Here is a 144,179-nt window from a genome sequence, read left to right on the forward strand (position 1 = left end):
TCCAGACTAGTAGGAAGGGCAGAGAGGACTCAGGGCAAGGTAGACTTGGTGAGGCAGTGGCTTGTAGACTGGGCAGTCCCACATTCGTGTATAGGTAAACAGGGAGGAACAACTGGGGACCGAGACAGACTGCACAACCCATGGTCCCAGTGCAGGGAAATAAAACCTCAAACCTCTGATTGAAAACACCTGTGGGGGTTGAGGAGCTGGGAGAAACTCCCAGCCTCACAGGAGAGTTTGGGAGACCCACAAGGTCCTAGAATGTACACAAACCCACCCACCCTGGAATCAGCACCAGAAAGGCCCAATTTGACTGTGGGAAGTGGGGGAAGTGACTGAAAATGAGCAGAGAATGGAACAAGCGCCATTGTTCCCCTTTAGACCCCTCCCCCACATACTGCATCACAACGCAGCCACATGGGTTGTCCTGCCTTGGTAAACACCTAAGGCTCCACCACTTACTATGTAGCAGGTGCACTGAGATTTAAAAAATGGCCCAAATGAAAGAATAGTTCAAAGCTCCAGAAAAAACACAACTAAGCAACAAAGAGATAGCCAATCTATTAGATACACAGTTCAAAACACTGGTTATCATGATGCTCCAGGCGCTCACTGGGTACTTCAACAACATAAAAAGACCCGGGCAGAAATGAAGGTTGTGTTATGTGAAATAAAGAAATTTCTACAGGGAACCAACAGTGACAGGAAGGAAACCAGGAGTCAAATCAACAGTTTGGAGCAGAAGGAAGAAAAAAACATTCAATCAGAACAGAATGAAAAAACAATTTTAAAAAAATGAAGAGAGGCTTAGAAACTTCTGGGACAGCTTTAAACATTACAACATTCAAATCATAGGGATGCCAGAAGGAGATGAGGAAGACCAAGAAATTGAAAACTTATTTGAAAAAATAATGGAGATCTTTCCAATCTGGCAAAAGAAATAGACTTCTAGGAAGTCAGGGAAGCTCAGAGAGTCCCAAAAAAGTTGGACCCAAGGAGGAACACGCCAAGGCACATCATAATCATATTATCCAAGATTAAAGATAAGGAGACAATCTTAAAAGCAGCAAGAGAACACGAGAGCATTACCTACAAAGGAGTGCCCATTAGACTATCAGCTGATTTCTCAAAAGAGACCTTATAGACAAGAAGGGGCTGGAAAGAAGTATTCAAAGTCATGAAAGGCAAGGACCTGCATCCAAGATTACTCTATGCAGCAAAGCTATCGTATAGAATGGGAGGGTAGATAAAGTGCTTTCCAGATAAAGTCAAGTTAAAGGAGTTCATCATCACCAAGACCTTATTATAAGAAATGTTAAAGGAACTTATCTAAGAAAAGAAGATAAAAAATATGAACACTAAAATGACAACAAACACAGCTATTAACAACTGAATCTAAAAAAATACCAAAACAAACTAAGGAGACAACTAAAACAAGAACAGAATCACAGAAATGGAGATCACATGGAGGGTTATCAGTTGGGGGCATGGGGGGGAGAGAAAGGGGGAAAGGTACAGAGAATAACTAGCATAAATGGTAGGCAGAAAATAGACAGAGGGAAGTTAAAAGTAGTATAGGAAATGGAGAGGTCAAAGAACTTATACGTATGATCCATGGACATGAACTAAAGAGGGGGAATGAGGGTGGGAAGGGGTGTGCAGGGCGGAGGGGAATAAAGAGGGGGGAATGGGACAACTGTAATAGCGTAATCAATAAAATATATTTAAAAAAGAAAAGCAAACAAAAAAAGAAACAAGACAAGGACACTAATTTAAAAAGAATGATCAGAGAATAAGAACAAGTTTGGGAAACAAACTATCTGACAGAAATAAAAAAATTAACAGGCGAGTTAGAAGATAAGGATGAAAAAATCCTCCCAAAAGTAGAACAAAAAGGCAAAAAGATGAAGTAATGAGAAAAAAGTGGGATTTAGAAAAGTGGGATTTAGATGGCTTAAAATGGCATTCCATAGCATTGAAATTTATTCAATCAGCATTTTATGGCTTTATATTGAAATGGTTCCTGAATTTTGAAGTTATTGATATTTATTACAGTGAACATGTTTGAAGCTAAATTTTGGTCTGTGCCATAATTATTTCCTTTGAATAAAATTACAGAATGGAATTATACTTAAAATATATAAACATGTTAAGATTTTTGATATGTTTTGTCAACCAAAAAGACTTTTTTATTTGTAATGCTAGGATTTGAGAAAAATTGCTTGTGACTTTTTCCTAAATTCAGTCATTCTTGTCTCAGTCTATCTGGTAATGGGCTTCTATTGTATCAACAATGGGAATGGAAATCGGCAGATGCAATTTACTTTTATTTCCCAACAGGGTTAAACAACCTACATTGTATAGAATCCTGAATTGTCTCAGTATATTCTGCTTTCTTCTGTAGACCAAAAACCCTGAATGAGAGTTCAGAGGAATTTAGTATTGCTCAGTAAAAAAAAAACAAAAAACAAAATTAAACAAAAGAGAACCCTCTGTGATAACTTGCTTAATTTCATCTTTGCTGATTGAGTATTTATTTTTTTTATCTTTCTCTAGAAAGAACACATTTTGGGATATAATTTTGGTTGTTCACAGGTCATAACATTTTGTCCTTTAACTTAGTCTCTGTAACTTAAATAAAAATCTCCCTTCCTTCCTTCCTTCCTTCCTTCCTTCCTTCCTTCCTTCCTTCCTTCCTTCCTTCCTTCCTTTTGTTCCAAGGGCATAATATCTTCTTATCTCTTAGATATTCATTTTAGAATTTAAAAAAATATTTTCTTTTGCTCTCTGCATTCTGTCTATTTTGTCTGTTCCTTTTTTCTGTTTGTTTGTTTTAGACTCTGGCTTTCACATAGATGCCTTCCTCACACAACTGATGATCCTTGACTGAAGGTTCACATTTAAACCCTGGTTAGAAGCCTTCTGTGTGTGGAGATGGAGCTTGCCAGCCAGTAGATTTCGTTGAAGGGTCCCTGGGTGGCACCTGGTCATATGTGTGAATTCTTTTCCACGGACAAGGAAGATTTCCCTCTAGTGTGCTGTTCAGAGGGTTGAGCCTGGCTGCTATTGTCAGGAACCAAGCTGGGGGCCGAGCTCATGGTGGGGAAGTCAACTAGAAGCAAGCTCATTCCTCTTGCCAAATTCTGCTATAGAATTAAAGTTATCATTTCCCATTGAAGGTAGAGGTGTATGGTTCAAAAGCTTTAAAAAGAGTGTTAAAATTCGATAGCCCAGTGCCCTCCTACCTACAGTTCTTTCTTCCTGGGGATATGAGCCCTGCGGAGAGCCAGGGCTCATGGCTTGACCTCCTTGCCTTGCTCCCATTCTTTCCCTCAGAAGCTTTCCCCGGCGAGGAAGGAGCTTATATTTCTTGTTGGATGCAAGGAAAATGGCTGTGGGTTAATGATGGCATTTAGCTCAAGAGCATAGGGGCTCATGGGTAACAGATATTTTTGCCTTAAAAAAAGAAGAGTAGTATGCTTATTTCATATTTAGGTAAAGGAAACAGCTGTAAATGGTCATCCCTGAAAATTCATTTCAGGAATTTGCCTGGTCTGCCCATGCAAAGAAGCCTTAGCTTGGTGACATATATTTTATGTTCTTGAAACTGAAGTTTGTTGCAAATGTAACAAAGAAAAAGTAACAGGTGGCACTTCTGCCCAATCATTTAATATCATGTCCGGCCCTGAATCCCATCTTATACAAACTTTCTTCAAGGAGAAATTAGTTGTTTTCTGATGGAGATCTAGACAACTAGAAAAATGTGAGGGGCATGTTGCAAAACAAGGGCCTGCTCTTCAGTGTCTGTTAAGAATTAGCTGTCTGTCTTTCAAGGTGTACAAGTCTAATCTGTAAAATATCACATTCCTGGATGATAGATTAATGAAATTCTGAAACCTTCTATAAATACGATACATCTCTGGAGTAATCACACATATGTTAGAATGGTTACAGATATTTTCCCTTCATTACAATTACAATTTTTTGTGCGGGGTAGGGGGAAGGAAAGAATTCGTGAAATTAAAGTAAGTCCTTAACATGTGGCAAGTCCATCGTCTACGTGATAAATCTTTTTCAGAGCTGCACTCATTGGGCGAGAGTGCCTATTCTCTTCAACCACCCCCTGGCCTTCCATAACTGAGTACTTCAGTGTATAATTAAACTTCACAACAAAACGAAGTTCCACAGGCCCCCAGTGAGTGGTTTGTTTCTTGCTGAGTGCATTTGAAAGTTGTATTTTGAGTTGTTTGTCTTTCCCCGCCTTGAATGCCATGGAGCCGTTTACCAGAGCAGAATTGTTTTTATGTGCCCTTTTCCTTTCATGTCCGTTTCTGGCTGGCTGTTCAATAGTGTGGCCATTGGCATGAGCTGGGGAGCTGGGGTAACTGGGCAAGCAATTAGTAGAGCCAGAAACATCTTCCTTCTTCAGCCAGGCTTTCCTGGCTCCTCCAAACACAGTCAGCCAAACAAAGACCAAGTCACTTCTTTCCTTAAAAGAAACAAACTCAAAACATAAATAGTTGCCATTTTTCAGTTAAGGACACGATGCTTCAGGAACCAGTGCCACAAGGGGTGGCCGGATGCCACCCTAGCCCAGAGTTTCCTGTGCTCACTCCGCTGCGTCTCCCTGCCTCTACTGTAGTCCATCACCCTGGGGAAAACATTCAGATTGCAGATCAGTGCATAGCTAGTGGAAGAAGCTCCTGGAAATCTCCACCGACATTCTGAGAAACCAGCTTGAAGTGGAAGAACTCAGTGAAACAACTCTTCAAACATCTTGGAAACAAATGACAGATCAGTGCTGGAGCTGTAATTAGAGTCTGAGATGTGATTTCTTCCATCCTGGAAACTAAACAAACTAGAGGAAAGAAAAAAATCCAAATATAATTTATGGACACAAAAGGAACAATTGAATTAGTAAAAGTAGGCAAGAGCTCAAAGGTAAATTGGAGCATGAATTCTGTAGGCACGGGATCAGATGAAATATGTTTTTGTACGTCTTTCAAACCTCTGAATTCTGTTGCTTTTGAAATGGAGTTGAAGAAATGAAAAAAGCATGGCTGGAAACTCTGTTACAGCCAGCAGAGTAAAAATTCTTGGTTCTAACTGGCTGAGCTCATCTCAGGGATAGGGATGAAGAGCAAAAGGAGTTGTGTTCCCACATCATCCCTGTGGAGTACATGAGATCTGTAGCCTCACTCTTCATCTGACACCATATGGGATCACTCTTGGTGATGATAAGTCCTTAGTGACTGTGATATTTCTCTTTAAGATCCTTCAGTTCTGACATGGGACTGGGGTGGGGTGGGAGGGTAGAGAAGGGGGAGAGAGAGAAAGAGATCATAGGGGATGAAAGGAGGTAATGAATTTCAAACAAACCACAGGAAGACAAAAAGATTGGACTCCTCAGAAAAGTTTCAACACTTCCAAAACAAGTGAGTTAGGGAAACCTCACTAAATGTGCTGCCCATAATTTAAGGTAGTAAGGGAGAAGATTCCTTTGTATTGTGCTTCTGAAGGCTGGAATAAGTTCTGATGGATGCTTTTGCAAATAATACTGTAATTTTTAATTTCTCAACTTGCTGGAACTTGCCACTTAAGGAGGACACCTAGGATGAAGTTGGTTTGTGTGTTTTTTCCAATTTATAAGAATAATCACAAGGGAAAGAGCACTGTATTAGGAGGCTGCAGATGGGGGCCCCCCATGGATCAACTTGTATGACCTTAGGCAAATCAGATGCATCTCTGGAGCTGCTTGCTCAGCCATAGATTGAAGGTGTTGGGTTGAATGACCTTTTGAAACCCTCTAAGTTCTGAAATGCCCTCAAAGTTAACATTCTACAACTTGAAATTTATCTTATTTTTCCTCATTGACATACACTTCATCATCCCACCTGGCAATTTCCTCAAAATTCTCTTCAAAGGGAAAACTTCATTTAAAATATTTCCCATATAGGAAGGACTTCAGAATATACCACCCCAAAATATGCTTCTCAGGCATATTAATTATTAGGAGCTAAAAGCATATGAAAAACAGCAGATATAAGAAGGCCCTCTGACCTTATTCTTCCTTCCAAAAGCAAGACATGAAACTCCCCTGTGGAAGATGCCCTTCATATACATGGAGGGAAGAAACATTCTTATCACCAGGAATGAGTTGAGGCTGAGAGAAATTTGTGCAAACAAACCTTGTTATACTAATTCATGTCTTCCTAGTCACTTCTCCACAACCAACCACCCTAGCCTAAGCCCCTTTGCTTTGTCACATTTCCACAATTTGCTAGTCCTTGTCCAACTCAATGTATAAGCATTCGACTCCAGCTGCTTCTTTGGGTCTTCATTTTTCCTGCAAGGGCTCCAATACACATGTAAAAAATTAATTACAACTTGCGTGCCTTTTCCCTGTTAATCTATCTTTATGCCAGTTTAATTCTTAGACCCAGCTGGATACCCAGAGAGGGTAGAGGAGAAATTTTTCTTTCCTTACAACAGCAATATGTATCTCTAGTCTATATTTGCTGAATGCATGTGACATACATTACCATCTGTATGAGTGCTTTCCTTCCTGCCTTCTGAGGGAAAGTCTTCCTTCCTTCCTGGTTTTCATATGATTGCAAGTGATGAGACCCAAGTAGAATCCTTGAAAGCAATAGTAGAGAGGAAAAGGGAAGGAAAGGAAGAGAAAAGTGAAAAGGAAGATCTGGTCAAAATGAGGGGAAGTGGAAGAGGACATGAGGAAGGGATTGGTGAGGGAAGAGACTACAAGCACCATGAGGAATGGACTTTGTCCTGGGCAATACTCGGGCCAATGGAGCTCAACCTCTGGGTTCAGCGGCCCTCCTATTGCTCAATTTTTTTAAAATAAAACAAACAAACCTAGAGATGCTTTAACTGGTCTCACTGAGAATGTTCACCTGTTGATACTTCCTCTTGAGCTCTACGGGGCTGTGTCCCACACCTAAAAGAGCCCTGGAGTTTAACTGACAAGTTGCATCTGGTGTGACAAAGCCAGGCTGGATTTCCGCAGGAGCTCCCTGCAGGCAACCGAATTCAGCAGCTCGGTCACACTCCATCTGGGAATTATTGTCCAGGTCTGTACCCGCAAGGCTCAGACTGTCACCCATTAATCAGTAGTGCCAGCACTATGGAGAAGCAGAACCAGGTCATGGCGCTGGAAAATGATGTTAGCACTGTGGGACCCTGGTCCCCAGGATGAGAAGCTTTATTCTGAAAGAACCAAGAGTTAGTTTTCCTCCTTTCTTTAAAATTTAAAAAGAATAATTATGTTTAAATAATTTTTATTTTTCAGTTACATTTGGTGTACAATATTATATGAATTTCAGGTGTGCAACCCAGTGGTTAGACATTTACATAACCTACAAAGTGATCACCCTGACAGCTTTCCTCCTTTAAATCTCCTTTAAAGTGAACTGCTTCGGACAAAACCAGTACAGAGTGGGGGAGGAGTGGTAGTGATTGGAAATAGCAGCATGGCCACTGGGTGCTGGTAACGTTCCTTTTCTTGATTTGGGTTCTGGTTACACAGGTGTGTTTGGTTTGTGAAAATTCACTGAGTAGTACAGTTCGGATTTGTATGTTTTGTGTCTGTGCATATGTTACTTGTCAATTTTAAAAAGTTGCCTTTAAAAGGTGACCTTGTGCTTTCCTTGAGGAGAGAGACTGTTTTTATTCATCTCTCTATCCCCTACTTTGGGCATAAAGTCTGCCCCATAACAAGTATGTAATATTTGTTCAGTGGAAAAAAGGAAGGGGTGGCTTTCCTCTGGTTCGCAGCACCAACCATTTGTCTTTCAGAAGTGAGAAACTGCACCCACACAGCTCACAGATGTCTGCTCATGGAGACATCGAAGTGCTGCTCTGGCCAGGAAGCTCAACAGGCAGGTCTTTTTGTATTTTAAGTTCTCTTAAGCATAGGATGGATCTTCAAGCCCAGGAAACCATGCTAATAACAGATGTGACTCATCAGGGACAAAAGCTCCATGGTAGAGGGAAAACCAAAAGGCATAAAAGCCCACCTGCTCTTGGAAAAGCCAAAAGGACTGTGCCAGAGAGTCTGTCTTCCCTGTAGTTAATAGAACGGCCAGACATCCTGCCATTTCCAGGGGAGCCTTGCTGTCAGGTATTCTGTTGTCGCCACAGGACATATTTGTCCTGGTATTTTAAAAAAATAGCTAGTTTCTTTTATATAATCATTAACTTTACAGAAAGGTGGCAACTGTAGTGTGAAACATTTCTTGTGAACTGTGAGAGTAAGTTGCCCACCTAATGTCTGTCATCCCTGAATATTTCCATGTGAGCTGCACATGATAAGGACTCTTTTCTGCACAGCCACAGCACAACCAGAAGATTCAGAAAATTCATCGAAAGGCATCGCTACTACCTAAGCTTCAGTCTCCATTATAGTTTCTCCAACTGTCTCAATGCTCTTTATTGCACAAGAGCCAGTTCCTAGTCATACATTGTGTTTAGTTATTATCGCGTCTCCTGTTTCCTTCAGTCGGCAGCAGTTCTTTCGTTTTTCCTTGATTGTTGTGACCTTCACACTTTAAGGGATTACAGGCCAGTTATTTAGTAGATGTTCCCTCGGTTTGGGTTTCCCTGTTGTTTTCTCATGATTAGATTTTGGTTAGTCACTCTTGGCAGCAAAACCACAGAGTTGAGGCTGCGTTCCTTTCATTACATCCTATCAGTTGCACAGGATTTTAATTTGTTCCATGAGTGTTAATGTTCGCTTTGATTACTTGATTAAGGTGGTGTGTGCCTGGTTTCTCCACTGTATAGTTATTTATAATCATAGGTATTTGGGGGGAAGATAATTTAAAACTATGTGAATATTCCATTCATCATCAAACTTTTAATTTATTCATTTATTAAGTCTGTGTGGACTCATGGTTTTCTTCCTATTTATTTAGTGGGCTATGTATGATGTATTACTATCATTATTTCTTTAGATGCTCTAATTACCCCTCAGTTTGGTCAGCAGACCCTCTTCAAGTTGGCTTCTGTGTGCTTTTGACAAATTTCAATCATTCTTTGAGTACTTCTTTATTTCCTGGCATACGATATTTCAGGCTTATCTTGTACTTTCTCTACTCTAGCCAGAAAATGAGCCATTTCTCCAAGGAACAACACACACACACACACACACACACACACACACACACACACCCACCCACCCACCAGCCTTTATAACTAGGTTTGTATATGGAACTAAGGAGTTCATATCCATACCTTTGAATCTTGTCCAACACCAACATCATAGGGTTCATATTTGTGGCTTCCTTTTCTGGCAATGAGAGATGATATTATCCCTAACATAATTGCTAATTTGATCTAGCTCCTTCAACATAACTGATCTCCTTTCTCCTCTGCCATCCCCTCTTCTGTATGGTCACCCTTCACACCCTCATACCCTGGTGGGGCTCTCACCCTCTATTGGGTCACTCCTCTGTATGGCCTTTCCTCATCCTGGTCAGGCTCTGACATCCATGATGAACCCTGGCATGTTGGGCACCCTGCTCACCTGCTGTCTCTGGCCACCTGTGCTGCCCAATCTTCCCAGGGCTCAGACACTGTGCGCTAGACTGTACCTGCATGTGGCTCCCTCCTCACCCCATCTGGGCTGTGACACCTGGTGCAGTTGTCTTCGTGCATGGACCCCTTCTTATCCCACCTGGACCCGTGCTCTGCTCTGGGCCCTTCAGCACCCTTCCCTTTCCTACTGCCAGTGTGGATGCCCACCTTGGTCTGCCCTACCCAATGGCTTCAGGAATAAATTGTTCAGGGAAAAAAGAGAAAGGAAGGGGTATGGGGGGAAGGAGAGATGTCTCCTAAAGTTTGGCCCAGAAAAATGTGTTCAGCATAATTGTTTTTTTTAAAGGTGAAAGAAGTGCTTATTTTCTGTCTGAAGTATACCACATACTTTAAAATACTATTCAATCATTAAAACAATTATATGGCTTATTATTGAGTCATTTTTCAGAAAATATAACTGAGGCTAAGATAAGTTTTTAAAGATCCTCCCCAAGGATGTGAAACTACATTGGAATTTTTGGACTCTCTCATATTTCTTTCAAAAAGTAGCACGCACTCCCAATCTTAAAGGATTGAACTTCCTCCTGTCTTAATTTATTTTTTAAAATTTTTTGCCAGAGTAATTCTTTTATTTCTAATTTTTATTTTTTTTTTTACTGTTGACACTATTACAAATGTCTACCATTGCCTCCCCCTTCTTCCCCATCCACCAAGGCCCTGCCTCCTTGTCGCCCCCACACCCCCTCAGTCCCCTCACACCCACTACATTGTTATCTGTGTTCATGGGCTTTGCATATATGCATATATGATCTTTGCCTAATCTCTTCCAGTTCCCCCAACCCTCCTCCTCTCTGAGATTCATCATTCTGTTCCATGTGTCCATGCTTTTGTTTTTATTTTGTTCATCTGTTTATTGGTTAATTGTTTTTTTCAAAAATTTATTGTTGTTCAAGTACAGTTGTCTCCATTTTCCCTCCACCACTCCCCTCCACCCCAGCCATCCCCACTGCCCACCCTTGTTTTTACTCTCCTTGGTTTTGTCCATGTGTCCTTTATGAATGTTCCTTGACTACCCTTCCCCCTTCCCCCCATTAACCTTCTCTCCCTCCTCCCCTCTGGTTACTGTCAGATTGTTCTTCATTTCAGTGTCTCTGGTTCTATTTTGCTTGCTTGTTTGTTTTGTCGATTAGGTTCTACTTATAGGTGAGATCGTATGGTATTTGTCTTTCACTGCCTGGCTTATTTCACTTAGCCTAAATGTTTTCCGGATCCATCCATGCTGTCACAAAAGGAAGGAGTTCCTTCTTCCTTTCTGCTGCATAGTATTCCATTGTGTAAATGTACGATAGTTTTTTGATCCACTCACTCACTGATTCCACATATGAGTGAGATCATGTAGTTTTTGTCTTTCTCTGACTGGGTTATTTTGGTTAGCAAACTATTCTCCAGGTCTATCCATGCTGTCCCAAAGGGTGAGAATTCCTTCTTTTTTACAGCCACATAGAATTTCACTCATGAAATTTTTTTACAGCCACATAGAATTTTCACTCACCTACTGATGGGCACTTGGAGTGTTTCCAGACCTTGTCTGTTTTAAATAGTGCATAGGGGTACATACATTCTTTCTGATTAGCATTCAGGATTCTTAGGATATATTCCCAGAAGTACAATTCCTGGGTCAAAAGGCAGTTCCATTTTTAATATTTTGAGGAAGTTGATATTATTTTCCACAGTGGCTGCACCAGTCTGCATTCCCACCTACAAATAGTACACTAGGGTTGCCCTTTCTCCACATCCTTGCCAACACTTGTTGATAGTTGATTTATTGATGATAACCATTCTGACAGGTGTGAGGTGCTATCGCATTTTGGTTTTAATTTGCATCTCTCTGATGGCTACTGATGTTGAGCATCTTTTCATATGTATGTTACACATCTGTATGGATTCTTTGAAGAAGTGTCTCTTCAGGTCTTTTGCCCCTTTTTAATTAGATTGTCTTCTGGGTGTTAGGTTGTGTAAATTATCTTTTGACTTACAATTGAGAAAGACGTATCCTTCCAGACCACTAAGGAGATATACCTGATTCTTTGTGTCATAGTTTTCCAAAAAGTGTTTACCATGTAAATCTAATTTCAAGTAACCCTGGGCTAATTCATAAGATTGAAGATGTAGGTAACAATTTCAGTGAGAACAGAAGCCTGCCTTTAATTTGTAGCCACCAATCAAGAGAATCACCCAAGTTGCCACCCTTACTTCTATGGAAGGGATCCTGATCACATCAAGAACTCGTCTGCGTTGTTGTGGTGGAGAGGGCTGGGATGAGGAAGGGGCTGGATTCTATTTTCATTAACCCCCAGGGCTGACCTGGAGCCATTCCAGTGGCACTGCCTTCCCATCACACCCACCTTATAGCCACCGGTTTTTCCAGGATCCTTGATTTTTTAAAAAATATTTTATTTATTTTTACAGAGTGGAAGGGAGGGAGAAAGAGAGGGAAAGAAACATCAGTGTGTGGTTGCCTCTCATGCGCCCCCTACTGGGGACCTGACCTGCAACCCAGGCATGTGCTGTGACTGGGGATCAAACCCACAGGCCTTTGGTTCACAGCCCAGTGCTTAATCCACTGAGCCACTCCAGATGGGGCTGGGATCCTTGGTCTTCTTTTACCTCGTTTTCATCCTGCCCAACTGATGGCACTCCTAGGAGTTTGGGGCTGGCTTTGGGGCCTCTTTTTTAATTTGAGATGCTTAATCTAGGGCCCTAAGACAAAAACATCAGGTGCAATGCCATTATCAACATTCTTCCAGAGGCCCAGAGTTCCCTTGGAGGCTTATGCTGATAAGCCTGAGGATCCCACTATGTTCTGTAATTTTTTCTATATTTAAAATAATTGCTTATTAAGCAATGTTACTTCAGTCACTTTAATTAAAAAATAAGATAAAATAATTGGTAATATAAATCTTATTTTCGAAAGATTCATAAATGTGATTATAAGATTTTTAGTAACAAATAACAATCATGAAAAAACACAGATAGAAAATAAGTTAACGGTAGTAACCTCATTAGTGCATATTAGTTTCTTTTCCTTTAAGCCTGGACATTAATAAAAATGAAATTTCTAGCCATTTTTCTGCACTTCACTTAAACATTGCTATGGATCATCCCCCCTCTGAACAAGGTTGAGTCTGTCACCCTGGATTTGTTATATAGAGCTTACCCAGTTATAGTTAATTAGTCATACAGTTGCTTATTTGATGGCTGTATTTTCCACTAGAATTTAGGCTCCTTGAGGACATTTAATTTATCAGGCTTGAATAACCCAGTGCCTAGCACAGTGCTTTGCACATAGAGCTTAAAAATATTTTAATGAATGAATTAATATTCTCTAAGCATGATAGCATGATGTCATTGACCTCACATTATTTAACCCTAATAACAACATATTTTATTGATTGGGAGACAGGCTGTAAGAAATGAAACTTGTGCAAATATGCATAGACTTTAAAGGGTAGATCTTGATTACTAACCCATTTAGAGAAAGAATAACCTATAATGGTTAAAAGCATAGGTTCTGAAACTAACTGCCTGTGTTCAGGAATGGTATAGACTGTTAGAAGGACTGAGAGAGTTCAAGAAGGTAAAGCACTTAAAGTAAAACTTGTCACAGAGTCAGCACTTGGGCAGTATTAGGGATTCCTGTCATTTATGCCTCTCATCCTGTGTCATTCCTACTCTATCATGTTGTTTCCTCTCTGATTAACGAAACCTCTTCCCCCATTATCTGAATAACTAATCAAAATTTATATAAATTAATATACCACTATAGACTATAATAAAAAAACTGAAAATCCAGAAGCAGAGCTAGAAGATGGAAGGAGCGTGGGTCCCTGAGTCACTGTGTGGAGGAAAGCTGCTCACCCACCAGGTGGGCACCTACCAGAAATGAACTTCTTTGGATAAGCCTCTAAATTTGTGGGGGTTTTAGTTACAGCAGCTAGTGATATCCTGAATAAGACATCTTTTTTGAAGAAAAAGCTGGGGGTAAACTAGACAACAGTTGCTTTATAGAACTTATAATTTCTATCACTCTGTTTCTCTATCATACTCAATATCTTTGTCTCAGCTTCTTTCCTCTGAAAACCACACTTGGACATTATTCAGATTTTAGAGAAAATGGACAAAGAAAACAAGAAGTCCTATTTAAACCTCCACATCTAAACAAGCCCTATCTGGGGTATTGGGACTTGAGTGGATTGTTAACTAAGTGGGGTTTTGTTCCAGATCACCTGTGAGTTCCTACGAATGGAACTAACACTGCATTGGAAATGGAAATTCTGTGATGAGAGAGGTGGCCGTCAGGGACGGGTTTGGAATTCCCAGATCTGTATTAGTGATATAAATATAGTAGCTCCAAAAGCTCACCTCTACACTCTGCAGGAAGGAAATTTATTGCCTCTTTATTCAAAATGAGAGAATTTAATGTAAAATCTTACTGCCCTTTGTTTTAATTAATCTTTCCTATAAGAATCCTGGCTATTTGGGGGGAAAAATGTGAGATGATCCTAATTGCAGGCTAAAAACCAAAATTAAGACCTTTGGAGTGTAAGATTTATTATCTCCAGCTAGTGAAATACAAGAGCTTTGTGCTTAGCATGCATCCCATTTATAATTAGAGGGAAAAGCTGTTTTCATAAAAATAAAACAACAGCAATAACAATAAAAACCAGCAGTTTCAGGCTTACTTGTGGAATGTTTTATGTCAGACACTATAAAAACTATCCTATCACCCCCTTTCCACCTGTCTGACTTCTTTAGGAATTAACTTGAGGCATTTCCGGTAGGAGGAAACTTACCCTAGCTCATGCCTCTTCACTGTGTTCCCAGAACACCCACCCTCTGCTCTGCAGAAGTCTGGTAAATGGTCTGCTTTCCCTCCTGAACGATTCACTTCTTAATGCAGGGGATTGTTCATCTTTACAATTTAAAAGGTTGTAGGAATTCAATGAATATCTGTTACATGATTAAATAAATGAGCAACAATTTAATTCTGCAGCCACCTTTGCTTGGTAAGACAAATTTCAGGGAGCTTTTCAAATGTTTTGTGGGAATCCCACTTTTGGTTCTCTTTAGGAATCTTTTTTTGTACATCACTCCATATACCTCATGAATCAAATTACCACTTTTTTTTTCTGGTGGTTCAACGTGTTCTTGGCTATCGAAGGCTGAAATCCTGCTACAAATTGAGTTTTGTAGGAACTTGAAAGGAGATGTGTCTCATGGGAAACCTGTGCTTGGCATGCCTTAAGTGAGAGTTAGACATTTGAAGACATCAGACGCAGACAACAAGATGAAATTAAACAGAAGGAGCTCCCAGGAGGGGGATGGTTGCCTCAGATCCACATGAGCAGTCAGTTGAGTCCAGTGAGGGTGCTAATGAGCTGTTTTACACGGTTCTGGCAAACTCTCCCGCACCCATAATTTTCTCTCAAGGTATCATTAAAATCAAATGATTCCCTTATTTTGGGTATCCATTTACACTGTAATTATTTTGGTCTTTTGTAGTGACTTTCGTGATTAAATTAGGCAATTCTCCTGCCTGTGTAGATAATGTAATGACTTTTTAATCATTTGTTTTTTACCGGCCAAATTGTTTCCATGATCCCATTAGAAGTTCTGCAGTGATTCCAGTGGGTTTACTGAACTACTGGTGGCAGTTGCGCTGATGAACTGCAGGTTGACTGCTGCTCAGCTCAGCTGAGGAGTCTCAGATCCCTTGTATTTTCTCAGGCATCCAGAAAACATCTAATAATTTTGATCAATGGATATATCTTCTGACATTAAAAGTCATAAAGAATATTATGTGGTTATGGTAGGTATTTAAAAATTACATTTAGTTTTCTAATTATAAAAGTGATACATTATTACTATAGAAAATTCAAAAGTACAACAAATACTATTAAAACACCTATAATTTTGCTACTTGAAACTGTTTCATATTTGATGGTTTTTCCTTATTATTGTTTTTATCTGTTTCTTTTGCTATTCTTATATATCTGTCTGTCTATTCAAAATTGGGGCCATAACTTAACAAGTAATTTTTTCATCAGATTTTTTCATTTACTATGTGTGATAAGCATTTTTCCTTATTACTGAATATTCTTTTAAAGTTGTAACTTTTAATAGTTGTATGATATTCCATTATAGTAATTTGTTCTTTAAATATTTTCTGAGCTTCTAGTATGAACAAGCACAGGATTTACTGCCATTTATTTAGTTATTTTCCTATTGTTTGAACATTTGGATCCTTTAAAAATATGTCACACCAAAAAAAAAAAAGTCACACCATGGCTCTCTGCTCCAAATTGTGAAAGGGCTCCCTGTTTTGCTAAGAGTAACAGCTTAAGTCCTTTGAGGCCCTTCACAACTGCCGCACCCTTACCTCTCTGCTCTCTGGCTTCATCTCCTACTCCTTTTGCTGCTCGGGCCACTTCAGATACACTAATATCTCTGTTGTTGCTCTAATTGCCAGATAGGCTTGTGCCTCTGGGCTTTTGCACCAACTATTCCCTCTACCTGGAATGCCCAGCAACCCACTACCCAGTCTGTCTCAGCTCCTTCAAATCTTTGCTTCAGTGTTATCTGCTTAATGAAGCAATATGCTTCTCTCCATCTTGCCTCCAGCCACTTCTGATCTCCGTTATCTTGCTCTGCTTTTTCTTTTCTTTTTTCGAAGCACCTATTATTTTCTTATGAGCTACCATATTTTGTTGCATGTCATGTGCTCCCGTGTATAAGGCGCACCCATGTTTTTGGCCCAAACTTTCAGGAAAACTATCTTTCTCTTTAATTTTTTAATTTGATTATTTATTTATATTTAAAAACAAAACTGATTATCGTATTCCAGGGTATTATTTTTCATATGTATATCATTGTTTCTAGGGTTACACTTTTAACACATAAGTATAAATAAAAGAATTAAAAATATTCATATAGATATTGAATTAGTACTACCCATGTATAATGTGCATCCTTATTTTTCCCTCAAAAGATTTGGCAAAAAGTGCATATTATACATGGCAAAAGATGGTATTTTTCTTCAGTTATTTGCTAAGTTTACTATTTATTATCTATTCATCCCTCTATAGTGTAAATTCTATGAAGGTAGAGATTTTTGTTAATTTTGTTCACCAATGTATTGCAGGCATCCAAAACACTATGTGGCACATAGTAGGTGCTCAACAAATGTTCGTCAAATGAATGGGAAAATGATTTGCATTTTTGGCTGTTGTGGGTACTGCTATAGTGAATCTAAGTCTTTGACCAAATCTTTTGTTATTTTTTGATACCGAGTCAAAAGAACAAATGTTAAGGCTTCCTGATAGGTGTCATTAACTAGATTTTTAGCTGCAAGTATGGCCATGTCCATCTCATTGCATTAATGCATGCATTAAGTATTATTTTAAAAATATCTTTGCCAATCTAATGAAAAATGCTACTCATTAAAAAATTGTAATACAATTTTTTTTAAAGATTTTATTTATTTATCTTTAGAAGGGAAGGGAAGGAGAGAGGGAGAGAAACATCAATGTATGGTTGCCTTTTGTGTGTCCCCTGCTGGGAACTGGCCTGCAGGGAACCGGCCTGCAACCCAGGCATGTGCCCTGATTGGGAATCGAACCGCGATTGTCTGGTTCGCAGGCCCGCGCTCAATCCACTGAGCTACACCAGCCAGGGCCTGTAATACAATTTTTTACAACTATTTGATTACTAGTACATTTGAAGCTTTAAAAATTAGTTTATTAGTCATTGACATCTCTTCTTTTGGGGATTACCTGATCATATTCATGATTGATTTTTATGTTGTGAATATTAGGTTTTTAAATTTTTATTAGAAATAATTTGTGCATGCCAGAGAATAGGTTTAGAGAAATCAAATAACACTCTTAAACTCACCACCCCACTTGAAAAAATAGGATGTCACCAAATCTTTTGAAACCCCAATGGGTGCCTCCCAATTTCATTTCTCACCAAGAAAACATTGTTGTTTTTTTTTTGCATGTGTCCCTAAATGGCATATTAATTTAGTTTCTTCGCTTTTGAAAATGGAGCCATACTATGTGTATTCGTCTGCATTTCAACATTGTGTTTCTAATATTCACCCATGTTGATTTCTATAGCCATAGCTTATTAGTTTTTACTGCTGTGTAGCATTCTCTCATGTGTACCGCCAATTTATTCATCCAGCATCTGTTGATGGGCAGGTGGGTTTTTTTTCTAACTCCTTGGTATTATAAACAACACAGTGACAAACATTCTTGCTCAGGGTTCCTGAGACATTATATGCAAAGTCTTTCTGGAGTATGTACTTAGTGTTGAAACTGCCGGGTTGTAGAAGATGTGCATGCTCCGCTTTTCAAGATAATGTGAGACTGTCCAATTTGATGTATCAGTCTGTCTCCACTAATAGTGAATGGGCCTCTCTGTTGCTTCACAATTTTTCTAACTCTTGGTACTATGCATAGTGACTGCAAAATGGTGTCCCGTTTTTGTTTAAATTTGCAGCTACCTGATTGCTAACTAAAGAGACTGAATGTGCTTTCAAATGATTATTGGCTATTTATCTTTCCTCTTTTTTTATATTTAAAGTGTGATAACCACCATTATTACCACAATCATTCATTTGGGTACTCCTTGGTGTGTGCCAATCCCTGCACATTACACGTTACCCTTCATCAACTTTATGAAGTAGTTACCATCATATTTTGGGGGCCCCAGAGAGGTTCTTTTCAGAGTATGTGTTACAAACTGTGTTTCTCCAAATCACAGCCTTTACATCTTTATAACATGTGACTTCAGACCATGGACTAACCTGTAATCCTGTTAGATTGCCATTTAACAGTAGTTATCTAATTTTAGAGGTCTAAAAAATCACTAAAAGTTGTGTAAAAAATTGTTTTTTTAGAGTTTGTCTCCATATCCATTTCCTGTTACCTTAGCAGAAAGGCCAAGGCAAGTGGCATTTTGGCTCATGAAGAAACCATTCACAGGTGAAAGTATCAGTTGGAGCAAGGTACGTACCTTCTCCCAGACAGGTTATCTCCTGAAGAAAGTCAATCGAGTTTGTCCAATAAGTGGTTTTTCCCTGTTGGATTTCAGAATCCAAGAGGAGTTGGTTGGTGATGATGTGAGTCTGGAATTTTAGAAAAAGAGAATGTAGTTATAAGGTTTTTAAATGAACCAATCCAATAAGCATCTATTTTGAGTCTACTTTGTGTAAGATCCTAAGGCACAGATTTATGTGAGAGCAAGAGGATATCATTTCCATGTCCACTCTGTTTCCTATTAAGTTAGAAGTTAAGTTTGCTCCTTTATACTTATTACAAGTAAGTTTTCCTCACTCATGTGTATCCTGGTATATGGGTCAGGGTGCCTGGTTGGTCTTTAAATACATGGAAAGTCATCATTTTAAGAAATGTTTTCAACAGCGTTAATACATAGGGAAAAAATAAGCAAATTATCTAAAGCTAACTGACTTACTATTTAAAACAGTTGTGTTGCAAATTACAAGCTTCCATTTTCCTTGAATGACCTTCAAACAGATAGGATAACATTAAAAATTTTGAAGAAAAAAAAGGATGTGGTCAAGGCCCAACTTCAGACCCTTCAGTCCGTTCTAGGGCTATGTTCCCCGAAGTGTGGTGTGTGGAATTTCGTTCCTGGGAAATGCTGTGGGGAGAAGAGTTCTCTTCGATCAAGTATGCCCGGGGAAGGCTGCCTGCTAGTGGCCCCTTCCAGATGTGCCATGCACGCTAGTCTGGTGTCGGCGCCCAGTGGTGCTATTGCAAAGACATTGCCCTTGTTTACTCTAGTTCCCCAGACCGTAGACTTATTTGACTCCAGAATCTGTTTTTTATATAATGCCTATTAACATCTTGAGCAAAATTGTGTTCTCCAGGACATGATTTTAGAATGCCCACACCAGGGTTATTATGGCCTTTAAATTGTGATTCAAATCCTGGCCTCAGTTTCTCCTTTGAATCAATAACCCTCCCACAGAGATGCTGTGAACCAGAATTTCCACAGGACGATTCTCTAAACACTTTGGAATGCTACGTCTGTGTTGGGCTAATGTTCATTACTGGAAAGTACCTTATTGGTTCTGCTTTTACTCCACTCTGTTAGGACTGTCAATAAGGCACCTCCCTAAGACTACGGTATGGGCTTGGCACATGTGTAAAAGTGTGGACACTTGGCACAGCCAGGGAAGCTACAACTTGCTTCAATTTCAACCTGATGGTCTGTTTCAAAGGTCATTTTTTTTCTTCTAAAGGTGCAACTGCTGTAGTAATTTCCTTTAATAAGTTTTTAGCCATGTACATGGAGACAAGTTGTCATGGAATAACCTGTGTTCACATCATTTCAAGGGTGGCTTAAATGCGGAGCCAGGGCGGCTGCAGCCTTGAGGCTCACCTCGGCTCATTACTCTGAAGCTGCCTTCTTAAGTCTGGTTTTGGTTTAGAGACAAGGCAGTACGTAATCCAAATAAACAAGCCAGGGCAGACTGTCCAAATGACTGAAAAGCAGAGCAGCTTTAAAACTTCAGTAGGGTACTTGGAGTTTAGCTCTTGTGACACAAGCCAAGGATTCCTTATTCAGCAAGGTGCCCAGTGGATGGGGAGCCCGTGGCTGGCCAGCTTCTGCAGAGGCAGCCTTTGCTCCTTCCCTGAGTGTGCTGTGTTATGGGCACAAATGCAAACTATGAGCAAATACTCCTCTTTACAAAGTATAAAAAAGTAAAAAAGATTTGCTTTTTTAGTTTTGGGTGTTTCCCTGAAGTAAGACAAAACTAATTTGGGCTTTGGGGACATTTGTCCCTGGGGTTTCTGGAGAGTATCATAAGGCTCTTCATTAAATCAGGCTTCCATGGGTGGAGATGAGCTTCGTTTCTGTCACAGGGTTTAAGATCCCAACTCCAGCCAGGTTTCTGCCTTTCTGTCTTCTAATAAAAAACAGCAGTTATAAGTTGGAATGACCCAAGATTATCTTTTTGGTTAAAATGGATTGTTCACAGAATTCTGAAAAGTATCTTTCCCTTGTGAGCTATAAACTTAAAGTTACAAATTCTTTCTTTCTTAAGCAGGAACTGAGGTTCAAAGAACCTGACTGGATTGAAGCATAATGCAATAAATTGTGTCCTCTTAATTTGTCTTCTACTTTCTCTCCTATTTTTGTTTGCAGTGTTAATACAGGAGAAATTCAGTAAGTGGTCACTGACTTAGCTGGTTTAATGGTTGCTGATTCTCCCACTCTCAGGCTTGGGTTGTCACATTCTGCCATGGGGCTGCAGTCGACAGAGGGGAAGGCAAGGAAAGAGCGCATTTGGCCAGCGCCTCAAGAGAGGCAGATGTTTTTACCTAAACTTCCTTCCTTATACATGGACCCAAGAACTTGCTCCTGGACAAGGCCAAGTTCACAGATATGTGAACTGTGCAGCTGCAAAGAGTGTGGCACTAAGAAGACCTCCAGGCTTGGTTTAATGCTCTGCAGTCGCTATCTTGAAATTTGTCATACTTTCTGGACAAGGGGTCCTGCATTCAACTTTTCTCTGGGACCCTCAAATTATATAGCTGGTCATTCTCCTGGGTTTTAGCTGGCCAGCTCTTCTCTTGATTTTCTCTCCCAGTCATGTCCCCCGATCCAGTGTCAGGACCACACTCACGGCTGGACTGTCCAATGTCATGTCCATTAGAACAGGCCGCTGCGTATGCACTCCACAGTGAATCTTGTGGATTTTATGTATTATTTCTCATCTCAGAGCAACGAGATGAGAGTCCGAGCCTTTTTCTTGGTTCGGACTTTAGAGAGATGCCAGGTAATTTTATCAGTTGTGCACACTGAACATGATTAAGAAACATGTTACCAAGGAAAAGCCTTGCAATGCCAATGCTTAATAAAAACTCCTTTTCATTCATGATGTTTATGCTCTTATTGACAATAAACCAGTAAACAGGTGCAAAATCAATTTACATGTGGAGTTCACATTAGAATTAAAAAAAATCTCACTGAACACCTGAATACTTTGTTTTATGATATCATTTTCCTGAGTATGGTTTCTATTTTTTATAGTAAGCCATATGGAGGATGTTTATTCAATATGCTTATGAAATTTTTATCTTTGTACCACTTGCATAAACCACCTAAAAATTATGACGACAACACTCTTATCTTTGGACAGTCATTTATTTTCTTTCCTTTTTATTGCCTCATGAAATTCTTCTGAAATGGCCATGTTTTTCATTTACCCAATTTAGAAATTGCTCACCTCATGATATCATTCCCTTCCACTCCCCTGCATTGGTAGAAATGTTTTTATTAAATTGCACTCCATTGTGATGATTTGTGCCTCCTTCAAGAATGTGGAAACAGCTCTATTTTTACCCTTTGTCAAGGAGAGCATTGTGTACTACCTGGTGCTCTCACCTCTTTTTGCTCTCAGTTAGGGCAAAGGTGAACAAATCTGGGGCTAGGCCTAAGCATATCAAGCTAAAATTGTGTTATATGACTCAGTAGACTCGGAATGAGGTGGGAAAAAAGTTACTTATCAAAACTTTTTTCATTTTATTTAAAAAAATTTTTTTAAACTTTTTTTTAGAAGGAGTACTGCAGCCCTGACCAGCGTGGTTCAGTTGGTTGAGTGTTGCTCTGTAAAGCAAAAGGTCATAAGTTCTATTCTGGATCAGGGCACATGCCTGGGTTGTGGGCCTGGTTCCCAGTTAGGGCTGTGCAAGAGGCAATCAATTGATGTTTCTCTTGCACATTGATGTTTCTCTCCCTATTTTCTCCCTCCTCCCTCTCTAAAAAAATAAATAAGATCTTTTTTAAAAAAGAGGGAGTACTGCATATGGTTGAAACGAATACTTTGAGAAGCCACTTGGGGAGGTGTTAAGAATTTCAGGGAGCATGCTCAAGCAACAATAAGTTTAATGACCATCCCTCTGAGGAGCTTGGCTGGATTTAACTGGAGAGTTTTTGGGTGGGGCACAGAATTTCTGGGTCAGAGACAAATGGCCTGAGATGGTGGGTGAGAAGCTGAACTCTGTTGGCCACTTAAAAAAACAAACAAACCCTCTTATGCGTTCCTGTGGCTCTTCTATAAGTAAATGTGGAAGAGTTATTTTAAAGACTTTCAAATGGAAGGGATGCCAAAAAGTAGATTTCCCAAAGACCTATATATATTGATTTAGCCCAACTGAAAGGTTTTGGTATAGTTTAAATTCTTCTGAGCACCTAGTTAGCTTTTGTGTTTATGGTTTTCTGTTTGAGGTGGCTGGAGCAGAGCCTGCAGCCTAATGTATGGTCCACCTTCACAAGTGTGAGGGGGTTCCCTCCTGGGTGCGTTTTATGGTCTAAGCCATAGTTCCTTTAAATTCATTTTTTTCTACTTATCTGGCCAATTGGCATATGCCTGTTCAGACTGCCTTCACTCCTTACTTTTAAGTTACTATTGAGAGGTATTTTATGTTTATTTATTTATTTATTTTTAATTTTAAACCCTCATCTGAGGATATGTTTTTATTGATTTGAGAGAGAGTAAGAGAAAAACAGAGAGAGAGAGAGAGAAATCTGTGTGAGAGAGAAATAATGATCGGTTGCCTCCTGTGTGCACCCCGACTGGGGATAGGACCCCCAACCTAGGTGTGGTATGTGCCTTGACTCAGAATGGAGTCCACAGCCTTTTGGTGAATGGAAATATGCTCTGACAAACTTGGCTTGGCCAGAGTTAGAGGTAATTTATATAAATATTCCTGTCCTCTTTTCTATTTCTCCCCCTCTTCCTCTCCTATGGTAACTTCATATGTGTAATAACATTATTTCACATCCCAGTTTCTGGCCTTTGTTTCAAGAACTGAGCTCCACTCTTGTGATTCTGCATAAATTGACAAAGTAACCAAGAGTATATCTTGGATGAAAACTCACAGTACACATGGTTGTGGGGGGATGAAGTGCTCAGTCGATTTGTCAGAGTACAGTCCATATTGTTATACAAATAAAGATATACATAGGTAAGCTGCAAGGGAGGTTCACTGAATATGGAATCTAAAAACACAACCGAATCCTACTGTATTTCACCAAATCTGTCATATGTGTGTGTGTGTATCATTAAAGTATTCAACATATAATTAGTATAATGTAACTAATACTTAAAAAATTGTTGGCCTAACTTCCTAACTGTATTTCCAAGGCATTCTGCACCAAGATTTCCTAGAGGCACTCTAAACTCCACATCTTCAAAACTGACCTCACATCTCTGGAAACCACACTTGTTCCTTCTCAGTCATTAGCATCACTGTCCAGAACCCTCTCTTTTCAACTCCTATATTCATTCAGCCACCTAGTCCGTCGATTAGATTTTAAATCTCACTTGAGTCCAAACTTTCCTCTCTGACAGTAAAATCATTTCAGATTCTATTACCTCTCCCTCTACCTGAGGTCCCCTATAGGGTGTGTATGTAATGTACTGCAGGGTGTATGTAAAACCATCTTTGGGGTAAGTGAAGAGAATAATAGAGCTTTTTATGTTTCTTCCTTTTAACATTTCTGGCTTTTATAATGCATATATTGGTAGTTATGTATGTAAGTAATATTCATATACACACAGGACTTGTGCTCAAATATTTCTAATGGGGTATGCAGTCAGAATGGTCTGGGGTGACCAACCTAGATGGTGGTAACCCTGTGTCTGTCACCCTGCCTCTGGTCCAACTTCCCACCATTCTATTTTTTCCTTTATGAGTTAATACAATTATAATACTTAGATAAACTAAGTACTATATAAATGTAAGCTATTATCATAATTATTATTATTCTATCTCCAAATTTAGCTTTCTGCCACTTAGATTTTCATTATTATACAATTGGGTTTTTGCTTAAAAGTCTTAAAAAGTTGGTTCTCATGCTAGGATCCCAAGGTCAGCTTCTTGGCTCTCTGTCTGCTCTGCAAGCTCTGTGTGGCCACAGGCTGACACTCTGGCTAGTAAAGGAGAAAGACTGCCGAGGCCTGGCACTGAACGTAATAAGGTGTGTGCACCCTGCTTCCAGCCTCCCGACGTTCACGTCCCTAAAGCACACAACTGATTGCGGCCACTCCCTAGCATGAGAACACTTGTAGTCCTTAGAATGTCTACATAATAAAGTTCACATTTCCTTAGGAGAATGAGGAGAATAAGACAGGTTGTGAGGTTGCTACCTAGAATTTGTGGAGCTTTGTTTTCTGCTGTATTCGTTGAGAAAAAGGAAAAAGAAAGAACAGCAGAGTGTAAGACTTCATGGATTGAAACCTGTCCATCTTATTTGAAACCATATCCTGTCATAGATGATTCTGGGTAAAGTGCTCCATGTCACCATGATTCAGCTTTCTTGCCTGCGAAAGTGCACAATGATGCCGCCTCATTAGGGGTGTAAGGCAGCACGTGATATGGGTGGGAAATGGCAGGTCCTTAATAAATGATGGCACTTCATGTGCAACATTCTGACACCATTAGAAAATCTTCCATGAATGTGATATAGGACACATCCTAGTTAGAGAAGAACTCGTGGAAGAAATGACGACAGCTGAGAGCTGACAAACAGCAGTGTCACAGGCAGTGACAGCAGGGCGTTGTGTGGTGTGGCTGAGCGGAGACAGAGCCGGGCAGCAGAGATGGGGCTGCAGAGCCAGGACAGTGACTGCGGGGCGGCTTCTCTTTTCAAGTGCACTGCAGTTTCAACCACCACTCCACGACCACTGACTTTATTTTCACAAGATAGCACATGCAAAGACCACTCTATACCACGCTCTGAAAACTAAAGCAGCACCTTTATTTTATACATACAAACAGTATAAAATGTTTATTATGTAAGAGCTGTGTTTTGTTTACAATATATTATATTGCTTCAAGCCAATGCCAAAAGTTCATACATTATATTCCCTATTTTATTGTGTTTACAATATATTATATTGTTTAAATGCCACTACCACAGTGTTATTTCTTCTTCTTCTTTTTTTTAATAGTGAGTTCTCTGGAATGATGGTAAAGTCAAAATGTATTGAGAGTTTAAAAATAAGGGCAATTAAAAAACATGACAAATGTCTAAATACAGGACAATAAAATTTGAAATGCTGTAACTTCAGCACAATTAACTGCTTCAACCAAACCCTTGTGATTTATGCTTATTCGTTCCATTTACCTTCTCTAATATACCCTCAGCCCTTTGACACCATGAATGCATTGTGATTTTGGAAATTACCTGCCAGCTATACACTGAAAAGGCAAAATTTTAACCTGATCAACTGCCATAACATCAAAACTGTCCCAAAGCACTGAAACAAGAAAATCTATACCATCATGCTACAGACATACTTAGAAAACTTAAAAGGAAGAGTAAATATCAGCCCAATGATTTATAATGAAGTAATAAAATTCAGGCCAGTATTCTTAACTGTAATGAACATTATTTGAACATTCAACACATGAAAGGTTAACAAAGGCTATGAACTTGGTGTAACTTAAAACGTTTCAGATGTCGGAGTTCACCAGATGTAATTGGATTCAGGTGGATCCCGCCGCTCCTCGGCCTTTTTAGGTGAAGGCGTGTGCTGCCTGAGCCGGGTGCCTGCCGGCCTCAGGGCATGCATGAGGCTGGCTCCGTACCCTGCAAAATTATTCACAGCTTAAAAGAAACTACAAAAACAGGCTCTTCAGATTCATTATTCACCATTCAAATGAAATCCATTTTCCCTTTTCAACCCAGAGTGAAAGACCACAGCAACCACAAAAAGCTACCTGCTGGAATGAGATGTTACAGGTTCAAATTCTGTTAAACCTATTTTACTAACTCCATCAAATCTGGCTTCCATGGAATGTCTGACTCACCATGTATTTTGGCTGTGCTGAAACTCTTGATGCAAAGTTCGGATGAATGTGATTGAAAGGAAGGTTATTCTCCACCTCAGGGCTGGTAAGGATCTAGTACTGAGGTTTGAATGTAGGGATACTCTTGCGGAGAATTTGGTCATTGATCCTTTTCATTGCATTGCAAAACTAGCCTCGATTATACTGTTAACAACCTCCACTCTTCATATAGACCACCCCACCCAACAGGGTGTGGCTGTTACATTTACCCAGATAAGGCATTTTGTAAGGATTAAGGACTTCCATTGTACATATTAAGAAAAGGTTATGGTGTGAAATGACTCCTTATCAATGGGGATTTGTGAGTCTAGTCAAGGTGGGCGCCTATTTCTAGCCCAGTAGTTGTTAAGTAGAGTGTAGCACTGAGTTATACAACTTGAGGCCTCCCTTCCTCCTACTTGTGAGCTTTTGGGCACAGACTCATTTGTACCAATTTCCTAAAACTGATCCAAGACAGAAATCACATTGTAAAAATCTGCCTCCATCTTACTGTGCATGAGAGTGAAGTTCGGCATTTCATTTGTTCCTTGTGGTTTTTAAATACATGCATGCCATAAATAAGTATGGGGAACAGAATACTTTGTGCCTGAATGTGTTTCTTTGAATTGTCAGGATGTAGGCTAGTAGCTTGTGGAACAGCCAAAACATGAGCCAACAATGTGCTGGAGTAAATCCCTACCCTTGCTGTTGGCCCTGCCACCCATGAAGCCCCAAACCTCCCTGCTGGTGACAGTGAGCCTAGCAGAGTGGTCTGTCTCCAGTATCCTCCTCCCCACTGAGGTGTCTGAGTGTCTGGGACCTCCCAACATGTCACCCTACTGGGAATCTGTTCATAGAAGAACTCCTTGTTACCTCCCTCCGGTCAAAGTAAACCTCATTCTTTCAGCCTGATTCTCTTAGCTAATGTACAAAGTGGCTGGGTGGCCTGTCCCAGAAAACATGTTTGCACTTTAGTCAAGTACCAGGGCATCTTCTTGATGCCCTGATCTGAAGGAGGTACACCGATGAAGGAACTTTCAGCAGCATGGTCTGCAAGCGGGGATGCCACCTGGGGTTGGCACAGCTATCTCAATTGCTCATCTCTACTTCAAGATGGCCCCTAACTTGCCCTCTGTTTGGAAGAGTGACTGGGAGTGTCAGCGGAAACAGTGGACCTTTCACGGTCCTCCTATCACTCTCAGTGGTCACCGGGATCCAGATGTGAATCCCAGAAGCCCTTTGTAATTGATTCCTGGGACATACAGTCTGACCTCACACCTAGAACTCCTGAGAAGGTTCTCTGATTCTGGGACAAGCCTCACAGTTTGTATACAGATGAGGGTAGAACAAAGGGTTTGTTTTACTCTTCTCCAAAATAGCTCTAGAAGTGATTAGTTTTCTATAGGTCTTTTAGTCCAAAGAAGGATTCTTGGTACAAAGGTCCTAACATGGATACCATTCAAACATGACCTCCTGGGTAAAGAAGCTATTTTCCAGAGAAGCAACATTTCTTGTTATTAAAAGCCAGTTCAGTCCACTATCCAATCAGTTCAGTAGGTGAAAAAGAATCTAATCAATGTGTTAGTGTAGCCTAGACCAGGCACCAACTACCTTAAAACGAACAAATAAATAAACATGTATACCTACATATAAATGTATTATATATACATACAAATAATATAATGTGAGCATTTATGCATGAAAATATATTTGAGCTTGAGAAATATATTATTTATGTTACCTATGTATTTGTACTAATATAAATAAAATCATATAAAATATATTTAAAAACTCATACTTTTCCTCAGCACCCCAGCTGATCATTTGCACACTCACTGGGCTACATACATCACCCTTCGGAGACCCCTTTGATCTAGAAAAACATCTGACATGTAAATGACGTGTTCAAGTATATCCCTTATTTTTGAGACACAATATGCCACACCAGTAATTTTCAACCAGAGTGCTGCAAGAGTTTGTAAAACATGCATTACCTGACCTGTTTAGTCTGGGGCACTGACCTCTTTTCCCTTAGACTATCAAATAAAAAGTGACAACAGCTGACACAACAATAGCCATCTGGTGTGAATGAATCAATATCATACCTAATTTTTTGTCAGATAGGCAAAAATATATATTTATTGGTGTGCTGCAGGATTTTAGTAATTAACTTATGTGTTCCATTAGATAAAAAGGTTGAAAATCACTGCGAGAGACACAGTCTGGACTTGTGCTGCTGCAGAGTGTTGTGTGACTGGAGTGGACCGTGGGCCTGTGCTTGGGAGACTGAGGCCCAGCTGCCAGCAGACAGAAATGGCCTTGTTTCTTTGGTTCACTTGTAAATTGACTGTCCCTCCCAGTAGAACCTGGGCTCCACCCAGCAGAGCCTTTTCTGTCTGTCGTTGGTGTGTCCTCAGTGTCTGAGTTCATACTTAGCACAGAGAATATATCAATCACGATGAAATGATTTCATTTAGCAAGTTTCATCTTGTGTATAAAACAGGCCAGTAGTTGATTATCTCAATAATTAGTTCATCGTTGGTGATAAATTTGAAACAATGCAACTCTATCATACTATCTCTCCCATACTCTAAAACCCTTTCTTTTCCCTCAAAAGAATTCATTTCAAACATAACACACCAATATAATTTAAAGATTTTAAAGAGCAAAACTCTTCATGTTTTATATGCTAGTTGATAAGTCTTGAAGGATAAAATCAGATCCATGTAGATACTAATTCCACATTTGACTTAAAATCTCAGTTTTACTTGTCATTTCTTTCATATTTGACACCCTGTGTTAACAAAGCCACCTGTTTTGCTAATGGAATCTAGGAAATATTTGTGGTGACATTTTACAGATGTGACATTTTGCAGAGATGCATTCTCTTTATACTTTCACACTTAGACTATGTGGGCAGCAGGAGGAAGCACGGAGGAGGAGAGGCAGGGAAGAAGTTGCTTTTAATGGAATGGAAAGCAGGCTGAATTATGAGTTGTCTATTAGTCTTTGGAGCCAAGAAACAGATGTGAAAGAGGCTGGTTCCCCAGACGGCTCCCACTCACTTTTATTGCAATGTCTCCCATGCCAGCCTTCCTGACACTGGCATTTGTTGGGTTCATGGCAGGTTCCATGTGTCCCGCAGCCAGGTTCACAGACAGCTAGAATCAAAGGAGATAAAAGAATGTTTCCTGAGCTTTTATTTTTCAACAGAATTACACAGCTGTTTTTCTTACAGTTCTTTAGAATGTGTTAGTTTTGGCTTCATCCCCTAATTTTTTTTTCTAAGTCAATCATCAGCTACAAGTTGGCTTGGGACTTAGAAAATCCTGAGAGAGATCTTAAACTAAGTTTGATGCTTCTTATTCACAACAGACACTCAGCAGGTCTTTGAAACTGCTGGGCAGTGTAGGTTTATTTCCCTTAAGAAACTCCTAAGGGTTAAAAAAAGTTTTGTTGTGTGTGTGAATGAGAGTAACTTTTTACACATGTGTGGATTGCATGCATTGGTCTACATAAAGGAAACTTATATGTCAGTGAGAAAGGTTAACTGTGATGCCCAGGCAACATGTAGTAGGCACAGAAATTATGTAGTACAAGACCACAGCGACTTTAATTGTCCCATACCCAGACTGATTGCATTGGGAGTACTCACGCTTTGAACAGAGGTCTCCTTGGTAACCTTTGGAGCACTTACATTTGCTTTTACCAATGCATTTACCTCCATTTCGACAGGGCTGTGGGCATTTGCCTGAAACAGAGAAGAATGCAAATAAGCAAGGAACTCAGTGCTTTGTTCAGGGGTAATTACAATTTTCAAAGGAATTACAAAGCTTTGGGAGGATAAAGCTATCAAATGGGAGTTATTTCCACTTATTTCAGATCTAATCTGGTATCAATTCTGTTTGAATTTCATTTTTGGAAAATAGGCTAGTATTTTTACTTACTACTTTGAATATATATTTTCTACAATCAGTGTGTTGCCCACATACTGTATTTACGTTACTTTTTAATGAACAGAATAATATTTTAACTGGATCATAAGCACTTCTAATTTAAGATATACTAAAAGCGAAGATATGATGACCCTGTAAGCGATTTCTCTGAGTTCTCATTTTTGAATGTCACTTTTTCTGAAAGCAGGCCTGCACACAGACAATGTATTTGGGGAAGTGGTCCTAGGAAACAGGAATGGGGGGATAGGGAGAGGGAATCAGGGAAGGAGGGAAAGCCAGCACAAAAGTGTGTTTGTGGGTGGATCACTGCTGTAACAGTCAGGCTCTCTCCTGCCGCGTCCTTCTGAGGAGGGATGCCACCTGCAGATCCTCTGATAAGAAGCGAGAAGGGCCATGTAGTCATCAGCACCTGTCTCCCACTGGTCAACGGTCAAACCATGGGATAATTTGCTTGTGCGCTTCCATTCTGCAACTGTGTTTGAGTGCAGGCTGTATTTTTTAGGACCCAGAGGAGTTTCTGGGTAGAAAGCAAGAGAAACATGGAACAGCTAAGATGAGATGCAGTCAGGTTTACCCATGCAAAACAGGTTGTGGTAGCAGTGGCTGGAGGGAAAGGCTGGCTGAGAAGGATGTCAAGGGGGCACGAAACATGCCTAGTACCACACCTATGCATTTTGCAGGAATGTCTTAGATCCTAATAATACATCATCCTTCTTTCATGTACATGCCAACTGAGTATTGCTAATGTTTTCACAGATCTTTGAATCACAGGATTTTAGAACTGGAATTGGGCCTTAGTTATAAAAACTAGCTAATAATTTTCTTTTTATTCTCGAAGCTACTTATTCTCCCTCTGTACTCTCGAATTTGCTGTCCTAAGGCTGACTTATTTTTTAAAGAAGTAGAAGAGAAAGGTTGGTTCACGCAGAGCTGAAACCACACCCTACAGCTGGCACGATGAGGTTGCAAAGACAGTGCACAGCCATTAGATTTTGGTAGTGGAGGAGTTTGGATGTTTTTTTTTGTTGTTCTTTTTCCTTTCCACTTTAGCAGAATACTCATTACAAAGGCCTCAGTACATAAGCAGAAGAAATGAAGTCTTTATCCTTACACAACCCACCTTTCATTCTTTAAGCTCTTCTTTTTGTGGTCAAAGCTTTGACAGAAGTTAACTACTGTGTATTTTACTGCTAGCAGTGTGCTTGACAGACATGAAATGAATCCCATTTTGAAAATCATTTTGCTGAAACATACTTTTTATTCAAAAGGACTTTCTTCATATGCATATAAAATGAAGCAGCATTTAGTCATGATGAAGACAATATACACTTAATATTGAGATGTTAGAGTCTCTCAAAAACCTAGAATGCCATTAGACCTTTAGATTTTTCTGATGTATAAGGTGTTCCAGAAACAGGAGCATCCTTCATTATTAAAAACAACCTTAATAATAGAATACCACCTTTTTGTTGACCATTCAAAATCCAAAAGCGTCCCTTTTGCTAGGCTTGAATACAAAGAATAGCATTTACTGTTTGGTTAAGATCCTAACTCTTACCTAAAGAAAAGGAACACCTAACTCTGAATGTCTGTTTTTATGAAAAAAATCTGACTCTATCATATGCTCAAAACTGGATCACAGTATTCTGCAATGCACTGGGGTTTTTCAAGTGAGCAAGATGTGAGACAATAATTATATGGCAGCAAAGAGAGAGTACTTATTGTGAAATACTTGGTGATCCCAAATTTTCCCATGTTCTATGAAAAGTGAACTTGGTAACCAGGGACAACACAGAGAATGATTTGTGGTGAGAACTTTTTCATTGACTCCATGGGTCTTTTTATTTTCTTGGCAAGAGGGAAGTGAGTACCATTAGGTTCACTGCAGCTGGAAAGGAGGACGTCCTGTCTGGTTATCACACCACAGGCAGCTGTTAGAGGCCATTCCTAGACCAAACCTCATGAAGCTAAAATCTCATGAGGACAGGATTGTTTTAAAGTTCAGAGTTTTATAAGTGTTTTAAATATTGACTTTCTTTTCCTAAAGATATTGTGGTATCCATTAGACAGTGGAAAACTGAGTAAACTTGAGGGATTATGTAAAAGAGGCCAGGGAGTGCAGGAAGACAAACAGATTTGACTAAGTATAAACAGTATTTTTCTATAACCAATGGGTAAGCCCCATGAGAACAATGAAATAAGGTATCGACAGAATAAAGGCATTAAACTTCCTCCACCCACTGGGTGTGGGATAACTTAAATTTGCTGCTCTGCTTCACATAGCAAAAGATTTTAAATGTTTACAATAAGTACCAACAATCATCATCTCTCTGTCTCAGGGTGATTTGTAATTGTCTCATTCAATATTCTAAATTTTTAAAGAGAATTTTCATAATAATAATAACCTATTAAGTTATTGAAAAAATCCATTTACTATAGAGTATAAATAATTTGGTCTTTTTAATTGAAAGTTTATTAAAATACTTTGGGAAATCTCTGAAACTTAAATAACAATAAATGTAAATTACATCCAGATAACCTCTATTCATGGTCTTATTTGTTAATCTAAAAGTGTACCTCATAATTGAGTCAGAATGAAGTTTGAGAAGATATCAGTCCTACTACAGGTCAGAAAAATATATATAAATAATGTCAAAATACATATTTTCATTAAAAAAGACAATAAATAAGTGTTGGCAACGATGTAGAATAATTGGAACCTTTGAACATTACTGGTGGGAATGTAAAATGGTACAGGCTCTTTAGAAAATAGTTTGGCAGTTCCTCCAAAAAATAAACATTATGGTCTGGCAATTCTACTCCTAAGTATATACTCCAGAGACCTGAAAACATATGTTCACATAACAACTTGTGCACGAATGTTCATAGCAGCATTGTTCATAATATCCCCAAAGTAGAAACAACAGAATATTCCTCAACTGATGAATGGAGGAACAGAACGTGGCTGGTATACCCATACAGTGTGATATTAACCAGCAATTAAAGGGAAGCAATGGTATTTGCTACAGTATGGATGAACCTTGAAAACATCATACTAAGTGAAAGAAGACAGACATAGATGGCCATATATTATCTGATTCTACTTATAGAAATAGGAGTAGGGAAATTAAGAAACAGAGTAGGAAAATCTAAAGAAACAAAGTAGGTTAGTGTTTTTCAGGGTCCTGAGGAGAGGGAAATAAGGAGCAATTGCTAGTGGATACAGGGATTCTTTTGGGTGTGATGATGTGTGCTGGTTTAGATAAAAGTGCTGCATGGTTTTGTGAATATACTAAATTATATACTTATAATGCTAAATTTTATGGTATGTGCACTAGATCTCAATTTAAAAATAAGAATACATAAAATAATAAGTATTATATGGCTCAAGAAACTGTTTCATCAGTGGTCCAGCCATGAGAGAATATTCCAGAATTCAAAGAATTACAAAAAATTATAAAGCAGTTATTGTGGTTGGAAGTTACTTCTTTTGTTTGCTTTTAAATTTTCTCTTAATTTCTCCTTTTCTTCTTTTCTTAAAAAGGTTTTATTTTTAGAGAGAGGAGAAGTGAAGGGGAGAGGAAGAGAAACATCAATGTGTGATTGCCTTTCATGTGCCCTCTACTGGGGACCTGGCAACCCAGGCATGTGCCCTCACTGGGAGTTGAACTGGTGACCCTTTGGTTCACAGGCCTGCATTCAAACCACTGAGCTACAGCGGTAAGGAATTTCTCCTTTATTTTCTGATCTATCCTATAAAAGCATAGGTTGTCATTAAAAAAACGGATATATAATTCAACTTTTGGTCTCCATTACACAGTAGTGGTACTTTTCTACTCAAGACCCATGTCCATATTTTTTTGGTAATGTGGTTCCTGTAATAGAACAGAATGTTTCCTAAAAGGATTTCATATAACTTGTGATAGGGATAATCAAGGGCTTGCAAAGGCCCACGTTTTTGGTGCAGTTAGGGGAAAAAAACAGGAATAGAAGACATTGTCTGTGCCAATGGAAAGGTCATAAACCTAAGGGCATGAAAGGGTATACTTACATGACGAGAAATGAGCCCATAAACAAAGATCCATAAACATGAACCAACTAACTATGCAAAGTCTGAGAGTAAGTACAGGGAGAAAATTGAGGGGAGTGAGTTCACAGATATCTTTATCAGGGCTAGGTAACTAATAAGAACAGAAACCACATCCTGGCAATTAATTACATGTTCTATGGAAACTACAGAGGTATTTCATTTGAACTCTATAAAAAATGGTTACTTCATCTAGTACTCATTAAAGTACAAAAACCCACAAATAAATTAGAGGTTGAAAGTTAAAAATAGGAAGTCGGTATTCAATTTTGAACCCACTACAGCACCAAACAGTGGTGTTTTATAGACACAATACAGCTGGAAATGAAAACGCCATATTCCAGAACCTCCAGAAAGTCAGGGGCATGTATTCTCAGCAGACGTGCTCACGCTGCTTTTGCGCCTTCCAAAGGCAGGAGCTTTGATGTGACCTGCCTTCTGGATCATAAAGCCATCCAGAATGGGCTTGGCTCATTTCTGAATTTAAGAGAGAACTTCAGGGACTTGCTGAGGGTGACCTGGCTTGTAGGCGGTGAAGCCAGGACAAGAGTTTGAGATCCTGATGCCCAAAACAGTGATTCTCTACCACATTCCACCTGTAATTCGTTTTGTATTGGAGCATGACAAATATCTAGTGAAAGCATAACATGCCCCAATCTTAAGTTTACAGCTCAGCTATTTTCTTACATAAATAAAACACTCATGTGACACTTCTTCAAACAAGAGATAGAACATTTTTGACATCCCATAAAGTTCCTTTGTGCCCCCAACCACTATCCTGGTTTCTACCAGCATCCATTGGTTTTGCCTGTTCTTGAACTTCAGAAAAATGAAATCATGCAGTATGCACTTTTCTGTGTTTAGCTCCTTTTACTTGGAGATCTCTGTGGTTCATTCATGTCGTGTGTGCTGTTAGTTTATTCTTTACTGCTATGCACCCTTTTTTCTTTCTTTAATCTATTCTTTTCTCTTAGATGGGTTACTGGGCTCAGTCTAGTTTAGGAAATGTGGTAATGAGTATCAGAGAAAAAAGTCTCTATGCATGAGAGTAGGGGAGCCAATTCCAGCTGTTCCCAAAGCTCTGGTCTGCATTTCCAGGCCGAAACTATGCACTCTGCACTATTAGAAGGAGACAATATCACCAACAAGAACAATGCAACAGGCTGAACAACCCAAACCCAGTCATAACTCAGCAGAGTGTTTGCTCTTCAGTCATGTGGGCTCAGCTTTGTCACTCTTTGTCCCACCTTTAGCTAAATAAATGGGACCTGAATCTAGTGAAGAGAAACCACTGGCCTGAGACCTTAAACAAGCGATTCATTGTCTCTGGGCTTCAGATTGTTCATTGATAAAATGAAGGGGTTAAATGGAGTTTCTAAGTTCTCTAAAAGTCAAAAAGAATGCAGGTCAGTACTCACTTATTTCACACTGTTCTCCCTCTAGTCCTGGAGGGCAAATACACTTTCCAGGGTAGAAACAGGTCCCTCCATTAAAGCAAGTAGTTGAGCAGTTTGCTGTTAGAATGAATAATCGTATTGCATTAGACAGTAGGTTAAACCTAAAAAAAGAACTTCACTTACAGTTAGATGATACTTTGGAGGCATCTGCTAGTCACCCATTTACTTATGTAGTAAAGTAAGACTTTATGAATACAGGAATTGGAACCATTTGACCATGTGTGGACTCCCCCACTGTAATAGGATGCCATACACATTACATAGTACCCACCCAAGGGGTTATCCTTTAGTGAAAAGAGGCACGGTGTGTAAAGCATTCTTTTCTATTTTCTTACAAACATCTGTGTTCTTAAGAGGAGATCACTATAAGCCCCATTCCCTACTATTTTTTTTTTTAGAAATTAAAACATTAGTTTTAACCTTAAAGAAATTTGTTTTGAACCACAATAATATCTTTAGTTTCCAACCCCCCAAACCCAATTCATGTCACCCTCCTCCCAGTGAAGGGGGAAGCTTTACAGAGGGAATACTACATAAGAAGTCACGTAGTGTTCCCTCTGTAAAGCTTCTCACTTCTGGCTCAAGCTTATTCTTGAGCCAGATTCTCCTTAAAAGCTGTTTGCAGTAGCGAAAGGGGGAAATATAATGTCTAAAGGGAAGTAATGTCCTACTTCTACATAATGCTCCATTGAAACCCTCCCACCCAAAGTTTTTAAGATAAAGGATGAAGAAAATGAGAAAACTTTCAAAGAGAAAACTTTTTAAGTTGAGATAGATAAAAGGAAGAGAAGTCCTAAGTATAAGGATCCGACAAGGAGAAAGCAACTTTTTTTCCCCCCAAAGAACAGAGGTTAATCTTCAGTAATAGGATTTAAAAAAAATCAACTTTCATGATGTTTGGGAGAAGAAATATATTCAGAAAAAGACAGCCTTGTGAGACCCCATGGGCAGGGAAGTGGCAGCAGTGTGAGCCAGAGGCATGACGAACTTGGGTATATTACTGTGGAAATCCAGTTCACTTGATTATCCAGGTAAAAATTGGACTGTGTGCAATTCACCCTAAAACCTGGCTGTCAACTCTAGAGTTTGGCTGCTCACTGGCACCTAAAATAGAAGAAGGACAGACATGGGGACGGGGGAGAGCAAATATCTAAAAATAGACAAGTTGGCTCATTTTATGAAGGGGATTAAAATAAGAGCTTGGATTTTCAGCAATTCCAGTTATATGGCCTATGTGTTCTTGTCCTATATAAAATGCCAAAGTTGGCTATGGATGAGTAAAAGCTGAAGTAAGCTTCCAGTAGGAAAACCAGAAAGGAAGTCCAAAAGTTGTAAGTGGTGCTTTCTTTGTGAAAAAGGAGTCTAACTAGAGTGTGCTATGTATACCATGCCTCTTAAAAGAGAAAACCTCTTGTTTAAAATCCCAAGTATCTCCAGCTAAAGACAATGATGTACTGGTTTTGGCAAAAACCAAGTCCAGTAATGTGGGAGATGGGGAGCAGCAGCAGTTGTGTGCAGGATTCAGGATTTGGATTTGGGGGAATCAGCTCTTTGAGTTTCCTCTGTGCTACTTGGTGCTAGTATTGTTAGTGCTGGCCAGTTGGGTTGGGGGGGTGTCCTGTCTCCCCACCTGTCCCGTTTCTCCTGGGGATACTAAGATGTGAAAACATCAGGATCAGTGCCCACGTGGCAGCAGCCTTCTGGGCACCAGCCCTTATTAACATGTAGAATTCAGTGAGCCTGGGAGGTTGTTTGAAAGTCACAGAATATGACAAAGCTGGTTATAAAATGTGGCCACACTCTGAGTATTTGCATGATATCTCACAGTCCTGACAAGCCCCCTACATTTCTGCCATGGGATGATTCTTGACCAGAAAAGTGAGCACAGACACTGAGCAGCTTTCACAGGTGCCGAGTGATACTAGGCCAGCGCTTAACTACTCCATTCCTGATATTTGTGAAGATGCCCCAAGAGCCAATGAAAATTCACATTCATGTTTCTTTAAATATGTAGTGCTGTGATCTATGTCCATGCCAGTAATTAAACCATTTTTCAAGAGCTCTATAGTCCCTCCTGGACAATAAGAGCATTTTTGGTTGAGGTAGTAAAAAAAAAGTTTTTTAATGTTCCAAGATCTCCAGTGAGACCAACTAAAGTTTCAATAGATTTATTAAAAGAATTTTAAAAAATAATGGAATTTAACAAGGAGGAAAATCTTTCATCTAAAAGGTGAAGTATTATCAAATGCAAAATGTACTGGAATACAGATAGATATTCTCCCTGAACAGTGATCATGTAGCATTTGTGAAACCATGTCAATAGAAAAACAGTGCAACTGGCCCTGGCTGGTGTGGTTCAGTGGGTTGAATGCTGGCCTGCGAACTGAAGGGTCACTGGTTCAACTCCCAGTCAGGGCACATGCTTGTGTTGCAGGCTAGGTTCCCAGTGGGAGGCATGTGAGGGGCAACTGATCAATGTTTCTCTTGCACATTGATATTTCTCTCCCTCTATTTCTCCCTTCCTTCCCCTCTCTCTAAAAAATAAATATCTTTAAAAAAAGAAAGAAAGAAAAACAGTATGATTGACACTCCACTGTACAAACTATACCAGTAACAGCCATATCTACATAAGCAGGCCTCACAGATATTTCCATTAAACCTGTTAATACATGAGTTCTTCATCCAAATCTCTGAAGGACTTTCTTTGTCTTTTTTTTAAAAAATATTTTATTTATTTATTTTTATAGGGGAAGGGAAGGAGAGAGGGAGAGAAATATCTATGTATGGTTGCCTCTCATGCATCCCCTGCTGAGAACTGGCCTCCAACCCAGGCATGTGCCCTGACTGGGAATCCAACCGCGATCCTCTGGTTCACAGGCCCACGTGAAAGACTTGCTTTATTTCCAAATAGTTTCAGAGCTTGTCAGGATGGCCGAGTGGTCTAAGGCACCAGACTCAAGCTTTTGCTTCCCAAATCGTTTCAATATAACATGAATTTAATCTTGTTTCAAGACATGCCTAATTTTGCAATAGCTGAACGCTAAATTTAGACAAGTTAAATAAAGATTCACAATAAAGAATATCACACACTGGCTGTTAATTATTATTTGTATATTGGTGCTTTATGAATACCAATTTTTAAAATTCTTTTTTATCCAATGCTCTACTTTTCAAAGATTACTTGAAAATAAAAGGTAGAGATGGTTTCACATATTATCTCAAATGGCTGTGGGGTTGGGGGTAAGAGGTCAATGGCTTCATTTCCAGTTTAGGAATGGGGAAACATGACTCGCAGAGAGGTCGAGGTATTTGTTCAGATTCAGCGTCACTCATGAAACGGTGGTCTGAGTGTCAGTGTGGGGCACTGGAAGGCGTGAGTTTGGATCAGTCTCCTCAAGCTGCACATCCTCATTTATCTGGGAATTCGATGGGTGAAATTCTACACATCTCAAAAGGTTGTTGAGAATAAAATTGGATAATTGTATGAAACTACTTGGCATCAGCAAATAGCAGGCAACTGAAACTATTATCCTGACTCATGCAGAAAGTACTTTTAGCTTTCTTTCTTTTCTTTCTTTCTTTCTTTCTTTCTTTCTTTCTTTCTTTCTTTCTTTCTTTCTTTCTTTCTTTCAGCTGCTCATTTCAATCTTAATTGATGCTAACTGCATTATCACTAAAGAGACAATTTTCAAAAATAGCACTTAATTTATTTCAAGCATATATTTGTTTTAAAAACTAGTGTTCTTCTCATGCAATTGGCTATTTTGACACAAAGACTATTCCATTCAATGAATACACTTTACAGGATATTATTTAATTTTTTCCATAAAAGATGTAAGCCTGTCAAAATAGACAGATATTCTTATAAAGAGTACGAATCACTCAATAACATTTTAGGGCCAAATTTCAATCCACTTTTTAAGAGTAAGTCTGTCTATGAGGCTGCATTATAGGAAGAAGGAACCTGATCAGGGATGTGATCTGTAAACAAAGCATTGAATTTGGGGGTCAGTGAACATCCAGGTCAGGTCATTTGGAGCAGGTTGTTTCAGTTCTGTCTCAGAAGTTCATGCATAAAACTGATTAGGACCTACCCAAACCCAGGTGTCAGGCAGGAACAGCTAGTTGCTCACAAAAATCCGGGGCCTCCTCCCCCAAAATTGTCAGCCATCCAGCCTGGGACTTAACCATGGTGTTAATTCCTACCTATGGAATAGGTGTGGAAATTCTGTGGGTCACTTCTGAGCCTATTTTGTATGCGTGTTTGTTTTGTTTTGTTTTTAAGCAGTGCATACTCCAGTCTCTTTTTCTCTGCTTATTGGCTGGATCCAAAGAGCTCCAAAGTAGGACCATAGATGGAAGGCACCTGGGTCCCTGAATCACTGCATGGAGAAAAGCTGCCCAGCTCGCTGACTAGGTATTCCTGTGCAGGAGCATTCTGTGAGTGAAAATAAACTTCTACTGTGTTAAGCTACACCAAGAGTTGGGGTTAAAGTTATTACAGCAGCCAGCCAAGTGATACACCCTGTTTATAGTGCTGTTATGAAAAGTGATGATATATTAAATATGTCTTTTATGAAACATTTAAAAAGTAAAAACAACTTTGTTCTTAAAAAAAGAAAAAAAACTGTTACCTTTATCACAATTGACTCCATAGAATCCAGGTGGGCAAATGCAGAAACCAGGAGTAACACAAAGCCCGCCATTCATACATCGTGGTATACAAAGGGCTGGTAGGGGAGAGAGCGCTGATTAAAGCCAAACAGAGTTTCGGAGCAGGAGCATTTTAGGAATGTCAGTAATATAACAGGCCTACATTTTCAAGTTTTGTGGTTGATTAAAAAACGGTCACTCTTTAGAGATACAGGTTGCCAATATTAAAAATTATTTTTGTGATGTAAATCAGACTGTTTTTTTATATCAGACTATTTTTTAACCAATTTCATGGGGGGAAATTTTGGAAGACAGCTATGCTCACCACTATCCCACCAACGCGATGGGGAAAATTTTGGAATTGTTCCATCTGAATGGCTGATCAAAATTTGCCTAGAATCAGTATTTCAACTAAGATGTGGTCATAATACTGTGGTTATTTTTTCTTGTTCTGTTTTCTTGATCTTCTAATTCCAAAACAAATGCAAACAAGAAAAATTCTTATTTCTTGAAGATGAAAATATTTTGATTATTTTGATCAAATAAGCTCTTAGTATTTGAGTACTATGTGGTTCATAAAACATTTTCTTGTTTATCTCTTTTCTTTTTATAACTTCCTTAATAGTGATTTCACTTAGATGGATATACTCATTACACGAATAATATTAACCTTTTTTTGCCGTACAGCAACTTAATAACTCGGTTGTAGACATAATTTTGAGTTAAGCTACTTTTACTTGGAGTAGACACTTTCAAATCATTCATAATACTAGCCTTTAAAACACAGTTTAAGTAGAGGGAAAAAACCCTCAAAACTTTTATAAGATTACATCCAACATAGTACATATAGTAGTTAGCATCTGGGGGGAGGAGTGGCCTCGGAGAATGTAGACATCGCGCCAGAGTTCTCTGACCCTGTCACTACACACTTGGATTTAACAGAAAACCCACTCCCAGAAGAGAGCCCTTCCAGTAGCTCTTCTGTGGTTTTCTTTTAAGATTTCACCAAAACTTATAATGTGACCAGAAAAATAATTTCAGGGGAGGTGACACAAGTACATGCAGGGCTCCTGTGTGACATCCAACTCATTAGGGATCAAGCAAGGGAAGCTGCCTTTACCTTTCTCACAGTGAGGTCCATAGAATCCATCAGGACATTCACAGACACGTCTTTCATTACAAAACCCTCCATTTCGGCACCCTCCTGGGCATTCAGCTTCACCCAAGAGAAACAAGAGTAATGGACATCTTTGAAATCATTAGAGCAAGCATGAAGAGGTAGTGGTCATTCTTCCCACCTGTGCCCAGTGACCATAATTTATTGAATACTTCTACCATTTTCTCTCTATACCACTTGTACTTCACTAAGCCTTCTTCATAAGATTTCACATCTCTCAATCTTCCTTCACAGAAGAAGGCAAAGCAAGCCTGATTCTGCCTTCATTCCATTTGTCAATCTACTGTACCTCCTGAAATTCGTGCTAGAATAGAATGATTAACAGTGCCCTCAATAATTGCTTTCAAATGGTGGAATGACCTCTTGGTACATCTTTATAGAACTGAAAGTTCCCAGATCTTAATTCTATGCTGAAAAATCTTGCACCAGGATGGGAAAGGAGCCAGGCCTTCATGTGTAAATGGGCATGGGAGTATGGTGGTGAGATGCCTTTGCTCAGCAGAGATTGCTAGCGTGATGGTGGCACCCCATTCTCTATGGAGGTCAGCAGTGCCAAGCTTTGGGAGACAGTGGGGTGTGTTGCCTTCACAGGTGGCAGTTGCTGGCAATGACTGCCAACCTTGTTACGGGAATCTAGAACAAGAAAAGGGGGAAAATTTGTGACCATAGCTAAGACACACCAGGCAACTCGCAAAGATTGTGTTGGGGGAGGGGGAGGAGACAGGTAGAAAACAGGGCATTTTGAAGGAGGTATTAGAGTTACAAAAATTGTGAGTGGGGTCAAAGCACAAAAAGTCTTGCCTGGTACTATTAATGACCCTTGTGTTTATCACCCTCTCCTCCCATTGGTATGATTACAATTATACATTTACCTACCTACCTATAATTGTTTACCCATATCGCACCTGGAAGCTTTATGAGCTTTCTCTTGAATCACCACCACTGATTACCTTGTTGACATGTTTTAAAGAAGATAGCATTTTGAGGTGTCTGTAGGATGGTATTGCCTTCAGAATTCATTACAATCACATTGACTTCAAATGCTGCCACCCCATCTTGTTTTCCAAGGCACGGGAAACCAACTTGAACAACTAAAGAAAAAGAAAGTATTGACAAAGAGTTTATCTAGTTCATTCCAGTTTTACAGAGATCTCAGTAAGAGAGATGAAGAACAAAGCAACCATGCCCACCTTTCATTATTTGACATTCTTGTACCTCTATCAGAGTAGGGAGTGTATTTTGATCACCTGGGCATTCTCCACAGAACTTATATATGATGCTGGGTGGACAAAGAATGAATTACTAACATGGAATCAGGGATATTTTGTTTGTGGTCTGGCTTGTACTACCTTAAAAATATTTTCTCTGAAAATTAAAGCTATAAATATGCAGCATAGATTAATTAATTAGGGGAAGAAACTTTTTGGGCATTTCATCAGCCTCTATATAATTCAAAAAACAGCTAAAAATCAACACTTCCAAATCCATTAAATAAAGCCTTATAAGCAATATCCCACTAGTTTATTTTTACTCTGTGCTTCAGAGTGACAAAATATGTTTTTTGGAAATAGTCTATAAATCAGACTACACTCCAATCATTGGATTAAGTTAATAAAGTTAATATTTTCTCCTGCTATTTGTTAAAATTAAGAAATGTCCATATCTTGGGGATCTGGAAGAGAGTTTAGTGTGTTGAAATAATGTCATTCTAGCCTTATATCTAATAGTTTAGGTTCCTAAAGAGGAGGCCACTGCTATTTTGTGACTCTAGCGATCACTTGGGGTGTGTATTTATTGACTTAGGAACTTACGATGTGGTTGTACAGAGAGGGTGAGGAATCATGGAATACCGTAAGTCATTGAGTGGAAATTGGCTCAAGTCGTTGCTGAGAGGCTGGTTATGTAAATTTCTAAAATCCACTTGATTATAATAACATGTCTGTCGGGAATGATCTAGCTGACCCAATAGACTTTAGTTCTTCCTTACAAATAGGAAAAAATATTGCTAATAGGTATACACATGAAATTTTGCTTCATTTTGTTTTTGTATGGCAGGTAATAGTTACTGCCAAGTTTAGGAAAATTATAGCAAGCCAAGAAAAATCCTTTCCCTTTAAAGTTTTCATAAACCTTTCCTCTAGGTTTATAAGAAAAAATGAGCTGGAAATTTGTCTGCACTTTTCCATAAGGCATTGCACACAAACTGGTTGTACAATCTTCTGAACATGCGTTGGCAACCAAAAACTCCTCCCAAGGTTTTGGCATTGTTAGCGTTCATTACCGTGCCAGTCTCAAAGTAACATGGATTTCCAGTTCTTCTGCATCTTAAGAGGTTGGCATTGCCAATAATCAATTAAGTGATGAAAAGGATATACAGATATTTTAACAGTAATAAGAAGAGAGAGAAAACCAAAGTTGTATCTGAAGTTCCAAACTAAAATTGTTTCCATTGAAAGCCTTGGTTTAATGAAAGCTTATATATGAAAAAGCCAATTTACAAAACACAAAAATCCATTGTAGGGATTTACATTTCAGGAGGAAGCAAAGGAGCTGGCAAATAATTTCTTTCCATTGTTAACTCTTTTATAATTTTCACTTTGTTCAATTATAAGATTTTATTTATCTTATGAATCTTTTTTGTTTTCTTGATTATTATTTTTAATTAAACTTATTGGGGTGACATTAGTTAACAAAATTATGTAGGTTTCAAATGTACATTTCTATGATACATTATCTGTATATTGCTTTGTGTACCTGCTGCCCAAAGTCAAATCTTTCATCATCAAAAACTAGCTTTATAATTTTGGGCAATGGTTCCTTTGAGTCAAGCCTGTTGACTCATAAATCTTTTGTATGGATGGGTAGGCCAGTAATTGCCCTGAGGTATAAAAAGATGGAAGAATCCAAAAAGATACCTAAAGATACAATGTTTAGAATCTTCCTCATCACGTGTAATCACCAAAATTATTATGTTCCAGGTGTATCTTTTTCCTGGATCTTCTTTAGCCTCCACTTTGCAGTTCACCTAATTCTTTTAAAAAGGCTCATAAGTTTTATTTTAGCTTTCCAAATCTTGGTATGAAAGCATTTCTAAGTAAACTCGTTTCTGTTTATCACACTGTCAAATTTCAAAACATGTCTTGAATGTTAGATATAAAAACCATGTTGTTATTATATGTATAGGAAATGCAGTTAAGAATACTTATTAGTTTGTCCATATTTTCAGGTGTGCTAAAAGCTAAACCATTTACAAATCTGGTTGAAGTATGACTATGTGTTCACATGCGCCAGTCATCTGGGGGTGCTTCTGGAGAGTTTGGGGTGCTCATGTGAAAGTGTGTGATTTCCTAACATGGCCTTGAAGTCAGTCGAAGTAGCGAGATGCACAATTTCCTAGCCTGTGGTTCTAAAAAATACGGCTCTGAACAGTCCCGGGGAGAAAAACAAGGATACATAATCCAACAGAAATGTCAAGGAGTAAAACACACCATAAGTAACTTTCTTTAGTATTTTCAAGATGAATTTCTCCCTCTAAATGCTTAAATAAGGTCTGAATCAAAACACAAAGGGTTCATCCATTCAGTGAATATTTATTAAGTGATTACCATGTGTCGGTCCCTGTTTTAAACACCAGGGAGACTTTAGTGCAGAGGACAAATAAAAGCTGCTGCTCTTTTGGTGCTTATGTTTTAGTGATTTATTTTGAAGACATTTTGCATTAGTAAAATATTTTAATCACTAAACAGTCTTTAAAATATTCATTCATTGGTGGACACTTAGGCTTGCCTACTGTAAATAGTGCTGCTATATACATGTGGGTGCAGATATCTTTTTGAATTAGTGTTTTTATTTCCTTTGGATGTATTCCTAAAAGTCAAATTGCTGGATCATATAATAGTTCTATTTTTAATTTTTTGAGGAACCTCTATGAAGTTTTCCATAGTAGCTGTACCAATTTACAATTCCACCAATGATGCAGAAATGAGTGCTTTCTCCGCATTCGTGCCAGCATTTGTTATCACTTGTCTTTTGATAATAACCATTGTAATAGACACAAGGAGATGTTTTATTGTGATTTTAATGTGCATTTACCTAATGACTAGTGATATTGAGCATCTTTTCATGTACCTGTTGGCCTTTCACATATCTTCTTTGGAGAAATGTCTACTCAGGTCCTTTGCCCAGTTTTAAATTATTTTCTTTTTGCTATTGAGTTGTATAGGTTTTTATATATTTTGGATATTAACCCCTATCAGATATATGGTTTGCAAAAGTTTATTCCTATTTTATAGGTGTCTTTTCACTTTGTTGATGGTTTCCTTTGCTGTGCAGAAGCTTTTCAGTTTGCTATAGTCCCACTTGTTTATTCGTTATTTTATTGCTTGTGCTTTAGGTGTCAGTCCAAAAAATTACTACCAAGACCCATGTCAAGGAGCATTATTCCTGTGTTCTCTTCCAGGACTTTCATGGTAACAGGTTATACATTTAAGTCTTTAATCCATTCTGAGTTAATTTTTGTGATTGGTGCATATGTTCAGCTCATTTCAGTAAATGACTTTCATGAAACCTTTGCTCTACCCAGACTAGATTCCATTCAGTTCCCAAAGAACTGGCACATGCCTACAGTGCCCTGATTCTGCATGCTTGCCCTGCTGTGTGGAGTACTTTTCTCCTCTTTTCTGTCCAGTGTTCTCCTACTCACCCGTCAAGATGCACTTGTTCTCCATAGCCTTTCCTAACACCCTGCCTATATCATTTTACTTATATTTCACAAATACCTCTCTCAATGATTGCATTAAAATATCATGATTTAATTAGGATTCTGCATCTTTTGCCAGAAATGAGATTTTCAAGGCAAGGGCCATATCTTATTTAATTTTTCAAAATTATATTTTATTGATTAGGCTATCATAGTTGTCCCGGTTTTTTCCTTTTGCACTCTGCCACCCAGCACCCTCCACCCCCTCAAGCAATCCTCACACCGTTGTTCATGTCCATGGATCATGCATATAAGTTCTTTGGCTACTCCATTTCCTGTACTCTACATCCTCATGGCTATTCTGTAATGACCTATTTGTACTTCTTAATCATCTCACCTCTTCACACATTTTCTCCCACCCACCTCCCATTTGGCAATCATCAAAACATTCTCTGTATCCATGATTCTGTCTCTGTTCTTCTTGTTTGTTTTTTAGAGTCAACTGTTTATAGATATGTATTTTTTTGCCATTTTATTGTTCATGGTATTGAGCTTTTTTAAAATAAGTCTCTTTAACATTTCATATAATAATGATTTGGTGATGATGAACTCCTTCAGTTTTCTTTTGTCTGGGAAGCTCTTTATCTGCCCTCCAAGTCTAAATAATAGCTTTGCTGGGCAGAGCAATCTTGGATGTAGGTCCCTGGTTTCCATGACTTTGAATATTTCTTGCCAATACATTCTGGCTTGCAAAGTATCTTTTAAGAAATCAGCTGATAGTCAGCTTTTGTCTTGCTGCTTTTAAGGTTCTCTCTTTGTCTATGACCTTTGGCATTTTTGATTATGATGTGTCTTGGAGTGGGCCTCTTTGCATCCATCTTGTTTGGGACTCTGTGCTTCCTGGACTTGCATGTCTATTTCCTTCACCAAATTAGGGAAGTTTCCTTTCATTATTTTTTCAGGTAGATTTTCAATTTCTTGCTCTTTCTCTTTTCCTCTGGCTCCCCTTTGATGCAAATGCTGGAACGTCTGAAGTTGTCCCAGAGGTTGCTTATACTATCATCATTTGTAGGGGATTCTTTTTTCTTCTTGTTCTGATTGGTTGTTTTTTACTTCCTTATGTTTGACATCATTGATTTGATTCTTGACTTCATTCCTGTTATTTCTACTGTTATTTCCCTGTAATTGTTCTTCATTTCAATTAGTGTATCCTTCATTTCTGACTGGATTTTTATGCTGCTGAGGTCCTCATTAAGTTCCTTGAGCATCCTTATAACCAGTGTTTTGAACTCTGCATCTGATAGATTGCTTATGTCCATTTTGTTTAGCTCTTTTTCTGAAGTTTTGATCTATTCTTTTGGGGGGGCCATGTTTCTTTGTCTTCTCCTTTAGGCAGCCTCCCTGTGTTTGTCTCTATGTACTAGGTAGACCTGTCTTGGTAGCATGGCCTAATGTAGTAGATGTCCTATGGTGGCACAGCTTCCCCTATCACCCAATCTGGTACTTGAGGTGTGCCCTTCATGTGGGCTGAGTACACCCTCCACTTGTAGTTGAGCCTTGATTGCTGTTGGCAAGTCAATGGGAGGATTTATCCAGGCCAGTCAGCTACAAGGACTGCCTGTGACCAATGACCACCAACCTTTGATCATCAGCTGATTCATAGAGGATCAGCTGTGCAGGGGCAAGGTGGTGGTGCTCTGATGTGGTCCGTACCTGTCCACTGGGTGTGCAGGCTCTGGGGTTCCCAGGTAGTGCAGGACAAGATCAGTCCTCACCTTTGTTCTGCCCAGGGCCACCCTGCCTGAGATATAAACCAATCTGAGATGGCAGCTATTTGTGCTGGGCTTAGAGACTCCCAGGTGAAGAAGCCAAGCTGTGAATTTAGGCTGGTTGCTGCTAGTGCTTGGCCTGGGGCAAATTAGCAAAACGTACTGGAGCTGGGCGATTACTGAGACTAGTTGTTGCTTATTTGATAGGATTTAGGAGGTTGTGAACCATAGGCTAACTGTTTCATGGGCCCACAAGTTGGGTGGGATGGAGTCTCAAAAGATCTCCATGGCAGGGTGAACAGTGTTAGCCAGGTTGATGGAGTCTCAGATATGGCTCCTACCTGCTGGTTCTGTGCAGGGAAGGCTCAGGAAGGGACAATGGCCTCTGCTGCCTTTCCATCAGAGAGAGAGCTATCTCCCAGCTTGTGCCTTGATAGCAGACACTTCAGTGACTCCCTGTATGCTACTGGGGCCTTTTAAGCTTCTACACCAGAGCTGGAGCTCAGAGAGAGTCAGTGTGAGTTTTTAAAGGGGTACTGCTTGGGACTCCAGAAGTTTCTTCCACTGACTTAATCCCCACTGATTTTTGCATCCAGAATTAATGGGAACTTATATTCTTGGCACCAAAACCTTGTGCCGGAGGGACCTACTGTGTGCCTGGGACTCCTCACTCCTGAGATATTCCTCCTGAATTTTTATCCACCACACATGGATGTGAGACTACCCCATTCTGCATATCTTCTCCTCCTACCAGTCTGGGTGGATGTGGTTTCTTTAATTCCATAGTTGTTAGACTTCTATTCAACTTGACTTAGGATGCTTCTGGGTGATGGTTTTTCTACATTTTAGTTGTAATTTTTTTTTAAATATTTTCTTTCTTTATTTTTTGAGAGAGGGGAAGGGAAGGAGAAAGAGTGGGAAAGAAATATCAATGTGTGGTTGCCTCTCATGCGTCCCCTGCCAGGAACTGGCCTGCAACCCAGGCATGTGCCCTGACTGGGATTAGTTGTAATTTTGATGTGGTTGTGTGAGGAGGCAAACCATGTTTACCTATGCCACCATCTTGATCAGAAGTCCCTTTATTAATTTTTGTAATCCCAGCATCTAGTATTTGTCTGTCACAACCTAGGCACTGGCAGACACAAAGATATACCTTATGGGAGACATATCAATACACTGTTATACACACACACACACACACACTTGCACATATATGCATACACATACACAAAAAGACAAAAATTCACACACAGTGGGAAATATAGAGAATAAAATATTAACAATGTATATTCAGAAAAACACATATACAAAGGAAAAGGAACACTAGAAGCAGAAAAAGCATAGTTCTCTTTACTTCCAAGAACTAGTAGAAATATGGAAGTTTTAATGTTATACTTTGCAGCAATAAGTACATGAGTAGCGAGCCACTTTTACTAAAAGACATGTGAAATTTGGCCAGATGCTGTAGAATCCAGCGCAGTTCAGGCTATATGGTCGAAACTGAGATAAATTAAAACACTCAGAAAAACTAAAGCAGACTGAACATAAATCACATTGCATTCAAGTACACATTCATATGCAATTGATTGCATATAAACAAACTCTTATATAAAGTAAACAGCAAACATTCTGATTAAATATCTCTTCCACACCGAGATGGGCATGTTGCTTATACAGCCTCAGTCTCTGGTTACTTGAGCCATTGCCCCACAAGGCAAAAGGGTGAGAAAGGTGGGAGAGAGCGCCTCCTCAACACCACATAATTATACACTGCTCTGTGATTTTAAATCATGCCATACAAACAGTCATCAGTGGTCCAAGCTGTGCTGACAGCCATTCATTCTCCCAGCAAACACTGAGCAGCTACTCTGAGCTTTACTTTCTGCTAAGACCTGGGTCACTGAGAAGATGATCCAGCATTAACAGCTATTTTAAAGTTTCTAGACACTGGATTCCTGAAAGCCCTGATTGAGAAACACCACTGTCCTGTTGGATTCATGTTATGACAAGAGTGTTCAAAGAGACAAAACTTTGGCTTTATGGAAATTTTATGTTTTTTGTTATCCAACTCAGTAATTTTATGGAACCACCCTGCAGTTTGCATTTCCTGTTTTTGTTCTCTACAGATGCCAGAAGGCAGGCACTTCATAACTGTTAAAGATCAAGAGTTTTCTTTTTCGATGTTTAGGCATATAAGGAGTCTGTGGGATAAAAGAACAGCTTAGCAGCTTGGGGGTATAAAATAGACCAGGGGAATAATGAACAATACCTGAATGCTTAGGACCATAGACACACTGATTTGGTTACTTTTTAATAATTCAAGGTACCCTCACTGCTCCTACTGTGGGGACTGAGCTAATGAGGCTAATGAATAACTGCCCTGCAATGGGCTGAAATTCCCATAAACTTCTTGCACCTGCATTTTTGCAAACAGATCCTACATCTGTCTCCAAAACCTATGTGTGTGGGGGAGGAGTTGTACATGCAGAGTGTGTGTGAGTGTGTATGCATGTGCAAAGTCACCTGGTCCCAGAGGCTTGTTCTTTTCCAGGTCACTTTGCCCAAAGCATCATCTATTTTTTCCCTTAAATTTTATTACTTATAAAGATTCTAACTATTAGAACATGATATCTCTAAACAGGATCTATTAAAATATTCTCCAGTCATATGTTCAGTCTTTTTGTTTCAATATTCTAAAAAGTAAAATTTCAGTAAGCTTTTTTCACTACACACAAAAAATGAATAAAGCTGGGAAAACTTAAGATGCAGGCATTAAATTAGAAATTCAAAAATTCAAGGCTGTGTAATGAATTTAATTATGAATTTTGTGGGCTACAGTGAGCTTGTATTCTTTCAATAATCAGAAAAAGACAAAGGGAATGTGGCTCTGGCCAAGATGGAGGTGTAGATAGATGTGCTTAACTTCCTCACACAACCAAAAAGATAACAATGAGTTTAAAACAACCAGAACTTTGACAAAAATAAAACTGTATGAAAGTCCAAACACCAAGGAGTTAACGAAAAAACATTCATCCGGACTAGTAAGAGGGGCAGAGTCAGGAACCTGGGGCAGAGAGGATGCTTGACAAGGTGGGTACTGGCTGACCAGGCGGGTAAGGTGGTGGTTGGTGGACTGGGTGGTCCCACATTCAGGTGCGGGTAAACCGGGAGGAACAACTGGAGAGTGAGACAGACTACTGCAACCCAGGATTCCAGTGTCAGGAAAATAAAGTCTTAGAACCTCTGTCTTTAAAAACCTGTGGGGGTTGTGGTGGCGGGATAAACTCCCAGTCCCACAGGAGAGTCAGTTGGAGGGGCCCAAGAGAGCCTAGAATGTACACAAGCCCACCCACAAGGGAATCAGTACCAGAAAGCTGCAATTTGCTTGTGGGAAGCAAGGGAAGTATATGAAAGCAGAGCGAGAGCCAAGCAAGCAGCACTGCTCCTTCTCTGACCCGTCCCTTACACACAGTGCCACAGTGCAGCAAAGTGGGTTGCCCTGCCCTGGTGAATACCTATGTCTCTGTACCTTACAATGTGACAGGTATGCCAAGATAAAGAACTATGGCTCAAATGAAAGAACATATAACAACTCCAGAAAATAACTAAGCAACAAGTAGATAGCCATCCTATCAGATTCAGAGTTCAAAACACTGGTAATCAGGATGCTCACAGAAATGACTGAGTATGGTCACAAAATAAAGGAAGAAGTGAAGGCTATACAAAGAGAAAAAAGAAGAATATACAGGGAACCAACAGTGAAGGGAAGGAGACCAGAACTCAAATAAATAATTTGGAATATAAGGGAGAAATAAACATTCAACCAAAACAGAATGAAGAAACAAGAATTCAAAACTATGAGGAGAAGCTCAGGAATATTTGGGACAACTTTCAGTGTTCCAAAATTTGAATCATTGGGGTGCCAGAAGGAGAATAGGAAGAGCAAGAAATGGAAAACTTATCTGAAAATATAATGAAGGAGAACTGTCCCAATCTGGCAAAGGAAATAGACATGCAAGTCCAGGAAGCTCAGAGAGTCCCAAAGAAGTTGGACCCAAAGGAGAACACACCAAGGCACATCATAATTACATTACCGAAGAAAAAGATAAGGAGAGAATCTTAAAAGCAGCAAGAGAAAAGGAGAGAGTTACATACAAAGGAGTTACCATAAGACTCTCAGCTGATTTTTCAAAAGAAATCTTGCAGGCAAGAAAGGGATGGAAAGAAGTATTTGAGGTCATGAAAGACAAGGACCTACATCCAAGATTGCTTTATCCAGCAAAGCTACCATTTAGAATGGAAGGGCAGATAAAGTACTTCCCAGATAAAGTAAAGTGAAAGCCCTTATTACACAAAATGTTGAAGGGATTTATCTAAAATAGAAGAGCAAAAATATGAACAATAAAATGACAACAAACTCACAGCTATCAACAACTGGACCTATAAAAATAACTAAGCAAACAACTGTAACAGGAACAGAATCACAGAAATTATGATCACCTGGAGGGTTATCAGTGGGGTGGGGGGAGTATGGGGAAAAAGGAACAGGGAATAAGATTATAATTAGTAGGTATGGAAGAATAGTATAGGAAATGGAGAAGGGAAAGAACTTATATGTATGACCCATGGACATAAACTAAGAGAATGCCGGAGGGACAGGATGTACAGAGCAGAGAGGGATAAAGGGGAGAAAAAAGTGGGACAACTGTAAATTCATAATCAGTAAAATATACTTAAAATTTTTTAAATCAAAAATAAAGATAAAGGGAAAAAATTTAAATATAAGTGGAAATTGAGAAACATGTATTTGTTTTATTCCTGACAGTTTCTATTTTTTAAAGCAAAATATGTGATCAAGAAAAATTTTATAAAAAATCACCTCTGACTAAAAAGGAACATGGCATGAGACGCGTCACATGGCATCTGACATGTGACATGGTCATATTCCAAGAACTTGGTGTCCAGAGTGCCTTTCTTGTCTCCAATATGTAGTAAAGCCCCAGCAATGCCATCTGAGTGGAAACGTGATATCCATGTCTCTGGGATGGGATATATCCCTGGGGCTACAAATCACAGGCAAATAAATCTCCAGAACCCCAGGCCTCATTCATTCACATGGGCTTCTCAGAACCTCAAATCCACCTAGATTGGAAGCAGATCCTCTGGGAGGGCTGCTAGTCACACTGCCCTGCTAGGGCAGCACTGGAGTGACCCAAGAGAAACTCAAATTCACTCTTCCTGTCTACATCTACACTGGCACTTATGCCAAAAAATTAGGAAAGCTCTGTGCTTATTCAGCCCCCAACTCTTACAATGCTGGAATGTGGCAATGCTAGCCATTGGAAGTAGTAGGTAACTGCAACCTGAAGATGGACTTGTAAGCGTGCCTGATTTCCTGATTATTTCATAGATTTAAATTAGCTCCTAATGAGATCTTCGTTTGATGTCTGATACTAATATTCCTCCAGAAGAATAAGAATAGTTTTTTCAAAGGTTATGCTATTATTTTTTTAAATATTATCAAATTACCAATATTGCAGTGTCAGAACAAACAATATATTCTAAAACAACCTCTTATGTTAAAAGAAGTTAACATGAAATAAAGAGCATATCTTGAATCAGTTCAACCTCTCAAATTAGTAAATTTGATGATTCATAAAAATAATTTCAGGGACTTCCGCCAAGATGGAGGCGTAGGTGGAAACACCTTGCGTCTGCGCACAACCTAATCTAAAAACAAAGTTTTAACAACAATAAACACAACCAAACCACACAGAAAATCGACAATATGGAGTCCAAAGACAACGAAATGCTCAGCTAAACTGGTAAGTGGAGCAAAGCCAGCAGCGGAGCGGGTTGGCAAAAAAGATCCCCAACCAGGTGGTGCGCAGCAGCCGAAGGCGCAGATCCCAGGTGCAGGTTAGCTACGGGCGGACACAGGGAAGAGGCCGGCTGGCTTTCTGCGGTCGGTGGAGCATTTGCGTGCAGATAAACCAGTGAAGAGGTGAGCATTGAGACCACATGGTGCAGGGTGGTGGGCTTGCACATTTCCGCTCAGATAAACCGGCCGGGGCTGTGGGACGGACTGGCGAGCAGAGAGAACTGCCATTGCTCCCTCTCTGACCCCGCCCCCACATACAGCATCACAAACCAGCAACCTGGGTGGCCCCGTCCTAGTAAACAACTAAGGCTCCGCTCCTCATACTTAACGAGCATGAACAGACCAAAAATGGCTCAAGAACAACTCAGAGCCCCAGAGCCAATAAATCTAAGCAATGAAGAAATAGCCAAACTTTCAGATGCACAGTTCAAAACACTGGTGATCAGGATGCTCACAGAACTGGTTGATTATAGTCACAAATTAGAGAAACATATGAAAGCTAAACTAATTGAAATGAATGGTAATGCACAGGAAACCAACAGTAATGGAAGGGAAACCGGGACTCAAATCAAGGGAGTAGACCAGAAGGAAGGAAAAAATGACCAAACAGAAAAGAATGAAGAAACAAGAATTCAAAAAAATGAGGAGAGGCTTAGGAACCTCCAGGACATCTTTAAACATTCCAACATTCGAATTAATGGGGTACCAGAAGGGGAAGAGGAACAGTCATGAGTGGAAACCCTATTTGAACAAATAACAAGAGAGAACTTCCCCATTCTGGCAAAAGAAATAGACTTCCAGGAAATCCAGGAAGCTCAGAGAGTCCCAAAGAAGTTGGATCCAAGAAGAAACACACCAAGGCACATCATCATTACATTAGCCAAGATTAAAGTGAAGGAGAGAATATTAGAAGCAGCAAGAGCTAAGGAAACTGTCACCTACAAAGGAGTTTCCATCAGACTGTTAGCTGATTTCTCAAAAGAGACCTTATAGGCAAGAAGGGGCTGGAAAGAAGTATTCCAAGTCATGAAAACCAAAGACCTACAACCAAGATTGCTCTATCCAGCAAAGTTTTCATTTAGAATGGAAGAACAGATAAAGTGCTTCTCAGATAAGACCAAATTCAAGGAGTTCATCATCACCAAGCCCTTATTATATGAAATGTTAAAGGGACTTACCTAAGAAAAAGAAGATAAAAAAAGATGAACAGTGAAAGGACAGCAAACACAGTTATCAACAACCACACCTAAAACAAAAGCAAATTAAGGGGACAACTAGATCAGGAGTGAACCATAGAAATGAAGATCACGTGGAGGATTAGCAACAGGGGAGTGGGAGAAGGAGAAGGGGGGAGAAGGTACAGAAAATAAGTAGCACAGGCAGTAGATAGAAAATAGGGGGGAGGGTAAGAATAGTATGGGAAATACAGAATCTAAAGAACTTGAGACACGTGTTCATGAACTAAAGGGGGGGAAATGGTGGGAGAGGAGTGTGCAGGGTGGAGGGAAAAGGAGGGGGGGGATAGAACAAATGTAATGGCATAATCAATAAAAAAATGTTTAAATAAATTTAAAAAGACAACAGCAAAGGGCTAAGAAATTAGTGTGGATAGTCTCTGATTATGTATATATCTTTTTACTTAGTGGTGCCTTGTGTAGAAAATAAAAAAGTTTATTAAGTATCTTAAAAAAATAATTCAGGTTAGAGCCTATCTCACACTGTTGCCAAAATAAATTTTTATAAAACCCTAGAATAGGAATTAATTTCCAACCATAAAAGTAATTTAAAAATCTCGAGAGAAAAGATAGGTTTGACTACTTAGAATTTTTAAAGCACCTGCAAATTCCACTTTCCTCAAAAAATAAATTGAAAAGAATTACATTAGAGGGTAAATATATAAGGGGCTTTGCAAATCAGTAAGGACTCTTATTATTTCAGTATGAAAATGAGCATGGTACACAAACATTTTAAATTGTCTACTCGATAAAAGAAAATGTTCTACTTCAAAGGGAATTTTAAAAAGTCAGATTAAAACACTGAGAAACCACTTTTCATTCGTAAAGCAGCAAAATAGTTCCTGTGATTAGTAGCCCGTGTTGATGAGGTTACGCAGAGCAAGCAGGTGTTGCCCACCGTCAGCGAGGGCATGAATGGGTGCAGGCTCTGTGGACAGCAATTGCATTTTGGCAATTTGTTCTCAGAGCCTTTTTAAAAAGTTAATAGTTCTGAGAATTTATTTTACCAAAATAATACAAGCACAGGATTTTGATACACACATTAATCAACAAGTATTTTCTGAATGCCTGCCATGTGGGGCCCTGTGTTGGCAGTTGTAATGAATTAAAAAAAATAGAACTCCTTTCCAGTGACTGTCTGTTACTTAGAAAGATGTACATTGTGATATTTTAAAATTCAAGCCCTGAAAACAATCTAAGTACCACAATAAAAGAATGAGTAAATAAATTATGGTATGTTCACAAAATAGAATACTGTAAGGGCATTAAAAATAACTTTTGGAAAAAAACTTGGTGACACAGGAAAATTTTTATGTTAAAATGTTAAAAGCAAAAAGTCACAAGGAAAGGCCAAATATATAATTTTTACCACAATTATGAAAAAATATATGTTCATAGAGAAAAGACTGGATGGAAATATTTGAACAGGTTAACATAAGTGATCTGTATTTTTCCAAAAGTGATAAAATCTGGGCTCCACTGCTTATTACCAATACATGGCTTTGAGGTCAGTTAAACATCATAAACCTTACTTTTCTAATTGGTAAAATGGAGCTGTAATTCTGGCCTTGACTGCCTCCCAGAACTCAAAGTACATCATGCATGAATAGGTACTTTGTAAACTAAAATCTCTAACTAAATATCACATACTCTTATTTTCTTAGCAAAGAAAAATGATTAGACCTGAAAGAGTAAACACCTTTCTTCCATTTTTTTATGTGGAAAATTCCTATTTAATACAGTCGTCTCCCCTTATTTGTCAGGCATATGTTCCAAGACCCCCAGTGGATGCCTGAAACCAGAGAGTACTGAACCATATATATACTCTTTCTTCCTATACATATGACAAGGTTTAATTTATAAATTAGGCATAGTAAGAAGATAACAACAATAAATATAATAAAATAGAATAATAATAATAACATACCATAATAAAAATTGTGTAAATGTGGTCTCTGTTTAAGTATCTTATTGTACTATACTCACCTTTTTACTTAAAGGAAGCACTTGACGCCTTCTCTTTGGCATACCGAATTGTCAGTATTACTACTCTTGTGCGTTGGGGTGCTTATTGAGTAAAAGGGTACTTGCACACACATATTGCGATGTGATAGATGATCTGATGACTGAGATGGGTGGGTAGCATATACAGTGTGGATATACTGGGCAAAGGACTAATTCATGTCACGAGCTGAATGGAGGGCACAGTGTGAAGTTTCAACACACTACTCAGAAAAGTGCATAGTTTTAAATGCACGAATTGTTTATTTCTGGAATTTTCCACTTAACATTTCTGGACCACAGTTGTCCCAGGGTAAGTGAAACCACAGAAAGTGAAATCACAGATGTGGGGAGGCTCCTGTGCGATGCTCACTTTGGGAAGTTTTTCTCAACTCCCCCATTGGCCCCCAGTCATGAACTTTGCCACATTAATGTGCACTACGCCACTCCACACTCCCTGACCAAGTATCTCCCCTGGCGACTTCGTTTATTTTTTTTTAAATCTGAAATTATATGAATTGGGGCTGACTAGAATTTTCCTGGAATTTATAAAACTCTTCACTCCCTTCCTATTTTTTTTCCCCAAAGGATATAAAGATGTTACAACCAAGCAGCCCTAAAATTAAGCCATCTCTTCAGGAGAGTATTGCATAATCGCTCTAATGGGTGACATCTGGATTGTTTTTATTTAATTATTGTTCAAATACAGTTTTCTGTCTTTTACTCCCATCCCAGCCCCCCCCCCAGTGCTCCCCACCTCCCTCCCATTTCCACCCCCCCTTAGTTTTTGTCCATGTGTCCTTTATACTTGTTCCTATAAATCCTTCCCCTTTTCCCCTGAAATTTCCTCCCCTCTCTCCTCTGATCCCTGTCATTATTCTCATCATCGTTACATTTCTTAGGGTAAACCTTTCTCTGAGGCAAAGACTACCCACCTGAGGCCTTGTGAGGCACTGTTCCCAGCAGTGGGACATTGACGATTGGATCTGCCATGATGCCTTTGTCCAGAGAGCGCAAAGACAGGAATTCATAGAAGTATTCTGCCTGCAACAAAAGGCATGGACAGTCAGTCAGTACCTCGGAAACCACAGAGAGTGAGAAGGCACTAATTCAACTCATCATCCCTTTGATGGGAGAGTGACATTTTTTACTATGGAAACTCTGGAGCACATGACATCTAAAACATTGTGTAGGTAGAATTCACCCTTCTGGGTTTTAGAGCTCTAGAATTAGACTCTCTGTTTGGAGAGAAGTAATCTCTTAAAAACATTAATAACAATATAAAATGTCCTCAAGGTAACATTTTTTAGTTTCAACAATATTTAGTTGCCATCTCTTAAAAGGAATGAAAAAATGCTCTGAAGGAAACAAGTGATGTTAAAATAATCAGCTAGCCCTTAGAATGTTCATCTCAGCTTCATGGGTAATTCTTTATTTTTTTTTCAAATTGGCAATGGGCCTTTTTGGAAAGCTGTAATAATAAATAAGGAATAATGAAAGCATAAATCTATTGGCAAGAGAAGATATTAAAATCCAAAATTTAATGACATTGCTGTTACCATTTTTCACTGCCATCCATTCTGAGAGGTTTCTATTTAAGATTGCAACTAAAATATGGAGAGAAAAGCTTAAAAATGCAAAATGCACCACTATCATACGCAACAAGCCATAAACCACTACACTGTAAACATTTTCATTTTCCTTCTAAGTCTAGTTGAAAAAATGGTTCCTGCTACTTAAACAACCATGAAATATGGGAAGTAGTGATGCATAATCTCACTTGTGGAGCTTTATCTTTGATTCTTAACTGATTCTCAGCTGGGCTATTAAAAGAGTTTAGAATAGAAACAATAGGTTCTTACTTTGGAATATAAAGCAATCAATATATAAGGCAGCCGCTTAAATGAGAATTAGACAAGTTGACTGGTTCTGCAGTTATCTGTAGAGATAACCAGTATATGGCTGGGTTAATAAATGAAATTAATTATGTAAACATGAGCTAGAAGGAGGTTAAAAAGGAATACAGCGTTTTTAATATGCACTATAAAATTTATTTTCCAAAGTAGATGATATTGAGATACATAGTGGACATTCACTCAACTTCCTGCTTTACAGAACAGTGTTAAATAGGTAGGCTCATCCTCATCTGAGGAGAATAATGTGAAGAGGTGATCTCACTTGCTATAGGGGCATTGTCGACACTGGCACGGAAGTAAAAAACACTTTCAGCTTTCACTGGGCCAAAAGGAGTGGTTTCACGGACCAGATTCTCACCGCAGCCCCTTCTTTGCATTGTGACAGTGCTTCCAGAAAACCACTCTGAAAGATTCCCTAGAAGGGTAAGAGTTTCATGAATTGATTTTTTAAATGTGTTCATTAGGAGGGCTCTGAGGATAAAGGGCCATAAAACAGTCAACTCTTCCTCTGTCTAAGGCAAGGCAGAAGATTGCAAGAAGTCCGACGGAGAGTGTTGTCAGGGGAGGTAATTCAACTTGGAATGAGCTCCTTCATAAAAGAGAACATTATTTCTGTCCGTGAAGGAAAGTGAGTGACTACTAAAAATGGACGACTACTTAACTTTTCACAAATCTGGTATTTTAAATGACCTCTCCAGTTACATTCCCTTTTACATTTTGCTGATAATATTTATCAGTTAACATTTTGTTCCAAAATATATTTTAGTTGATATTATAAACAGATTGAGTGCTAGATGTGTTTATAATAAATACTTTTGAATTATTTATATTACCAAGTATAGTAATAACAACTAGTGACAATGACACAACAAATATCCTTGTGCCAAAGACTTATTCTAAACATTTGTATCAACAGTACATGTAGCAATGAAAGAAAATTGCATGGGTGGAGTGCAAATACTTTGAAAATAAAGCTTTTTAGTGGCTATATTGCTCCTAATACCCTGTAATAAATCATTTCCTGCTCCATGATTATATTGTCTAGCTTTATTACATTATAAATTAAATCTGTGTTTATATGGGTGGTATATTTAAAATTACATTTATAAAAACTAATATAACTTCAATAAGTTTTTAAAATTTATTGAGGTGACATTCATTAATAAGATTATAGAAGTTTCAAGTATATAATTCTATAATACATCATCTGCATACTGTGCTCACCACCCAAAGTCTAGTCACCTGTTACTAGTGACCCACTTTGCCCTCTGGTAACCTTCACATTGTTGTCTGTGTCTGTGAGTTTTTTGTTTTATTTTGTCTGTTCACTTGTTCCTTTCTGTTTTATAGCCCACATATGAGTGAAGTCATATGGTTCTTGTCCTCTTTCATGAACTTATTTCGCTTATCATGATACTCTTAGGATCTATCCATGTTGTTGCAAATGGAAGCATTTCATCTTTTCTTACCGCTGAGTAGTATTCCATTGTATATTTGTACCCCAGTAAGGTTTTTTTAATATTTACTTATTTATTTATCTTTAGAGGGGAAGGAGAGAGGGAGAAAAACATCAATGTATGGTTGCCTCTAGTGCGTCTGCTGCTGGGAACTGGCCTGCAGGGAACTGGCTTGCAACCCAGGCATGTGCCCTGACTGGGAATTGAACCGCAATCCTCTGGTTCCCAGACCTGCACTCAACCCACTGAGCTACTCCAGCCAGGAGTTTTTTTTTTCAAGATTTTATTTATTTTTAGAGAGAAGCAAAGGGAAAGAGAAAAAGAGGGAAAGAAACATCAGTGTATAGTTGCTTCTCATGCACCCCCTACTGGGGACCCGGCCTGCAACCCAGGCATATGCCCTGACTTGGAATCAAATCGGTGACCCTTTGGTTCGCAGGCTGGCACTCAATCCACTGAGCCACACCAGTCAGGGAAATCTATAAGTTTTTAAAACCATTTTATGTATTATTAAAAAAGGATGGAAGATTAGACAAAGATTAAAACAATGATTGTATAGGATTGATCACTTTTTTCTTTTTCAAATGTATTTCCATAACTTTTACAATGAAATAAATATATTTATTTAAAAACAAACATTAATCATGAACTCTGCTTTCACTGCTAAATGCCTGACAATATTTATATAATTATCTGGTAATAGATGAAATAGTCTTCTTGGACTTGTATTTAGTGGGGCTGTGCCCATGTAACAGCTTCATTTAAAACTCTTGTATATCTCCTTGAAGCATGCTTCAAGACAAGAATACTCACTCACTACTAAAGTAGTTTATTAATGTCTATTCTAAAAGTGTTTGATGGTGTTCAAAGAATGTGGAGCTAGAAGAATTTCACTCAGGGTCCAGAAGCAACTCCACAGAGCAGCGATTTTCAACCGTTTTCATCTCATGACACATATAAACTAATTACTAAAATTCTGCGCCACACCAAAAATATATTTTTTGCCAACCTGACCAAAAAAATAGGTATAATTTTGATGCAGTCACACCAGGAGGCTACTGTTGTGTTGGCTCTTGTCATTTTTTTTATTTGACAACCTAAGGGAAAAGAGGTCAGTGCCTCTAACTAAACAGTCAGGTAATGCATGTTTTAAAAATTCTTGCAGCACACCGGTTGAAAATCGCTGCCATGGAGCACTTGGGTCTCTTGTTGCAGCTTTTGATGATAGCCACATTAAGTGGGCTGGGAAGCACAGAATCCACTATCTGCAGTATCAGAGAGTTCATAATTAGTGTCGGCATGACTGCTCAACATGATGCATTTAGACTTAATGGGTTTCTCTGGACAGCCAATACTCTGATCTTATCAATAAGAAATTTCACACTACAGGGGATTTAGGGTGTCCCTTTGAATTCTTTGACAATTGATAGATTAAAATCAGTAGATTTTTCTACTGCAACTCTAAGATTATATCAAGGTGAAGAACTAACTGGTTGTTAACAGTTTCTTACTTGGATCCTATCAGCAAAAGGCAGTTGCCACAGTCAACTTTTTTGTTTGTCTTTCTTGTTGAAAATGATAGTGTTTCTATAATCTCTAATATGTATAATCTTCTTTATACTTGGTATATTTTTTAAAAGGGGGCTTGTTCATGTATTGTTTTCATTTCCTTATTAAAAATGCCCAACTTGAAAACCTCTTAGAAATTGACCAACACTTTGTCTCTGATCTCGACACTGATTTCTTCCAAAGTTTGACTCTGTCATTATAAAGAGATCTTTGGAAACCACCAATACCATATAAATATTTCTACAGATCACCATGAGGTAGAGAGGAAATATGTTCTTCATTTAACTTAAAAATTTAAAATTTTCCTTTAGAATCATAGAAAATAGATGATGAAACAAGCAATAAGATTGTAATGTCATACTCTAACTTAGAGACAGGACTCTCTGCTTTTACTTTACTTATATATAATAAGTATTCTTAGTCCCAAACCTCTCCACTGGAAAAACTTACTTGGGGTTAAAGAAAACCTAAATTCTATGCTAAAGAGAACAGAGAGCCAGCCTTAAAGTTTGGAAACAAGTTTCACAAATTATAGATTTATTACTTAGATAAAAGGAAGTCAGCATGAACTGTAATAGGGAGGTGGCATATTGGAGAGCATGAAACTTCTAGTAGGAAAAAGTACATTTTGTTTCATTAAATGACACTTGCGGGAACGCAGGTAGAGACAAGAAGGGAGCTTATTTGGGAAACACATGAAAGATTGCCTTGTACTCAAACAAAGAACGGGTCTATTCAAGAGAATAATTCACTGCTAAATTAAATTGCTGAAAAATCTTGCTGGCCTGGTTTGCCATGCAGTAACTTTTCTTTTCATGGAGAAGTATGAAAGTCAGGCAAATTTTATCAAGAGAGAACTGCTGGAGTCCTTTTAACTTGCTTCTAAGAGACTTGGCTGAATATTAGAGTTGTTCCTTCCAGGATTGAAGATGGTGTCATTTAAGCAGCCAGTGGCACAACCCATAAGGCCTTCACTCTGGCACTCGTTTTTTTTGGAGGGGTGGGAGGGTTGACATGGAGAAAGGAAGCAGAGAGTTGCATAAACCATTGGAAGGAAGGGAGAAAATCCAGTATTTCTGTTCCACCTTTGAAGTTCTGGGTTTATGGCATATACTTAATCCAATAAGCACAATAATTGCAGGAACTTCTGAATTAAGAATCAAAAGTTTTTCATACAACCATGAAGGCTTTCAAAGAGGCTCTCAAACCTCTTTTAATTTCATGTATCCTGATGCTGACCTGAGGGCTCATGAGAAAACACTACAACAATAAAGGTATCATACTTGTCCCAAAGAAAATTTCAGGCTGTTTAGAGGTGCAAAACATACAGATGCCTAACGTTTCAAACTCTAGAAGTAATTTTTTTGAGTGTTCACTATATTCAAGTTACTGTTCACTTCTTTCTCACAACCACCTCCTATTTTTATAGCATAGAAGGATGTCCAGATGAATAGGGCATAGAATATGAGAATTACTACAGGGGTATAACATAGCTCTTACACTGTATATGAAGGGCAAGAGGAAATCTACTAAAATAACCAAGTTTTAGGAAAATAGTTCAATGTGAAAGTCCCCAACAAAATGGATAAACATACCAGTGCTTAAAATAATGATGCCTGAATGTCTAGACCAAAATCGCCAGATCTCACAGTCTTCCTTGGCATTTTTCTTGTCACCTGTCTGCAAAATTTTATTTTTCAGATGGAAATCTCATTATCCTTGGATTCTGTGACACTCTGACCCTCCTCCCGTGCCTTGATTTTTCTGCATTTTCTCATTAACTCTCCTCCCCTAGGCCCATGATTATGGAAAATCGCGAACACTCAGGCCTCAGCTCTTCTCTCTTTGTATTCTGTCATAACATTTGTGCACTCTCACAGATGGAACTATTTCCTTTCCGGCAGTGATGCTCAGCATGAACCATTCACACTGCCTCCAGGCCATGCCTGCCTGCATTAATTGATAATACTCTTGATATTATCAAGAGTATTATTGTTTTTCCAATAACAATGGTATTGAACCTCAGAGTTGTTATTGTCCCTTGCGTATATCTCATCTCGAAATAGCCAGGCACCAAAATCTTATCCTTTCTCATTATATCTTTTGGTCCTGTTCCTTCCTTTCACTCCCACTGCTTCCATCCTAACCCAGAGTTTATTTCCTCATATTGGCATTATTATAACATTTTCTGAAATACTACCTTGCCTTCCTCTTTAAAATATCTGCTGTAATATAAACCAGTATGTCAATTAGAACATAACTTTGCTGTGTTACAGTCCTCTCCTGTCTCCACTGATCTCCAAGACAAGGCTTTCAGCCTGTTAAGTGTCCTCCAGTCTGGTTCCAAATTTTATTTCTTTATTTTTTACTTTCATTTTTCAATTAGTTTACTTCCAGTTTTTTATTGGTTTCAGGGCTATAACATAGTGGTTAGGTAATCGCATACTTTTCAAAGTGACCTCCCTGATATTTCCAGTACCCAACTGTTACCATACATAGTTATCACAATATTACTGACTATATTCCCTATGCTGTACCTTACATCCCCAAGGCTATTTGTAGTTACCAATATGTACTTCTCCATCTCTTCACCTTTTTTACTCAGTTCCACAAGCCCTCCCTTCTGGCAACCACAAGTCTACTCTCTGTGTCTATGAGTCTTTTTCACTTTTGTTTGTTTATTTTGTTCTTTAGGTTACTACTCTCAACAGGGTCCTCTTCCAGAATTGGAGTGGTCTACTCTGAACATACCATAGCCATGCCTCTGTGCCAGTGTTTCACCTCTACTGGCCTGTGATAGGACTTAAGTCAGCGTGGCCCTTAAACGTATATCACCATGCATTATCATTAAACTTTTCACAGGTGTGGGGCACGTATCATCATATACATTTAAGTTCTTTGTGGTTCAAGGATGAGGCCACATTTTTTCCAATACTCTCTTGTGGAGTCAGGTAGCATTGTGCACAAGTAAGGCCTTTAATAAGTATTTGCTGGATGAATGGATAATCTAGTGAGAAGCATCCAGAAACATAAGCCAGGGTGTTCCTGAACACTCTGTTGTGGTAAAATGGCATTAGTCTCTGATTCCACGGATGGGCAGCAGCTTTTCTGTTTTGGCAACTGCTAAATTACTTTTATGGGTCAGAAGATTTCTTTTTGTTATATGGGATTTATTAGGGTGACACTGGTTAATAAAGCCATACAGGTTTCAAGTGTACAACTCAATAACACATCATGTGCTCACCGCATTGTGCACTCACCTCCCCAAGGAAAGTCTCTTTCTGCCACCATTTATCCTCCCCTTTCCTTCTTCCACCTCCCCATAATCCTCTTCCCCTCTGGCGATGACCATACCGATGTCTGTGTCTATGTGTCTTTTCCTTAATCCCTCCCCCTTTTCTCCCAGCCCCGCTAACCCTCCTCTTTAACAGCTCTCAGTCTGTTTTCTGCATCCATGAGTGTTTCTATTTTGTTAGTTTATTTTGTTCATTAGATTCCACATTTAAGTGAAATCATATATTTGTCTTTCTCTGACTGGCTTATTTCACTTAGCATAATATTCTCCAGGTCCATCCATGTTGTTTGTCGAAAAAGGTGAGATTTCCTTCTTTATTATGACCAACTAGTATTTCATTGTGAAAATGTACCACAACTTTTTTATTCACTCATCTACTGATGGGCATTTGGGCTACTTCCAAACCTTGGCTATTATAAATAATGCTGCAATGAATATAGGTATGTGTATATATATTCTTTCAAATTAGTGTTTTGGGTTCCTTCAGATATCTCCCCAGAAACAGGATCAGGGGGTTATGAAGCAGTTCCATCTCTCTTACTTTTCTTTGTGGTACCACAGCATACAGAGTGAAAAAATAACTTTTTTTTTTTAAAAAAAGAGCAATCAAAGGAACATTGACATTTGATAGTCAGGCAGTCTGTGTGTAGACTGTAACTGTTTTATGCTTGATTTTGGACAAAACCTGGGCAATGAGACTCCCAGAAAGAATGTAAGCTGATAGTATAGGCAAGGTGCTGTTTGAAACATGACTTTGTCCAGTGCTCTTCAGGTTCACAGTACCCACTTGGGTCTCCTTCTATACCTTCTGTTTAGTGATAATTTTATGTGATTCATAGAATTTTATAAGTTCTGTAAAGTTGTGTGCATTTATAGAAATTTTGCCTTCTGTAAATTACAATATATAATTGCAGCATCACTTGGAAACTGAAATACTAACAAGGACCTTTTCCTGACTTCTTTTAAAACCGGCTCTAGGAAGAGCTTGTTTTGGAATCAAAAAAAAAAAAAAAGTGCCTCTTCTTGCGGAGCAGTCATTTAATTATTTTACTGATCTTGGCTTAAATTGACATTTAAGTGAACATTGCTTAAAGATGGAATCTCCATTGGCCTAGTTCTTCTGTTCTAGTAATCCTTTTATACACATTAGACCACAGTCAGAGGGCTGGGTGGAGGGAGTGAAGTTATTGGAATATAATGGTAATATTAAAACTTGAAGTTCAAGTAAACACATCCAGGATGAGAGTTTTGTAAACTAAAACTGGCAGGAGATCACACAGTTTGGCTTCACATAAATCTGAAATATCTAAAACATTTCCATGTTTTTCCTCCTACGGTTTGGAATCACCATTGCTCATGCAAACCAGAAACAGACCAGGATATCTGACAAATCACTGTCTAGTCACTCTCTTTGAAGATATGGGAATAATACAATAGAGTGCTGTATTTGGTATTAGATAGAACCCAAAGCTGAGGGTTCTTTTTAAATGTTGAGGGACAGGTCACAAGAATATGGAAAAATAAAGCACTAGGGAATGGAAAAGATTTTTTAAGTTCTTAAAAGACTGAAAGAAGGGGAGGGTGTCAGTATAAATACAAAATAAGTTCTAAACAAAATCTAGTCCCTGGCCAGCACCTGCTGTCACCAGATTGCCAAAATTTCCCATGGAAAGGGCAATGGAGGCAGTAGTGGGGCTTCTGAAAACTTCATGCCTCATTATTCCTCAAGGATTCTGGGACCAGTGGCTCCTTCTCACGGTGAGCCTGCCTTGATTTGAGCATGTACAAAATCAGTGCCAACCTAAAAACTGGGCACCGAGAAGAAGGTCAGTGTTCAGCAGTATCAGGTGGGGTAAGGTAAGGGACCAAGGAAAGAAAACTTCATTACAAGTGGTACACCTGGCACTTAGGGGACCAAGGACAATCCAAATGGAAGGTGTGGGGAAAGAAACAAGTGTGGAAGGACTTGGGAGCACTGCTCTAAGTTTCTCCTAGATACTAAGACAAAATAATTATTGGAGAACGTGAGGGGGCTAATGAATGCAAGCATTCTAGAGGAGATGAGAGAGGAAGGTTTCAGTTCTGAAACCTTGATGAACAAGGGAAAGGAATACTTTTTCTATTGTTTCCTCTCAAATCAAGATTTATATTTGAATATTTCTTTTCAAATGATTTAACATTAGGTCATATTTTTCTTAGTTTTAGCTTCAGGTACTTTTCTGAAATTCCTTGATACATTTTTTTTTATTGAATACACATGGACAATGTTCATTCACTTTTGTGATAAAAAAACAGAAAAAAAAACAGACTTTTCCCCTTTACTTTATGCTTTGAAAAATGCACCAAACCTCTTTGGTAAAGGTTATGAAATATGCCTTAATTTGACTTCTTTATTCATATAATTGCAATTTCATATATTAGAATACTACATTACAAGATATATCCAGTGAACAGTTTTTCTGTTCCTATCTAAAAGCCAAATGGAAAAAAATAAGTCTGTAACTTTATAGTTACAGATTTTCAAGTCCAAAATTTAGGGAACAAGTCTTACTAGCAGAAGATTCAACTAACAGTCATCACTATAAATTGTTTTTATACTTCAGAAAAAGCCATTGCCTAGAAAATACAGCCCAATTAGCCTTTTCAGTCTTCTAAACTCCTCTAGATATTTGCTACTTTGAAATTGTTACTTTTCCATGCATGACTGATCCTCCTTAAGAAAAAGAGAAACTGAGGTGACACTGAAGCAATACCCTGGAGAAAACTGATGATCAAAATCCATGATCTGAGAACTGGTTAAAACTATGTGGCCAAATTCAATCGCCCCCTAATACTCCTGAGCAATTTATTTAAATATCACCATCTCTCCCTTCCTCTGCACACAACAATTCATAGATTTCCCCAAAGTCCTCCTCCCATTCCTGCTATCGTCACTCAACTGATGACCTCAAAGAAAACAAGAGATTGCTAGATGTGAATTCTCTCAACTTTTTTTCTCCCTCTCCCTACAAAAAGGCCACATCCATATTCCTGTGTCCTCTGAGATTGGCTCCATAAATAATGTCATTTTCCCTCATGTATATTAATGTGATGAAAAGGTTAAAAACCCATCTGTGTCTCTACCAGGTTATCTTCCTTCCTTCTTGGCATTACAGTGCTTCCAGAGGAGTCTGTAGCCATGGCCTCTGTGTCGTTGTCCATAAGTCTTCAGCTTACGACAGTGTGGGTTTAGCCTCTACTACTATTACAAGCTTTTTACACAAGGTCAAGGATGATGTTGAAGTTGTTAAATTCATTGAACACTCTTCCACCTAATCTCTTCTGTATTCTCTGAAAATTTTTATTACAATCAACTTCTCTCTCTCTTCTTTTTTGACCTACATGTAGCAACAACAGTCTCTTTGTGTCTTACTTTTCCTTCTCTGATGGGTCTTCTCTAAGACCTTCATGTTCTTCTTTTGTAGACCTGCACCTGACAAAGAGTTATGAATGTGGGCCCATGTGCCCTTAGAGAGTCAGTAGCTTCTGTGTTCATCTGCGTGCGGCTCAGTGGAGAGCAGACCTTAGCTCTTTCATCACATTCCTAAAGGACTCCATAACTCAAAAAACAATGAAGAAATACTGCCTTAAATGCTGATGTTTCCTGGAAACAACTTCTGGTCTGCTCTTCATGCTTCTGCTCTGTTCTTGGGGTATCATATCTGTTTCGTGACTTCAGTTCACACCTACATTTCAGTGACCTCCCATTTTCTCTCCAGTTGACCCATTTTTTGAGCTTTAGATATGTATCGACAGCCATCTACCAGACATTGCCCTCTCGGACTTAACATCTCAGAACCAAACTCATTATCTTCCCAATGAACTATGTATTTTTTTAAAATATGTATCCTTTCAATTTTTTCTTTTGCTTTTCTTGTTGACACTATTGCAGATATCCCCATTTTCTCCCTGTTTGTCCCCCAGTCCCCACTTCCCCTCCCCTGGCCATCATCACACTATTGTCTGTGTTCATGGGCTATGCATATATGTTCTTTGGCTAATCCCTTCTCATTCTTTCATCTAGTTCCCCCCATTCTTTAGATAGTGCTGTGTGCCTGATTGCCCGAGGCATAAAGTTGGCAGTCTTTCTAAATTTTCTTTCACCAGACATCTCCGCAAACTCTCCGCAAACAGATGTGATTTCTCACATCTGTTCCATTCTTTCCTTCCACTGTTACTACCAAAATTCAGACATTTCTCACCCGTGTTTCTGTAATTGTCCCTTAAAATATCTCCCTGTTAACTCATGACCTCAATATTTATTCCCTCCTTTTAGAAATACAAATTGGTAGTAGTTACAAAATGGCCATAGGGATGTAAAGTACAGCTTAAGGCATATAATCAATAATGTAATAACTATATACAATCGTATGGTGCCAGGTGGGTTCTAGAAATATCGGGGGAGAGAGGACATTATGTAAAGTTTATAATTGTCTAACCACTTTGCTGTACACCTGAAACTAATACAAAACAATACTGAATATAAACTGAAATTGAAAAATGAAAAAAAATTTAAAAGATTTATCCCCTCCAATTTACACCATCATCCAGTTTTCTTCTTTCTTTTCTTAGAAAAGAAAAGAATTGTTTTTTTAAGATTTTTTATTTATTTGTCTTTAGAGGGGAAGAGAAGGAGAGAGGGAGAGAAATATCAATGTATGGTTGCCTCTCATGCGTCCCCTGCAACCCAGGCATGTGCCCTGACTGGGAATCAAACTGCAATCCTCTGGTTTGCAGGCCCGTGCTCAATTCACTGAGCTACACCAGCCAGGGTCCAGTTTTCTTCTTAAATGTCAGCTGGACCGTATCACTGCTTCCACTCTAATCACAGAAAAGAGCTTAGCTACAGCTTTGTGTCTGGATCCGCCCACGTACCTGCCTCTTCTCTCTCTTCCCTTACATGTCTCTGATCCAGCCACCGCATGCTTGGAGTCCACCGAACTACCATGCTGTCTCATGAACTCTGCTCCTTACTCTATGCCTGGAATGTCTACTCCCTGAAACACTGACTTCCCTCTCCAGGCTCAGGTGAAATGTCACCTGTTTGTAAAGCTTTCCTGTACCACACGCTTCTTTCCTATACTTTTCCTTATCTTTACTATTGTACTTAAAGTAACAATCTGTTACTTGTCTGCTCCCATTAAATTTTCCTCTATGGAAGAGACTTTATCCTTATTTGAATCCCCAGTGACTAACATATTCTTTGTGGCTCAAAAACTATTTATAAAAAATGAATACAAGCTTTAAGTCAAATTAGTCATATCCAAAAAAAACCCAAACCCAATAAATCACATTTTACCATGTTCAGTCCAACTCATAAAATTTCTGACATTCAGTGAAAAAGAAACCCAAGTATACTTATGAAGCCTTGATTGACAGCAGTAGACATTGGGATCCCAAATACAAATCAACAGAAATGGGAGGTAATGGAGCCATGCACAGGAGACTAAGCTGGTCCTGAGCCAGTTCTCCACGAGACAGCTAACCATCCAAATAACAACATCCACAGGCCAGGGTGAATTGGGGTGGCACCTGGGCTATAGTCATACCAATTCAGCTTGAATTCTAATGCCACTACTTACTAGCTGGCCTTGGGCAAAGTCTTAGCCTCTTATTCATCTAACACATATGTATTGATTGTGTCAGGCACTGGGCATTGTGTATGCCCACAGTGCCACGGATGAGTAAAAACAAACCTAATGTTTGTCTTCATGGACAAATCTGTACGGCTTTCAGGCTGGGAGGAAGTTGATCATTAATCAAATAATTTAAAAATTAAGAGTATGATAAAGTGCTTCAGAGGAGTAGTATGCTACACTTTGAGAATATGTAATTTGATTTAGCTTGGGGTCAAGAAGGGCTTTTCTGAGGAAGAATGGCACAGCTGAGGTCCATGTAATGAAGTTAAACAGGTGAAAGAAGAGGCAGTATTTTTACTGCAAGAAAGATCAGGTATATTAGCTCTGACGGGACTTTGGCAAGCTTGAGGAACTGAAGACAGGCCAGCACCTACTTGATAGCATTGTTGCAAGGATTAAAATAAATAACATGTAAAGTAGGTAGCAAATGTTGGCACACAGTAAGCATTCAACAAATGGTAGTCATTATTAAGAAGACCAATACACACGTGAATAGCCACTCTTACTGGTGGGGTGTGGCAGCAGAAGTTTCTAGAAAGTGGGAGAACCTATAGGTAGAAAGGCAAGGAGCAAGCAGTCTGGGGATTTCTGGGTTCTGGGGCTGGAGAAGGGTGATCAAAGGACTTCTCAGAGTCTTGAAGGCCATCAGCCATGTGCCGTGCAAAGAGTGCTCCATGTGCTGTGGAGAAGAATGCAAAAGAAGAGCAGGGGCTGTGAAAACAGTTGAAAAAAATCTTTCCCTTTTCTGCTATTGCAGATACGAGCTTACAGTTCAGCTTAGCACATATAGGCAAAGTTGCAATTATCTTATTTCTTTAGCTTTAAAACAAATTAGAAATGTCTTATTGAACTATGAATTTACAGGAAATTTAGAGGACAGAAGAACAAGTAAAACTACCCCACAAAGATGTAATCAGCAAAATCCAGACTATGAGAAACTCTAGAGGCCACAAACCCAGTTTACTAAACAAAGGATTTGTAAGGATAAAAACGGTGAGAGAGGTGGATGGGAGATCTATAGATTGAAAGACCTAAAAGACTTACCAACAAGTCCTAATGTGTAACCTTTCCTGGATTCTCAGTCAAATGAACAGACCTCTTAAAATGTATAGCATTTTTGAGAGATAGTTGGGACTTTAATTGGATATGTAATCACATTTAGAAATGACTTTTTAATAGTTTTGAGGTTTTTCTTATTTTTTACAGATACGGTAGAGTTTCTTAAACAGAGACCAGGACTCCTGTAGTACTCACCTTGCCTGACCCTGCACCAGCAATATAAGCAATAAATACTATTGTCTGAAACCAGTACTTTTTAGGAAAGCATACTATCTTTCTTTTCCTTTGTTCATACTATGTTTGTTCTTTGTCAGAGAAGTTTCTATAGCCATACCAGTAGGCAAATATGAGTGTTAGAAAACTTGTATAAACAATTGAACAAATATCTGAGGCTAAAACACTCCAGCAGAAGGACTAGTTAGTGCCAAGTACCCAGGTGGGATGGCACCTAGAACGATCAGGAAATAGCAGGGAGGCCCGTGTGGCAAAACTGGGGTGTTCGGGGTTGAGCGTATCTAGCCAGAAGGGAAGCACTGCCCCATCACAGGCGCATGGTCAGAGGCTCCTGGTGGTGGAACCCAGGAAAAGGCCGTAATAACAAGATCCAGCTCTAAACATCCTCTGGGGCCAGAGTTAAACACTGTAGGTGACACCAGTGCCCTGCCTCTAGTCTGTCTTTTCCGTGCCCCACACCTGCACAGCAGCCCTCCAGCCCTGGCAGAGCACCAGGTGGTCTAGTGAGAAGAGGCAACCCTGGTGCCTTCCAGGCTGCAGTGAAGGGTGGGGAAGAGTTTTAACTATGAATAAAGATCAGAATTTTAACTACTGCCCAGCAGTGGCTATTTTAATTACTGAAATGAAAATAATCTTAGCACTAAAGTCATCAGGAGACATTGCATTATCCCTGGCTGACTAGAGACATTGCAGCATCTGTCTGAGGATTCATGCAAAGGCCTGGGGCAGAAGTGGCTGGTTTACCTGGCAGGGCTGCAGGGGCTGTGTGAGGAAGAGTGAAGACTGCTCTGTGTGATTATCCACGCTGGCAGTTCGCCGATTTGGTGCATAGCTTTCAGCCCCTGGATCCTTATTAGGATCTTAAGAGCCAAACAGGGGCAGCATATTTTCCACTGTAACGTTAGCCAACCTCACAATCTTTCTATTTTGCCCACTTGAAACGTGCCAGCATATTAGGACAACTCTGAACTCGCCTTTATTACTTTTGAATTATTACATGTTACATATAGTTCTCTCATTTCTAAGAATTATTTCTGTAAATTTTTTAGTACTTGCAATTCCCTTCCTAGATGTAAACCTAGTTAATGATCACCACTCTCTTCCAAGAGCACAGTGAGTGACAGTACTTTATAGTCAAAATAAACGGTTATGGGGCAGATGTGAGCAGAAACCATAGTTAGGCAGGCTGATTCATTTTTTGAAAAGGCACATTAAAGCTGAATCAACTGTCATCTTTTAGTGATGACTGTTGATCTGATGTGATGAGAGAAAGTGCACGCACGTGGATGGGTTGATGCAGCTCCCGGATGCTCTGGAACTTCGTTAACTCACACAGACTGATTCTGCCGTTGGTTCAGACTTCAAGCCTTTGTTCCCAGAGCTCGGAGGACAGCTTTGAAGTTCAGGATAAAGCTCTTCTAACACACCATTACCAAAGAATAACCTTTTGATTATGATCTCATGAAAGTATAATCAATAACTTACATAAGTTAAAACCATGGCAAACAGTGATGGTCCTGTAATTGGACCTTTATGAATTCCATATGTAACAATCTCTGTATTAGCTAGCAGTCTTGCATAATACATATATCTCTTCCCCAAACATAGCCGTTGAACTTTCTTAAAAGGCTATGAAACTTTTCACAGCTACTGTCAGCCTTGAACTGTTCAGGCCCCTAAGCTAGGGTGTGGGTACCTCACGGGCAGGATTTTTGGAAAGCTTAAAAGGATAAATATTTCCCCCAAATCCATTAAACACTCATTTGTGTAAAGCAATTTAATCAAAGCCAGTAACTTTTTATTTAATTGCATGGCTTGTGTGCTTTAAAAAATATGTCAAGGAAAGGACTTTTCTAACAAATCATTGTTAAAAACATAAGTGGAAAATATACTAACTTAGTAAAGGCTGCTCTCCTGTGAAGTTCTCAGATGACCGGGACTCGGTGAAGAAGCTATTGCGTCATTGTCTAAGTCATCTAAACTTTATATTTACTTCTCTCTTTCCCCCTCCCTTCCTTCTTCCCTCTCAGTTAAATTATATTATTACTCAACTTAAAATATAGGGTTTTCATGTAACTTAATTGGCTTCACTTTGGGAAGGAGGGCAATAAGATTATGAGAGAATATTTGGAAAGTAAAGTACTCAACCCAGACCCACAGCAGTTAAAAACAAAATAAAACAAAACAACAACAACAAAAGAACACCCCAGACAGAGTTTTCTGATCTAAGAGGACAAAGAAGTCTGAATTGAAAAAACACTTAATGAGAGAATAAAAGATAATCCGAAAAAGATTAGTCCCGTCTTTCTGGACTAAATATCCAATCTTTAAAGTGAGGTGAGACAAAGCCCAAAGCAATGAGCAGTGAAGGGGGTCATTAGAGGAGTTATTTTTGCATTCTGTCCTTCTCCTGCACCCCAGTGTCACCTGATTCATTTTTTTTTACCTATTATCATTTTTTCTTTTGGAATATATTTAAAAATTGCCAAAGCTAATTTCTAGCATATTTATATACCTTTAGATTCCATAGTTCAAAATACCTCTGCTAAAGTAATCTTTGTGATGCTGCTGCCACTGTATAGAACTTCTCCCTGTGAAGATATGTTGTTAGCTTTCCAATTGAAATTTTCAGGACTGGCTCACCTCATTCATTGTACCCATTTACATAAAAATATAGTATTTAGCCTCATATCTCCTATATTGATTATAATTTCTAAAGGCAGAGACATCTACATTGGTAAATAATAATTTACCAATCTATTTTCAATTGTCCAATTTTGTTTTTTTTAATTTATTTTTTTATTGATTATGCCATTACAGTTGTTCTATTCCCCCCTTCATTCCCCTCCACCCTGTACACCCCTTCCCCACCATTCCCCCTCCTTTAGTTTATGACCACGTGTCTCAAGTCCTTTAGATTCTATATTTCCCATACTATTCTTGCCCCCCCATCTATTTTCTATCTACGGTCTATGCTACTTATTTTCTGTACCTTCTCCCCCATCTTCTCCTCCCACTCCCCTGTTGCTAACCCTCCTTGAGATCTTCATTTCTATGTTTCCACTCCTGATCTAGCTGTCCTTTTAGTTTGCTTTTGTTTTAGGTGTGGTTCTTAATAACTGTGAGTTTGCTGTCCTTTCACTGTTCATGTTTTTTTAACTTCTTTTTCTTAGATAAGTCCCTTTAACATTTTATAAAAGTAATCTCAAGTGTCTTGCACTCACGGAAAAGAAGGGATGATCAAAGAAGACTAGTAACACCAAGGATCAGGCTTCTAACATCTTCAGTTGGACTATTCTTTTTTTTTTTTTTTTTTATTTGGTTACTTTTCAAGTACATTTTTTTTCCTCTTCCCCCCCCCCGCCCGGTCTCCCCCCTCCCTCCCGTCCCCCCCCCCCAGTCCTCATCTCTGTGTCATTCATACTTGTTCCTCAAACTCCCTCCCCCTTTTTCCCCTTAAGTTCCCTTCCCTCTCCCCTCTGGTCGCTGCCCACTTGTTCTCTATTTCAGCGTCTTTGTTTTTATTCTGTTTGCTTGTTTGTTTTATTCTTTAGCTTCCTGTCAAAGGTGAGATCATATGGTATTTGTCCTTCAATGCCTGGCCTATTTCACTCAGCATAATGTTTTCCAGTAATTGTGGTACATATACACCATGGAATTTTATGCAGCAGAGAGAAAGAAGGAGCTACTACCTTTTGCAACAACATGGACTATTCTTTAAGTAAATATCAGTAAACTGTTTTGGTCCCAAGTTGTGGCAGAGGATAATAGGCTATAGAGAGGAGAAGAAATAAACCAATGGGAAAACTGGACGTGTGCAAATCATGAGGGCTGATATGATCTGAAGTGTGATTTGTGTGAATGTGTGGAAGCTAAAAGGCACTGAGAAGTGGGTCTCCTGGATTCATCTTTTGTGTGGGTGTGTGTGTGTAAATAAAAAAGATGGCTCTGGAAATTATAGACCAGACAGCATCAGCATCTATTTTCATGGCTCTTTTAAAACCCAGAAGAATAACCTACACATCAATATATAGCCACAAAAACAAGCAGTGCCTGGCTACATTGTTCTTCCTCAAAGTAGAGGTTAGAAGGCAAAAAGGAGTCTACCTCTATTTCAAAATAACTATTGATTCCTTCCCTCAATGAGGAAGTCCAATCTTTACCATTCCAATCGATTTAAGAGCCACATCGAGCCCTGGCCAGGTAGCTCAATTGGTTGGAGCATCATCCTATACATCAAAAGGTTGGGAGTTCAATTCCTAGTCAGGGAACGTGCCTAAGCTGCAGGTTCAGTCCCTGTTGGAGCACAGGGGAGGCAGCTGATCAATGTTTGTCTCTCTCTCTCCCCCTTCCCCTCTCTCTGAAATCAATCAACATATTTAAAAAAAATAATAACAGCCACACCCAAAGCATAAGCCTCTGTCACCCTGTTATACATGCTGGGTGGTATTTCATTCAGATTGTTCTTGGAAACCAATCTATTAGACATTCTTATTAGTGACTTCTATAAACAAAATATGAAGATGCTCACAAAAGCTGTAGGCTTTCTTAAACTAATTAGGTTTTAATACTCTGAAAATTCTTAACCAATTAATTATGACAACATTAAAAGTAGAAATTTTCAGGCTGAAAAAACCAACTACATAATGGGTTGCATAATAGTAAGCATAAAAGGGGCAACTGAGACTAAGCAAATCAGATTTGGAAAATCCTATTTTACCACAAGCCGAATATGAGTTAGCAATTTTAGGCTATGTGAGAAAAGCCAAGTTGCTTATGAAACTTGTATGTAAAATTCTTTCTTCATGCCATGCGTTAGATACAGTACTAATATTTATTTTAAATAATATGAGTGAATTAGGATTCAGAAAAGCATATCAAAGTTTCTGAAAACCATTTAAAAAGTCTTACAAAGAAGTGCTTTGGAAAATTAAGTATTCAGATTGATCACTTTTCCAAGTTCATTGTTCTCCCTGGTTCTTAATGGGTTTCTTTTCTTTTCTACATATTATTCTGGAAAACTAGTACTGCTTTGCTATAAATGAATTTTGGCTGTTGTTCTCAAGTCCTGAAAAATATATTGAAAACAAGTAAGATTCTGTTGTAGCAAGGATGATTCTGGATGGAGATAAAGAGAGGGCCATCGAAATGTTGAAACAGCACAAAGCCAAAGTGATGGTTGGTGCTCACAGAAGGCTTTTGAAGATTTGCCCTAACGCTTCCTGTTAGATGCAGAGATCCCTTCCTGCTCTGCAGATCTATGGTTGACCTTAAAAGGCTCTTGTTATTTTTGTTTTGTTTTGTCCATTTGTTCATTTTGTTTTTGAAACAAAACAAAACAAACCTGATGGTTGCCAGAGTGGAGGGTGGTGGGGAAACGGCAAAAATGTGAGGGAGATGGAGAGGCACAAACTTCTAGTTATAAAATAAATAAGTGACGGGGATGTAAGGTGCAACATAGAGAATGCAGTCAGTAATATTATAACTTTGTATGGTGACAGATGGTTACTAGACTTACCATGGTGATCACTTCATAAAGTATATAGTAATCAAATCACTGTGTTGTATACCTGAAAATAATTCGATGCTGTATGTCAACTATAATTTTTAAAAAGAAGACTTGCATTCATAAGTAGTTCCCCCTCTCAACATTCCCTCCCCACTCCTTCTGCATTGGACCAGTACACTGTTTACTTTTTTCTACTTCTTCCAATCCGAAGCTTTGTCATTTGTTCATGCTGCTCTACATTACTCTTCCCAATCCCTCCAAAATCACAGTGTTCCCAAAAGTCAGATCCTCCTTTAGCAATTATTTCTAAATTATCTCCTTCCCAGACAGTATGCATTTCCACCATACTCTTTCTTTTTTAATGTTATTTTTTTACTACAGTTTACATTCAATATTATTTTGTATTAGTTTCAGGTGTACAGCACAGTGGTTAGACAATCACGTACTTTACAAAGTGATCCCCCTGCAGTATTTCAAGTGCCCACCTGGCACCACACACAGTTATCACAGTATTATTGACTGTATTTCCTATGCTGTACTTTACATCCCATGACTATTCTGTGACTACAAACTTATTATAAAATACTATTAATCCCTTAACTTTCTTTATCCAGTCCCCAACCTGCCTCCCCTCTGGCATTCATCAGTCTGATCACTGTATCTATGCATCTGTTTCTATTTTATTTGTTTATTTGCTCTTTAAATTCCACATATAAGTAAAATTGTACCCTTTTCTCCACCTCTTTGCCAACACTTATTTGTTGATTTATTGCTGATTTTCCCATCAGCCTTTTTTATACTCAACTTGGAATGGTCTCTCATTTATTTCTGTCTTTAGTGTTTGCCCTTGATTTTTCTTTTGTGCCACATCAACCACATCACTGGGTGAAATTGTTAAAAGAAATTAAAGTAATAGGAGTTCTAGTACCATGGGTGAAAATCACATTTATTAAATGGAAGAAGGAAGGAAGGGAGAGGTGTTATAATTCTAGGGTTGGTGGATTCTAAGGGAAGGAACTTATCTCCAGGGAAGAGCCAACATTCTAAAATGAATTAAGAGAACAACAGAACATGAAGTTTAGCCCATGTGCTAATATAATGTCTTTCTTCCTCCATGAAGAGTAGTGGATAAAAGACAAAGTCAATCTTGAACTTAGCTCTTAGAAATGGGTTAGCGCAAGGTCAGGCCAACTTTTCAAAGTTATGTAAAAACAATGTTATTTAAAAGTTATATATTACGTGACTATTCCAACTCTTATTGAAAAATCTGTATGTATGAGGTCTGTCCAGAAAGTATCCAGCCATCTACTATGAAAAAGAGACATTTATTGAAGAAGATACAAGATACAAGAAACACTGTACATAGGACAATGACACCTCAGTTCCTTTCAAACTAGGCATCTTGGAACCTCTCACAGTTCTCCCAATTGCCATTAGCTGTCCTGTCATATTTTCCTGAATCTCATCGATGGTCTAAAATGTCTTCCCTTTCAAAGGTGATTTTAGTTGTTAGAAAGGCCAGAAGTCACAGGCACAAAATCTGGGCTGTAGGGGAACTGAGTCACCTGGGTGATTTGATGTGTCACCAAAAAACTCTGCATGAGACGTGATGCATGAGCAGGAGCGTTGTTGTAATGAAGCTGCCAATCACCGGTTGCCCATAGCTGCAGCCTTCTCAGTCATCTGAATAGTTTCCTATTCCAGAGGAATGTTCAAGCTTAAGGCAAAATTTGATGCAGATCCATTTCTCCTCTTGCTCAGTCATTTTGAATGCAACAGGCATACAGTACACATTCTCACTCAAGGGTGTCTACTGCTCCCACTGACTAGTACAGTGAAGTCATCACTGTTCACACATGTGCATTCTGGTCCACTCTCCTTGGCTGCCAGGTTACACTGATGTCATGCAAACCATTCTCATTATATTCATTCTGTTAACAATAGCTGGAATTTTTCTGGACAGGCCTCATATAGTTCCTTTTGATGCTTCTGGAATTTCTACAATAAGGGATCTAAGAGAGTTCTGTAAACAAGTCAGTCTTCACAAAGGCCTTCTAAAGTAAAATGGCAGAACAAAACACTTTAGAGCTGGAAAAATTTTGGATCATGAGGGGAAACTGCAGGCCAGGGAAATTAAGTTATATTTCCAAGTCCCATCCATCAGGACTGGCTCAGCATGCTTTCCATGATATCATACTGCCCCCTCCCAACCATTCCCATTATATTAATGTTGAAATTAAAGAGAAAAAACCTAACACTGATATTAGCCTGAGATGAGGGTACCACCATTGTTAAATATCTGCCGTGTCCTGGGCACTGTACTGGGTGAAATGTGTCATATAGCCAGACCTGAGCAGTGCTGGTAACCAGCCCATCCAGCTATCACCTCGAGAGTGAACATTAAAGTGTTGTGAGTATGTTTATTGAACTGGATAACAGACTTACTCATACTCTGTTCTGGGAGGAAAAAAGTGTAGGCAATTCTTTTCTTCTACATTTTATGGAACTGTTGAATTGTGATGTGATGATGTTGTTTTGGATAGAAACAAGGTAGAAAGCTCTGCTCTGGCTGTCAGCTCTGTTGCCAGCTCTATTGCTAGCTCTCTCAGTGATCCTTAGAAAGTTGACCCATCATCTTGGGTCCTCAGTTTTCCCATTTGAAAGAGCAGTTCGTTGAAGGTTCCCTTCCATTCTAGGAGTTTGTGATTGTAAATGGAGGCAGTCCCTGAAATATCCAACCAAGATTTAACATACAGTCCCAGGTACTTGTGAAGAATACAGTTCACTCTGCATTGATAAGTAGGTAGACAGTCAGGCTCAGTAAAGAGTTAGTTCTTAATGTTAAAGTCTCAGTGTATTAGTTCTGTGCTCACTGTGATCTAAGATCTAATGCATAACCATCTCAGAAACATATGCAAAACCAGGAAATTTGCTACACAGACATCCTTGGGTACACACTTTTGCATTTATCAATTTCTGATATTCTCAAAATGCAGAGGTACATTTTAATAACCAATGAAGGAGATCACTTAGAGTGAGCCACAGTATGGTTAGAGAATGCTTCCCTCTGTCAGACCCGCCTCTTTCCTTTCTGTTTTCCTTGTGTTCATTCACCACAGGAGATTTTGCTCAAAGAAGCACACGAGAGCTCTGTCTTTGAAGTGGCTGCAGAAGATGCTCTGCAGCGGAGAAGCCAGCAGTTTATAAACAATAATGTGTATCTACCTACCAGGCTCTTTTTACCCCTGAAACATTTTATGCCACAGAGAGCAAAGGAAGCACAGAGAATAGACACTTCAAAGGCTAAAATGTGGAGTATTTACTTAGATGTCCAGACTGCTGTTCAAGAGAAACCAGCGCTTCGGGTGCCTGAGTACTTTCTCTTGAAGACTTCCCTATGTCTGTCTCCTCTTTCCCCTTCTTCCACTCTGGGTGCTCTAATTAGCAATGAAATTGTTTTTCCTTTTATGTAAAAATGTATTCATTTGCTCAGAGCTCTCTTATTTTGATAATGTAGCAAATACACCATTCTTCCTCTTAGAAAGTGCTATGTTCTTGCCACTGAGGACAATAACTCTACTTGCTAATCCCTGTCTGCCTTGCCCTGATAGGGGGCAAGGAAAGAATGGAAACTGAGGAAATTACACCACTGAGTACTGGGAAAACAAATTACTTAATATATATTAAAAATTAGAGAACATGTGTGCAAAATGTTTCAATCACTGTTATTTCAAAATATTTCTGGATAAATATATACCTGCATATGTGTAGAGAAGCTCATATAAATATTTACCAATATTCACTTAAAATTAGTAGAAAGTTTCCTTGCTATGTTTAAAAGAATTACCTATTGTAATTTTTTAAATCACCCGTTAATTTTGTATTTGTAGGCTAGAAATACAATTTATAATTAATATTTCTCTGAAGAGACCTATGTTCACAATTAATAATCATTCTTACACAGAGCTTTTTCAAACCCTGACGGACCTTAACACCCCTGTATAGAAAGGTCACTTACGGACCCCCCACCGCCCCCTACAGTATGAAATTCCCACTGAGATAAACCTGTCAGAACTTAAAATGCAGGCACAAATTGATAGCCATCAGGATCATTGGAAAGTTTTGTCTGGAGGCTTAGAAATAAGCCACACAAGAATACTAAAAAGGCCATCCATGCATGCGCTGTTGGGAGTATGGAGTAGCTGTTACAAGCCATTCAGCAGCAATGCCTGTGCCAAGAGCCTGTACAATGATCAGATGCTTTGACTCAGAAATTCCACTTGTGGAACTCAGTCCTGAGGAGGTAGTAACCCTAATATGGAAAAAGTTTTATGCATCAAGTTGCTATTGACAGACAGTATTATTTATAACAGTGAAAAATTATCCAAAGACATCATCTAAATAAGAGAATGTTTAAATAAACTACAGAATATTGTGCAACTGTTAAAAAATGATTTATAGAATATGTAATAACATGGGAAACTGTTCCACTCTTTAAGCAAACAACAAACAAAAAAGGATAGAAATTGTTAGTTCAATGGAAAAACACTAGATGGAAAAACACCAAAATATTAAAGTTTTCTTACATGAGTTAACTATACATTCTGCTTTCTCTTTTCCTTTATTTTTTCAAAAAGTTTTAGAGGGTATACTAGTTTATGATGGAAAAAAGTAATGAACTTAAAATGAAACTCTATAAGGATTCATAAAAAGAAATAGTTATACCCAGGAAATTAAGCATTGCAAACTCTAATGAAGTCCAGTTTATGTTCCTGACTAAGTAATGGGTCTCACAAGTTATAATTACTACAAAGACAGCTTGAAATGTGAAAAAACTCAATTTGCAACAGAGACAAAATCTGAGTTGATTCCTTAGTTTTTTGTAAAGAGCCATGCCAGGAATAACTGTTTTAAGTATCTACAAAGGAGCCACTATTTGGAGAAGGCCTTAAATGGTAAATATTAGTAACATAGCCATCCTGTTTACCTTCCTCAGAGCGTAACTTCTAAAGTGAGTTTATTAGTCAAATTGAATAGACTGAAACCAAACTAATAGAGAAATCAGATAAAAGTTGTGTCAGATAGATTTTAGTAGCTCTTATTAGTATTATTCAGGCCAACTGTAGTTTGAAAAGTTAATTCTGCAAAAAGTTTGTTTTATTTTTTAGGTACAATTAACCCCATTGTCCAGGCCATTTTTCTTTCTCTGATTTGAATTCTAACACGAAACCAAGAACAAGGGGGAAATCATAATGACTAATAATAAATCACAGATCTTTTAGAGCCAAAGGAACCCCCTTATTTTACAGATGAGAAAGAAAATGGAATACTTTTCTGAGGTCTCAAATAGATGGCGTGGGAGCGGGGGTGGAAGCCAGGTCTCCTCAGGCCAGCTCAGTGTGACACTGAGTTCAGTGTCAGAGTGGGATGCCGTCTCCGAGAGTGGAATGTGGGCGTCCTGCCAGCAGACTCCCCAGCCTGGGCTCTGGCAAAATCCCTTTCTTCGACCTCATGGCTCCCACTTACCAGGAGCAGCTCATTAACACAAAGGGAAGAAAAGACCCTACTTTTTCAGTGTCTACTGTGTGTCAAGTACTTTGTGCACATTATGCAACTGCATTTTGCTGCTGGTGTAAACAGCAAATTAATTATTTCCTTTTAGTACTTGAAGAAAGCAAGGCCCCTCAAGAGTTTCAGTTGGTCACAATTTGGCCCCATACTCCATTTGCCTCTTTGATAATAAGTTCTCCCACTGTTAGGCTGTTCCGAGACAAAATACGGTATATTAGTCAGAATTCTCCAGAGAAAAGGAACTAGCAGGATAGATACATACATAGGTAGGTAGGTAGGTAGGTAGACAGACAGACAGGGAGACAAGTATATAAATAGGTGTATTATAAGGAATTGCTTCGTGTGATTATGGAGGCTGATAAGTCCTAAGCTCTGTAGTTGGCAATCCAGAGACTGAGAGCCAGTGCTGTAGTTCGATCAGAGTCCAAAGACCTGGGAACGAGGAGAGCCAGTGGTGTAAGTTCCAGTTTGAGAGCAGGCAGGCTCAAGACCCAGAGCCAGAGCCAGTGTTTCCGTTTGCAGGCAATCAGATAGAAGTTCTCTCTCATTCCTGGGAGGGTCTGCGTTTTTGTTCTACTGATTCAACTGATTGGATGAGGCCCACCCAAGTCAAATGTTAATGGCATCCAAAATGCCTACACAGATACATCAAAAATAATGTTTGACCAAATGCCTGGACACCCTGTGGCCCAAGCAAGTTGACACAAAAAATTACCTATCGCACATCATGTTCTTCAGTATGATTGGGGCCTGGACTAGGGGGAGGCAAGCAAGGCAACCAGAGCACAGATTTACAGAGGTGCCCACTCCTTGGTTCGTTCACACAGGCACCCTGAGTGCCTCACCAGGCTCACCTGGTGAGCCCATGTCCCACTCCAAAGGGAAGATTTGGTCACCTCTCTTAACTTGAAGTGTTTTATACTCAGGGAAAAACTTTCTCCAATCATGTAAATACCATTCCAGAAGAGTTTTGGATATGCATAATTTCTCAAGGAATTTATGACCAAAAATATCTTGAAATACCAAATATGAAAACAAACTAAGGGTAATTATGACTATGCTTACTATGGAATGGAATGGTAATCCACTTACATTTTCCACTGAAAGTTTCCTTATAATTTAAATAGTATTTATTGAATGAGCCCTTATTTATTTTTATTGAAAGGCAAAAGCATTTCCATAAAATCACAAATGCAAAAATCTTTTGTGCATTACAGAAAAATGCACAGCTATTAAAGATCAGCCTTGAGTTCTTTTACATTTGGCAAATGGCCACTCTCTGCAAATTACATAGTTATTCCTCATATTTAGCTATCTACAGTTTCATTAATGCATGATTTTTTGCAGTTACTGTGAGAACTAAGCGAACCTTTGAGATGATATAAATGAAAGCATGTTTTAAACTATTAAGTACAATATAGAAAGGTGTCACTGCTATTAGCACAATACAGGACAACTCTTACTTCAGTTCAGCAGAGTTCTGCCAGTTTATATTCTCTCCCTCAGTTTATAAGTAAGTGCTCCCTCAAATCCTAGATAATGTAGGGCACACAATGACAACTCCAGACTCAAGTCAGCAGATATCCAAGAAATCAGATAAGTATTAATGATCCAACTTTGGGAACCAAAGACATTCAGCTGGTCTAGAGTCAAGTAGATTTTTGTATTAGTTCTACTTGTCTTCTGAACTGTATCTTGATGATTTGATATTTATCTTGTAAGGTGGGACTCTCTAAATGAAACTCTTCTTTTAAGGTTGATTTGGAACCTTCTGGTCAAGATGCCCCTGTAGGAAGATATGGCTTGCCTCTTCACACACCCACATCAAAATGAAAACTAAAATACAAAACAACCATCACTCAGAACCAGAAATCAAGTTGAATGGAAGTCTGACAACTACAGAATTAAAGAAACTACATCCATCCAGACTGGTAGGAGGGGACCGATTGCAGACCTACCATATTAGGCTACACTACCAAGACAAAGAGTCAAAGCAGCTCTACTAAATACATAGAAATAAACAGGAGGCTGACAACATGAGGAGACAAAGAAACATGATCCAAGTGAAAGAACACATCAAAAAGAGAAAGAGCTAAATGAAATGGAGATAATCAATCTATCACTTGCAGAGTTCAAAACACTGGTTGTAACAATGCTAAAGGAACTTAGTGAGGACCTCAACAGCTTAAAAATTTTCCACTAGAAATGAAGGATACACTAACTGAAATAAAGAACAATTAATAGGGAAACAACAGTAGAATGGATGAAGCTGAGAATCAAATCAATAATTTGGAACATAAGGAAACAAAAAACAACCAATCAGAACAACAAGAAGAAAAAAGAATCCCCCCCAAATGAGGATAGTATAAGCAGCACAGATGTTTTCCTCTCTTCATCCTTTCCTCTCGCTCTAAAAATAAATAAATAAATAAATAAATAAATAAATAAATAAATAAATAAATAAATAAAACTTTTAAAAAGTGATTTGGATAGACAGTTGGCTACTCTTTTATAATCTAGAACTGAAATGATATACATAGAACTACCAGGGTTCACACCCAGGCTCTGCAGGTGACTAAGGTGTGAGCTTGGGCAAGTTACTTAATTTCTCTGCATCTCAGTCTTCTTACATGTTTTAGTGGAGACAAACATAGTACCCCAACTCATAGAACTGGTACAAATATTAAATGAGATCATCTATGTAAGTTACTGAGACGAACCGCTGGCTCTTCTGACTGGACAGTCAATGTCCAGTGTCAGTTCTTATTAGGCTAAATTACATGAAACTCAACCATTTTGACATACTAAAAATGTCCATTTCAAGTGAGTCAGCCTAATATTTATTGAAGCCATGCTGTTTTAACCTCCTCAGACAATGTAAGCTCAATATTGGTCAGGGTTTGCAGCATGCATGAAATAAATATGTCTAAATAATGTAGATGCAGGTTCAGGAAAATCTCAGTGTCAAGAGTTCAAGCTGCAGTTTCATCATGGATTCTGGAGTTAGACCACTTGAGTTTAAACCCTGGCCCCACTGTGGGACCTCAGGCAAGTTGCTGAACCTTTCTGTAACCCAGTTGTTATTTTTGTAAAATGGGAGTATTAGTAGTGCTTATTTCAACGGGTTGTTTGTGAGGATTAAACTAGATAGTGATGAAAAGTGATTAACACATTGACTGGCAAATTGAGTGTACTAAATAAGTGTTAGCTATTTTCCTCTTCTTTTTTTTGAATCTCCTCCTCCTCCTTTTTCTTCCCCTTGTTCTTTACCACGTGGGACTTGTAGACCAAAAACTGACTTCACAATTCTAGAAGTAAGAAAGTTAATCTCTAATGTAGCAATGAACCCTTTTCTTATCAGAGTATAAAGAGGAAAGTACCAGTAAATTTCATCTCTGACAATTTTATATTTTTGACAAGTATTTAGGAGTCAGGTTGAAGAAATACAAAACTGTTAAGTGAAGCAGCTGAAGAAACTGGGGCAGCTGGAATAGAGAATAGACAACGTGAAGGGGATGTGAGCTGTCCTCAAATGCCTGTGGGCTGTCTACCAGTCAGAAAGAGATTAAAACACACTCCTGCTGGCTCCAGAGGTCAGGAGGAGGTTGAGGGCCAGGAATTATAGATGTAACTGGACATTCCAGTGGGGTATCAATTGGGATTTGGGTTTCAGCTATATTTCTGGCAGTCTGTGGCATGCATGGGGTTCAGGGGACCTGCTAATAGGGCGTTTGTTTATGCAGTTGCCCAGTGACTAAGCAGATGGGAAGCGGAGATGCTCATTTGCACTGAGAGATTCAAAGTCCTGGCCCTAAGGATGAGGCCTAATTTCTATGGAACATGGGCTGCAGGAAGTTAACATTGGTGTCTTGAAGGAATCAGGGTTTCAAGCCATGCTGCTTTAGGTACCAAGCAACAAAGTTCATGCCCAAGGGCTAGACTGTTCATTTCTGCACAGAGGCCACAAGGCCTGTGGAGAATGCAGACCAGCTTGGCCCCTTGAGTCTTTACAGCTTAGGAGCATGGAGAGGCTGCACTTGGACCAGAGAAGCAGCCTCTCACCAGGGCCTCACTCAGTGGCAGAGGTCAAGACATGTCTCTCCAGGATGGCATGTGTAGAGCCCTTCTAAGGGGATATGTTTAAGGAGTCGCTGGTCTTTGCCAGAGGAGCAGTAGGAATAAGTGAACCAGTAGCCCTACATCAGCAATGGGGGCGACCAATCAGTCATCTTCAGGGTGTAAATGCAAGGCAAGACTCTCCAAATGTGAGTCCACAGACTGGTAGTCTTGGGATATTCAACTTACGCCAGCAAGGCAGGTTTTGAACTATGATGGAGAACAACTTTCTGTGATTAACACAAGCAAAATTATGAAATAAATTCTGCTTTAGTAGCTTCCCTGCCACTGAATGTCTTCAGCTAGGGGTTGAGAGACCATAGCTCATGGATGCTTCAGAGAAAGGTTGGGTTTGATGGGGTGGATGAACCCTGGAATCTCTTCCAGCTCTGCTATTCTGTGACATCTAAAAATACAGCCAGAGAAGGCAAAGAAAAAACTGGGTGAACAGGCAGAAATAACTCAAAGCTTGATTTCTGCATGAAATTGAACAGTTATTTAATAGGAAGAAACAGGTGATCAGCGTATAGTGAAATTATTTAGTTATTTAGGATGAGCTCTCAAACATACGAGTTTTAATGCTTTCAGTGTCATTGAATGTGAGGACTTTTTTTCCCTAACTTACTGAATATATTAGTAGTCTATTGAAATCAGTTACACAAAGATCACAGTGCCCTACAAATGGGTCTATTAGAGAGCAACTCCATAGCCTTAAAATATATTGAGCTGGAAATTTTCATGAAGTAATTTTTACATTGCCATCTGCTGGCTACTGCTGTAAGTAACAAATACAAAGATATTCTTAAATCCTAATCAAGCTCCAACAGGAAATAGGAATGTTGACTGAACTTACAAATGTTAGGAATCAAATTGATTCACTAAGTACTCAAAAGCCAAATAACAGAGTAATTTTATAAGTCTGTTGGTTGTCCATCTGGCTATTGGCTTAATAGGAGATGTCCTACTTGGACTTGACTTCAGAGGTGAATCCTCCCCAAAACTGTTTCCTCAAGGGTGGTTCTAGACATTTAATTTGGGAGAGCTGACTTGCTCTGTCATCTAGTCACATTATTTCCAAAATAAATAAGGTCACTTTATTTACTTCCAAAAAATGCAAGTGAAAGGCAGGATCCATTAGACCAAAGTATCTAAAAGCCGTGAAGTTCAGTAAAGAAGTTGTTCCAAAGGTTCATATCTTAGGTTTATATTTCCCAGGCTATGCCCTGGAAAACACCAAGAACTCCATGCAAATAATTCACTCCTCCCCCAACAGAATAAATACTCCTTCCTCAGTTGTTTACAGCACCTTGTTCATATTGCAATTATAACATGTTCTAAATTATATCATTGCCATTTACTGGAGGGCAAGCTTCATACACCTTTATAATTTTTTTTTAGCTTTCAGCACAAGCTTTGGCATTAGGTAGGTCCTCAATAAATATCCATTGAGTTGATGTCAAAAGAAGGAAGCAAGGAAGGAAGAGAAGGATCCAAAGTCTCCAAAATCAGTACTTCTATTTTACACTTCAGGTCTTAGCTCTAGACTCATTTTCAAACGCATGTGAAACTTTACCATCTGAATGTTAAACGGAAATTTATGCTGAGCAATTTCCAAATGGATGCCACTGTCTTTGAACCTCAAACTGTTAATCAATTTCCTGTAATTTATTTTTCAGATCCCAGAGTCATCCTCTGTTCTCTCATTTCCAGAACACCCACGTTCACTAAGTCCTGTCAGCTACACTGGGAGATGGCTCTCCAGTCTGTTCCTTCCTCTCCTCCCCACTGCTTGCCTTAGTTCACATCCTCGTCGTCTCTTGGGCTGTCTTAAATAACTTCCTAATTGGCTCCTAGTCCTAAAAGCCAGGCACCCCACCCTTACCCTCCATCTGCCACCAAAGTTATCCTTCATGCAGATAAAATACTATGTACTTTTAAACTTGCACTGGCTCCCTATTTTCTTTAAGACAAGTCATCCCGCAGTCTCCAACCTTTTTGGCACCAGGGACTGATTTTGTGGAAGACAATTTTTCCACTGACAGAGCAAGGAGGTGAGGATAGGGAGGGGTGGCGATGGTTTCAGAACGATTCAAGCACATTATAATTCAAGCTCACCTTCTGCTGTGAGGCCCAGGTCCTAACAGGCCTGCACCAGTTACCAGTCCGCAGCCAGGTGGTTGGGGACACCTGAACTGTGGCATACACTTTTGTAGATCTGTATTGTTCAGATCTGTTCCATAAACCCTATTCATTCTGAATCATCATTTTCCAACTACACCAGTGACTCTGAATCCTGTGTAGCTCTCCATGGGTCATTCAGTTCATACCTAGAATGCCCATCCCTACCTGCCTCGGACACTCTCTGCCTACTGAATATCTTTTGTGACCCAGTTTAGATGTTACCTCCTCTCTGATATCTTCTCTAGAATATACGTAATTGTAGATTTACCTGATCAATGGCAAATCCTCTGGATTCATACTCCCATAAAACTTTTCTTAAGGCATTTATTGGGGCCTACATCTAGGTCATATGAAAGCTCTGTGCAAATTAGGTAGAAGTGTCCTTTCTGGGCAGTGAAGCTCTCTGTCCCATTATAAGACTGGGCAGATGAAGTGTGGGCTGGATTTCAACTTGGTCAGGCTGAACTTGGTGCTTTGATCAGATTCCCTTATCTAAGGAAAAATCTTTTCCAACTGTACATGTTGACCCTGAGAACTTATCACAATTATTATGATTGCTTTATTGATGCCACAGTCTTTACCATCAGCTGGTAAATTCCTAGAAGGCAGTTATAGCAATTAAAATTTGTATTCTGAGCTCTGACTGGTATGGCTCAGTTGGATGGACATCATCCTGCAAAGTGAGAGGTTGCCAGTTTGATTCTTGGTCAGGGCACATGTCTGGGTTGTGGGTTTGGTCCCCAATCAGGAGTGTTTGAGAGGCGTCCAACTGATGTTTCTCTCTCACATCGATGTTTCTCTCCTTTCTCCCCCTCTCTTTCTCTCTCTAAAAGTAAATAAATAAAATATTAAAAAATTTTTGTATTCTCAGAACCTAGGACATAATAAGTATTGATAAATGTTTTCTGAATTGTTATTTTTTGAAATGAGATATTCAAGAAGTTTTCAAGGAAGATCTCCAAAGTATATAATAAACATGTACATAAGTGTTCTTGGCTATAGAGTCTTGGGCAATTAACTCGACTTCCTTATGTTCTAGTGTCCTCATCTATAAATTGGAGATTATAACAGTTCCTACTTCAGGGCCATTGTGAGGATCTGATGAGATATCTGTAAGTGCTTAGAGGACTGCACAGCCCCGGTTATACATTATGTAAATATCGATTCTTATTATTAACATAGGAAAAATAAGGAGTAGTCTGAGATGAACCTTTATAAATTTGACAAGACAATTTAGAGGAGGGATCTTCTGTCTTGATTTTTTCAAAACATAGAAATAGATACTGCAGTTGTATAAAGATAGTACCATAGATGTTATATGATTGAAGATGTTTGATTTAAGAAATAGAATTCTAATATTTTAGAATTTAGAAGGAGTTTGGAGGTGATCCAAACTACTTTTCTTATAGGTGAAAGAATTGACTTAAGTGACCCCCTCATGGCTTCGAGTGTCTCCCTATCTGGCCTTACCAAATGTCCAGCCTCAGCTTCCCTCTCCCTGGCCCTCTATGTCCTACCTTCCACCCATCAAGCCCCAGGCCCAGGGACCATTAGCCTCTCCCAGAATGCACTCATACAACTCCCTTGCTTCTGCCTGTGACAGTGCTTTAAACTGTACCTCATTCCTGCCTCGGCCTCAGTTGATTAAATTGCTTCATGCTGTCCTTCAAGTCCTAGTTCTATTGTTACCTCTTGTCTGGCGAAGCCTTCCCTTTACTTCCTCAGCCAAAATTATCTGCTTCCTCCTCCGTGTTCCTAGAGCTCACTCTATGATCATACCTCTATTTAGCACTGATGAGAGCAAGGACTAGGATTGAATCCCTGCTGCCTAGGCTTGAATCCCAGCTCTGCCACTTACTATCTGTGTTTCCCTTACTCTGCTGTGTCTGTTGTTTTATCTATCAAATGGGACCTACCTCATATACTCATCATTCAACAGATAGTTTTTGATTGCTTATCGTGTGTCAGGAACTGTTCCACACCTGGAGTTACATGGTTAACAAGACAAAGTCCTTGCTCTCATGGGCTTACACTGAACAGAAGTCAAACCATTAAAATCAAGTATAATCGATTATTATCATTATACTAAGTGCCATGAAAAAAAGTAGAGAAGGAGACTTTTGTTTTAGAGAGGGAAGTCAGGGAAAGGCTCTTAAGGGAGGTGACATTTGATTAGACATGGCACAAATGCAGAAGCAAGCCACACGGAAGTCAGGCAGGAGTGCATTTAGGTGGAGGACATTTCCTGTGCAGGGGTCCAGAGGCAGGTAGGATGGGCTTGGGGGCAGAGGGACAGAAAGGCCAACAGGGCTACTGTCAAGTTAGTCAAGCAGAGAGTGGGAAGAACTGAGTCACTCCTTCCTAGCACCAAGACTTTCAGATTGTTATCTCCTAGATGTTTCCCCAGTCCATTTTGCCCTTCCCTTCTCCTTAATCTTGTATCTTATACTTGATTTCTCCCCTTACAGTCAGCTCCCCTTGAAGCTGTTTCCTGTCCTGCTGACAAGATGATCTAAGGCTGAAACTCTGACCCTATTGTTCTCTTCTTTATACTTTTCTGTGGATTGACTTAACATTGCTTATAGAGTAAGTCCCAAATGCTTTCATTCTGGACAAAGTCCTTTAGGACCTAGCTCCTGCCTGCCTCTTCACTTCCTACTTTACACAGACACTCCAGCCACACCAAAGTACTAGTTCTCCAAATAATGTATTTCTGGGCTCTGTGCCTTGCCTCAGGCTGTTTCCGTTCCCTTAAAAGCATTCCCTCTCCCAGATTTTTGCTTGGCTAACTCAAATCAGACTCAGCTCAGAGTTACATCTCTGTGTGCTCATTATAACCTGGGAATGCATCAGTACTTCCACAATACCACTTAACAGGAATTATTAACAGGCAGATATATATCTCTCTCTCTCCAGGTAACTTTTAATTATCTCAAGGTCAGAGAATCAGTTCTTAATGTTTTTCCCCTGGAGCATGGTCTGAGTTCTGGCCAAGAGCAGCTAAGTAAGGACTAGGTTTATCTCCTTTTCATTGTTGCTAGGTAAGAACTCACTCCCTAATCTGTCCCTTGTCCCAGGCTCACAACGCAAAGCTGCCCTGCAATATTTTGTTCAGGTGAATGGGGTTCCAAAGATGCCTGAAAATTTCAAGAGTCTCAATCATATTTGTCCATAACATTAAAAAAAGAAGACAAAATGTACAGCTCAGAAGAATAGACATCCACATGTCCATCCAAGAAAAATAGGGAAGAACAGAAATTGCCCTGTGACTTTCAAGTTTTACTTAATAAGTTTTAAAAGAAAATAGAGCTCTGGCTGGTGTGACTCAGTGGGTCTAATGCTGGTCTGTGAATCAAAAGGTCACTGATTTAATTCCCAGTCAGGACACCTGCCTGGGTTGTGGGCCAGGTTCCCAGTTGAGGGTGCGCAAGAGGCAACTGATTGATGTTTCTCTTCCTCTATTTCTCCTTCCCTTCCCCTTGCTCTAAAAATAAACAAATAAAATCTAAATAAATTTTAAAAAGTAAAATAGATTACTTGAAGAAGGAAGCTTATTTTAAATAAATTCATTTCTAGTGTTCAACTCTCATTGTTTAAACTAAAGGATCCCCAGCCAAATGTGATTTCTATACCTTTATTGTACTTCTCATGATACTTTTAAAGAGTAGTATAGGAGTTGAGAATAGATGCTAAGTCAATTCTTTTTCAAATTAACATAGTATTTTCCTTATTTAAGCTTTGTTTTACATTAAGTTCAAAGTTCTAGTTTCCATTACAAAATTAAATTGACTTATTAAAATCCTATGCACTCAAAAAAAGCAGTATTTTATAGTTCCATGACCTAATCACCTAAAAAAATTACTGTGAAGCTGATACTAATTATCACAAACTCTTCCAAAAGTTTAGAAAAAAGAAAAAAGAGCGAATGAGTGGTTGTGGGAAAGCTACTATCCACCCAACACAAGAACTGACTTAATACGTCCGGGGACAGACTTTCAGAATATTGAGTCCATTCTGTTCAGGGCAGAGAGAAACCTTTCTGACTCATTTCATCTTATTCTTCTCTTTATCTGTTATTTGACCTTGAAGTCCCCTTTACCAAATTTCCATTACCTCTCAAATGACATACGAGGGCCCCCATGATTATCTGAAACACGCCTTCCCCTTTAAGACCTCCATGCACTTAAACATCCTGAGCTCTCCACTTGGAAGGCAGTTGTCTGTTGAATGCTTAAGCTACTTTTAGGAATTAATTTAGACAACACCTGCTCAGTAGAGTGCCCCTGCCTCTCTTCCTCCTCCAGGCAGAGACAAGAATGCTCTTCTTTATGTTCTTAGCCAAATCTGTACTTTCTAACCTCATTTCAATGAGTATGATGAATTTTTGTTGCCCAGACTATGAGCTCCCTGAGGGCAAGGACCATGTTTATTCCTCTTTGCATGGTCTGTGACTAACTCAAGTGTCTGTGATTGTTGATTCAGTGAGTGCTTAAAGCAGACAGAAATGCTGCATGGGAAAACAACTCCCCATCCACTCAGGAGAGGTAACCAGTTTATTCCCATGTTGGGAAGTGGGGCACGTTAGTTTAATGACTGCAGCAAAAGAAGCCCTGATCAGACAGAGATCCGGCTACAGGATGAAGCATTTTTCACTAAACTCTTAATCCCCCAAGTTTTTCCTTCCTGACACCCATCGTATTCATCAGGGACATTTAAGTTAAGTAAGTTTAATCCAAAACAAAACGCCTTATAGAATATCATGCATTTCACTTCACCACGACAATTTAAAAGAGTTTTATTTGTGCAAGCATTTTAAAGTCAGGAATAAACATGGAGCATAGCAGTGAAGGGTTTGTTTACGTGCCTCGACACCACTGTGTAAGGAAGACGTAGTGGAGTTTACATTTATGCCATGTAAATCGCCATAGAACCAGATGTTGCTTACAGGGTACCTTGTAACTCATCTCCTCTAAGCAATAAAGCCTTTTTTTTTCTTCTGGCAAAAGTTTGAGGAACTTACTGCTGTTTTCTATCAGCAGATACAACAGATGGCTGGCACATGCCTGCTTTGCTAAATGAAATGGGCTCTCAGCAGAATTACTCTTTGATCCCTAGTGGCATGTCCACAACACCACGATGCAAAACGCCACAGCACCGCACAATCTAAACATTAAAGGTTTAAAGCTGCACTTCTGATATGACCCCCTCCTTTTAAAAAATCATGCCCATGATATGTAAACATATTCACATTCCCACTTTGAAACCATGGAAAACAGGTCAAAAAGCAAGGCATTTCCTCCTTTTGGTGATATAAAACCACGCCAAAAGTATGATGGCAAATCCCAGGGGTGCAGAGGTATGCAGCCACTTGGATTGTAACTACCAAAACAATCATAACTCCATTAGGAAAAAATGTGGACAGTGTACATTAAGGGATTTAAATAACAATAATAGTAATAAGCGTTACCCTAACTTCAGAGTTGAAAGGAGGTGTTTTAAGGGTGTTTGGCAGTTCCTTTGAAGAGGGAGAGGAGATACTGGAATTTAAATTCACTAGTTTTTCTTTGATTTTTTTTGTCAAGGAGAGGAAGGAAAAAAGTATTTTAATACGGGTCTCCTTAACTCAACCAGTCTAATGGGAAATTTGAAACTGCAAACTGCAGCCAATTTAATGGGACCAATGTTACATCCTATCAAATACTACATTGCAAAAACAAGCTTTCTCGACCTGTGGGGGCATTTTAATTACAGAATTGGATTATCCAGTTGATGTTACAGAAACATGTCCAGTTGATATTACAGAAGCAATAGATTAATTCAATTTTTTTTATTAGGGAAAAAAAAGAAAAGGAAAAAAGGAGTCAGTTGTCAGGAAAATAGCCTGTTTATGACTTTTTTTCCTGGGGGAGTTTTCCTCATTTTAAAGCTGAATTTGGGTGCTACTGATTTGGTAATCATTCATAAAGACACTACAATCCAGGCAAAGTTCTTCAGCTTTTTTTTTAGATTTGATTTTGTATTATTATTGTTATTGTTTTTGGCAGTTTTCAATAATTCAAAACATTTCATTTTTAATTGATAAGGAGCTAATAAGGGTTATGAACACATTTATAATTAACTTTGCATGTTGGAAAATATTTCACTTGACACACTGTATTTTCAGCATATCTAATATTTTCTATTTTTCAATGGTTGCACATAAAACCAAGGAGCACATTTTTGCAGTTTAACACAATAAAGTCAAATCTTCTATAATATCCACATGACCACCCACCTCTCCAGGACAGCAGACAAAATTCTGATCTTCCTTTCCTATACCTACAGTAAGGCTTCTAATTTTTGTTTTTAAACTTCATGAAATTGAGAGAAATGAAGGTATATCACTGATTTCTGGTGGTTAAAAGAACTGTGAGCCTTATACATGATAAAAAGCTTATTCTAAGATCTGGACTTCGTGAAACAAGTGGTTAGATCTTACTAGTAATCCAGGTGGTACGTTTGAAGTTAATATTGGCCACTTATCTTCACCCAGAGGATTTCTATTCTGTAGACACCAGTTCACCCCAGCCCTGCCAACCATCTGAGAAATCCAGGCATTTGGTCACAAGGAGGTTGGAAAACTAGTATAGATGGCTTAGCTTAAATCTATTACCACTACTCAAAAAGCCAACATGAAAAGGGATGACACCCTGGCTGGGGTAGCTCAGTGGATTGAGCTACAGGGTCACTGGTTCAATTCCCAGTCAGGGCACATGCCTGCGTTGCAGGCCAGGTCCCCAGTGTGGGGCACGTGAGAGGCAACCACACATTGATGTTTCTTTCCCTCTCTTTCTCCCTCCCTTTCCTTCCCTCTAAAAATAAATAAATAAAATCTTAAAAAAAAAAAAGGGATGCCCTATTAACTAGGTTCTAGTCTCACAGTACCTTGGCTCTGTAATGCAGGTGATAGAATATATTATAGTTATTAAGATCAAGTCCATAAGATCTCTATAAATTTTGTGTAAGATTTTATCAAGCATTTATTGTGTGATCTATATAAATAAAAATTTTTGGCTTTATACTAAATTTATTCAAGTGGAAATCAGCAGTAGTGTCCTAATATTAGAATTCAGATTTGTTTAACAAAACTTCTCATTAAAATTTTATTTGAAAGCCATTAAGTTTAGAAAGGCTTACTTTTCAAGTAAAATGTTTAATTAGTGCATAGTTTAGAAAACTAAAATGGTTGCTCATGGCCCCTACCTGCCTCAAATTCAGAAAAAAGTTAGACTATGGGATGCCTCATTAAAAACTATCAATTATTAACAGTTATGTACGGTAACAAAGAGTACATTTCCATAATTACTAAAATCCTTTAGGCCTAAGTCTCTTTATTAGAAATTATTCTCTCATCTAATAGTCTTGAGATGGGGCATGACAGATAATGAGTATTTTAAATGGGTGATAAAAGTGGAAACAGGGTTTTCCATGGAAAATGAGGACTCTTCAGGAAGAGAAAGAAGTCAGGTAAATTTCATTTCAGGCATGAAAACCTTTCGAAGCAGATTTTCAGGGATCCCAATAGATAACTGGTGATAATCCAATGTGGGGGGATCCATTGTTATAGTGAATTTTGAGGGATCTGTAGATATAATCAGCCATGAAAACTATTTGTTTCACCATTTTGTTGAGTGACGTGTAATGTAAAAATGCTACTAGACGATAAATATGCATAAACTATAATACAGAACATCATATAACTTTAAACTCTAAAGTACACCCTTTTATACACAATGTAATGTAAAATAATTTTTAAATTATAAATATACATTCCTGAAAAAAACAAAATGTAAAGTATGCAGATGTAACTAATGTTTACATCTTGTAGCAGCAATTTTCAACTTTTTCATCTCATGGCACACATTAATTACTAAAATTCTATGGCACATCAAAAAATATACATATTTTCACCAATGTAACCAACAAAAATAGATATCATTTTTATTCATTCACCCCAAATGGCTATTGTTGTGTTGGCTGTTGTCATTTGTTTTTATGATTTGACAACCTAAGGGAAAAGGGCGGTGTCCCCGACTAACTGGTCAGGTATTGCATGTTTTAAAAATTCTTGTGGCACATTGGTTGACAGTTGCTGCCTTGGAGGATCAGACATTTATCAAGTGTTTTTTCCTATGTCTGCCTACATATTTAAATTTTTACTCACATCCATGATTATTTCCTTAGGATGAACCACTGCAAGTAAAATTTCCCAGTCACAGAATCTATATCAAACCTTTCACGATCAGGTTAGAATTGCCCTGCAAAAAAGCTGGCATGCGCCAGCCACACAGGAGCATGTACAACTCTCCACACCCTACAATACACTTAAAAAAAAACTTGACCAACTGATGTGGAAAAATGAATATCACTGTAATTTTTATTTGCATTTGTTTGAAGCAGAACATGAAAGTTATTTTAAATGGTCTCAAGAACACCTTGGGTTATTGGACTAACCCAATAAATGATTATTGGACTAATCATTTATTGGAAGTATATAACACCTACTGCCTCTGTGAGGTGTTCAATCCCAAAGTTATTTTAACTTTCTTTACATGTTTCCAAAACACTTAAACATGATGTTTAAATTTTCATGAATTAGCTCTGGGTTGTCCTTGTGCCGAAATCCCTACGTGTTTGATATTACTTGGACAAAATAACTAGATCAGGGAATGAACTTTTCCTTTACCTTGTAGATGTGTTGATGTGATTTGGCTATAGCCAGAGATGCCTTTGGAAATGTTTAATTGCTATTGAAGTCATTGTTTTTCCCATCCACAAAATTTTCATATATTTTAAAAATTACGATGCTAGAATCACATAACTTTGAATAAAAGGGGTCAAATTTAAAAGCATCTTGCCATTTGGCATTGTAAAGATCCTACTCCCTCACTACCCTCCTTCCTAAGAAAAACAGCCACCTGTGGTCACCCACCAGGGCTGACCGAGCACAGACAGGGGATGATTTAATTGAGGTGCTAACATTGTCCTGCAGAATGAGATGATCCACATGGGTAACCAACACCCCAAAAGGAGAAAAAAAGATGCCAGGGCTTCATCTCCATGCCAGCCCTAGAGGCAGTATTCCTGAGGGGGTTTGATGAGCAATCTGTTTTATACTCAACAATACACCGGTGTCTGCAGACACGCACTGCGCTATAAGGCAAACGGGGAAATGACATGAAATTTGGGCTCTGCTTCAAATTCCATTCTTTGGAAGACAAACTCAGATAAAAATAAATAAATGGATAATAAATAAGAGCTATTGATGTTTTCTGCTTCTACTACAGTTACCAAACCCTTTCAGCTAAGTTGGGATGCAAGTCAAGCTACCTAATGGATTTTATGAATCTGTAAAAGTACAGGTAAGGAAAAAATTTGTTTAAAAAGCACAATTAATGTTGATCCCATTTGACACTGGTCAAACACAAGTAAACAGATTCAAGTGAAATAAAAAGATAATAAAAAATCCACTTATTGCTTCATTACTGGTTTCACGATATTCCGAAATTAATTGTCCATAAGGAATCTATAAAGAGGGAATTGTAGGAAGAAACGTAATAATCTCCCTTTAGAGTGGTATAAGCCTCAGTGGACTTATCTGCAAAATGGGGGTTTCAGAATAGATGGCCTTCTTGCTATAAACTTCAGTAGATACAAGACATTTCTCTGTCCTTCTCTCTTAATCTCTCTCTCTCTCAGCAACAACGGAGTGTCAAGGGATTTAGATTTGATCTACTTTAGAAAAGAAAGATGAGAGAACCGATCTGAGGAAAAAGAGATAGCTAACAGGTAATTAAAGGGAACCAAAGTGATTTCTCAATTCAAAATATTTACTTTTTATGAAGTCTTGTTTTCTGGATCACATTCTTCATGAAAATATCCATTTAAGTAATTTTAGGGAAAAAAGTCCTGAAAATGTGATTTTAGTTTATATTTCAATGATTTTCATAGTAGATACATTTTAACAAATAATGAGCAAAAGAATTTATTACTTACCATTTGTCATTAGAGATCATTTGATTAGAGGTCATTTACAAGATACTGAAATTGCACAAAAGGTAACGTATAAAAGCAGCTAATATGCTAGGAAATAAAAGTAATACTTCTTTGTAAACATATATTGCAATTGCAGTTTTCTTTTCCATATAAAAACATTTAAATGGTAACTTTAAAAAGGCAATAGCCTGCAATATTTTACAAATATTCTTTTTGAGTCTCTGAACTTCTACCAGAAATATACAGCATTCACATAATTCCAGTGACTAACATTCAGCATATCAATTTTTTTTAAAGCACAATGTCAAAAATACTACAGGCTTTAAAACTGGTTGTAAGGTACAAATGTCATAAGTGATTAGTATATGCTATAGAGGAAAAGAGCCTTTTGAATATTATGTTAAATTTTAATGTCAGTAATCACAGAAAGAAGTGATATTGGTACTTGAGGTCCAGCAGTCTGAAGACACCAAGTCTTATCAAAGTAGTGAGCTTAGCCACATTGCTTACCCTTGTCTTTTGAGAATTTTTACTTTATGTGACATGTTTAAATAAATGGGAGTTAATTCTTTACTTGCTTTGGAGATCAGATGCAAAATCACTCTTACAAATTATGAACATATACCAGATTACACACTATATATTATTATTTCTACCTGTCATCAAGCAGTGGAAATATTAGAGGGGAATTTTCTCCACCTTTTTGGTCAGAGTTCAGAACTTACCTGCCCTGCAGCTTGCCAGGTAAAATTCATGGAATGGATATTGACAGGAATAGCTGGCATTCTCTGTTGTGCTTTTCTGAAATCATGTGTGAAAGGGGCCATTTTCCCCTCTGAAACAATCAGGATATCTTCTTCAAACCCTAGTTTGTTTAAAAAAAATAAACAAATCTATCAAACTAGGTGGACTTAAGAATCCAAATCAGCAACTGCATGCAAGAACACCAAAGATTTAGGATGGGTCATCTCGTTTCACAAAGCACCTGCCTTGGTACCAATTTGCTTTCCTCTGGATGTAGTGAGAATGATGCCAACAAGCAGATGCTTTCAGAGAAAAGGAGTGGACCTGGAGTTAACAGATGCTAATAAATGCTGGGTCCCCCTAAAAACGGAGAGTTGTAGAAACTAGCAACAGCAAGATCAGCACATGAGATTAGCCTAGGTTTCTTCAGAGAGAAACTTATATGCTTTCAGATGGAAAATGGCTAATTAGGAGGGGGAGCAATTTTCCTGGGAAATTAAGTTTTAAAAACATACTAAATGCATGCATCGATCCTTCTTTAATGGAAATTTGAAAGAGTGAAAACAGGCAGAGGAAGGTATTGGGCTCTGGGCTCTGGCGCCTTACCTATGAGCACTCTCGCCTGGTGAGCATCAATCCACAGGTACAGGCTTTCCTCGCGAGGCTGCCCGACCTCCGCCCGCAGCACCAACAGGTACGGGAGGATGCTCCAGAGCCCGAGAGCCGCGGCGTGGAAGGCTCTTCTCTGGGCCATGCTACTCCGGACCTCTTTGCTAGTGGCTTTCGCTGCTGAAACTCTTGCAGCACCTACAGCAACCTGCGGTGGTTAAGGTCTCGCTCAGCGGGAGCTGTGCCGGCTTAGACTGCTGGAGGCTAGCCTCCCGCTCCGGTGCGAGTGAGCCCGGGAGAGCAAGAGGAAGAGGGAGAGAAAGAGCGGACGTGAGCCGGACAAGAGGAGGGGGCGCAGGAGCGAGAGGGGACAGCAGAGAAGCAAGACTGGCAAAGCCGCAGATGCCAGCACGCACGGCGAGGCCGACAGTCAGAGGGTTAAATACAGTGAGAGGAAGAGCGGGAAGGGCGGGCGCCAGTGGGGTGCGTGCGAGGAGTGACGAGGCCCAGCCGGCTGCCACTGGTGGGCGCTGCGGGTCGCGCGCGCGGGGCGGGGCCGGGCGGGGCGGAGTGGGACCCTGAAAGCTGCCCTTAGCAGCGCGCAAAGGCGTGCTCGGTGGAGGCAGTTTCGGAGAAGCGTATTTAGAGGGATTCCTGGGATTACACTTGTTTATTCCTGCAGCCAGCCAGTCGAGGCAAAGGTGTAGGGAAATGGGGTGAGCTCAAATCTCAGGGCTTGACTGAGCGGCGGTGATGATGACAGGGACGACTCCCATTTCTACACGTGTGCTAAATGAAGCAGTATATTCTTCCACTTCTCCCTTTCCGCCTATCATTCCTCTCTCTGCAAACCCTGTCCTCTCTAACCCGCGCCGCATTGACATTTTCCGCATTGCCGTGCATTTAAACCGGGTGTCCTGATGGCAGGCACTCCTGGCGCACTTGTCAGACACTGTGGAGGGTGCTTTAACCCTCCCAGCAGCCCAGGGAGGAGTTCCCTGGGCTCTGGATGACAGGAGTCCCTGACTCTGTAGGGTAGGGCTCCCCAAAATTGTGATTATCTTCATATTTGCTGGTGTTTGAGTAAAATTGGAGGAACGCTCTGGTACTGAAATCAGAGGCGCCTGAGGACAAGACCAAGGCTCTGGCCTTGCCTGTGGGAACAGTAGTTGGTTGGCAGCAAGCTCCAGCCTAACATACCCACCTGACCCCAGCCAAAAGGACTTGACTTTCCCCGTACCTAATCCCTCGGAGGAGCAAAGAAAACAGAAGCAAAAGGTTTGGGCTATTTATTTATTTATTTTTTACAAAAGATTTCAAGACTCAGAAAAGTGTTTACTTCTCTTTGTCGTTTAGCACCCAGATGCTGAATGAGACAAATGCCTCAAGTATTGAGTGTCTGGGCTGGGGTGGTGTTCCACGTAGTGCTTGGTAGTGTAGTGGACACTTCAGAGGGAAAAACAAACAACAGAAAGGAAGCTGAACATGTGCCTACAGGGAACTAAATAAATGTTAGGTCATTAGAAGTTACTCAAATGAACAGAGTATGTGGTCCAGTTACAAAATATCTTCAGCTGTACAATTGTTGATCTTTGAAGAGAAATAGCTGTCTATGACAATGAGAACTTGCAGTGTCTTAATTTTAAAGTACTTTTATTTCAAATGCTTACTTAATTCTTACAATGCTTTTAAGTAGGTGCAATAATTATTTCCATTTTATTGATGGGGAAACAAGGCTCAAAAAAAGTCCTGTAAGTTGATTGTGGTTACCTAGCTAGTAAGTGGTAGGGTTGGGGTTCAAATCCTAGTCGCTCTGATTTCAAAGCACACAGTCTTTGCTGCTACAAGTAAATCATAATTAAATCATTTTGAATTCAAAGCAAAGCAATGGGTCTCCCTTTAAAATAAAAATAGTTAGCTCTGGCTGGTGCAGCTCAGTGGGTTGAGAGCTGGCCTGCGAACCACAGGGTTGCCAGTTTGGTTCCCAGTCAGGGCACATGCCTGGGTTGTGGGTCAGGTCCCTAGTTGGGGGTACATAAGAGGCAACCACACAGTGATGTTTCTCTCTCTCTTTCTTCCTCTCTTCCCCTTTCTCTAAAAATAAATAAATAAAATCTTTAAAAATAGTTAACCTCTTTTCAAATATTTTGTTAGTTTATATTTCAGAGAATATTTGTTTATTTAATGTATTCATATACACTGGGAAATCTTTAAAGCACTTGAGCATTGTAATGCCAATTGTCTCCAAGTTAAAGATAATTTCAAAACACCACAGACATTTTCTTTGACTGAAGAAAGTGTGGCTTTAATTTGACATTTTTTCCCTAAGTATTGCTCAAACCTCTATGGCTCTTGGTGCAAGGACGCCCTCTACAGGTTGTTCTAGTCAAATGCTAGTAATTGAATACTTTTCATGAAATTTACTTTTTGGTAGAGAAAAAAAGGTACTAAATTTCCTTCTAATTCAAATTCCTCTAAGTGAGGTTCTTCTACAGCAGTTTAATTTGGTGTTGATGATAGTGGTAACATATCTTTCTGTAAGAAATTATTTTTCCTTCCAGAATGGTCAGTCTCTGTTCACTTCTCCCCAACAGTGGACAATTAGAAAACATATTTTATTATAGAGAAAAATGTTATTTAAAAAACCTTAGATTTGGACCATTTGGTCTTAAAGGGAAAGAAGAAACATGTTATGTTATACACCAATCAGATATTTCCAAGAGTAACAGGATATATGTCTTTTGGGGGGAAGGTCTATCTAAGAGCTTAATTAGGCTTGACTCTCTTTTCTGTGGTTAAGGAGCTGTGAAAGTGGCCTTTTTTCATTTAGAATACAGTCATTTTAAAAAATCTCTCCACTCAAATAAAAATACAATATTTACTTGCACATGATAAAATTTGGAAATAATGTCCTATGAAATAATGTATTACAAATCAACTTTGTTTAGTTTGGAAATTCTACCATTTATTTTCCAGTCCATTCCTTTCCTTGTGTAATTTATTCTCATCAATTACATTTGCAGGCAGGTTCATTGATTTGTTCATTAACCTATTTACTTATTCCAAAAAGATTTATTAAACACCTATTTTGTGCAAGATACTTGCCTAGAAAGTACAGGAAAGACAAAGACAGTAAGAAACATCATGAAACTACATGAAAACAAAACATGATCCTGGCCCGTGAACAGCATTGGAGTTTATTAAAATGAGAAAGACAAGCATCCAAGTAACCATAATACAAGGCAGAACATGGTGATTGTTGACAAGACGGAAGGACTGGAAATTCAAAGAACAAATCTCATAGTTGGATGCTGAAAGTTTTTTTAGTTCATTCCTTCAAAAAAATAGCAAACATCGACTAAGTGTCTTATGTGTGAACTGTTCAGGCACAGGGGAAAAGTGAGTAAAAAGTCTCACCAGAAAAAAAAAAGAATTAAAAAAAATAAGACAGTCCCTGCTCTTGGATTCTCAGTCTAACAGACAAGAGTGTTAAAAATAAGAAGAATGACTGTCCTGGCCTGGTAGCTCAGTTGGTTAGAGCATCATCCTGATACCCCAAGTCTGCATGTTCAATACCAGGTCAGGGTACATACTAGAATCAACCAATGAAAGCATAAATAAGTGGAACAACAAATCCATGTTTCTCCTTCTCCCTTCCTCTCTCTCTTAAAAAAATCAATAACTTTTCAAAAAGGAATGAATGCCATGATGGGGGCATACACCAGGTATTTTGAGACTCAAATGTCTCTTAATGCAGACTGCATTCTGGGAGGCCTTCCTGCAGTGCAGGGTACTTGAGCAGTCTTGAAGGTTGAAGGGCAATTCAACATGCATGGGAGGGAGGGAGGGACACAAGGGAGGGACACCTGGTCACAGACAGTGGCAATTTCAAAAACAAAGACTAGAGAAAGAATGGTACAATCAAGGATCTGCAAGTAACCATCTGCAATATGATGAGTCTGTAGCGGGGGAGAGAGGAAGTGGCTGGATGAAGTCAAAGAGGTAGGGAGGAGCTGGTTATGGAAGACTGTGTGGAGAAGAATCCCAAATAATTTATAGAGACACACAGTCTGCAAGGAGGGGGAGCATAAATCCCCTGTCCTTAAGTGTGGGCTGTGCATGGTGACTTCCCTTCATAGACTTCAGTGTGGAAAGAGGGAGAAAAGGGTAACTTTACTGTGGACAGACCTGACGAACATGACCTCATCTAAGTGATCAAGGTAAACCTCAACTGTGATAAGTTATGTTGATGGTATGTGCCCTTGATATGGTGTGATGAGATTGGCCCTTCTCTCAAAAACTCGTAAACTCTAGACATGGGAAAAATATCGGAAAAGTCAGGTTGAGGGACATTCTACAAATACCTGACCAGAAACCCTCAAAACTGTGAAAGTTATCAAAAACTGGAAGTCTGAGAAACTGCTACAGCTGAGAGGGACCTGAGATGCATAACAACTAAGTGTAATAGGCTGTCCTAGACGGGATCCGGGAACAGAAAAAGGACAGCAGATAAAAACTAAAGACATCTGAATAAATATTAACGACAATGTATTAATAAGGACCCATTAATAGTGACAGGTGTACCACACCAGTGTAAAACGTTTCCTGGGCTTCTGTATGCTTCCGAGGAGTGGTCTGGAGGACAGACAAAGAAGGTACCGAGGGGCCGCAGGTGAGGATGTGTGTGAACGAGGGCAAAGCCTGCTGTACAGAGTGGTCATGTCATCTGCGCCAGCCCTTCTGCATTGTGGTCTCAGCCAGCTGCCTTGGTGGCTGAGACTGAGACTGGGTGTTGAGATGGATACTGGGTCATATCTGCTGCACCCTAAACTGGGTTTTGGGAAAGAGGGGAGCAGGACCCCTGTGGTAATTGGCATGGAAAGGGGGCCACAAGATAATAAATGAAAAGAGGAAGTGGCCAAGCATTATTTTTAGCACAGTCCTGTTTTTAAAAAACAGACGATGTGTGTCTATGTGTATAGTTTATATGTCTATAAAACTATGCATAGAAAATGTCTAAAAGGTTACATGCCAAAAATAGTACCAGGAGTTATCTGTGGGGGGTGGGACCTGGAACTATGGAACAAATTTCACTTTATGCACAGGTATTTTCTGATTTTTAAAAAATGTAATTGAAGGCCATTTTTTAAGAAGAGAAAGGTCCTTTCTTTCTGGCTTCAGTCTGTTTCTCCCCAAGTAGGCAGTTGTCACCACCCTAAGCCAGCACCCTTTGCTATGCCGCTTGCATACTTTATCACATGACAGCTCATTACTGAAGCATAGCACAGCTTGAATGTTCCTCATCATCCCCTGCAGCACTCTTGCTGTTCTCTCCTCACACGATGGCATTGCCAAGCAACCTATCACAATCCTGTCTTCCACAAACCACCTCCATTATTTTCTTTTCACTCACGTTGTTGCATCCCTATGACACTAAATGGAGGCATTTTTTTATGATTGAAAAAGGTAAAACCATTTTATGGCTTGATATTAGAGGAACAGAAAGCAAATTTGAATACCTTCATAGGATAAAATATTATTGTAATATTAAGTTGATATTCTGACATATGTATTTAAGCATGAAACTATCATCACAGTCAAGATAATGTATATAGTCCATCACTCCAAAAAGTTTAATAAATAATACACTTTAAATATATGCAGTTTATTATTTCAACTGTATTTTACTAAATTTCTTTAAAAACTTCATCCAGTTTTAAACCATTGGTTTAAAATATGTCTGTGTATTTTTAACATATTTGGTGTATCTGGACATTACTTATATGAACAGTGATTAACTTTAGATGGATAAGTGACTCCAGATTTTCACTTTCTTCTTTATATCATTTGATTGTATTATTTAAATCTTTTATAATATACATGTATTAATAAGAAAATGTAGTAAAGCTATTTCTCTTTGTTTGAAAGGTATTTAGTGGGTTGTTTTTCAAGCAAAGGAATTGAATCAAAGGGGGAACGTCATGTTCCCCCCGGCACGATGAGTGTTTGGGGATTCGCAATAGTGTTATTAAAGGTTAGCTATCAACGTGTTTGATAAAATCAAGTCTTACAAAAACCTCTCTCACTTTCTGCAAGAACACCAAGGAATTACATACCCAGGACAATTTCTCTTTGCACAAAATTTCTCTTTTTCTTGAGGCTTTTAGTACCATTCTGAAAGTGATGTAGAGTAATGGAAAGTGCCAATTGTGGAATCAAGATAGCTTCCCTCTTGCTCCCCATCAATTGAATACATGTATTTGAGGACATGTTGATTAGACCCTTCAACTCAGATTCAATGTAAATAATACTTCTGGCTATAAAGTGCCTGAAATATAATAGGTACCTTATGAGAGTCTGTTAAATATACATGAAAAGACAATACAATATTTGGATCCAAATGGCTAATATTAATTTGGATCCAATAATAGAGATCCAATATTTGGTTCTCCATTATAAGTTACTAGTCTCTTCCAACTTACTACAGGCAGTCTGCAAAAATTTACTCTTAACTTAGACTGTTCTAATGGCATAGAACAGTCTTTAAACGCCTTGGACATTAAGAGCAAAAATTTACTCTTAACTTAGACTGTTCTAATGGCATAGAACAGTCTTTAAACGCCTTGGACAAATAATATAATTTATTCCCAGGAGGAAATTTTGCTTTGCCCTTTGGATATTGCAATGAACTTTACTATTAACGGACAGTGGGGCCATAGGTCTAATTTCATCATTTGTGCTACTCTAGCAGTAACAGCTAGAATCCCATAGAGTATTGTGACTTGAAAAACTCTTCCCACATACAAATAAGCAAAAATCTTTATAATTTAAAAAAGTATCAAGGATTTTATAAGCACATTGGGGAAGTTGCCTTATTGAGAACTGATAACCCAGTAAGAGTTGCATTCTTCTGTTTTGCACTCATCCCTGGGAATCCTCAGGTTTCCTGAGGCATCTTTCCCTGGACCATCTCAGTGTGATACATTTTCTCTCCATCTATAGGAATAATAAAATATTTAAAATACCAGATTATGTGACTAGCTTTATTTAGATAAAATACTGAATGCCATTTGTGCCCATAGTAACCTTAAAAATGTGCACTCCTGCATTTTAAAAAAAAACACACATTCAAAATTTCAAGGGAGATTTGCTCATTGTGAAAATAAAACTTACGGAGGGGTTAGTCTTGTTAAGAGAAACCTCAGTTTTGTTATTTTCAAGTTGATCAGGATCACAGCAAACTCAAAACAAAACTGGGATGAACCAAAGTGATACTTTATTGATTTTCATTATGGGGCATATATTTCTGGAAACTAGAATGCAAAACTCAGCACTCCAAGACTTCCCTTTCCTCATACAAAGGTTTGTGCAGAATTAAATTGGCAATCAAAAATTTGGTAAACATTAATACAAGATGAGAGTATTGGATGGTATGAGAGTTACTTCGTCTCAGCTGGTGAATCTCAACAGCCACCTGCTAGGAGGCATGTCAGAAATTTGGGGGGATATTATTGGGATCTTGCAGGGTGAATGCTGGGGAGTGTAGATGTCCTCCTGTGTACAAAAGAAGACTATACACAAATTGTCCAGCAGTCTACACATCTTTTGGTTACCCCACTGGAGAGTCATATAGATGAAAACTCATTCATAATTATCTGAACCTAGAAACCTAGCTCCATTTTACATATAAACACACAGTGTTTAACATACACTGAATTTTCCAGAAATGCAACTACTGGGAATAGTAAGATTCTGTGAGAGGTGAGATTGTGTTTGGTTTTGTTTGGATCTTTACCAATAATTATTCATGTTTTGGAAAAATCACATCACACCTCTACTTTTTTCATTTCCCTGTACTTTTTATACATAACAGCTTCTGATCTTCTTACTTCTCCTAAAACCAAATGTTTTTATTAAAGTAGATGCAAGCATCTGATTACTTTATTAGATCAAGAGTGGCTCAGCTTAACCATTTTCATTTTGAACACATATTATTTTATAGTTGATTTTTTACTCCCCTTATATATTTATTGTTTTGAAATTATATGTGTCAGAGTAGAAAATATTATGTTTGGATTCTAGTTGTGGAGAGTAAAGTGGGAATAACAGAGTATTTCTTATTTTAAAAAAGCAGCTTTTGCTCAGTCTGTGAAATCTATATACTGTGTGATTTCATGTATGTGACATTCTGGAAAATCATCATCAAATAGGGAGCACATCAGTGGCTGCCAGAGGGTGGGGGTTCCCAGGAAGGTGTATTACAAAGAGGCAGCATGTGGGAATTTGCAGAGTGGGGGAGAAACAATAATTGTTCTAAACGAGTCTGGACTGAGTCAGCAACAACCCGACTCTGTGCATTAGTCAGACCTTATAGACACATGCATCGAGAAAAGTGAATGTTACTGCCTGTAAAGTTTTAAATGTTTAAAAACATGGAAAACTCCCACAAATGAAACAGAAAATAAGACGACCACACTGGGAATACTGGGTCTCAGTGTGGAGAGCCACTGAACTAGCCGGGACACAAACATCACCGGTGACATGTACGCTTCCACAGGGCTGCACACACCTCTAGTGACGCAACTGCTCTCCTCATCCTCGTAGTTCCCCTGTGAGTCATGACTGGTGAGAAAAAAGAAAAGCACTTTCATAGAATTCATGACAATAAGTGAACTATATCTCAATCAACAAAATAATTGGCAGTTAAAATGAAAACCTAGCCACATAATTCCACTGACATTTTTACTGCAACCATCTTACTAGCTTTGTGCTAAATGGAAGATTTCTGTGAATTTTCAGCTTTTTCATTTATTGTTGGCATTACACCTAAAGTAAAATAAAGTAACATACTGGTACTCATATTATACTACTACCTGAATTTGCTAAGAAAACATATTTTCTTAATAACATCATTTACATTCCTAGAAGAAAAGTATACGGTAATGTCACTTCTGACAGAAGTGACAGAAAATACATCTCTTATGTTTTTTATAAGGTGTTTACAATAGGTCGGTGTTTTGGCTAGGGTGTTAAAGCCTTTTTGCCATTTACAGCATTTATTCTGAAGCCTTCTGAACCTACTTTGGGAAATTTTAACATGTAGAAGTGTTTACTTCACTTACTGTAGGCAATTAAAATGGTTAAGAGAGAAGCATTAACTAATAAATGCCTTAATTTGGATAATATCCAAATAATAGGTGTCAAAATGATTAATTATTAGCTCCTTCAATTTTCTTGCCTGACAGCTACTCAACCAATTAAGCTTCATGAATAAGTAACAAGAATATAACATTTAGATAATCATTAAGTGACACCTATGCTAAGAATCTGTAATTCAAATCTAGTATGCTGTCTTTCTAAAAGAAAAAACAAATACATATTGTCACTTCAATAGATTGCTTCAGGGTGAATTCAAATGATTTAAAAACTTAAAAAAAGTACTTTATCGAGTGTCAGCTGAACCATAGATTTGGAGACAAGATAAAGAAGGTACTAGTGTCCAGATGGTACATTCCAGCATCTGTGGCACAAAACCAACTTTTAAGTGGTACTCCTTCAAGTAGTTTTACTCACCATTGAGTTTGCAGTCATTCTACCCACTATCAATTAAAACTGGTAGTGGCTGTGATATATTTAGGAACGGTGGGGGTGAAGCGGGAGATATAGATGAAATAAGACTGGCCATGAGTAGATAATTTTTGAAACTAAAACTTTCTCTGTAAGCTATGATGAAGTAACTGGTCTTGGACTTGTCCTCCCATTGCAAACAACTAGGAAATTGGAGAAAATATAAGAAGCATCTGTTTTAAGATGCTGGACAATAGAAAGTGTAAGTTTATAAACCCTAAAAGAAAGAAAGCCAATTATTTAAGCCTAGTAATCTTTTTTCTGAAGGTATTTTCCTGACTATGGATCAGGGAGAGGGAATACACATAGAATGAGGTAAATTTCTCAGGAGATAGAAGCTGGGGGAACTGAAGCTACTGAAATTTGTGGAGCAAAAACTTAGAGAACAGATTATGAGGAAAATAGCTCAAGAAGTCTTCATAGAAGTCCCCTTGAGTCTGTTTCTGAATACTAAGCTGAAAATTCATAGGGGGAAACTTTAGAAGCCTGGTTCAAGAACTCTTGGCAAAGTATAAGCTGGAAGGTTCCCAGAGCTCAGACAGAGCCAGGAGACGGTTGAGTCCCAACCAATCAGTGATGAGCCCTTGTTGAATGCCTGAGGCACTTGGTAGAGACCCCAGAGGGATAATCCTTTAAGGGTAGGTGTAAACATACTTCAGACTCATGCAGGGGTGTCCAACCCATGGCCCTGGGGGCTGCATGCAGCCTAGAATAGCTATGAATGTAGCCCAGCACCAAGCTGTAAATTTACTTAAAACCTTTTTTGGGTTTTTTTTGCACATCAGTTTTTGTTAGTGTTTGTGTATTTAATATGTGGCCCAAGACAACTCTTCTTTTTCCATTGTGGCCCAGAGATGCCAAAAGTTTGGGCATCCCTGTTTAGAGAATGTTTTAATTGCATTTAACAAATTCTTTTGAAACGGGATTCAAAAGAATCAAGCTAATATGAAAGTAAGCTAATTCCTTTAAAAACAAGACTCAACACTACTTTAAAAAATTTAAATCCAAACATCTAAAACCTAATTTTATCCTGTCTAGTTTCCAATAAAAAATTACCAGGCATGTGAGTAAGAAAGATAACACATAAATAAAAAGGCAAATAAGTTAATAGAAAAAGGTCAAGAAATGACAGAAATGCTGGAATTCACAGGTAAGGGTTTTCAAGCATCTACTTTAAATACGTTCCAGGGCATAAAGAAAAACATGAATATAAAGAAGAGATAGATGGAAGCTGTAATAAGAGATATAATTTTACTTCTACACTGAGAAGCACTAGCTCAGATAAAAAGTTCATGTAATGGGCTTAAGAGCAGATTTAGGTATTATTGAAAAAAAGATCCATAAACTTGAAGACATAGTGACACAGAGAAATCTGATATGATCACTGGGGAGAAGTAGGGAGGGACCGTGGACGTTTGCTGAGGCAATGGCAGACCGTCTAGGAAGGACTGGCTGAGAATCTGAGTGCCTCCAGAGCGCATGGAATTATAGGCTAGGAGATTTGAAAAAAAAAAAAAAAAAAAAGAAGACCTCTCCGGCTCTCTCAGGCTCCTTCCTCCAGGAGGCCTGGATGACCCTGCTGCATCTGCCTGCATTTTCCAATGGACAGTATGGGGAGGAACTCCACACACCTTAAGGTCAGGCTGACCTGGCAGAGGGTGGCAGGTTTGTCTCTGGGTGTTATAGAGGGGATGATCTCTGAGGCAGAAGCCTGCCATTCTTCCAAAGTTATATAGCTTTTTTATCTTATGTTATTTTAGTTCGTAAACTAACCCTATAGAAATAAGATAATTAAAACTAACAGGGGGAAATGATAGGAGAACTCAGGTGTTAAAAAGCTTAGCCTTAATGGCTAGGCTTAAGTGACTAATGTATGTGGAAAGCTGTTATTCCAAAATTATGAAGCTTTTGCTAAAGACCCCTGTCCTTTATTACCAATACTTCACCTCTGGAATTTTGCCTAGAGGGTGTTGGCAGGCCGTGGGACCCCCAACTGCTGTTCAGTAACAATAGCATTATGTACCCTGTGTTCATAGTAATTATTGGTTATTTACAATAGCCAAGTTCTGGAAACAGCCTAAGTGTCCGTCAGTAAATGTGTGGATCAAAAAACTGTGGTTAAAGAAAGGGAAAAAAAAAACTGTGGTACATTTACACAATGGAATACTATGCAGGATAAAAAGGAAGGAAGGAAGGAAGCAAGGAAGGAAGGAAGGAAAAAGAGGAGAGGAGAAGAAGAGAGAAGGGAAGAGAAGAGGAGAGGGGAGAGGGGAGGGGAGAGGGGAGGGGAGGGGAGGGGAGGGGAGGGGAGGGGGAGGGGAAGGGAAGGGAAGGGAAGGGAAGGGAAGGGAAGGGAAGGGAAGGGAAGGGAAGGGAAGGGAAGAGAACTGCTACTTTTCACAGCAGCATGGATGGATCTGGAGAGCACTATGTTAGGTGAAATAAGCCAGGCAGTGAGACAGATACTATGTGATCTCACCTATAAGTGGAACCTAATCAACAAAACAAACAAGCAAGTAAAATAGAACCAGAGACTTGGAAATAAAGAACAAACTGACAGTGACCCAAAAGGAGGGGGTGGGGGAATAAGGGAGGAAAGAAGGGAAGGAACTAGTCAAAGAACATGTATGAATGACCCATGGACATGGACAACAGGATGGGGACAGACTGTGGGAGCAGGGGCAGGGGGCAGGGCCAAGGTAGAGAAACAGGAGAAAATTGGGACAACTGTAATAAAACAACAAGAAAGAAAGAAAGAAAAAAAAATTCTAAACCAAAAGCACAGAGAGGGGAAAAAAGATGAAAAAAATACACCCTCAGTGATCTGTGAAACCACATTAGGCAGACTTACATATATGTAATTGGAGTTCCAGAAAGATGGAGGGAGGGAGAAAAGAAAAAAACTATTTGTAAAAAGAATGTCTGAAATACTCCAAAATTAGATAAAAATTATAAAATTATAGATCCAAGAAACCCAACAAACTGCAAGCATGATAAGCATAAAAGAACCTCTACACCAAAGCACATCTTAATCGAATTGCTGAAAATGAGTTGTAAAGTAAAACATCTTCAAAGCAGGTAGAGTGTAAAAGGCACATTACTTACAGGGGAATAAGCTTAACATTTCTCTTTAGAAACAATTCAAGCTAGAGTAAATGGATTTTAATGTGCTGAAAGAAAGAAAAAGTCAACCTAGAGTTCTGTAGTTATTAAAAATGTCCTTCAATAAATTAAAACAAAAATTGAAAAGTATTTGTCACCAGAAGACCTGGCGACAAAAAATATTAAAGAAAGTTACATAAGCAAAATTATACTGGATGAATATCAGAAATGCTAAATATGTGGGTAAATATAAAATGGCATTTTTTAATATGTTCTTAAAAAATAATTGACTATTTAAAGCAAAAAATAATAATATATTGTGAAGTTTATAATATACTAAAGTAAAACATATAACAGCAATAGCACAAAGAATAAAAAGGAGGAAATGGAAGTACACTGCAGCAAGGTTCTTCATATGTGCAGCAGTGCAATGTCTTTTAATAATATATTTTATTGATTATGCCATTACAGTTGTCCCACTTCCCCCCTTCATTCCCCTCCACCCTTCACACCCCTTCCCACCCACGTTCCCCCCTTTAGTTCATGTCTATGTGTCATAAGTTCTTTAGTTTCTACATTTCCCACACTACTCTTGCCCTCCCCCGGTCTATTTTCTACCTACCATCTATGCTACTTATTCTCTGTACCTTCTCCCCACTTCTCCTCCTCCCATTCCCCTATTGCTAACCCTCCACGTGATCTCCATTTCTGTGGCTCCACTCCCATTCTAGCTGTCCACTCAGTTTGCTTTTGTTTTAGGTGTGGTCGTTAATAACTATGAGTCTGCTGTCCTTTCACTGTTCGTATTTTTATCTCCCTTTTCTTAGATAAGTCCCTTTAACATTTTATATAATAAAGAACTTGAAATTGACCTTATCTGAGAAGCACTTTATCTGCCCTTCCATTCTAAATGAAAGCTTTGCTGGGTAGAGCAATCTTGGATGTAGGTCCTTGCATTTCATGACTTGGAATACTTCTTTCCAGCCCCTTCTTGCCTGTGAGGTCTCTTTTGAGAAATCAGCTGACAGTCTGATGGGAACTCCTTTGTAGGCGACTGTCCCCTTAGCTCTTGCTGCTTCTAGGATTCTCTCCTTCATTTTAATCTTGCCTAATGTAATGATGATGTGCCTTGGTGTGTTCCTTCTTGGGTCCAACTTCTTTGGGACTCTCTGAGCTTCCTGGACTTCCTGGAAATCTATTTCCTTTGCCAGATTGGGGAAATTCTCCTTTATTATTTGTTCAAATAAGTTTTCCACTGGTGGCTGTGCCTTTCCCCCTTCTGGTACCCCTATAATTCGGATGTTGGAGCATTTAAAGATGTCCTGGAGGTTCCTAAGACTCTCCTCATTTTTTTGAATTCTTGCTTCTTCACTCTTTTCTGTTTGGCCATTATTTGCTTTCTTCTGGTCCACTCCATTGATTTGAGTCCCAGTTTCCTTTTCATCACTATTGGTTTCCTGTGCAATTCCATTCATTTCAATTAGTTTTGCCTTCATATGTTTGTCTAATTTGTGGCTATAATCAACCAGTTCTATGAGGATCCTGATGACCAGTGTTTTAAACTGTGCATCTGAGAGTTTTGCTATTTCTTCATCGCTTAGATTTATAGGCTCTTGGGCTTTGAGATGTTCTTGAGCCATTTTTGGTCTGTTTGCGCCCGTTAAGTATGAGGAGCGGAGCCTTGGACTCCCAGGTTGCTGGGTTGTGATGCTGTATGCGGGTGTGTGGTCAGAGCAGGGAAATGACGGCCCCCTCTGCTGTTTCTCGAAGCTGGGTGAAGAACCAAGCCTCAGGTGGTTCACTGGGGCAGGGCCACTTAGGTCGCTGGATTATGACGCCGCATGTGGAGGCGGGGTTAGAGAGGAGAAATGGCGGAGCCCTCCACCGCCGCTTGCCACTGGGGCTGCTGGCTCTCGTCCAATCGCCCACTCCCTCGCTTGTCTATCCACACAGGAATTCGCTACCACAGTCAACCTGCAGCCCCGCTCCCTTGTTGTTTCCCCGAGGTTGCTTGCTGAGTTGCCCACCAGGTCCAACCCTGCGCCTGGATTCTGTGGGCCTGAGTCCGTCTGACCGAGTTTTCCTGTGCTACCCTGCTCTGCCAGCTGCTGGTTTTGCCCCTCTTACCGGTCAGGCTGAAGAATTTGTTGTTATCAGACTTCCGAAAAGTTCAATTTTCTGTGTTCTGGCTGTGTTTTCTGTTGCTGTTATTTAGTTGTCTCTAAACTTGGTTGTGTGAGGAAGCACGGCGACTCTACCTATGCTTCCATCTTGGCGGAAGTCCTCTCTCCTTCATTTTAATCTTGGCTAATGTAGTGATGATGTGTCTTGGTGTGTTCCTCCTTGGGTCCAACTTCTTTGGGACTCTCTGAGCTTCCTGGACTTCCTGGAAGTCTATTTCCTTTGCCAGATTGGGGAAGTTCTCCTTCATCATTTGTTCAAATAAGTTTTCCGCTTGTTGCTCTTCCTCTTCCTTTTCTGATACCCCTATAATTTTGGATGTTGGAATGTTTAAAGATGTCCTGCAGGATCCTAAGCCTCTCCTCATTTTTTTGAATTCTCATTTCTTCCTTCTTTTCTGTTTGGTTGTTTCTTTCTTCCTTCTGGTTCATTCCATTGATCCGGGTCTCAGTTTCCTTCCCATCACCATTGGTTCATTGTGCATTTTGCTTCATTTCACGTAGTGTAGCCTTCATTTTTTCATCTAATTTGCGACCAAAATCAACCAATTCTGTGAGCATCCTGATCACCAGTGTTTTGAACTGTGCATCTGATAGGTTGGCTATCTTTTGGTCGCTTAAAAGTATTGGCTCTAGGGCTTTGATTTGTTCTTCTCTTTGAGCCATAATTTTTTGGTCTGTTTGCGCCTGTTACATATGAGGGGCAGAGCCTTAGGTGTTCACCAGGGCGGGGCAACCCAGTTGCTCAGATGTGACGCTGTATGTGGGGGCGGGGTCAGAGAGGGAACAATAGTGCTTGCTCCACTTGTATTTCAGTCCCTTTTGCCACTTCCCATAAGCAAATTGGGCCCTTCTGGTGCTGGTTCCCAGGTGGGTGGGCTTGTGTATGTTCTAGGACCCTGTGGGTCTCTCCAGCAAACTCTCCTGTGAGGCTGGGAGTCCCTCCCAGCATCTCAACAGGTGTTTTCAATTTGTGCTTTTAGGCTTTATTTCCTGGTGCGAGGGCCCTGGTTGTGCTGTCTCTCTTCCCATTTTTTGCCTGGTTTATCTGTGCACGAATGTGTGACTGAGGTCAACCAGTGGCCTTGTGCACCTCACTGGGTCTACTCATTTCCTCCCTGTGCACCTGGGTCTGCCAGCACTGCTTTTTCCTGCTGCAACCCCTCTCCGCTGGCTGCTGACTCCATTCCTCTTATTGGTCTGGATGAATGGTTGTTGGACTTCAGTACGGTTCAATTTTCTGTCTGTTCTGGTTGTGTTTTTTGTTTCTAAATCTTTGTTGTCCTTAATTTTGGTTGTGCAAGGAGGCACAGTGTGTCCACCTAAGCCTCCATCTTGGCCGGTGCAGCAGTGCAATCTTATTTGGAAGAAGACTATGCCAAGTTGAAGATGAATATTGTAAATCCTAGAATACACACTAAAAAATAAAACAGAGACATAGTTAATAAATTAATAATGGAGATAAAATGGAATATATAGTTCAAAAGAATGGGAAAAAAGAATGTAACAAATAGAAAACAAATGGCAAAACAATAGACTGAAAGTTAAGTATATCTTTAATTACATTAATTATACATCTCTAAATATTCCATTGCAACAGTAGAGATTGTCAGATTGGATTTTAAAAAGAAAGACTCAGTGGTGCTGTCTTTTTAAAAATTATTTTAAATATGAGACTTAGGCTAAAAGCAAAAGGGTAGAAAATATACACCGAGCAGACACTATTCATAATAAAGCAGGGGAGGCTTTATTAATATCTGAGGAAATTGATTTCAGGACAAGAAATATTAGCAGAGATATTTGTTTAAGCTGGGTGATGATTATACTATTCTTCTACTTTTGTATATTCTTGAATTTTTTTATTATAAAGCATTACAAATTGAAAGAGGAGAAATATGTTAAAACATTTTTTTATACACTGAATATGCTCATCACTTATTTCAGTTACCCATTTTGAAACAAAAATGGCTTTTGTTGTGGGTTTGTGTTACCAGTTTCACACTGCGAAGACCTACTTTTTCCTTTTTTTCTGTTAATCTAACTTCTCTTATGATTGTAATACATACATTTTTGAAATAATGGTACTTAGGGGATGATAGAAATGCATTAATAATTTCCCTGGTGAATGTGGATATTAGGTTCTGGAAAGCTGTGGGTGGATTTCAGTTTTATAGAATTCTCAGAGTTACTACATTTTTGAGACACTGTATTGAAATTCACATTTTACAGCTGGTTTTTCAAATGCTCCAGAACAAAAAGAGTGTTTTCCATTGTTAACAGAATACTTTTATTTTCTCTCTCTCTTTTTTTTTTTTTGCAGAGGAAAAAAAAAGAGAAAAACAATTTGTACACGATCAGATTGAGAATAGCTTGCAATTTACATGACAATAAAACATTTCACAGAGAATTGCTGTAAATGGCATTTAATCCAGTAGAGAAAAGATTTTGTCATTTAACTTCTGTCCTGATATGTAACAAGGATGATTGTTATGTATCACTCTTATAGGAGTTTCATACTTATCACAGATAGGCATCATTTCCAATTCTGGGCAAGGTTTTATAGATAAGCATTAAGCCATTATTCTCATGTTCAGAAGTGGGAAACAAAGTAGGGCTCTGCATGTTTTCTAACTCACTAGGTGTCATTCAGTGAGTTTCCATCAGAAACTGAAGGATAATATTAAACAGCATTTTACCAAATATACTGTAAATGTACAGCTATTTGGTTATAATTTTGATATCTTACATTTTTATGAAACCATAGCAAAATACTTACTCATGGTACCATGCTAATGTTTAGCAACTGCTGTGTGCCAGGTACTTTCATGAGCTCAAACACAGTTACATTTGTTTAAATTTTTACCCTGGCTGTTTCAAGAGAGATTTTAAACTGGTTTAAAAGATACATTGAATGTAACTGGATGGCATACATTTTCAAGACAGGGTCTTATCCTCTTAAAGTATACATCAGAACATGTAATTCACTTCTCTGCTTCAAACCCTTCAGAAGCCTCCCTTCCTTCTCTGGAAGAAGCTTTGCAGTTGCGCACTTTGTTCACATTAGCGGTTGTCAGTCCTGGCTGCATACCAGAAGGTAAATCCACATTCTTTTCAAATGCATATGGAACATTTTCAAAGATAGACCACATGATAGGACAAAAAACAAGCCTCAACAAATTCAGGAAAATTGAAATCCACCAAGCATTTTCTCTGACCATAAGGGACTGAAACTAGAAACCAACCCCAAGGGAAAAAAAACCCAACACTCAAAATCATGGAGATTGAATAGCATGCTGTTAAACAATGAATGGGTCAGGAATGAAATTAGAAAAGAAATAAAAAAGTTTCTGGAAACAAATGAAAATGAACTCATGACAACTCAAAATTTATGGGACACAGCTAAGGCAGTCCTGAGAGGGAAGTTCATAGTGATATAGACCTACCTAAAAAAGATAGAATAATTTCAAACAAACAACCTAACCCCATACCTACAAGAACTCAAGGAACAACAATAAAGACAGCCCAGAGCAAGTAGAAGGAAGGAAATAACCAAGATCAGAGCAGAATTAAATGACATGGAGACAAAAAGCACAATTCTAAGGATCAATGAATCCAGGAGCTGGTTCTTTGAAAAGATAAACAAAATCAACAAAACTTTAAGCAGGCTGATCAAGAAAATAAGAGAGAGGACCCAAATAAACACAATCAGAAGTGAAAGAGGAGAGATTACAACTGACACCACAGAAATAGAAGGGATTGTAAGAAATTACTATGAAGAACTGTATGCCAAGAAATTTGAAACCTAGGTGAAATTGACAAATTTCTAGAAAAATATAATCTTCCAAACAATGAAGAAGAAGCAGAAAGCCTGAGCAGACCAATAACAGCAGAAGAAATTGAAGCAGTAATCAAAAAAACTCCCGTCACACAAAAGCCCTGGATCAGATGGTTTCACAGGAGAATTCTACAAAGCATTTAAGGAAGAGCTAACCCCCATCCTTCACAGACTACTCCAAGAAATCCAAAATGATGGAAGACTCCCAAACCCTTTTTATGAAGCCAACATCATTCTAATCCCAAAACCAGATAAAGACACAAGAAAGAAAGAAAACTTCAGGCCAATATTGCTGATGAACATAGATGCTAAAATCCCCAACAAAATATTGGCAAACTGCATATAACAATGCATTAAAAAGATCATACACCATGACCAAATGGGATTCATCCCAGGGATGCAAGGATGGTTCAATGTTCACAAATCAGTAAATGTAATACACCACATAAACAAAAGCAAAGACAAAAAACACACGATCATATTAATAGATGCAGAAAAAGCTTTTGATAAGGTACAACTCCCATTTATGATAAAAGCACTCAGCAAAGTGGGAATAGAGGGACCATTCCTCAACATAATAAAGGCCACATATGAGAGACCTATAGCCAACATCATTCTCAATGGGCAAAAACTAAAATCTTTTTCACTAAGATCAGGAATAAGACAAGGTTGTCCACTTTCACCACTTCTTTTCAATGTAGTATTGGAAGTCCTAGCCACAGCAATCAGACAAGAAAAGAAAATAAAAGGCATCCAAATTGGAAAGGAGGAAATAAAACCGTCATTGTTTGCAGATGACATGATAGTGTACATAGAAAATCCTATAGACTCCACCCCAAAACTGCTTGACCTAATAAGTGAATTCAGCAAAACAATGGGATACAAAGTCAATATTCAGAAATCAAAGGCATTTGTGAATACCAGCAATGAAACAGCAGAAGCAGAAATCAAGAAAAAAAAATCCCATTCAATATAGCAAAAGGAAAAATAAAATACCTAGGAATAAACCTAACCAAGGACATAAAAGACCTGTATGCAGAAAACTACACAACACTGAAAAAAGAAATCAAGGAAGACACAAACAAATGGAAACATATACCATGTTCATGGATTGGAAGAATTAATATCATCAAAATGTCCATACTACCCAAAGCAATTTTCAGATTCAATGCAATACCTATTAAAGTACCAATGGCATATTTCACAGACATAGAACAAACACTTCAAAAATTTATATTAAATCATAAACAACCCCAAATAGCTGCTGCAGTTTTGAGAAAGAAGAACAAAGTAGGAGGGATCACAATACCTGATACCAAACTGTATTACAAGGCCACTGTAATCAAAACAGGCTGGTACTGGCATAAAAATAGATTCATGGACCAGTGGAACAGAACAGAGAACCCAGAAATAAACCCAAGTCTCTGGTCAATTAATATTTGACAAAGGGAGCAGCAACATAAAATGGAGTAAAGATAGCCTCTTCAACAAATGGTGTTGGGAGAACTGGACAGCTACATGCAAAAAAATGAAACTTGAGCACCAACATACGCCATACACAAAAATAAATTCAAGGTGGATAAAGACTTAAATATAAGCTGTGACACCATTAAAGTCCTAGAGGAGAACATGGGCACAAAAATCTCGAATATTTCATGCAGCAACATTTTTACTGACATGTCCCCTAGAGCAAGGGACATAAAGGAAAGAATAAACAAATGGGATCTCATCAAAATAAAAAGCTTCTATACAGCTAAAGAAAATAGAATTAAAATAAAAACAGAACCAACCATATGGGAAAACATTTTTGCCAGTGATACCTCAGACAAGGGTTAATCTCCAAAATAGATAAAGAACTTACACGACTCCACTCTAAGAAGGCAAGCAACCCAATTAAAAAATGGGCAAAGGACTTGAACAGACACTTCTCCAATGAGGACATACAGAGGATCCAGAGACACATGAAGAGATGCTCAATATCGCTAGCTATCAGAGAGATGCAAATTAAATCCACTACAAGATACCACTTTACACTGGTCAGAATGGTCATCATAAACAAAGCAACAAACAAGTGTTGGAGAGGTTGTGGGGAAAAGGGAACTCTAGTGCACTGTTAGTGGGATTGCAGACTGTCACAACCACTATGGAAAACAGTATGAAATATTCTCAGAAAACTAAAAATAGACTTGCCTTTTGACCCAGCAATTCCACTGCTAGGATTATACCCTAAGAACCCCAAAACACCAATCCAAAAGAACCTATGTAGCCCATTGTTGATAGCAGCACAATTTACAATAGCCAAGTGCTGGAAGCAACCTAGGTGCCCATCAGTAAATGAATGGATCCAAAATGGTACATTTACTCAATGGAATTCTATGTAGCAGAAAGAAAGAAGGAGCTCCTACCCTTTGCAACAGCATGGATGGAACTGGAAAGCATTATGCTAAGTGAAAAAAAAACAGGTGGTGAAGGACAAATACCATATGATCTCACCTTTAACAGGAACCTAAACAACAAAACAATCAAACAAGCAAAATATAACCAAAGACACTGAAATAGAGAACAGGCTGACAGTGTCCAGAGGGGAGGAAATTTCAGGGGAAAAGGGGAAGGGTTTACAGGAACAAGTATGAAGGACACATGGACAAAAACTAGGGGGAGTGGAAATGGGAGGGAGTGGGGGGAGGGCTGGGTGGGTGGGCTGGGCTGGGAGTAAAAGACAGAAAACTGTACTTGAAAAAAAAAAAAGAAGAGATTGAGATATAAAAAAAAGACAAAAACCAAACATACGAACTTCTTATTTTATTTTAGAATGAAAAAATATGACATAGGTGATTGGAATCATGTTTTCCTATTGGCCTTGAAGACAAAGATGATGTCCTATTTTTATTTATGTATCCAACACTAAGCACAGTGTTAGTGAGTGAAAAAGTAAATATTCATTCCAATGAATAGAGATATACTTCTTTTTTGCACATTTTTTATTGTTGTTCAAGTACAGTTGACTCAATTTTTCCCCTACCACTCTCCCCCACCCCAGCCATCTCCACTTCCCACCCTTGATCCTACCCCAGTTTGGTTTTGTTTATGTGTCCTTCATATGTGTTCCTGAAAACCCTTCTCTCTTTCCCCCCATTTTCCCCTCCTGTCTCCCCTCTTGTTACTGTCAGTTTGTTCTTTATACATGGGAATACTATGCAGCAGGAAGGAGCTCCTACCCTTTGCGACAGCATGGATAGACCTGGAGAGCATTATGCTCAGTCAAATAAGCCAGGTGGTGAAAGACAAATACCATATAATCTCACCTCTAAGTGAAACCTAATCAACAGAGCAAGCAAGCAAGCAGAATATAACCAGAAACATTGAAATTAAGAGATATAATTCTTAAATCATGAATATTGGAGTACAATGAACCCCTCTAAAATTGAGGTTTTTATGCTTTGAGTGTAATACAAATTGGAAGTTACCATAAGAGATAGTGTGACATTTGACAGATATTTGGTTTCACAGATAATTTAGCTGTAGACATTCAGAATAGAATATGGGATTTAGCTCAATGGTAAGTATAAGGAAAAATAAGCACCTGGCTGGTGTAGCTCAGTGGATTGAGCACGGGCCTGCAAACCAAAGGACTGCTGTTCGATTCCCAGTCAGAGCACATGCCTGGGTTGCAGGCTAGTTCCCGGCAGGGGATGCACAAGAGGCAACCATATATTAATATTTCTCTCCCTCTCTCCTTCCCTTCCCCTCTAAAAGATAAATAAATAGAATCTTTAAAAAAAGAAAAATAAGCTATGAAGATGGGGAATTTGGACACAGAAACACTCTTTTGGGCTAATCATCAAAATAGTTTAATATTTTGTAGGTGATTTTAAAAAGGGAAGGGGATGGCAAAATGGTCTTTAACAAAAACTAATGTCAACCTGGAAAAAGTGTCTGGAAAATGTCTCTTGGAAGAGGTAAGGATAATGTACCTAGATGGGTGTCTATACTGGACCATGCTGGGCTGGCAGCTAAGAATGGATGGTAGATGTTGTAGTAGGCAGAATAATGCCCTTAAGATGTCCATGACCTGATCTCCAGAACCTGTGAATATGTTATCTTAAATAGCATAACAGACTTTGCCAGTGTAAGTTACAAATCTTGACAGAGTGAGATTTTCCTGGGTTATCCAGCTGGGTCCAGTTTGATCAGAGGGATTGCTATAAGTAAAAGAGGGAGGCAGGAGAGTCCGAATAGGAGAAGCTGTGATGACTGAAGCAGAGATTAGAATGATGTGCTTTGATGACAGAGGAAAAGCCCACAAGCCAAGGTAGGCAGGCAGCCTCCAGAAGCTGGAAGAGGCAAGGAAACAGTTTCTCCTCTAGAGCCTCCAGATGGTGCACAGTCCTGCGTACAACTTGATTTTTAATCCAGTGAGACCTACTTTGGACTTCTGACCACCAGAACAGTAAGATAATAAATTCGTATTGTTTAAACTCACAAAGTGTGAGGCAATGGGTTACAGCAGTAACAGGAAACTCATACAGAAGCCAAGTTATGATGCATCATCATGGCCCAAAGAAAAAATTTTTAAAGAGGCAAGGGCTAACCAAATAAAAGAATACATCACAAAGAATAAGAATAATAAATTTGATGATGTAAAATTTCCATACATCCAAAATAAAAGACCAGTGGCAATCTGAGAAAAAAGGCCTGCAACAATCATGACAGAGAGGAAATCATCTTAGTATTGAAAAAGAGCTCTTTCAAATTAGAAGAAAAATAGCAAAGGACATAAATAGATAATATCCAGGAAGAATGCAAATGGCAATAAACATGTTTTCAAAAATAATCTCATTATGCAAATTAAGACTGAGATAACATCTTTAATTTACAAAATCAGAACAGACTTGTTTTTAAAAACTCATATGCAAAGTTAGCAAGAATTCCATCAGATCGGCAGCTTTGCCACTGCTGGTAAAAGTGTGTCTTTGTAAGTTTTTTTAAATGAAAAACAACTTGCTGATATGTATTAAAATGCATAAAATTGTTCATGTTTTTGATCCAGTAATTCTAAATTCAGAGATTGAGCTATTCTTCTTTTGCCCCTTCATGTCACACTCCACCCCCCAGGTCCTACTGCTTCTCATCCATGTGTTAGTTCCCTGGGCTGCCTTGCTCGTTAGCTTCTAGTTGGGTTTAGCCAGTGAAGACCTGAAAGGAGAGAGAAGGAAGAAGAAGGGAAATTTGGGGACATTTACTTCCCACCTGACCCCCACCCCCCACTTCTATGGTTTTATGAGTTTGAAACCAGTGGTTGGTTCTCAAACTTCAGCACATCCAAATCACTTGGGGGCTTTGGTTCTGACTCAGTAGGATGGGGTAGAGCCTAGGAATTTATATTCCTAACAGATTCCCAGGTGTTGTTGATACTGCTGGTGCAAGGACCACAGTTTGAGAAGCATAGCTTTAAGGCCACAGTGCCCCGTGGGGCAGCCTGTATTGCTCAGCAGAGGCTTTCTCTGTGCTTCACAAATACTGTGTCCTTCCCCTCTCCACCCCTCGCCACCCACATCCCTTCTCCCCTCCTTGTCACACACACCCCTTCTCCCCTCCTTGTCACACACATCCCTCCTCCCCTCCTTGTCACACATACCCCTTCTCCCCTCCTTGTCACACACACCCCTCCTCCCCTCCTTGTCACACACACCCCTCCTCCCTAAGGTCTAGGAAAGCCCAGGGCTTGTTTGCCAGTCCTGCCCCAGTGCTTCACCATTCCTTGTTGATTTCCCTTAACCCTGCCCACATCGCTTGTAATCAGTCCTTTATTAAAGAAAGAAATGTGCATTAAATTGAACTAAACACTTTGACCTTGCCATCAATTTCCTTCTAAAATCCTGGCTGATGTAGGGATTTATGATCGAAGGTACAGACACAGACTAAGGTGCAAGACTGTTCTTTGCAGTATAATTCACAATAGCAAAAACATTAGATACAAGGCACATGTTTAACCATCAGGGAAGACAGACTAGCACGCGGTTAAAATGACTAACAGCATTGACTAACCTAGGGACTGCTAAAGATGCAATGTTTGAGTAAGAATAAGATACAAAACCATAGGCAGAGAATGTCTCCAATTTAGTAATTATGTGTAGTTGTGCGTGGTACAAACTGAGATTAAAAATTGGGAAGTGAGAGTAGTTCAAGTGACAGTGACGACATACGTAGTTTCGTGGAGGAGGATTTGATTAGCTGGAATATTTCTATTTTTCTGATAAGATGTTCTGAACAACAAGTGAAATTCTAATTTAATTTTTTCTCCTCTCTAGTGGGTTTCAGAATTATTACCATGCTTAATATTATGTAAATATTTGGTATTATATTTAATTGAAAAAATAAAATGTGCTTAAATATAAAGGGATAGGAATTGTATTCCAGCAATGAAATTAATTCTTCATGTCACAACCACTTTCTATACAAGTCCTTTTAAACACATAGTCTCAGGTAAATTTCAGCCACAAATATAACGAGCGCCTGCTCTCAAGGAAGTTACAGTCTCAGAGGGCGCATAAGACACAAATAAAGATGAAATGTAGAATAGTAGAAAAGATACAGCTTGGAATTTAAACACCAGAGTTTGTCACAATCACAGTTAAGCAGTCCATGAAATCTTCTGCAGGGTATGCAGTTGAACATAAATTATAAAATCCAATTATATAATCAGGAAATCATGAAGAGGTTTTTCATTAGTCTGATGCTCTGTTGCTTGCATAACAAGTATGTGTTTACCAAGTTGAAGTTAACATTAGTCTATTTTTTTAATTCTTCTCTGATCCAAAATTGACATACACGTTGTTGTCCTGCATATACATTATTACAAAAAAGGTTTGGTATATTTGTTACATTGAGAATGAAAATGTAAAGACCAAAGCTGATGGTTAAAACAGAGATGGCATCATTCTCAGAGGGGAAAATGGGTATCTCATCCCTGACTCTTACAGTAATTATAGTAGAAAATAAGAAAGCTCAAAAGGCTGGTTAGGAATCTAACTTACATAAAATAAGCAACAAGTACAATATTTGTATAAGCAAGAATAAAATGATTAAAAATTATACAATATGAAGAAAGACAACCCAATAATGGGCTAATGACATTAAACTGATAATAACTGTGGCATTCAAATAAAATTTGAATGTTTTAAATTAAGGGAAATAAGTGACTGAAATGCAATGAGATTTCCAATTCTGACATTTCCCTCTCCGATCACAATATCCCACTGAGCGTAAGTGTTTGTCCAATAATAAATTCAGTTCTTTACATTTCCCTGTTCTTTCAGAACATCTACCTTCTGCAACTTCGTTTCCCTTCCTATCCAGTGTAACTCTATAAACAGCTTACCAGTAGTGCTCTTGTTTGAACACTATACTGAACTCTCTCATCAGTATATAAACTTGTGCCATAGCCTATTTGCCAGACTTCAAGCTTAGGATATCTCTAACATCCATTTTCTTTGTTCATAGTCTGAAGCTCCCAAACCCAGCTGTACAGTCACAGAAGTGCTCTCACTTTCTGTTTAAAATGGTGCAAAGAATACAATGTAAAAACTCCCTTCCAATTAACTAGGATGATATATCAAATAAGAAAAATCTTCTATGAACATATGGTAAAATTAAAAAAAATAGTCAGATACTGTTAAGAAACAAAATAATCCTGCCTATCTGTCTGTGAAGTAGGATTTAAAAATAAAAACCTTGCTTTTGTTCATAACTTGTTGCCACAGAGACTAAAGAAATGGACATTCATTTTTAGGTGTTCAAGGACTCAAAGACCAGATTGCCTTCCCAAATAAATGTCCCAAAGGCCTATTTCAGAACCCAGCCTATTAATAATAATTTAGATTCAAGAAAACTAGAGGGGCAGCTGAAGGGAGTGGAGCAGTGATTAAGTTAAATGTATACAAGTACGTTGAATTTATACAAATGGTGTATAAATTTGAAATAAAGTTACTGGAAACAGATGATTTATACTATTTAACACAAAGATGATGCAGTTTATGACTACTGTCTAACCGAAACAAAAAAAAAACCAGAAGAGAAAGGAGAAGCTTCACTAAAGGAAACTGAAGTTCTGGGTTTCACATCCTTCATAGAGAGAAGTAAAGGTCTTGTGTTGCTCTTGACTTTAATAATTATACGGAAAAGTCTAAGGATGGTTTATTTGAAACAGGACGCTTTCCTTCTTAATTATTGCAGAGGATAAGAACAGTCCACATCTAAAAAGAGGAAAGGGATTAAAACCTACGTAGTGTAAAAGGAGACCTTTTCTTTATGTCACAATTTAATTGGTCATTTACCTCTTTTTCTGCTCAGTATCCCTGCATTTTTCTGAGCCAAGTCCCTCTGCCCCCACCCCACCTCTAACCACAGATTCCAAATGGAGGTACCATCATTTGACGTGATCTTACTCACCTGGCCTAGATTGTCTGGTAGTGAGTATCTAATTTAAGATGCGTCAGTATTACAACCTTATCTTCCCCACTCCTCATCACCCAGCCCTGGAAACTGGTCTAGAAGACAGGCACATAGACATCTAGCACAAACTGAGCATCTTACTCCTCCTCCAGGGTCTGTTCAACTGGACCTGTGTGAAAGTCTTATCTCACTTTGAAGGTGAGGCTAAGTGTGTGTGGATGAAAGTAGTCAGAGACAAAAGGAAGGCAGAGCAATGGAACTGGCAGTGTCAAGTGTCCGGTCAGTGAGTCTCTAGCTGTATGCTGGCCTCTTCTGATTGCAGGAGCCACTGAATTTGTATTTTGCCTAAGCTAATGATTCAAGATGAGTTTCTATATCCTCCAACCAAATACAAATAAGAATGTGATCATAAATGTAAATGAGTTTAATCTCTTAGTAAAAAGTCAAAACTCAGATTGGAATGAAAAAAATAAAATCAGGTTATTTAAGAAAAAGATACCTAAAATAAAAGAGAGAGTAGAATAATTTGCAGATAGAAACCAGACAGATGTATAAGACATATCATCTAAAGCTGAAATCATTAAATAGAAACAATGTCTCTTTGTCTTGATAAATTTCAGAATCTACAGAAAAGACACAGCAGGTCCATGTATCTATCTGCTCAATAGTGTCTTCAAGGGATGTTTGTATTTTTGCCTCATTCTCGTCATGTGGCTTTCATTCTGGTCACAAGATAGATATTTCAGCTTCAGACATCATGTCTGCATCCCAATGACTAAAGGGCATATTATAATCCCTTTAACACTTTTAAATTCACATTAAATTTCTGTTTTTTAACCAACAACTGGAGTGAATCAGCATTCCTGAAAAAAACACGAACTTTGATACTCTTTCCTTATCCCTTCTATGGCCCCCTCCTCACTACTTGACATCTTGAAATCGTCTGGAGTCTACTTCTAAAAATTAATTTCTTATACTATGTATTAATGATTCATTAGTCATAATGATAATTTTCATAGATTCCTTTATTGTGCTAATTGAATGAGCTAAAACATAACAAGTGTTTGGCATGATACTCTGTCAGTAGGGTTTGTAATGACGCTGAGGACTATCAGTATCATTATCATTTGGCACAGAGCCCTTCTTTCAGTGATCTTATCCTCAGCTGTCACCATCGCCGCTACCTGGATGGTTCCCAAACCTGTACCGCCGAATCAGACACTGCTCCTGGGTTCCCCTGTTTTATTTTCAATTTCTATTAAAGATCAACACTTAAATATTTCACCAGAGCATCAAGCTCAACACATCCAAATTAAACTGGCCCCTAATTTCTCAATTTCTCTTAGCGGAACAAGCACTCTCCCTGTTCCTTAATCTGGAAAGCTTTCCCTCTTATCTCTTCTGATTTCCTCAGCGAAATAGTTGAGCCCACCGCCAGTATCATGTAGCAGCACATTCAAAGTTAGTCTTCTTCCTTCTCCTCTTATAATACACTGCTAAGCCCCGTAAAAACCTTTCAAAATGCCATTTCTATTTACCTTCCTCTTCATGACTTTCTCCTCCCAATGTATTACTTTCATCCAGTATTGAGACATACTCCTCGTTTTTCCTCTTTAGTTTCTGAGGTCTCCTCCCTTCTTGTATTCTTACAGGTGAACACTCCTTAAACATCATGCCAGTCATGCATTTATTGTGTACTACCTCACAGGCTCCTTGCTTTGGACGTGAGTCTAAATCCCTCAGCCCACCACTCTGGGCTTTCCAGTGACAGGGGTCCAACTCACCTCACTAACTGCCCCCACTGTGGACAGTATGGATCGGTCAGCCTGGCACACTCATTCCTCCCTGAAAACCCTGACCACTTTCTGAACTCTGGTTTCGTCCTCCTGCCTAGGAAACTTCTTTGAACCATGTCTGCCTATAAAAATCCTACCTATCCTTCCTGTCGAAGGCCTCATCAGAAAGCCTTGGTTCACAAACCAGTTAGGATTTGTCCTTTCTTTGAGCCACTATAGCATTTCGTATGCCTCTTCTAGCAATGAAAGTATTGTTACTTTAAGTTAAAGAGTTTCAGGATTTATTATCTTGACTTTCACCGGACCGTAAGATGGTTAAAGGTCATCTTTTAATTTTTTGTCAGACCTTATTAGTATAGCATATTTCACAGTTTGTCCTCAATTACAATGATTTCAGATTGTATCATGTAAGACAAAGAAAAATTATTCTGAAAGCATAACCAAGGCTTCTTAGACTATGTAGAACAAGGACTTGTTCCAGTTCAGAAGGTTATTTTCTGTGTATGAATCTTCGTTTAGAGAATGAACTAGTTAAATAAGTCTCCAAATAACACAGAAAAGGCACACACCATTTTAATGGTGGTAGACCTGAAGGAAACATGTACTTTGCAAGAAAACCAGACCACAGAAACATCTGTGGGATATGAATGGGGTCTTTCTGAATATTTGATGAAGTGCCAGAGGTTTCTCTTTGCATACAGCTTATTTAAAAACATTTGGCTTTCCGTGTTGCTTTTGTTAATACAGAAGCTTTCAACTACTACACTGTACAGACTGAGTAGATGTAAGAAAATAATGGCATATAAGTCTAGAAATGCAGATCAAATCCCATTTCTGGAGTATCTTGAATGCTGATATTGGGAGTTTAGTTAGTAAGCAGCCCATTGAAATTTTGTTGTTGTTGTTGCTTCTTGCTTATTTTTGATGCTGTAAGCACCATTGTAGAAATGTGCTTCAGGAAAATTGACTACAGTGCTGCTTGAACCAGGGCCTCAGCTTCTGGCTTTCCTCCCTGAACAACAGGAGCTTCAGCACTGGATCCAGCTTCTCCACAAACTGGACCTTGGTCTCTGTGCAGTCATCCAGCCCTGGGCCTGGCCAGCCAGCAACTTGAGCTCTCAGATCTCGGTGTCCCATTCCCCCAGTATGTAGGGCAGCTGGGGATCTGGGGGCCTGGCTGCTGTGGGGATGGCAGGGGGTTTGGTGGGCATCGGAAGCATCCAGAGCAAGGAGACAATGCAATGTCTGAATGATCACCTGGCCTCCTTCCTGGAGAGGATGAGAAACCTGGAGGCTGATAATCAGAGACTAGAGAGCAGAATAAGGGAACACCTGGAGAAGAAGGAACCCCAGGTCAGAGACTGGGGACATTATTTCAAGACCATTGAGAACCTGAGAGCTAAGGTCTTTGCAAATTCTGTGGACAATGCCCTCATTGTTTTGCAGATTAACAGTGCTCATTTTGCTGCTGCTGACTTCTGAGTCAAGTAAGAGACAGAGCTGGCCATGAGCCAGTGTGTTGAGAATGACATCTGTGGGCTCTCTAAGGTCACTGATGACACCAGTATCACTCAGCTGCAGCTAGAGACAAAGATGAAGGCTTTGAAGGAGGAGCTGCTCTTAATGAAGAAGAACCATGAGGAGGAAGCAAATGTTCAACAAAACCAGATTGCCAACTCTGTGCTGACTGTAAAATTGGATGCCCCCAACTCTGTGCTGACCGTAAAGTTGGGTGCCACCAGCACCTCAGCAAGATCATGGTAAATATCTGGGTCCAGTAAGATGAGCTGGCTCAGAAGAACTCAGAGGAGCTAAACAAGTACTGGTCCCAGCAGAAGGAGGAGAACGCCACAGTGGTCACCTCACAGACCGCTGAGAAAAGAGCTGCTGAGATGACACTCACGGAGCTGAGATGTTCAGTCCAGTCATTGGAGATCGACCTGGACTCAGTGAAGAATCTGAAGGCCAATTCTAAAGGCCTGAGGGGGTGGAGCCACGCAGTGCCATGCAGATGGAACAACTCAACGGGATCCTGCTGTACCTGGATTCAGTGCTGGCCCAACTTGGGCAGAGGGGCAGCGCCAGGCCCAGGAGTATGAGGCCCTGCTGAACATCAAGGTCAGGCTGGAGGCTGACCTTGCCACCTACCACTGCCTGCTAAAACAAGGGGAGGACTTCAGTCTTGGTGATGCCCTGGACAACAGCCACTCCATACATCTACCTAAAAGACCACCACCTGCAGGACTGTGGACGGCACTGTGGAGTCTTGAGGTAATAAAGCCAAAATTCTGCATCATTAAAGGCAACAGAAACGGGGCACCTTGGAAGGGGCAGGAGGACAATAAAAAGTTCAGAGATCATTGAGCATTTAAAAAAAAAGAAAATTAACTGCAGACAGGAGAGTAGGTTGGGGTGGAAGGAGAACTTAGAGGTAAAGACTTAGCTGGTCTGCTTATAATAAAATAGAAAGAGGGCAAATGAATTAAAGTGGCAGAAGTAATGAAGAGGAGGGAAATGATGCTGATGCAAGAACTATTACAAAGGACTTAGCAACTGACCTGTAAATGATTCTGTTGGTCAGGGTAAGGAAAAACCAAAAATAGCTGCTAAAGTTCTGTCTTGAAGAGAGGAGAGAAACAATAATACTGTGGAGGGAGGGAGGGAGAGAGAGAGAGAGAGACTGACTGACTAGGAGTTAAGAGGTTATTCCCTTTACTCCCGTGAAAATGGGTTTTGTTCCTATCTCTCTCATTGTTCCTTTTAAGTCTTATGTATTGCTTTATTTCCCTCTGTTTGCCCCTTTAAAAATTAGCATTTCCAAGGTGGGGTGGAATCAGAAGAAGGAGGTGGGGATGGCTGGGGCGTGGGGAGAGATGGGGGAAAAAGGCAACTGTACTTGAACAATAATAAAATAAAAAAATAAAAGAAGAAGAAGAAAAAAATTAGCATTTCAGATAAGCCACTAGTACTGGGAAATGCAAGTCAGCTAGATACCTGTTTTAGCATAAAGAAATGGAACAAAATTTAAAAGGGTTAATCCTCTCTAGTGTTATTATCAGTATTGAAAACAACAACAATAAAAGACATAGTTACATGCTCCTGGGAGAAAGTATAAACTGGGAATTAGTTTTATGAACAGGGCTACATATATTGGATAGTTTGGGATTTTACAGTTTAAATCAACTTGATTGAGATATAATTTACATATAATAAAATATACCCTTTTAAGTGGGCAGATTTTAATATGTAAATTATTTAAAAACTGACTGTTAATAAGATTTTTTAATCCTCACCTAAGGATATATTTATTGACTTTAGAGAGAGAGGAAGGGGGGAGAGAGAGAAACATCAATGTGAGAGAAAAACATCGATTGGTTGCCTCCCATACACGCCTGAACTGAGACTGAACCCTTTACCTAGTTATGTGCCCTGACCAGAAATTGACCAGCAACCTTTTGGCACACAGGACAATGCTCCAATCAACTGAGCAACCTGGTCAGAGCAGTAAGTTTTTACAAAAATATAACTACTAAATAAAATTTCCATCACCCAAGAAAATTCACTCACGTTCCTTTGCTGTCATTCTCTCTCCATCCCTCACTAGCAGCAAACATTATATTCTGTTATAATAAACTGGAAATCTGGTAAGTAAAATGTATTTCTAAGTTCTGTGAATAGCCCAAGAAAATGAATCAAAACCAAGAAGGAGATTGCAGGAACCTTTGATCTATATAGCCAGTTGGTCTGTAGTACAAGGTGTGGGTGTCCAGGTAGATAGTGTCAGAATTGAGCTGAATGTTCAGACACCCTGTTGATGCCAGAGAATTGCTTGGTTTGTGAGGGAACCACGCCTTGCCCAAACACACATGCACTTTCAAACTGGGTCCAGGAACCCAAAAGAGTCTTTAAGTCTAGTGTGTAAGACATCCAAGTTTGTGGTGTTTCTTTTAACAATGTCTTGACTATGCAGGTCCTTTGCATTTCCATATAAATTTAAAACTCAAATTATTAATGTCTTTTTGAAAAACTTGCTGAGATTTTGATTGAACTTGCATTGAATTTAAACATCAATTTGAGGAGGATGTACATCTTAAGAGTAAGTCATTTAATTTGTGAATGTGATGTATCTCTTCATTTAGGTAGGTCTTCTTTCAGTTCTCTCAGCAATATTTTATAGTTTTCAGTGCATAAATCTTATGCATACTTTATAAAATCCATCCCTGAGTATTTCATATTTTCTAAATGTTATTATAAATGGTATTTAAAAAATTTAAATTTACCACTGCTCATATAGAGAAATACAATTGAACTTCTTTATATTGACTTTATGTCTGGGACCTTGATATACATACTTAATTTTTTCCAGAAGTTTTTTTGTAGGTTTCTGCTAATTTTCCTTGTACAAATCATATGATCTGTGAATAAGAACAGTTTTGCTCCTTCCTTCCTTTTTTCTGACTGTGTGAGTTTTATTATTTTTCTTGCTTTGATTACACTGGTTGGGACTTCCAGTACAATTGTGGGCATGGTGTATTGAACATGGCACTCGGCATTTACTGGCACTTCCTTTTAGTCTGACTTTCTGAACTGAAGTAGATGGAAAAGCTAAATACTAAATTTCCCAGGCTTCCTTGCCAACAGTTCTACATTTGATTCAGTTCCACCAACTAGATGCACCTAGTTGCATTTGAGAAGATAGAGTTAAAGTGGAGGCTTTCTTACTGCAGAGTCTGTTTACTGATGACAAACTCAGCTGTGGAACTGTGTGTGGGTTTCCTCCAGTCTCCAGGATTTCAAGAGGCAGTTGCAGTGACAGTAGCATCGGCTTTCTGACCTCTGGATTACAGGTACCATGTTTTTTGTGCAAGAGAAACATCCATCCATTGCCTTTTGCACACCTTCCATCAAGGACTGAACTTACAACGCAGGCATGTGTCCTGACCAGGAATTGAACTGGCAACCTCTTGCTTTGTGGAACGATGCCCAACACTGAGCCAGACCAACCAGGTTTGTTAGTGTGTTTTTAATGCGAACAGTTCTAGTGGCAAACTCCTGATTCCCTACCTTCCTGTTCATGGCAGAGGAGGTAACTTCCCTGGCAGGTCAGTTTTTCATGGCATTTGGGAGTCATTCCTGGACCTTAGTTTATAACCCAATCTTCCAGCCCTTCCAGGGATTTTTGTAATGATCTAGTTACATGGATTAATTTTTTTTCTGCTTAAAATACTTCAAATAGTATTTATTTCCAGCAGCGAACACTGAAGGATACAGTCAAGACAGACATTTAACAGAAGACTTAATTGACAAAAGTAGAGAGGCAGTTCAGGGACAAGAACTTAACTCTTTGGGAAGATAGGTGTGCCAGACAAAGTCTTCATCACAAAAAAAACAGCACACGACCCTAGTTATCAGGGGACCAGAATACCGACATCATGACAAGCTGTGCTGCGACACAGTCTGTGTTGACTTGGTAAACCTCTGTCCTAGGGTTCTTGTGGCACCCCTTGTTTCCTAGTCTGGGAACAAATTTGATCCCAAAATGCAGGACAAGACTATACCTTTAGCTCAAGTACAGCTATCTCAGCAATGACAGAGAGATATAAAGACAGGGGAATAAGGAAGGGAGTTTAAAATTTAAAAGAATAATTTCGAGGCAAAGAAAAGGCAGAGCTACTTCATAAAGTATTTAGTAACTATATAGCGAAACATGGATATGTGGCTTTAAATGTGTTTTCTTTATATACTATTAAGAAATGTAAGTTGTCAGTCAAGTCATTGAGCCAAGTGGTCATCTAATTTAGAAATACCTCCCCCCACCAATGTTACTGACTAATGGTTACCTAACTCTTGCTTGAACAGTTAGAGTGACAGGGAGTTCATTATTTCACAGACTCGGCTATTTTATTTCTCTGATTATCAGAACATTAACTATCTTTCACATCAACAACATAATTCTGTTTATATACTAATGTATAACAACAGTGATGAGGCTTAACTTATGATTACTGATTAAATCATGAACTCATGATTATATTGTAGCACCAAATTATTTTATCAATTACTAAGAATACTCATGAAGTGTCAAAAATCAGCCCACTTTGCTTTTATGTTAGTCTTGCTTTCAGCCCACATTCCAATTCTTCTCCAAGTGCCATAGGTATGGTTTTTATGTCCTCCAAGTTCAATTTCAGTTACTTTCCCATCAGACCATTTCCAGGTAGGAATATTTGTCCATATTTAGCCTTGCTGTTCACTTTCTTATTGCTTTTTATGTTTCATAGTTGTAAAGTACAAGAAATGATTATAGGATGAATGGGGACCTGAGGTTGTGGTGGTCATTCAAACTGCTTGGAATTCGTAATTCTAAGTGACTCCTCAAGCAAGTGCTGTGTCATAGTCTTTCTTTATATTCCATATATATAATTTATTTTTAATTTTTGATTTTAGAGAGAGGGGATGGGAGGGAGAAAGAGGAGGAGAAACATCAATGTGAGAAACATCAGTTGGCTGCCTTCTCTACGTAGCGCTGACTGGGAATTGAACCACAGCCCAAGTATGTACCCTGACCAGGAATTGAATTTGCAAACCTTACAGTTTGTGAGATGATGCCAACTGAGCCACACTGGCAAGGGCCTCCTTTTATATTTTTTAAAAAATGTGTTGTTTTTACATAATTGTATAACAAATATAATAGGTTTTATGTTTTATAATTTATATTGCTAATTTTATAAAGTTTTTGAAATTCTATAATATTTCTAATAGTTATAAACTTTTTCTCCCTCTCTGACACTGAGTCAAAATGATATGATATTAGAGGGAGAGAGGCATGTTCCAGCTTTTCCTACCCTCACCCACTTCCTCTCTCTACCACTGAAAGATCTACCAATTCACTCTGGCTGGTGTAGCTCGGTGGACTGAGCAAGGACCTGTGAACCAAAGGGTTGCCGGTTCAATTTCCAGTCAGGGCACATGCCTGGGTTTTGGGCCAGGTACCCCGTAGCGGGTGTAAGAGAGGCAGCCACACAGTTGATGTTTCTCTACCTCTCCTTCTCCTTCCTTTACCCTCTCTCTAAAAATAAATAAATGTAATCTTTTTTTTTTTTAAAGAAAGAAAGATCTACCAACTGGCATATTCTTCTTCCTGCTCACATTCCCCCTTCCAACACCATCCATGAATTCTATTGCTATCCTCTGAAAACACAGAGATTAAATTAAATTTAACCTATTTTTTAAAAATAATCTTCTCATCACTGATATGAATATATCTCAAATTCAAAATATATCCAAATTCCAATCATTTCTTTTTTCCTGCACTGCTACCACCCTGGCTCATACAATGTCTGCCCTTTCCTGAATCGTCGTAATAACCTCTTGACTTGTCTCCACGCTTCCACGCTTGCCACACCTCCAAACAGCCTGTTCTTACTGTAGGTCCCAGAATGATGCTTGAACACATGTAAGATACTTTCACTCCTCTACCTAAGATCCTTCACATGGCTCCCCAAACAACGCATTCAGGTACTTGGCAAGTTCCTTGTAGCCAACTAAACCCTATTGGGCACTCAATAAATTTTTGTCGAGTGCATAAATAAATTTAAAGAACATGTAATTCTCCCAATTTTCAAATTAATACCCTAATTTCTTCTAATACCCTAATTTCTTCAAAAGTTCGTCTGAAGAAATGGCTCCCAGACTTGCATTCTGGTCATCTTTCTATATGAAACTTAGTTTTTTAATATCTTCTTAAAATGTGGCACCAAGATGTGAATATAAAGATCCAACTCTTAAATAATCAGGGAAGTTGACTCCATCCATCTTCTATCAGTGCAGCCTGGGAGTGCATTAGCTTTTAAGGCAGCCATGTCACAACATTGGATCCCATTCTGCATTCAGTGAACAAAAATTCTCACATCTCACCCCCAAACTGATGTCAATTCAAATCTACTCATCCTTGCATTTGTGCAGTTGGTGTTTTGAAACTATGTTAAGAACTGACCAAAATTTTTCTTCTTTCATAGAATTTGATTCTTTTTGTTCAAAGAAATTTGCATCAATGCCTGTAATTGCTCAGTTTTGCTACTATGGCAACACTGTTAGTTACTATTTTTTCAAACATTCCATTTCCCGTCATCAGCTTGTCCCTTTTGTCTTCCAACTGGTGTGCAACACAAAAGTGGGTTTTTTTTCCCTCTGAGATTATTTTGTTAGATCATTTAAATATTTCTCCTGATATGACTAATTGTAGAAAGACATTAAATAGAATTTGGAAGACCTGGGTACTGTCCTATTTACTAGTTCTGTGAAATTGGAGAAATAACTGAAAATCTATGCCTCGATTTTATCACCTATATAAAATGAGAATGATGATATTTGCATCTGCCATGTAGTAGTGTTATTTTCGAGTTCAGTGAGATCACAAAAGTATTACATGAAAGGAGTATTGACATGAAGCCAGGAAAATGGCCAGAGACCCTAAGTCAAGTTACAATCAGATTAACTTCTCTTATCCTGATGATACTTCTTTCTTTTAAATGATATAGCTCCCTAGTACAAAGAGATGATCTGGAAGGTAGGATACTTGGGTTCTAAAGCCTGATTTTCTCCCTGGTTGAGGCACCTGGGATAAATAATATAGCCTGATAAGATTCATATGCTTAACCTGAAAAACAATAGGATTTGCCTACATACATTCTAAGATCCCTCTCACCATTTTGAGTCTTTAAAAATCTGTCATGCTGGCCTACACTCAAGAGCAACACATCTTATTCGCACATTAAGGTACATGTCTTCATTAAGGTACATGTCTGGTGGCTTTTATGATACTCATACTGCATTTCAAACAGGATCAGAAGTGCAGTGCCTATAAGAGCCAAAGGCTTTAAACAAGTCCCGAAACACGAAATGGAAATCAATATGATTTAGTTCAAGTCATTAAAGAATGACTTGAGCTAAACTAGAAAAAAAATTCTAGTTACTGAATATGAGTTTCATAACTCATATTCCCACCCAAGCCAAGGGGTATTAAAGACTTTACTAGTAATAACACATCTTTCATAAATAAAAATAGTTCATCTTTCTGTGTGAGGTTTGAGAGATGCAGGTATGAGCAGTCAGTTATGTCTTCTTTCCATGAGAAAAAAAATGCACCAATTAGACTTTTACATTGAACTATCAAAATGCTAACAAGAATCTAAACTAATGTGCACAATAGAAAAGAATGGCAGGTTGAGACATTAACTCAAAAGTTTTAAATGAAGATCATTTTTGATAAAAACATAATTGTTTAAGATGATTATAAAGTTCATATTATATTATTATAATCCTACTACCATAATGCAACTCAGAAAAATTTTATTACTTCTCAACTTATAGGCATACATTTAAATTCCTTAACTTTTCAGAAATATTCAGCCATAGGCCTTCATGGGAAGAGTTCTTATCCTCAGGGAGAGTGTATGATTGAGGGAATCGTCCAACATTTGGCTCAGTAGCTTCCAAGATAATCACTCTCTTGGTTTTACTCCATCTTACCATCAGCTTATTTTTAGTCTCCATCATTGTTCTTCAAGGCTCATTTCTCATCTTTTCTTCTTTCTAACCTGCTTAATTTCCCTGGCTTTAAATCTTATCTATCTGCTGCTGATGCTCTCACTGAGAACTTGAGCCCAGGGCTTCTCCTTTGAACTCCAGACTGGTGTATACAGCTGCTTACCAGTCTCCTTTCCTTACCAGTTCCCAATATAACTTATCCAAACAAATCTTTTAACTCTCCCCAAAGCTTACTATAATCCCAAGGCTGCTACATCTTAGGAAATAACAACTCATTTCTTCTGGATACTCAGCCCCAAAACGTTAGAGTCATTTTTGACTCTTTTATCTCATGCAATTTGTTAGCAAATCCTGCTTGGCTCTACCTATAGGATATATTCAGAATCCAAATGCTGCTCACTTCCTCCCACTAGCACTCTATTCCAAATTATGATCTTTTTACTTAGCTTTTGCAATAGCCTCTTACTTGTCTCTTTTCTTTCCCAATTCTCCTAAAGTCTATTGTCAACACCATGATTTAAACTAGATCACATTGCTCTTCTCCTCAAAACCCTACAATGGCTTCCTATCTCAGTCAGAGTGAAATCCATGGCCTTACCATGGCCTAAAAGACCCTCCAAGATCTGTACTCCTTCACCACTGTCAGACTTCATCCCTGCTCCCTACACCAGCTATACCGGCCTCCTTTCTGTTCCAAGCATGATCCCACCATGCACATTCCCAAACTTGATTTTTGCTCTTGCCATTCCCTTCTCCCTTAGATATCGACCTGATTTACTTCCCCACTTCCTCCAGATACCTGTTCATATGTCACTTTATCAGAAATGTCTTCCTAAACACCCATATAAAACAGTATCATCTACCTGTTATCTTTACTCTCTATCCTATTTAACTTAATTTGTTTCTTCTTAGCTCCTATCACTGACATATTATGTGTTACTTGTTTAATGTCTATTTTCTCTTCTGAGCTAAAATGTAAGGTCTGTGATGTCTGCTTTGTTCATCGTAGTATCTGTATCACTTAGAACAATGTTTGGCCCAGAGTAAGCACTCAATAAATATTTTATGAACAAATCAAGTAGTCCTAATAAGAGATTTGACAAAATATTCATGACCAACTAAAAAGTAAACATGCAATTCACTGATTGGATACAGTGAAAATGATTGACCTAGACTTACATATGTCTACATCTCACAAAGAAAGTGTTGAACAAAAATGTAGAAAAAATATAGAAAATGAATGTATATCATATTTAAATTTTTAAATAGCTTAGACATCTTTTATATATTATGTTTACATATATAGTATATATGAGTACATGTATAGTATATATAGTACACATATAGTACATATATAGTACATATATAAGTCTGTCCAGAAGATATCCAGCCAGGTAATATGAAAAGTAGAGACATTGCTTGAAGAAGATACAAGATACAAGAAAGATTATACATAGGATAGTGATGCCTCAGTCCCCTTGAAACTAGGCACCTTGAGACCTCACCAGTTCTCCCAATCACCATCAACCGCCCTGTCATATTTTCCTGAATCTCACTGAAAGTCTGAAATCTCTTCTCTTTCAAACATGATTTTAGTTTTGGGAAAATCCAGGAGTTGTAGGGTGTCATATCTGGGCTATAGGGGCCTGAGCCACTTGGGTCTCTTGATGTTTCACCAAAAACTCTGCATGAGACGTGATGCGTGAGCAGGTACATTGTTGTGATAAAGCTGTCAATCACCAATTGCTCATAACTGTGGCCTTCTGAATAATCTAAATATTTAATACAGAGGAATATTCAAGCTTAATACAAAATTTTGATGTAGATTCATTGCTGTACTTGCTCAGTCATTTTGAATATGATGGCCACATAGTACACATGCTCACTCAATGGTGTCTACTGCCCCCACTGACTAGTACAGTGAAGTCATCACTGTTCACACATGTGCATTCCAGTCCACTCTTCTTGGCTGCCAGATTATATTGATGTCGCGCAAACCATTCTTATTATATTAATAATGGCTGGACTTTTTCTGGACAGACCTCATATATAGCTATACCTGTATCTGTCTATATCTATATCTCTATAGATCAGACTCTCTATATAGCTATCTCTATAGCTATAGATATAGATGGATATAGGCATAAATATATATGAAGAGAGAGACAGAGAAAGACAGAAATTAAATGATTTATAACGGTGATAAATATCTGTAAGGGACCTGTTTGTTTAGGTCTGGCAAATGTGACTCAGCTCTGTATGGAAAACCTACAGAAGCGAAGTGGTGGGCAGGAGCCAGACCTTCAAACTGAGTTTTCCCGTGGGAATCAGGCCTAGAAAATGCATACAGACTGTTATGGCTTGCTCTTGCTAAAACTCCATCACCCTGATCTAAAACAACAAATGTGTGTATTGTCTATCTTCAAGGTAATATCCAAAGCTTGTGTGAATTTGCCCAAGGACAGAGCTAATCGGCTCATCGCCATTCCCCTCTGCATGTTATTTTCATTTTCTTGATTGTATCTGAAATGTAGACAATAATATTCTGTGTAATAGGTAATAAATCTTTCTCTGATGTAAGACCCCGGGAAAACAATAAAAGCCTGTCTAGGCAAGGGTCAGGGCACTCCACTCTTGAGGGAGTGGCTGAGGCACCATAGGCACTCTCCCCTTGAGAGAGTAATCATGCCTGTTCCCTTTTTCTCCACAGGATTATTGTCGCCTGTGCATTCATTCTCAATGTCAGCCACAACAGGCAGACTTTGCTGGCCAGAGTCCACCACAAATATCAAATTCAGATGCCAAAATGGTAGTTATTTGAGGAGGGTAGAGTAATATCATTAACACTCCTTTTGAGGAGTGTTTATGATATTACTCTAATTTTTTGTATGTTTAAACAGAAATTAGTTATGACTATTTAGTCATATTAGTAGGCTTACTAAAGAATTCTTGGGGGATGGGTAAAAGGACAGAATTTTTATAATTTATGGACAATACAACCAAATAAAATTCCCATTACATACCACTGTTTTCCTTCAAAAACCTTCTGTACTACCAGACATTGTATTTGGGAAATTTTCAAATGCATAAATAGAGAGAGATTACAGTATTACACCACCTTTCACTGAGACTTCTGCTCCTTGTCAAGATGGAATAACAGCAATTAGATTTACCCTGTAAACCGGAACAACTGAACATAAACTGAAATGAGGGTATCATGATAATGGACATCAGGCAACAAAGGACAGTGATTTCCCAAAAAAAGGGGGAATGAAGGAGATGAGCCTAAGATATTCCCAGCTATGTCTGTAGAGAATTTTGAGGCCTGTAGCAGGGAGGGAAACCCAAGGAGGATCGCTGTTCATGTGGACCCATTCTTCAGGGGCCAAATGAACAATGAAATGCTACAGACCAATCAAAAACATTTCTCTTATGTGGATGGGCAGAAAATGTTCTCATAGAGAGGCAAGCAGCAGAGGTCAGGAACAAATTCTCAATCCTATCAACAAACACTAACAGCGGCTCTCTCTGCTATCCTCTCTGTCTGTGCTGAAGCTTCTGGGAAGAACAGCCAGGAGACTTTGAAGGACACATACACCAAAGTCTGAAAATACTATAAAACACAAACCTGGTGATTCTCTATGTGTTTTTCATATGAAGTTCTCTTACCTCAGATAAAAGGACATTTAAAGAAATGATTACATTGAAAAGAAGAAATAATCATAAACTGAGGAGTTCAGATCTCTTTGTTTATATTATTGGTTATAGGATGTAGGACAGGAAATCATTGACATTAAAATGCTTTTTGTTGCTTTAGTAAGACCAAATCTGTAGAGCAGCCTGCACCAGGAGCTTCTTTGGAAGTGTATTCTCTAAACTTCCTGCTCAACTTAGACAAGCATTTTTTCTTATTTTTATTTTTAAATTTTTATTTATTATTTTTTTATTTTTATTTTATTGATTATGCCATTACAGTTGTTCTATTCCCCTGTTCATTCCCCTCCACCCTGCACCCCCACCCCTACCATTCCCCCCCTTTAGTTTATGACCACATGTCTCAAGTTCTTTAGATTCTATATTTCCCATACTATTCTTGTCCTCCCCCCATCTATTTTCTACCTACTTCTATGCTACTTATTTTCTGTACCTTCTCCCCACTTCTCTTTCTCCCACTCCCCTGTTGCTAACCCTCCATGTGATCTCCATTTCTATGGTTCTGCTCCTGATCTAGCTGTCCTCTTAGTTTGCTTTTGTTTTAGGTG

At 38.8% G+C, this 144,179-nt stretch overlaps 1 protein-coding gene and 1 pseudogene across 1 annotated transcript; one reads left to right on the forward strand and one right to left on the reverse strand.

Moving 5' to 3' along the window:
• Positions 1–25,467: 25,467 nt before the first annotated feature.
• WIF1 (WNT inhibitory factor 1) lies at positions 25,468–101,838 on the reverse strand. The gene is made up of 10 exons (XM_053661922.1): positions 101,372–101,838; positions 100,747–100,886; positions 58,337–58,445; positions 42,767–42,907; positions 41,760–41,855; positions 40,621–40,716; positions 35,948–36,043; positions 30,142–30,237; positions 29,552–29,647; positions 25,468–26,247 (listed from the first exon to the last, which is right to left on the reverse strand). Exons 1-10 carry the CDS (start codon positions 101,517–101,519, stop codon positions 26,126–26,128), a joined length of 1,140 nt encoding a protein of 379 aa, XP_053517897.1. The 5' UTR covers positions 101,520–101,838; the 3' UTR covers positions 25,468–26,125.
• A 28,644-nt stretch (positions 101,839–130,482) lies between these two features.
• On the forward strand, positions 130,483–132,638 carry LOC119042296 (keratin, type I cytoskeletal 18-like; annotated as a pseudogene).
• The last annotated feature ends 11,541 nt before the right edge of the window (positions 132,639–144,179 follow it).

Source organism: Artibeus jamaicensis, unplaced genomic scaffold (assembly GCF_021234435.1).
Source record: "Artibeus jamaicensis isolate MK-2021 breed Jamaican fruit bat unplaced genomic scaffold, CSHL_Jam_final contig_233, whole genome shotgun sequence".
NCBI lineage: Eukaryota > Metazoa > Chordata > Mammalia > Chiroptera > Phyllostomidae > Artibeus > Artibeus jamaicensis.

Excerpts from the sequence above, each read along its gene's own strand:
- WIF1 (XM_053661922.1), bottom strand. The coding sequence starts at position 101,519 with ATGGCCCAGAGAAGAGCCTTCCACGCCGCGGCTCTCGGGCTCTGGAGC. Across the intron at positions 42,908-58,336 it reads AGTGCCTCACAAGGCCTCAG|TTGTTCAAGTTGGTTTCCCG; the intron begins GTGGGTAGTCTT and ends CTTTTTCTTTAG. Across the intron at positions 29,648-30,141 it reads AGGAGACCTCTGTTCAAAGC|CTGTCTGTGAACCTGGCTGC; the intron begins GTGAGTACTCCC and ends CTTTGATTCTAG.